This window comes from Lactuca sativa, chromosome 4, assembly GCF_002870075.4.
Source record: "Lactuca sativa cultivar Salinas chromosome 4, Lsat_Salinas_v11, whole genome shotgun sequence".
Taxonomy (NCBI): domain Eukaryota; kingdom Viridiplantae; phylum Streptophyta; class Magnoliopsida; order Asterales; family Asteraceae; genus Lactuca; species Lactuca sativa.
Genome location: NC_056626.2, coordinates 290378249 through 290522427, shown reverse-complemented (window position 1 = coordinate 290522427; position 144179 = coordinate 290378249). Strand labels below are relative to the sequence as shown.

Sequence of the window (144179 nt, the reverse complement as noted above, 5' to 3'; positions counted from 1 at the left end):
ATCGAGATCGGCACCCCGTGCCGAGACACCACCTCCTTCACGTATATTTCCGCCAACTTTTCCGCTGAAGAACTCTCACTGATGGCAAGGAAGTGTGCACTCTTCGTCAACCTATCCACAATCACCCAAATTGCGTCAACTCCCCTAGCAGTCCTTGGCAATTTGGTGATAAAATCCATAGTGATCTGTTCCCACTTCCACTCGGGAATCTCCAATGGCTGCAACTTGCCATGCGGTCTCTGGTGCTCGGCCTTAACCCTACGGCAGGTCAAGCACCTCTCAACGAACCATGCTACGTCCCTCTTCATACAGGGCCACCAATATTCCTTCCTTAAATCCAAATACATCTTTGTAGCTCCGGGATGGATCGAGAATTTCGATTTATGAGCCTCTTCCATCAACGTAATACGCGTACCGCCCACGAACGGTACCCAAATCCGACCCCGAAACGTCATAAGGCCTCGACTATCCTTGACAAACTCTGAGATTAACCCCACAACCCGCTCTTTCCTCCGCATTTCTGGTCGCACAGCCTCTGCCTGGGCTCCACGAATAGTGTCCAATACTGGAGTCATCACGGTCAGTCTCAAACATACGTCTCGCAATGGAGTGCTCTCCGCCCTGCGGCTCAATGCATCGGCTACCACATTAGCCTTGCCTGGGTGGTACAGGATCTCACAATCATAATCCTTGACCACATCCAACCACCTCCTCTGACGCATATTTAGGTTGGGTTGATCCATCAAATACTTCAGACTCTTATGGTCCGTGTATATCGTACATCGAACCCCATACAAGTAGTGACGCCAAATTTTGAGAGCGAACACTACTGCCCCCAACTCTAAATCATGTGTGGGATATCTCGTCTCATGAGGCTTCAGCTGCCTCGACGCATAAGCTATCACATGACCCCTCTGCATCAACACTGCACCCAATCCCAAAATCGATGCGTCGCAATATACCACGAAATCTTCCATCCCTTCTGGGAGAGCTAATACCGGGGCTTCGCACAATCTCTGGCGAAGTGTCTCAAAGGAGGTCTGCTGCTCAGGCCCCCATGAGAATGCAACACCCTTCCGGGTCAATCTGGTGAGTGGCACTGCGATCTTGGAAAAATCCTTGATAAATCTCCGATAATACCCTGCCAACCCAAGGAAACTCCTGATCTCAGAGGGTGACTTCGGCACTTCCCAACTCATCACCGCCTCAACCTTGGCCGGATCGACCAATATCCCTTTCTGATTAACCACATGCCCTAGAAACTGGACCTCCCGCAACCAAAAGTCACATTTGGAGAACTTTGCATAAAGCTTCTCCGACCTCAATACCTCAAGGACCTCCCTCAAATGCTCCTCATGCTGCTCTCTAGATCTCGAATACACCAGAATGTCGTCGATAAATACAATCACTGACCGATCCAACATCGGCCTGCATACCCTGTTCATGAGATCCATGAACACAGCCGGGGCATTGGTGAGTCCAAAAGGCATCACCACAAACTCATAATGCCCATATCGCGTCCTAAACGCTGTCTTCTGGACGTCCTCTTCCCGTACCCTCACTTGATGGTATCCTGATCTCAGATCGATCTTGGAAAACCAGGATGCTCCCTGCAACTGATCGAATAAATCATCGATCCTAGGCAACGGGTAACGGTTCTTGACCGTTAGCTTGTTCAACTCCCGGTAATCAATGCACATCCGGTGTGAACCATCCTTCTTCTTGACGAACAGAATGGGTGCTCCCCATGGCGAGCTGCTCGGCCGAATGAATCCCTTTCCCAGCAACTCCTAGAGTTGCGAGGACAACTCTTGCATCTCTGGAGGTGCAAGACGATAGGGCACTTTAGCAATAGGCGCGGCCCCCGGAACCAGATCGATACCAAACTCTACTTGCCTCATAGGAGGTACTCCCGGCAGTTCCTCGGGAAAAACATCTGAAAACTCACGCACCACAGGGACCTCCTTAACTGACTTCGGTCGCTCGGAAACCTCCCGCGTATCCGTCACATACGCCACAAAACCCTTACAGCCCTGCTGTAGACACTGCCTCGCCCTAGCGGCCGAACAAAAAGCTGTTCCTGAACGGGTACCCTCACCGTACACCGAAAGAACTCTCCCACTATGGTCTCGTATGGTCATCAACTGACGCTCGCAGTCGATGACAGCGCCGAATCGGCTCAACCAGTCCATGCCCACGATAACACAGACATCCCCCATCGCAATAGGAATCAGGTCAATCGGGAATTCAACCCCGAAAATCTCTAGTACACATCCCCGAAGAACCTCTGTAGCACGAATCACTTTCTCGTCAGCTATAGAAACTCGTAAAGGTCGACTCAACGACTCACGACTAACGCCGATCTGCTGACTAAAGGCTAAGGACACAAAGGACCTACTCGCACCCGAATCAAATAACACTAAGGCAGGCACAGAGTTCACAAGGAAAGTACCTACGCGCATAATAACATAAGCATAATATATCGACATTAAAATAATTACACAAATTACAACATACCTGCCACAACATCGGGCGCAGCGCGGACCTCCTCCGCAGTCAGCTGAAAGGCTCTCCCACGAGCCCTCGGGGCCTCGACCTTCACCGGTCGAGTCTCAGTAGTCCTGGCAACAGGTGCAGATCCCTGACGAAGCTGCGGACACTCGGCCCTCCGATGGCCGGTCTGGTTGCAATGGAAGCAAACCATAAACCCCTTGGGGCACTCCCTAGCAATGTGCCCCTCCTTGCCGCACTTGTAGCAGGCACCGGCTTGACACGCCCCATCGTGACCCTTGCCGCACTTTACACAAGTGCGGTTCTTCGAACCTCCCGTCCTTGAATCGGCGGACTTGATCCGCTTGGCTGCCGGCTGAGATTGAGCCGGTCGCCGATCTGCCTGCTGAGACTCGGCCTCCTCCCTGGCCTGAGTCTCTAACTCGATCTCACGCTTCCTGGCATTCGCCTGAAGCTCAGTAAAAGTATGGTAGGTGGAGTTTGACACAAACTCCCGGATCTCCCTCCTCAGAACACCCAAGTACCGGCTCATCCGAGCCTGCTCTGTGGCCACCAGCTCGGGGCAAAACATCGCCCTTTCATGGAACTTCCGCGTGATCGCCGCCACCGAATCAGTACCCTGCTTGAGGGTTAAGAACTCCTGAACCAATCGTTCCCGCTCCACCGGGGGAACGTACTCCTCCCTGAACATGGTAGTGAACCCCTCCCATGTCACCGCCGCAGTCTCTGCCAAAGTGAAGTTCGCCATCACGAACTTCCACCAGTCCTTTGCTCCCAGACGGAGCTGGTTCAAAGCGAACCGTACCCTCAGGTGCTCCGGGCATGAACAAGTGTAGAAGCACCCCTCTATATCTGCGATCCACCTCATCGCAGCAATCGGATCCTGCGTCCCATCGAACTCTGGTGGCTTCGTGTTGCTGAACTCTCGGAACAGCAATGAATCACCCCCCTGTGGCCTAGCAGCGGCCACAGCTGCGGTAGCTGCAGCGGTTGCAGCCTCAGTCAATGCGGCGTACCGCTCGTCGAACGTCTCCATCAGGGTGGTCTTGATAGACCCAAACATCTCCGGGATCTCAGCCCGGATCGCCGCCGCCACTTCCTCGTGGATCATCTGACGAATATCCTCGTCACTCACACCGCTCGTACTTGCTCCGTGACGCGGTCTAACCATGATATCTCTGAAATACAACATAAAACTATCAGAGATTCTACCGAGTATAATCGTACTCGATACGCAACCCTACTCAGTCCCAGATATCCAGGGATTCTTACTTGGGCCTCCCACTGACCCGGTGTCCTCGGTAGTACGGGCCCAATACTACCGACCACACCACATCAGTGTTCATCCCAAGTCCTCCTCCCTAAACTCCGGATAGTGAGTACTCTACTTCTGATACGCTCTATCTACCCGCATACTAGCAAAGCATCTCATATAGGCAATTTCCCTAGACTAAGGCATCACAAATCAGGCCACTCTAGTCCTATCATGAATACCTAGTCTTCTAGCATGCATAACAATTCATATCATATAATATTGTAAGGTATTTTGGGGATCTTTACCGTTCGGGCGCTGACTGCTCGTACACACTGCTTCTTTCTTGCTTACCACAAAACCATTTACAAAAGTTTATGCCTTTATTTGAAAAGCTTCCTCAAATCCTCGGTTTGAGTTCAGTTACCCCCTAAGGTGCACCCGAATCCCTCAAACCAAGGCTCTGATACCAATTGTAACAGCTCAAATTTTTCAAACAAATTTTTCATTTTAAAAACATAATTGTTTCCATTTTAAACATGGCATAAATAGATTAATTATTCTGTCAAATACAATTATTCAAAATCCCAAGATCATAAAGACAATCTTCAGTGTGTATCGATCATGCCGGCGCCTTCCCACGGTCCTCGCTAGTACCTGAAATACATGCACAACAACTGTAAGCATAAATGCTTAGTGAGTTCCCCAATATACACTTACGCACATACGCCTTTCCAGGCCCTGACCTTCCGGTCCTCATAACATAATCGCCTTCCGGCCCATAACATATTGCCTTCCGGCCCACATATCATACATAGCACACATAACAATTAACTTACCACATATAGCATACATATCACATAACATATCTGACCTTCCGGTCACACAGTCAAACCCATTCCGGGTACAGTATAGTGAGAAGACTCACCTCGTAAATGCTGAAAGCTAGCAACTCTTGAAATCACTCGTGCACAATCCGACGAGCTACAACCTTCCTATAACATCACATATCTCATTAACACTTATAACTTCTAAGGGTGACTATCCCTAAGAAGTCAGACTTAGGTCAACTCTGGTCAACGGTCAACGGTCAGCTCGACCGGACTCGGCGAGTACCATGACGACTCGGCGAGTCTAGACGTCCTCCAACCTTCTGAGATTCCTTATCTACTCGTCGAGTACCCTCCTCGACCCGACGAGTTACCCTTGAGAGAATCGCGGGGCCACCCCGACTCCACTCGCCGAGTCTGAAGAACAACTCGGCGAGTCCCAGTAAATCTTCAAGCTACTCGCCGAGTCTGAAGAACAACTCGGCGAGTCCATGCCATGCAGACGAGCAACTGCTTCCTGAATTACGTGTGGTCCCGAGATATACAACCATGGGACTTTCTGGACTTCTAGCATCTCATTACTGGGGGTATAAACGTTTGGGTAATAACATAATAACCCATCTAATCACTAAATGGGTTTCATAAACCCTAACTTCATAAACACAACAAACAACAGAAGGAAATCCGAAATATTACCTGGAATATGCCCTCTCTGTGTTTCCAAACCGCAGAACTCGAATCCCTTGCTGTTCCTTTAGCCAAAACCTTTCTTCTCTTTGTCCCACAACCTCTTCAAGCCCTAATATCCTCCAATCTTGCTCTAGATGCCCACAACCGATTAGGGTTCCTCTCAATCGACTAAAAACGAACAATGACGGCACATAAGAGCATTATATACGATCCCAAACCGAACGGTTAGGGTTTCTGCTGAACAGCGTCGACTCGCCGAGTCCATACCTGGACTCGTCGAGTCCAGTCGCGATCCCGCGACCAAGTCTGCGATCCTACTCGGCGAGTCTAGGCTCCAACTCGCCGAGTCCCCTCTTAAATCACCCAAAAACATAATTTAAACAATACCTGAGATTTCGGGCTGTTACAGACACATTCAGATTCATTCTTGTGTTGTATCTTACTGTTTTTCGCTTACTTGATTTACCTGTTATAAGATCTAATCGATCAAAGAGTTTTATAAACTCATCAATATATATATATATATATATATATATATATATATATATATATATATATATATATATATAAACCCTTTATATATATATAAAGGGTATTTTGTATTATAGTTATAATATTTCGAACGAGTAGTATTGAATTCCCCGGAAAAACCCGATGTTTTCCCGATGCTGAATTGTATTCGTGATTACTGGTTTTTGTATTGTCTTAATGAATGAATATTGAATTAATCCATATTGTATATCGTCCTAATTTTGTCTACTTCGATTTCTCGTAAGCCTTAACAAATGAAGAGGAGGGGAGTATTATGTCCCACTACCATCGTAAGTTCCTTAGGCTGTCGTGGATGCGAAAGACACGATGGTCCAACTCGCATTTGATTACTGTGACCTTACTAGCTTTTCTAGCGGGACACTTTGGCCCAGTAGCAGCAAAGCTATTGAAAGTCCTTTTATAAAATATTGGGTCATTGAAGGCCCAATAACATACAAGCGTTATCCTTTTGGGCCCAAAGATCATGTTGGTGGGCTTGCAAGGCCCAACAAGAATAATTTGAAACTCATAAGCCCAAAGTTTGTAGATTTACTCATTGTAGTCATCACATATCTATTGAAGTGTTTTGCTTTAACGTTTGTTGTTTTGTATTGATTCGAGACCGAATCAATTCGTTTATAACGGTATTTGGTATTGAAGGTGTATTTGTTTTTCGTGTTGTCGCTAGCCTGATATCTTGTATTTTCTCTTAATGAATTAATTTGTTTAGAAGTATGACTTTGACCCTTTGCACTACCTTTCTTTTATAAAAATAGCACTTTTAGTCCTTTATATAAAAGAATTTCATTTTTAGTCCTTAAAAACATTTTCTTAACACTTTTGTATCATAAACTTGTTGAAAAGACATTTTCAACCCAAATTATATTTAGTAAACAGTTTTAGCCCTTCCAGAATGGTGTTTGTCGGTTAGAACCCCAAATTTCGCAATTTTTACAATTTTGGCCCAAAATACAAAAAGTGTACATTTTTTATCCTTTTTGGAGTTTAAAAGCATTTTTGACCTTAGAAATAGTTTTATTTCACTTCATGTCCCTTGTTTTACAGAATATTACAATTCAGCCCCTTAAAAACTTCAATTTTCGTAATTTTGGGCTTGTTGGGCCGAAAAGCCCATATTTAGCCCAATAACTCAAATTTTTGCATTTTAAGTCCTTTGAAAATTCTAATATTCAGAAAAGTGATTATAAAAATTGTTTTGACTCTTTTGACCCTCAAGAAACCATGACTTGGCAGTTTTTACCCCAAGTTTTGTATTTTTAACATTTTAAGTCCTAAAATGGGTTTTATGTTAAAGTATGTTCCTTATAACCTTATAAGCTATTTTTCTTAACTAGCTTAGTGTAAAAGAGCTTAGTTTTTGTTTGGTTTCTTTTCTCATGTCATAGATCTCGAATTATCCCTCCTTTTTGTTGCATATTTATCACAAAAACACATAACATCACACACATACATGCATAAAATCACACATATCATACACATACACATAGATCTACACATTTTCTTGTATTCTCCCCCATAAAACATATGAAAACCAAAAATAGAGGGGTATGAAACTCACCTTGAGTTGTAGTTTCGGTTTTGAAGAAGACTAGAAGAAGAAATTTCGATCCTAGCAAGTCTTCTTGGTAAATCTCGAACCAAAAATAGATAGGTGCATGGAAGCATGAGACTTTGCATGGAAAACCTCCATGTAAAAATGAGGTGGCACCCACACAAGTCAACTCTTCCTCTTGGTGGGCTTGGGCCGAGAATGGAAAGGGAAGAAAAGAAAATTTGGGCCTTGAATGTTTAAGTCCGTTTTATGGTTAAGTTAGGTGATTTTTGGCCCAATAAAAATCAAGGAATGATTTTTATGACCTATTAGGGCTAATATAAATTTGTTTTGGTCCAATAAGGCCCATTAAAGTTAATCTAGTTTATTTTGGGTTCATAAGGCCCAAAAATGTTAAGTTTCATGTATATGGGTCCAATTAGGGACCATTTGAGAGTTCTAGGTTCAAGATAGTTAAATTGGAAGCTCATTGGTCCATTAGGTCCAATAAGGAAGTCCTACTTCAAAGTGAACTCAAATTGGAATTTCAAAGGTTTCCAATTCTTTGTTTACCATTTGTAGGGCTAGAATGAAGTATTTGATGAAGTTTTGTTGTTATAAAATAAGCATCATTCATGCTTTCATGTTATTGATTCATAGTTGTTATAAGTGTTGTGATTACAAGGCACCAAGATTTCTAGTTGTGACAGTACTCCTCAAATTGCAAATGCTATACGCGACACTCAGACCAAAAAGGCTAATTCCCCACCAACAATTCCCATGGATGATAACCAACTAAGACTCCCAATACCAAAACCCTCGATCATACGATAAACTCGACGAAAGGATGAACGAATACTATACCATGAATCATGCGAACGAGACTAGCATATATAAAATACTCCATAATGACCATAAGATAATAAGATATCAGGAAGGAAACATACCCGTACCTGTATCTGGCTCTGCCCTGACCTCCCCTGCTATAAGATGAAAAGCACGTCGCTGAGCCATTGGGGGCTCTGCTCCACCTTGACCTCCACCCGTAATCCTCAAAATGGCCGGTGCTGGAGCATGCACCGGTATGGCAGTAAGCTGTAGGCAGTTGGCCCTCATGTGACCAACCTGATGGCACTGATAACAAATCCTCACATCCTGAACTGGGGCTGACTGACGACAATCCCTCGCATAATGCCCCTGTCTCCCGCACTTGCGGCACGCACCACCGGACCTACAATTCCAGTGTGACCCCCCCCCCCCCCCGCACTTCCCACAAGTGCGGCTGCTCTGATCTCCCAACCTAGAATCAACGGTGTTGGACCGTTTTGGCGCCGGCTGCGACTGCGTCGGGGCCGACCTCTTCTCTCTCAACTGCAACTCGATCTCCAACTCACGCCGCCGAGCGGCATCCTGTAACTCTAACAAGGTATCACATCTCTGCGTGGACACAAACTGCCTCATGTCCCTCTTGAGCATACTCAGGTATCGGGACATCTGAGCCTGCTCCGAAGCAAACTCAAGGCAAAACATCGCCCTCTCAGTAAACATCCTGGTGATCTTCGTCACCGACTCTGTATCCTGCTTTAGCTCCAAGAACTCCTGAGCCAAACTCTCTCTCTCTCTCAACCCGTGGAACATAATGAGTGCTGGACATCTCCCGAAACTGATCCCAAGAAACCGCAACCCGCTACACATCTGAATATGATCCCGTAGTCAATCTCCACCAATTCTTCTCCCCGAGCCTCAACAGGTTCAGAGCACACCTCACCCTCTGATCAGCAGGGCATGGACATGTGAAGAAACATCCCTCCACATCCGACAACCATCGCATCGCAACGATCGGATCCTGAACTCCATCGAAAGTAGGGGGCTTCGTATTGTTGAAGTCCCGATACTAGAAACCCCGACTGGCTCCTCCCCCTGCTGCTGCCACAGCCACTGCGGCTGCCGTGGCCGCTGTCTCTGCGAGAGTCGCATAGCACTCATCAAAATACTCAACCATAGCGGTCTTAATCGACCCAAACAGTTCTGGCAACTCAGCCCGGAACATAGCAGCAACCTCATCATGCAGGATCTCACGAATCCTGGCATCCAACTTGTCCGAACTCATCTGGCCAACGACCTCGGGTGGTGCTGACCCTTCCTGACCACCCTCTCCCACTCCTGATCCCGAACCAGATCCTGCCTCGAAACGTCTCGTAATCGCCATTCTGCAATACACTAGAGATCCTCATAAAACCTCGCATAACCACCCAGAATGACTCTCTAATCAACCACCCAGGGATTGTTACTTCCTTGATACGCGTATGGGATTCACACGAATGTTCCTCCAGTTCACTCAAACCAAGGCTCTGATACCAACTTGTAACATCCAAAATTTACAACCAATTTTAAACTTTTCAAAAACAACCCATTTTCATTAATTCATTATAAAAGGTTTTCAAATTCATTTAATATCAGAGTATTTCCTAGAACCACATCATAAGTACATAAAACATGAGGAGCGGTACAATCACGCCTTCGCCTTGCCACAATCTCCTGAAATACCTGAAACAATACACTAAAAACTGTAAGCCTGAAAGCTTAGTGAGTTACCCCCAAAATACCAACCACACATACCATACACATAACATATCATATTATAAACAGAACAACCATGCACTTCGGGTCTACTGTGTGACTAGTCCGCCGCACCGGGCCTTCATTCCACCTGGTCCACTGTGACAACCCAAAATTTCTATTCTGTACAACATATCAAGTCAATAGAAGTCAGAACAATTACTGTTAATTTTCAGACTTTTTGGAATAAGTTTGAGTATTCTATGATTAACACTTTAGGAGATACCAGGAGAGAGGATGCCCTAGGGTTTATTGTGCAACAATAAACTTTCAAAACATCAAAAGTTTAGAGTTTACGACCTAAGCAAAGAGTTTACAGTCGTAAACCCTAATGGGAAGTGGTATAAAAGTGACACTTAGTTATTTTTATCACTTTTCCAACTTTCAAGATCCAAATCTTAAACTCTCTCAAGTATCATCCAAAACTTTCTTCAAGATCACCACCTAGTAAGTGTTTCTAGCCCTTTCAAGTTAATATATCACTTAATCTAGTGAATTAACACACTTCTATCCTTGAAATCTTTCCAAAAGGTTGAATCTTCAACTTTCACCAAGAACACCAAGAACATACACTAGTGTTCTTGGCCTTTTGGTACCTTTCAAGCTTCTAACTAGTAAGTACTCCTACCCTAGTGTATTGTAAAGCTTGCTATACTTCCATACATCAAAGAAACACAAAGGAACACCAAGATCAAAGGTGTTTATGGTCCAAGAACTCCTTGAACCGTAAACCCTTATTAAGGTGCCAAAATGTCCCTAGCGCTTTACTAAGCCTTGGTAACTTGCATAGATCCACTCCTTAATGTGTATAGGACTTGAAAACATGAAAATACCATAATCCATATGGGTTTACGGTAGTAAACCCAAAAGGAAATGGTCTTGGGGCCGTAAAATCCTTAAAGGAGGGAAATGGTGCCCTAACCTCTTCCAAAGGCCTAACCATCAAGTAGAAATTCTTAAAAGGACTTGTAGAAGCTCAAAACAACTTACGGTCAACGAGTGATGAGTTTGAAACTGTAAACTCATGATTTTACGACCGTAAACTCATTGGGTGACGGTCACAAAACCGTAAACTCCAAAGGAGTTTACCCTTGAACCCCAAACACAATAGCAAGGTCCTATAGCACTTAGATGCAATCCTTATGACTTGTAGCACTTATATAAGGTGTTTTACATCCCTTAGGATGTCTTAACATTGTCAATTGGTGGTTTAAAGTCTAATTGGATACATATATGTGTGATTATATGTTAACTAGGATCATTGGGTGTGAACAAGTCTTCACTTTACACCTAGCAATCCTACGTCATTCAGGTCATCCAAACTACCATCTACATGTAAGTTCATACCCCTTAATCAATGTTTTAAATGATTTTAAATGCTTTAATGGGGGGGGGGGTCGAATACAAGTAGAAAACAGTATGTTATAGAATCAATCACATGTGATTTATAACTGTGTTTTCAACCAACTGATCTCACATACTTCAAAATGTGACACATGAAAATGATTTTCTATCTTAAAAATACTTTGTTATCAAATGAATTAATTTTGAAATGTTTTAAAAAATGACATCAATTCATTGTTATTTATTGTACAAAACTCTTTACAAAACCTCTTTCAAAACCATATCCATATACTTAGCTCTTACAAAAATGTGTATTGATATGATAACATTCATTCTTTGTTCAGTTCCCACACTATTGAGTAGTAAGGGTGTATAAACCCTCTTGGACATCAATTACCTTCCAGTAAACTATTATAGGGATAGTTTAGGGGATACAAAACATTATTCCTATTACAAGGAATTACACTGGAGTCAATTCATTCATGAGTCTATACTAAATGTTATATAAAGAGATACACTTACCTGGATCCTCTTACATGGATACACTTACATGGATACTTGTACCTAGATACTATATGATGAGATACTATTACATATTATACGTGTAGATTACTTCTGTCTATCCTAGTACAAAAAGATACTATATGGGACTAACCATTCCGGAACCCAACTGTTAGCAACAGAGGTAATGAACATCTACGGATGCCTATGATTAATACTTATACTAGGGTAACTTTATGGGACTAACCATTCCTACACCCTGCTGTTAGCTACAGAGAACAATGAACATCTACGGATGTTCAAGGTTAATACCTTTTCGGCAGTCACGATGTCGGGTTTATCATAATACAAAAGGATAATACTTATATGGCTATATTTCCCTATTACTTTTATTTTGTGATACATTCACATAAACGATGAAGTAGACTACATATTGTAAATAGTAGTCATATGAGGGAAAAACCATCTTTGTACTTTCAAAACATTCAGGTCTTGGTAGAAGACTACTTTTATACTAGTAGGAAATATGGGATTTTCTAGGGTTTTCACACTTATATCAAATGTTTCATTCAAAGATTTACATGGCATTCATAACAACTTTCCAAAACAGGGTAATGACACTTAAATACTTATGAATTCACCAGCTTTATGCTGATCTACACTTTCAAAATAACTTGTATTCTCAGGTCACCCGTAGACAGGTATGATGACCAGGTTTTGAGAAGACAGAGCACAGACAAGACTCGTCTTTTATTTTGATTTCATATTTTGGTGTCTTATTACTATCAAAGAACACACATGTATTAAAACTTTACTTTTAATGTAATGGATGATGTTGTTTTCTTGTTTACTACTTCACACTGTTATGATACTTCACATGACGTCCTCCACTCCTGAACGTTTCCGCCGTTCTTGGTTTTGGGTTGTGACAGATTGGTATCAGAGCATTGTTTATAGTGAATATAGTATATCAACCCATAAAAGTTATACTAACTATAAATAAATTAGGATTAAAACACTCTGGCCTAGAGTATATACTTTTAAATAATAAAATATTTAAGTAAGTATACATTCCTGCATTCATACTAAATATAGTGTCGCAATGACAAGAACAAAAGTATTGCGATTGTTGAATATCACAAGTGAGCCTGGGCATATATGGTCAGTCTTGGGAGTGGCATTGCCTGATCAACTATGCTGGTCCGAGGAGTGATTAGCATATGCCCAAGAATGGTTGTGATGTGGAAACAAGTCTAAAAACTTACCAACACCACCACAAAGAAATACCATAGGGGTATTTGGTCTTACTGTAATTACTTATTTGAGAACTAAATAGATTTTTATTAATATGTCAATAGTTGTTTAGTGGATACACTAAAGTTATATGTACTAGGATGTCATAGACTTAGAATCTATGAAATCTTTGCCTTATGTCTTGTCCTCGTTGGGTTGGGGGCTTAGGGTTAGGGTCACTTATTCGAAGGTCTATCCTATCGTAACTACATATAACTAGTATGCACTAAACAAGCATTGAAGCAATTGATAAAGATCATCTTATAATTATCTTAGTTAGTTCGTCTATTTAGTTATTTCTTATATCCCTTTTCTCGTGTAGATATCATGGCCTGATTTCACCACGGAGACCCGTACTTCCAAACCAAGGCAACGTTGGATGGCTAGAGGAAGAACCAGAAGATGATCACCCAATCCCTATGGATGATCACCATGCTGACGGTTTTTCTGATAGTTCTGACTCGGAGCCTGAATTCAACAACCTACCTCCAGCTGCTCAAAACCCAAACCTAAACCCCCGTCCCGCATTTCAAGGACCCACACCTCTGTGGGCCACAAACTTGAATAGGTGGAGTTAGGAACATGGTCAACCTATCCCCTATAATGGAGACAGAAGCTTCTACAACCTCACTGAGGGAGGTTCTGCTCTTACAAAAATGTGTATTGATATGATAACATTCATTCTTTGTTCAGTTCCCACACTCTTGAGTAGTAAGGGTGTATAAACCTTCTTGGACATCAATTACCTTCCAGTAAACTATTATAGGGATAGTTTAGGGGATACAAAACATTATTCCTATTACAAGGAATTACACTAGAGTCAATTCATTCATGACTCTATACTAAATGTTATATGAAGAGATACACTAACTTAGATCCTCTTACATGGATACACTTACATGGATACTTGTACCTAGATACTATATGATGAGATACTATTACATATTATACATGTAGATTAGTTCTGTCTATCCTAGTGCAAAAGGATACTATACGGGACTAACCATTCCGGAACCCAACTGTTAGCAACAGAGGTAATGAACATATTGATGGGTTTTAGCCATATGGACATTCCTATGTGCACATGCAAACCCTAATGCTTGGATCTAGGTTTCTCTAATTAAACATGCATTCAATCCAAGACTTCTAATGGCTAATAGACTATAATAACAATATGAAATCAGAATTTGAAGTTTACCTTGAATCACTTGCTTGATCTTCTTGTCCTTGGAGCTTTAGAGTCATAATTGTCACTCCTCTAATGGCTTACAAACACCAACTAGCAAGAGGATGATTTGAGAGAGAGGAGAGGGAAGAGAAATCGGCTAGGGTTTTTTTCTAAATCACAAGTGCCGATTTCCCTTCACCCTTGGGGTCTATTTATACTTGTAAGGCTCCTATGGTTTCACCCTTAAACCCTAATTGGATAACTTAGGCCCTAAGCAATCCAATACCCTAATGGATAAGCCCTTGGATGAAATCTAAGCCTATCCTAAGCCATAGAAATCGCCCCCCCTTATCCTTAAGGGATTTATAGCCCAAAGTACAACTATCAACCAATTGACAGTTTATTCCCCTTTATTCAATTAATCTCTTTAAGTCACCAAATTAATTCCTAATTAATTTATGACTTATATTAATCAAATAATAATATTATTATTCCTTATATTATTCTCATAATATAATAATAATATTTCTTCTCTCATAATAAATGATCCTGTCAAGTTGCTATGGTGAAGGCAACCCAAAAGGACCATGTACAACCGGGTCAAGTACTTGCCTAATATAGTTGCAGCCTTAGACACTATTCCAACAGTCTCCCACTTGGATATGTCTAGTAACTATATACAAGTATAATCTGATTAGCAATCGTAGCTCTCAAAGACGCTGATCTAATCAATCTTGTCCTTTAGATAAGGGATCGTACAGTCCTCTGTTCAGATATCATGCTAACAATTCTATGGAACAATTTGTCTAGCATTTGGTTTCTCGATCTCTGATTTATTTGACAAAGAACTTAATCGGGACACATCAATTCAGTTCTGACCGGGCCCGGCACATAAGTCAAATCAAATCATCGAGCGGCCGAGATATCGCTTTTACCCTCTTAGGATAAAATTAACACGATAAACTTCGACTTATATACATTTACTTATTCATTAATCAGCTATACCCAACAATGTGTTTTATAACATCAAGTTACTGATGCGGTTTCGCATTATCAATGTACAATCAATTAACAAATAACAAACCATATATCTTGATTTTAAGACCATATGATATTATCGTCTTGCGATCACCCTTTATTCACATTCCATAAGGTGACTCCACCAAGTGCGGGTTTGTTCCAATGCTCAAAACTAGTTCATAAGCACTCATGAACATTGCAACAAACTTTTGCTATGTCTAATACCATTTAGACAATCTACACACCAATTCATGACAATCTTCATTCATACCTACTTCAAATATATGAACTATTGTGGACAATTTGAATAATTCGATTATTCTTAATAAGCTCAATTATTCTTGAAGTCAAAACATGCAAAGTGAAACAATAGTTAAACAATTAACATAAGACAGTAACATTACTCATAAATAATACTCTTTTATTTAATCATCAAATGTTAATTACATTTATCTATTACACATTTCCAATACTACTATCTAATCTATACTAATATCATCCTTCAGCCCAATACTCCTAGCATGCTGCAAGTGCTTAACCCTACTCAGTCCCTTCGTAAGCGGATCTGCTGGGTTATCTTATGATGATATCCTCTTCACTACGAGTTGTCCTTCTTCTACACGATGTCTAATAAAGTGATATTTTCTGTCGATATGTTGAGATCTACCATGATCCCTCGGTTCCTTGGTCAAGGCAACCGCTCCTTCATTATCACAGAAAATCTCCATGGGCTCCTTTATGGCAGGTACAACTCCAAGATCACCGATGAAGTTCTTCAACCATATTGCCTCCTTCGATGCTTCGCTTGCTGCAATGTACTCTGATTCGGACATTGAATCAACTACGGTTTCCTGCTTGGAACTTTTCCAAGTTACTGCTTCTCCATTCAAGGTAAAGACCCAGCCCGACTGCGAACGGTAGTTGTCTCTGTCGGTCTGAAAGCTGGCGTCACTACACCCTCGCACCTTCAGGTCATCACTCCCTCCGAGGACTAAGAACCATTCCTTCGTCCTCCAAAGGTACTTAAGGATATTCTTGACCGCAATCCAATGGGCTCTGCCAGGATTCCCTTGATATCTACTAACCATGCTCAAAGCAAAGGCTACATCAGGGCGAGTACAAGTCATAGCATACATGATTGAGCCAACTGCGGAAGCATATGGAACTCGGCTCATTTCTGCTATTTCAGCTTCGGTACTCAGACTTTGAGTCTTACTCAACTTGGCATTACTTTGTATCGGTAATTCTCCCTTCTTCGAGTTTTCCATACTAAAACGTTTCAGTACTTTATCCAAGTAAGTGTTCTAACTAAGTCTTATTAGTCTCTTACTTCGTTCTCTCACTATCCTTATTCCCAAAATATAGGAAGCCTCTCCGAGGTCCTTCATAGCGAAGCACTTCCCGAGCCAAGACATAACCTCCTGCAGAGTCGGGACGTCGTTTCCTATGAGTAGTATGTCATCGACATACAGAACGAGGAAGCTTACTATACTCCCACTGGCTTTGACATATACAAATGATTCATCTTCGCTTCGTACAAATCCAAACTCTTTGAATTTCTCATCGAAGCAAAGATTCCATCTGCGAGATGCTTGCTTAAGTCCATAAATGGACTTCTCAAGCTTACACACTCTATTTGGATGCTTCGGATCGACAAAACCCTCTGACTGAGCCATGTAAACATCCTCAGCCAACTTTCCATTAAGGAAGGCGGTTTTGACATCCATTTGCCAAATCTCATAATTATAAAATGCGGCAACATCTAGCATCACTCTAATAGACTTTATCTTCGCAACTGGTGAGAAGGTTTCATCATAGTCAACTCCAGGAGTTTGAGTAAAGCCCTTCGCAACCAATCGCGCCTTATATGTGTGTACGTTTCCATCCACGTCGGTCTTCTTCTTGAAGATCCATTTGCACCCAACGGTCTTACGTCCGAGCAAATTGTCAACCAAATTCCAAACTTGGTTGTCATACATGGACTGGATCTCGCTGTCCATTGCCTCTTTTCATTTCGCAGACTCCGGGCCTGCCATGGCTTCCTTATAGCTATTAGGTTCATCTAGATTTATTAGTGTACCATCACTAATATACGTATCCCCTTCGGTAGTAATATGAAAACCATAAAACTGGGGTTGAACTCTAACTCTTTCGGAACGTCTAAGAGGTAATGACTCGTCAATTGGTTCAACCGGAGTTTCCTCCTTGTGTTGAGTGCCAGCGGTAGAGGTTCCTTCATCTATCGACTCTTGAATCTCTTCAAGCTCGATTTGCCTCCCACTGTCTCCTTGGCTTATGAGTTCTCGCTCTCGGAAAACTCCTCTCCTTGCAACGAAGACAACATTGTCCTTCGGTCTATAGAAGAGATATCTAAAGGATTTCTGCGGGTAGCCGATGAAAATACATCACTCACTATGAGGTTCGAGCTTGTCGTGAGTATCTCGTCTTACGAAAGCCTCACAACCCCAAACCTTGATATGTGCTAACGAGGGAGCTTTCCCTGTCTACATCTCGTGAGGTGTTTTGGCAACCTTCTTAGTAGGGACTCGGTTAAGGATATGGGCAGCAGTCTCTAAGGCATACCCCCAAAAAGAGATAGGTAGTGAAGCACGACTCATCATAGAGCAAACCATGTCCAACAAGGTTTGATTACGCCTTTCTGCCACACCATTCAACTATGGTGTCCTAGGTGGCATCAATTGTGAAACTATTCCACACTCCTTGAGATAGTCGTGGAATTCAAGAATTAGGTACTCTCCTCCTCGATCGGATCGAAGCATCTTGATTTTCTTGCCCAATTGATTCTCCACTTCATTCTTGAACTCTTTGAACTTTTCAAACGTTTCTGACTTTTGCTTGATTAGGTAGATATACCCATATCTACTATAGTCATCGGTAAAAGTCACATAGAAGCGGTTCCCATCCTTCGTGGTTGATCTAAACGGTCCACATACATCGGTATGTATTAGGTCCAATAGACCCTCACTCCTTTCACATGTACTAGTGAAGGGTGACTTAGTCATCTTTCCAAGCAAACAAGACTCGCATGTGTCATCTTCCCTAAGGTCGAATGACTCCAACACTCCATCCTTTTGGAGTTGGGCTATGCACTTCTTGTTGACATGTCCAAGACGACAATGCCATAAGGATGCTCTATCCATACCATTGGAAGAATCCATGCATAAAACATCATTTCCTAAGTTATCTACAATCAAAACAGTTTCATAAATTCCATTACACGGTATTGCTTCAAAATATAAGACACCATTTAGATAAGCAAGATAGAACCATTCTCATTATTAAAAGAAAATCTAAAACCTTGTCTAAACAAACCATGAAATGAAATGATGTTTCTTTCCATTTTTGGCGAATAGCAACAATTGTTCAAATCTAAACATAAACCATTCCTAAGCACGAAAGAATACACTCCAATCTTGGTCACAGGCGACGATCTTCTGTTCCCCATGACTATATTTATTCTTCCATGCTCCACATCCCTATTTCTTCTTAGTCCCTACAAATCAGAACAAATGTGGTAACCACAACCGGTATCAAGGACCCAAGAAATAGCATGAGATGAATTATTAGATTAAATTGTGTAAATACCTGCTAAAGATGGCTTGATCTTTCCTTCCTTGATAGCTTGCAGGTATTCTGGGCAGCTTCTCTTCCAATGTCCTATTTTATGGCAGTGGTGGCACTCTGCCTCCTTTGGGTTAGGACAGGGTTTAGCAGGATCAACTTTGGTCCCACTAGAAGAGGCACCATCTCGGGACTTAACCTTGCGATGGTTCTTAGACGAAGCCTTCCTCTTCTTTCCTCTTCCTTGCCCAATGGCCAAAACAGGAGCAGCGGGTGGATTGGGAGTGGGTGCAACAGACTTGTCCTTGAGGTTGCTTTCAGCAACCCTAAGGAGACCTTGGAGCTTGCTTAGGGTGACCTCTTCTTTGTTTATGTGGTAGGTCATCCTAAATTGATCGTAACATGGAGGCAAAGAGTGAAGCACCATGTCGATCGCCAAGTCTTCCCCAAAGTCAACATTCAACTTGCGAAGACGATCGACATACCTTTGCATCTTTTTCAAGTGCACGGTAAGAGATTCTCCATGACCCATTTTGGCGGAAATCATGTTAGTGAAAATCTCGTAACGCTCCTGCCTCGTGTTCTGGTGGTATCTCTCCAACAAGTCTTGGTGCATTTCGTACGGATATATGTCCTCATAGGACTTTTGGAATTCGGAGTTCATAGTGGCTATCATGATGCAATGAACCTTCATCGCATCACGTTTATGAGTCTTAAAAGCAGTCATTTCAGTCGGAGTAGCGATTTCTGGGTTGATTTTCTGGAGCTTCTCATCGAGGACATACTCCTTATCCTCGTAGCGAGCAATCGTGCGAATGTATCTTATCCATTCGCTAAAGTTCGTCACCCATCGAAAGTCGCCTTTTGGCAAAGGCTCATCAACATGAATGAACTAGCAGCAACGTTGTTCGCGTTCGACTTCTACAAATATAAAGGACAAAGATAGATTAGAATTTGAATCCCTAATTATCACCCAATAAGAAAAATTAGGGCTAGGATCCAACAACAATATTTACATATTAGAAAAGGGATACCGTAATCTAACATGCAAACAATTTGAAGGTAAGTGAATGGCGATTCACTAATTCTCCATCACGAAAACATAACTTTAAGTTCTAAATGTATTGAGAATTCCTAGCTTTGGATGAGATTCATTGAAACTTTTCAACGGCATGTTTAAATCTCGATACGCCCCTCTCGTTTGTGACTGGGATACCGAGGATCACAAAGTGGGTGTGAATTACCATGCAAATTCACATGGTGCCTTCATTGTAACAATCACCTATTCGATGTGCCGGTAAACCACACACGCTCCATCGAACTATGATAAAAAATGAATCACCCTTTGCCACCTTTTCTTAGAACCAATTAGTGTGCCGGTAAACCACACACGCTCCACTAACTTCTTAGCAAGGGTGCAAAGTGTAATTTCATGGGATTGCATCAATTCACTTTTCCTAAAGTAACTAGGATTGGGAATTTTGAAAAACATGTAGTTACTTTGTATTTCATATTATACTTTTAATGAAGAGATGAGGTTGCCCTATCCTACCCGTTCGGCTAACGACCCTCCACCGATCAAGCAAGCGGTGGGTGTGAGTGTACACCCATTAAGCGCCATTTTATAGGCCGCAACCTTATACCCACCTTATAGACCGGCTTCGTGAATGAGGCCTACTAATGGTAAGACTAGCATTTTTAATCAAATATATATATATATATATATATATATATATATATATATATATATATATATATATATATATATATATATATATATATATATATATATGTATTAATCTTGTAATATTATATTAGTATAGGGTTGAATTTTAAACTTGTAAAATCTAGGGTTTGAAATTTAAATTGACTAAATTAAACTTTTAATCACAAAACATAAATTTCAAAAGTTTTAAACTTTTCAAAACATTGGGGATCAAATAACAAATAATCTAAATTAACATTTAATCACATAATTATCCATATTTGATTTATTTAATAATTTCTTGCAAAACAATTTACCAATTTAATCAAAATAATTAATCAATTATCACATAAGGAAATAAATATTTTATTAATTGATAAATATCTTCAATTAGATCAAGAATATACTCATGTATATCATAAAATCGGATTTATATTGATCTAATATGATAAAGGCAAGTATCTCAAAGATAAACAGCAAGAAATCCTGAAGTTTCCTCTTTCTGACGCATGGACTCGCCGAGTACCCCAATGGACTCGCCGAGTCAAGCCTACTCGCCGAGTCCACTATGGGACTCGCTGAGTCCATCAGACAGAAACACAAAAATCGAATTTTGAAGGTATCAAACAAACAAACAATGCATCAATTCAATAGAAACCAATCTAGGCTCTGATACCACTGATGGGTTTTAGCCATATGAACATTCCTATGTGCACATGCAAACCCTAATGCTTGGATCTAGGTTTCTCTAATTAAACATGCATTCAATCCAAGACTTCTAATGGCTAATAGACTATAATAACAATATGAAATCAGAATTTGAAGTTTACCTTGAATCACTTGCTTGATCTTCTTGTCCTTGGAGGTTTAGAGTCACAATTGTCACTCCTCTAATGGCTTACAAACACCAACTAGCAAGAGGATGATTTGAGAGAGAGGAGAGGGAAGAGAAATCGGCTACGGTTTTTTTCTAAATCACAAGTGCCGATTTCCCTTCACCCTTGGGGTCTATTTATACTTGTAAGGCTCCTATGGTTTCACCCTTAAACCCTAATTGGATAACTTAGGCCCTAAGCAATCCAATACCCTAATGGATAAGCCCTTGGATGAAATCTAAGCCTATCCTAAGCCCTAGAAATCGTCCCCCCTTATCCTTAAGGGATTTATAGCCCAAAGTACAACTATCAATCAATTGACAGTTTATTCCCCTTTATTCAATTAATCTCTTAAGTCACCAAATTAATTCCTAATTAATTTATGACTTATATTAATCAAATAATAATATTATTATTCCTTATATTATTCTCATAATATAATAATAATATTTCTTCTCTCATAATAAATCATCCTGTCAAGTTGCTATGGTGAAGGCAACCCAAAAGGACCATGCACAACCGGGTCAAATACTTGCCTAATATAGTTGCAACCTTAGACACTATTCCAACACATCTACGGATGCCTACAGTTAATACTTATACTAGGGTACCTTTACGGGACTAACCATTCCTACACCCTACTATTAGCTACAGAGGACAATGAACATCTACGGATGTTCAAGGTTAATACCTTTTCGGCAGTCGCGATGTCGGGTTTATCCTAATACAAAAGGATAATACTTATATGGGTATATTTTCCCTATTACTTTTATTTTGTGATACATTCACATAAACGATGAGGTAGACTATATATTGTAAATATTAGTCACATGAGGGAAAAACCATCTTTGTACTTTCAAAACATTCAGGTCTTAGTAGAAGACTAATTTTATACTAGTAGGAAATATGGGATTTTCTAGGGTTTTCACACTTATATCAAATGTTTCATTAAAAGATTTACATGGCATTCATAACAGCTTTCCAAAACAGGGTAATGACACTTAAATACTTATGAATTCACCAGCTTTATGCTGATCTACACTTTCAAAATAACTTGTATTCTCATGTCACCAGTAGACAGGTACGATGACCAGGTGTTGAGAAGACGGATCACAGACAAGACTTGTCTTTTATTTTGATTTCATATTTTGGTGTCTTATTACTATCAAAGAACACACATGTATTAAAACATTACTTTTAATGCAATGGATGATGTTGTTTGCTTGTTTACTACTTTACACTGTTATGATACTTCACATGACGTCCTCCACCCCTAAACGTTTCCGCCGTTCTTGGTTTTGGGGTGTGACATCCACCCTCCGAGTCTAGCCATATACGTCGAGTCTGCCGTGTGGGTGGTCCGCCTGCACTGGGCCTACAACCCACCTGGTCCACTCTCTGAGTCTACAGTATGACTGGTCTGCCCGCACCGGGCCTTCAGTCGGCCGGGTCCACTCTCCGAGCCTCGGCACGTCTGGTCCGCCCTCGCAGGGCCTACAGCCTATCCGGACCGCTTGCTGGGCCTTCAGAATATCCAGTCCGCCCTGGGTATGTTGGCCTACAGCACAAAGCAGGACCCGCGTCAACCCAACCCCAGTCAAGCAACCATGTGCACATAAATATATAATCATATAGCAATTCATCACTAATCAACTGATCTAGCAGACCACATACATAACACACTCTAACCAGGATACCGATCTAACCGGTCACTAACATAGCATCATCATATACATCAGGATTCCGACCTTAACCAAGTCTCTAACATATACCATCCTAACTACCAGGATGCAAACCTATAGCAAAGCAACAACATAACAACTACCCAGATTTCCATCCGATAAAGGGTCGGCCTTGGTGCCTTAGACCATATTGATATATTGAGGATAACTCACCTCACAACTACTGACTGAAGAGATAAGATCACGCTGCTCCAACCTCCGACACGAACTCCACCACTGATCAATACCAAATGACTGAACTCAATAAATACCAATAATTACCAAAATACCCTTGGAAGTCAACTGATCAACTCTTGGTCATTGTCAAAGTACTCAGTCAAAGTCAACCTTCCTGACTGACTCAACTCGCCGAGTCAACCCGTTGACTCATCGAGTCCCTATGCTCTGAAAACTTCCCATGACGCGACTCAACTCGCCGAGTTGCCCCAAGACTCGCCGAGTCCAACAATTCTGAATCCCTTCACGCTCAGCTCACCAAGTCATCCCTCGACTCATCGATTCATCGATCAACTAGAAGAGGTTAGGACCCCACGACCAGACTCGCCGAGTCCAAGACAATCTCCAATAGATTCGCCGAGTTGTTCTTCCAACTCGTCGAGTCCATGCCCACCTTCATCCAACTCGCCGAGTTCACCCATGGAACTCGCCGAGTTCACCCATGGAACTCGCCGAGTCTCTTCAGTTCTCAATCCATATAGAGGCTTTTCAAGCCATGCAGGGACTCAAATCTATAGATCCACTCTTCTACAGCCTAGCCCTCACATAAAGTTGCAAACTTTACGTGAAACCAAGGAGATATAAGCGTCCAAACCTTCAAACATCAATACCAAAGATCCTCCTCCAAGCTCTAATTCACTCACAATTGGGTTTCCTCACGAATTAGAGTTTTCTGGATCTCAAATGGGCAGCAAAGAGGCTGAGGGGAAAACATAAGGTTCCTTATATAGGGTGCAAACCCTGAAAATAGGGTTTCTCATTCCAGCACCGACTCGCCGAGTCCAGCCACCGACTCGCCGAGTTGGTCACTAAGCACGTGACCAAAATCAGGATTTGACTTGCCGAGTCTATCCATTGACTTGCCGAGTCGATCTTCCTTAATTACACCAAGCACCCTGAACTTGCACTTCTGAACTTGGGGTGTTACAAGTCCCCTGTTATTGTGCGGATTATCTGATATCTTCCTATTGCATTTTCAGTATAGTGGTTACGAGGCGTTTTGTGTCGGGATCCGAATCGAGATCAGGGCAGGGTGATCAGGAGGCCCAAATAGCCCCTGAGGTTATCAGTCAGGAGGAGCCAGTATTGGCAGAGGATCGATTCAGGGAGATCATCCGCGAGGATGTGGTCGAGATTGTCCGGAGTTAGATTCTAGAGTTGTTTGGGACAATCAACTCTGCCATGATGGAGTACTTTGATGACAGATACGCAGCCTTTGCGGAGACGGTTGTCGCTGCAGCTACATCAGCTGTAACAACGGTCGGAGGTGGAGTTGGAGCCGGTCGGGGCTTCTAGTACATGGATTTTGACCACATGAAGCCCCCTACTTTCGATGGGACTCAGGACCGCATCAAAGCTATGAGATGGGTTTCCGATGTGGAGGGATGTTTCTTTACCTGTTCATGTCCTGCTGACCAGAAGCTCAAGTGTGCCCTGAACTTGCTCAGGCTCGAGGCCAAGGACTGGTGGAGGCTGACGACAGGGTCGTACTCTGACGAGCAGAGAGCTGCTATTACTTGGGAGCAGTTCCTGGACATGTTTCGCACGCGCTACATTCCACGTGTTGAGCGGGAACGTTTGGCTCAGGAGTTTGTGAGTTTGAGACAGGATGGGGAGTCGGTGACGGAGATCACCCGCATGTTCACAGAGAGGGCGATGTTCTACCAAGAGTTTGCTTCTGAGCAAGCTTTGACAACCCGTTATTTGAGCATGCTCAAGACTGACATTCGTCAGTTTGTGTCTACCCAACGATGTGATACTCTTTTGGAGTTACAGGAGGCCGCTAGGCGGCGTCGAGATCAAGCTGCAGTTGAGGGAGCAACGACAGGTGTGACAACCTAAAAATATTTACTTTGAAATCTCAGTCAGTTAACTCAAATCAGTGTCAGACTCACTCCTGCTATCGTTTAGCACAATTTAGAATTTGTTTGAGTGTTTTGAGTCTAGTACATTCAAGTTATGAGTGTTAGGAAGTACCTGCTAGAGCCACAATATAGCATGGAAACCTTAAACTCCATCAAGGGGAGTTTATGGCCAAGTTACCAAGAGTTTACGTCCGTAAACTCAAGGGGGACATAAACTCACCTCTATATATATAAAACTTGGCCATTTTTCTCATTCCTCCTTTCCTTGGCCGGTTTTTCTTCAAATACTCTCAAGTATCATCCAACTTCTCATCCTAGATCTTCAAAAGTTGTAAGTGTTCTTCCTTGATTAGTTGATACATCTCTTAATCTAGTTACACTCTTTGATTTCATCCATGGAAATCAACTTTTCTTAGATCTTCAAGTTTCACCAAGAACACCAAGAACACACACTAGTGTTTTTGGCCAAGATCAACCATTTCAAGCCTCTATATCGTAAGTACTCTTCCCTACACTTCATATCTAGTAGGAGGCCTCGAATTACAACATTGAAACATGCCTTTTCCCATGAAGATCATGAGTTTATGGCCCAAGATCTTCCTTGGCCGTAAACTCCATGTTATGGCATGTTTGGGCCTTAAACTCTTCCAACAAGCAACCCTTTGACCTAAAACCCTTCCTTGATGGAAATAGGACCTTAAAATACTCTCAAATTCATAATGACCATGAGTTTACGGCTGTAAACACCTTTAGGCCGTAAACTCATCAAAATCCTCCATTGAGTTCGTCTTTCTCACCCTTGTGTAGAACAAAAGTCCCTCAAGCTTCCCTAGCCTTCAAACAAACACTTATGCATGTTTGACCATGAGTTTACGACTGTAATTCCCTTTGGCCGTAAACCCATGGTAGTAAACTCTTGGTAGTACCATTCCACTTTCGCTTGATGAATCACATGTGATTTAAACACTTAGTTAAAGTGTTTCCTAGTCCCGTGAAGTGTTTCCTTGTAGTTGGTTGCTTCCAAACCCTATATTTATGTCAATATATGTCATTTAGGACTTGTTAAGTCTCGAGACCTCATTCGTGGAGCTTCTCATCCTTACACGCATATCCATTTGAATCACCCACATAAGGTGAGTTCATACCCCATAATCAATCTTTTAAACTATTTAAATGGTTTAAGGAGGGGGGATACATGTTGAACACAATTGTTAATTGTGTAATTCTTTGTTAAAACATATTTCAAAGGTTGCTTATGTCTTTAATAAGTGATCAAAACATTTCAAAAACTCTTTTAAAGTTATGTACCTTTTTAGTTTAACAAAACTCAATTTTTAAAGTACAAGTATAACTTAGTGGTAAAATGAGTCTTTTCAGTAATAGTTCAAGTAAAGCATTAGTAAAATATAAAGGGTATAGTTTAGAGGTTCAGTTCATAGTGGATACAATGAACGATAACATAAGAGAACACACAATAAATAGAAACAAGGAGGAAGATACAATACACGATAACAGAAAGAACATACTAAGATACTATAATAGAACGAACATAACAAGGTGCTATAGCATGGGACAACTACAAGATCTAATTATACCAATGAATCACTAACGCATTGTTCTAAACAAAAGGTTATAGTTATATCGGGTATACATGATGACATAACTTTAGTGTGAAGTTACACGACCTAGCAACTCGTTTGCTGAAGCCGCGTTTGGTTCCCGGAATCTTTTGACAGAGAGAGCGTATAGTATGGGATCTAGCCTTCACATTATGACCTTAATAAAACAAGTATGTTTTAAGGTAATTAGTATGTTCAGTAGGTCAATTTATTAGACAACTGAGTACTTATATTTCCCATTAGTTTCATAAAGTGACAGTTCCACTTGAAAGTTAATGGAAACTATTTGCGAGTCAAGATAGTTATAAACTAGGGAAAAACTTACATCTTTTCAAAACGACAAAAAAAACAGTCAGGTCTAGTACATTTAGTAGAAAGGGACCATATTGCTAACCTTATGATTCATTAATGTATACATCAAAGGATATATATATATCAATAGGGTCCGACATATAATAGGATGTGTGCTCTCTGCTTCACTTCCTGTTCCTTGTTTGGTTGTGGGCTTGGAACGGATTCACCCAGTCTATTATCTATTCGATTCTATATATATATATATATATATATATATATATATATATATATATATATATATATATATATATATATATATATGTTTCGTATACATTACGTCATCATAAGGGTACCAGGTATGGGTCAAGTCATAGGACACAAAGTCAATGCACAACTTTCTAGTTCAAATCATACTTTTCAAATCAGAACTTTTGGTATTCAAAAACTAGAAACTTCGTAGTAAAGGGTTTAATCCATTTTATTAAACCAGTATAAACTTAAAGGACCTTAGGTGATTAACTCTATAATACCTTCGTTTATAGATCATGGTTATATATCATTAATACCCAATAGGTAGTTGGATGTGTGCTTTCCGCCTTACTTCCTGTTCCTTGTTTGGTTGTGGGCTTAGGGCAGATTAATATAATTAATTATCTATTCGAGATTAGATTATATATATCAAGTATAAACTAAGTGATTATAAAAGAAATCACTGTGGTCACCACTTTATTATAAGAAATAAGGGTTTTCTTAAAGAATCTTTTCATTAAATATAAAGGAACTATTACAATTAACTCCATGAGTAACAAGTGAATACATCAGGGTTATATACCACAATGATCAAACAAACAATGGGATGTGTGTTATCCACTTTAGGGAAGATACACATAATCGAGTGTTTTTTTACTCTGAGTCTTATATAACTTGTACCCATTTAGTACTCATAGAAAGGATTGTAGAGTCATTTTTACTTACCTTTTATTAAAGTAGAAAATATAGGATTTTTTGGAGAAACAGGCGAACTTTTCTAAACATAACTTCAACTTGCATAACTTACAACTTACTACATTTTACAACAACATTCTACAACTTTCCTACATCACTATAATCTTATGAACTCACCAACTTAATTGCTGATAAACTCTTTTAAATTACTTGTATTCTCAGGAAACTATTAGACAAGTACTCGCGCTAGGAATTCAGAAGATGGAGCTTAATAACTCCAAGTCTTGTTTTGTTATTTGATTATGTAGTCTATGTTTTGTCAACACACACTTTGTAAACACTTTCTTTCTAATGAAATGGTTTTTCATTACTTTGCATACTATGATTCATGTCTTGTGATACTAAACATGACGTCCTCCGCCCCCAAACGTTTCCGCCGTTCCGGTTTTGAGGTGTGACAGATTGGTATCAGAGCATTGTTTACAGTGAACCAAGTATATCAACCGATAAAAGATATACAACTATAAATACAATGGGGCTTAAGTGCTCTGGATAACGATATATTTTAAGAGTATAACGATAAGTTATAAAAATATACCTACTTGCTTATACATGTAGACCAAGTATCACAAGAAGAACAGGACTAAAGTATTTAAAGGTTGAACACTATCGTCAAACCTGAACAGTTATGTAATCATAGCTAGGATCAATATAGCCTGATCAACTATATTCATTCGAGATGTGACCAACATGTGTTTGGGAGCGATGTGGTGTTGCAACAGTCTTAAAACTTACCTAAACACCAGTCAAGTGAAATTTAGATCAAGTACATAGAGTTAGAGTACTATAGTAGTATTTTAGGCACTATATAAACAACTTACATCATAACTTAAAAGACCCTTACGGATATAATCTTACAATGTATACTCCCAAGGTTTTATATAATTTAGATCTTATAGACTTAGAATTTGTTATCTACGCTTCACTACCCATTCCTTATTTGGTTGCGGTTTTGGAGTAGGATCATTTATTCGAAGGTATATTTAATCTTAAATTATATACAGCTTGTATACATTGTACAATTATAGCATGAATCTGTAAGGATCATCCTATAAAGTTACCTTAAATCTCGTAGATCCTTTTGTCACATTCATTCTCGCACGACAAACCTAAATAGATGTAACCACTTCTTTATAGTAGACAACAGAAGAGTCAAGGAGGAACAAGAGCAAGTTCATGAGAAGTTTTCAAAGAAGGATCAACCGAAGTAACCATAACGTCTTATGCGTCACACTAACAAATAATAATCTTAGTTAACTTATTGAGTTAGTGGAAACACTGCTCACATTATGTGTTAGGATTAGTTTCTTACATGTAGATGGTAACAGTTATTCAGGTAACATATATTCATTCGAGGATAGCCATTTCTATTCATAAAGTTTATTCGGTATAAAATATTTTATGAATAGTTTCCAGAACCCGGTGGAAGTCAGGACCCGATACATTTAGAACTAGGATAACCTTGTCTTTCAGCTTTCGGCTTATCTCAACTGCTATAGACTTATCTTATCTCATCTTTGTATTCTTAGCAAAATATGCCTCGCGGTAGACCGGTAAAACGCGTAGTCAACAACACTACAAAGAATCCGCCACCACAGTTTGACCTAGCTGCTTTCCAGGCAACGGTAACAGCAGCAATGGTAGTTGCCCTCACCCAAATTTGTGCAAGTGGTGTCAGTGGATCTAGTAGCGGTGCTCACCTAACCAACCATGAAGATACCCACGAACACCCAAGGGAATGTTCGTATAAGGACTTCATGAACTGCAAACCCATCTCCTTTAATGGAAACGGTGGAGTCATCACTCTGATGCAATGGTTCAAGAAAACATATTCGGTCTTCACAATCTGTTCGTGCCCAGAAGGGAGCAAACTAAAGTTTGCTGCTGGCACCATCTCCAACCAAGCTCTAACATGGTGGAATAGCCATGTTAAGTCACTGACCCTATCAGTAGCTAACTCAATTGGTTGGAAAACCTAAAAGAGTAGATGCTGGAAGAATACTGCCCGAGGGGCAAAGTTCAAAAGCTGGAACAAGAACTATGGGAGTATACCATGATTGGCTCAGACATAGTGACATACACTGACAGGTTTTGCGACCTGGCAGCACTATGCCCTGAGATGGTTAATCCAGAGAGTAAGAAGATAGAAATGTACATCTGGGGTCTAACTGCACCGACCCAAGGATATGTGTTGTCTTCTAACCCAACCACATTTGATGGCGCCAAACGCCTGGCACAACGACTCATCAACCATGGAGTCCGCCATGGCGTAGAAGTCCTCGTTCCCGAGCCATAAAAGGGAAAGGATTATAATCAGAAGTCGAGGAACAAGAGGAAGAAGAAGCGAACAACAAAGGAGCCTCCGCAAGAGCAACGAACGAGTATTATGTATGCGGCTACAACACCTACTGCTCCTGCACCTACCGGTCGATATGCCGGAACCCTTCCGAAGTGTGGAAAGTGTAACTACCACCACACCGGAGTATGTTGGGAAATGCAGTGTCTGAACTGCCATAGAAAGGGACACACAATTCGTTTCTGCAGGGCATCGACTCAACCGATCTCACAAATCCCCGGAGTTGAAGAAAACCAAGCCTGCTATGGCTGTGGTGAGACTGGAAACTACCAGAGGGACTGCCCGATAGTGAAGAACTCAGGCGCATATGGACACATTCTGATGATCACCGCAGGAGAATCAACCCCGGAGTCGCCTTCGAGCAGCAGTACATTTTCGACTTAGTAATTACTTTAAAATAAAAATTAATCTATATTTATATATAAGATTAAAACATGGGGAAACACTTAAAAGTAATTATAATAACTCACATACTGAAATAAATCACGGTATTCAGGAGAACTAAAAGATCCGTTTAGAGAAGCTATGATGGCTTAGCATATACATCAGAGTTGTGCATGACTAAGATGTTGTAGACTTAGAGTGAGTGATTCCTCCTTAATTACTGTTCCTTATTTGGTTGTGGATTTGAGGCAGATTTACTCAGTCGATTGTCTTATCCATCTTAATTATTCATCACTTGTATATGACGGGCGATCGTAGTGGTACCGAGGAGGATCATGATATAAAGTATCATCACCGGTTATTAAATCACTTCCATTGTATGTGCTCGCACATAGCGGTACGATACGTAGGAGTGTTAACATCAAAGGGAAAACAGAAAGCACTGGAACATTTACAAAGAGCACATTTTCGAACACACTAGGGATACATCATCATATAACAAAATTTTCTTTCAAATTGGCTAAAACTTTGTTCAGTAAAGAGTCTGTTACTATCATTCATCATGAATTGGCGTGGTCCTCACCATACTAAGTTCATATGTTTCTGTCGCCTCGACCGTCAAGTTCTTGAAACCTTCGTCATTCATATCGACAGTCCGACCTAAGCCTCAGTTTTATCTTTAGTATTCTAAACCCCGAAGTACTCGTGCGAAGGGTACTTTGTCCTCTGAAGCCTTATAATAAGATGTCCGCAGACCGTCATGAAATACCACTCGTTCAGCAAACCAAGTTTGAGCACAGAGGCTATGGACGAATACAGCCCATCTATCACTATTCAGTGTACACGCAAGGGTGGTATATGATTATGATTACACGGATCTAGTATGTATGTTTCCGCCCTATCTCTTGTTCCTTGTTTGGTTGTGGACCTGGGGCAGAGTCGCACATCCGACCGTCTTACTAATCCTAATTATATACGACTTGTATACACAGGTTAATGATAGATGGACCAAGTACGAATCCTATCATGAACACAAGGGCAAAATTGCCAGGTCTACGAGTGGGTATTTTGAAAATCAAAGGAGCGCAACCCTAGTAGTACTGCTAAGAAAATAAATTTCGGGACGAAATTCCATCTAACGGGGGGATGATGTGACAACCTGAAAATTTTTACTTTGAAATCTCAGTCAGTCAAATCAACTTAGTGTCAGACTCACTCCTGTTATCGTTTAGCACAATTTAGAGTATGTTTGAGTGTTCTTAGCCTAGTACATTTAAGTTATGAGTGTTAGGAAGTACCTGCTAGAGCCACAATATAGAATGCAAACCTTAAACTCCATCAAGAGGAGTTTATGGCCAAGTTACCAAGAGTTTATGTCCATAAACTCAAGGGGGGCATAAACTCACCTCTATATATATATAAAACTTGGCCATTTTTCTCATTCCTCCTTTCCTTGGCCAGTTTTTCTTCAAATCCTCTCAAGTATCATCCAACTTTTCATCCTAGATCTTCAAAAGTTGTAAGTGTTCTTCCTTGATTAGTTGATACATCTCTTAATCTAGTTACACTTTTTGATTTCATCCATGGAAATCAACTTTTCTTAGATCATCAAGTTTCACCAAGAACACCAAGAACACACACTAGTGTTTTTAGCCAAGATCGACCATATCAAGCCTCTATATCGTAAGTACCCTTCCCTACACTTCATATCTAGTAGGAGGCCTTGAATTACAATATTGAAACATGCCTTTTCCCATGAAGATCATGAGTTTATGGCCCAAGATCTTCCTTGGCCGTAAACTCCATGTTATGGCATGTTTGGGCCTTAAACTCTTCCAACAAGCAACCCTTTGACCTAGAACCCTTCCTTGATGGAAATAGGACCTTAAACTACTCTCAAATTCATAATGACCATGAGTTTACGGCTGTAAACTCCTTTGGGCCGTAAACTCATCAAAAGCCTCCATTGAGTTGGTCTTTCTCACCCTTGTCTAGAACAAAAGTCCCTCAAGCTTCCGTAGCCTTCAAACAAACACTTACGCATGTTTGATCATGGTTTTATGGATGTAAACTCCCTTTGGCGATAAACCCATGGTATTAAACTCATGGTAGTACCATTCCACTTTCCTCTGATGAATAACATGTGATTCCAACACTTGGTCAAAGTGTTTCCTAGTCCCGTGAAGTGTTTCCTTGCAGTTGGTTGCTTCCAAACCCTATATTTATGTCAATATATGTCATTTAGGACTTGGTAAGTCTCGGGACTTCATTCGTGGAGCTTCTCATCCTTACGCGCATATCCATTTGAATCACCCACACCAGATGAGTTCATACCCCGTAATCAATCTTTTAAACTATTTAAATGCTTTAAGAGGGGAATACAAGTTGAACACAATTGTTAATTGTGTAGTTGTTTGTTAAAACATCTTTCAAAGGTTGCTTATGTCTTTAATAAGTGATCAAAACATTTCAAAAACTCTTTTAAAGTTTTGTACCTTTTTAGTTTAACAAAACTCCATTTTTAAAGTACAAGTATAACTTAGTAGTAAAATTAGTCTTTTTAGTAATAGTTCAAGTAAAGCATTAGTAAACTATAACGGGTATAGTTTAGAGGTTCAGTTCATACTATATACAATACACGATAACATAAGAGAACACACAATAAAGAGAAACAGGAAAGAAGATACAATACACGATAAAAGAAAGAACATACTAAGATACTATAACACAATAAACAAAATAAGGTGCTATAGCATGGGACAACTACAAGATCTATTTATACCAATGAATCACTAACGCATTGTTCTAAAGAAAAGGAGATAGTTATATTGGGTATACATGATCACATAACTTTAGTGTGAAGTTACACGACCTAACAACTCGTTTGCTGAAGCCGCGTTTGGTTCCCAGAATCTCTTGACACGGAGAGCGTATAGTATGGAATGTAGCCTTCACATTATGACCTTAATTAAACAAATATGTTTTAAGGTAATTAGTATGTTCAGTAGGTCAATTTATAAGACAAATGAGTACTTATATTTTCCCATTAGTTTCATAAAGTGACAGTTCCACTTGAAAGTTAATGCAAACTATTTTCGAGTCAAGATAGTTATAAACTAGGGAAAAACTTACATCTTTTCAAAACGACAAACAAAATAGTTAGGTCTAGTACATTTAGTAGAAAGGGACCATATTTCTAACCTATGATTCCTTAATGTATACATCAAAGGATATATATATATATATATATATATATATATATATATATATATATATATATATATATATATATATTTATATGAATAGGATCCGACAGATATTAGGATGTGTTCTCTCCGCTTCACTTCCTGTTCCTTGTTTGGTTGTGGGCTTGGAACGGATTCACCCACTCTATTATCTATTCGATTCTATATATATATATATATATATATATATATATATATATATATATATATATATATATATATATATATATGTTTTGTATACAATAAGTCATCATAATGGTACCAGGCATGGGTCAAGTCATAGGACACAAAGTCAATGCACAACTTTCTAGTTTAAATCATACTTTTCAAATCAGAACTTTTAGTATTCAAAAACTAGAAACTTCCCAGTAAAGGGTTTAATCCATTTTATTAAATCAGTATAAACTTAAAGGACCTTAGGTGATTAAATCTACAATACCTTCTTTTATACATCATGGTTATATATCATTAATACCCAATAGGTAGTTGGATGGGCGCTTTTTGGCTTACTTCCTGTTCCTTGTTTGGTTGTGGGCTTAGGGCAGATTCATACAATTAACTATCTATTCGAGATTAGATTATATATATCAAGTATAAACTAAGTGATTATAGAAGTAATCACTGTGGTAACCATTTTATTATAAGAAATAAGGGTTTTCTTAAAGAATCTTTTCATTAAATATAAAGGAACTATTACAATTAACTCCATGAGTAACAAGTGAATACATCAGGGTTATATACCACAATGATCAAACAAACAATGTGATGTGTGCTATATGCTTTAGGGTAGATACGCATAATCGATTGTTTGTTTACTCTAAGTCTTATATAACTTGTACACATTTAGTACTCCGAGAAAGGATTATAGAGTCATTTTTACTTACCTTTTATTAAAGTAGGAAATATTGGATTTTCTGGAGGAACAGGCGAACTTTTCTAAACATAACTTCAACTTGTATAACTTACAACTTACTACATTTTACAACAACTTTCTACAACTTACTTACATCACTAAAATCTTATGAAATCACCAGCTTAATTGATGATAAACTCTTTCAAATAACTTGTATTCTTAGGAAACTATTAGACAGGTACTCGCGCTGGAATTCAGAAGACGAAGCTTAATAACTCCAAGTCTTGTTTTGTTATTTGATTGTGTAGTCTATGTTTTGTGAACACACACTTTGTAAACACTTTCTTTCTAATGAAATGGTTGTTCATTACTTTGCTTACTATGATTCATGTCTTGTGATACTAAACATGACGCCCTCCGGCCCCCGAACGTTTCCGCCGTTTCGGTTTTGGGGTGTGACAGCAGGCCCCGACACTGTCGCAGCTGGTGCCGAAGTGGTCCAAGACCGCTGGTACCAGGATTAAGGGACAGCCAGTCCGCACTTGTGGAAAGTACGGGAAGGCTCATTCAGGGACGTGCCGATTAGGGAGTGGGTGCCACTGGTGTCGTAAGTAGGGCCATTTGGCTAGGGATTGCAGACATCAGGCTCCATCTTTTGGAGTCAAACTTTGTTATCACTGTGAGCAGGTGTGCCATATGAAGGCCTAATTTCCTCTTGTAGCCGCCAAGCCAGCGCAGGCTCCAGTGCTGGCTACTCTGAGGATTGCAGAAGGGAGGCCAGTTAAGGCAAAGCCTCCGAAGGCTCAGGGTCGTGGCTTCCAGCTTACAGCCGAGGAGGCCAGGGCAGCACTGGATGTGGTTGGTGGTATGTTTCTTTCCTTTACCTCATTTATTATATCTGTGATATGCTTATCTGTTGTACCTGTGCCTAGGTACGTTTTTTGTGAACTCATTACCCGCTTTGGTTCTATTTGACTCGGGGGCGAGTCGGTCTTTTGTATCTTAGTCGTTTAGTCAGGAGTTTGGTGTGCCCGAGGGCGAGTTAGAGTGTCTGTTGCGAGTGTATTATCGTCAACGAACACAAGGTTTCTGCTTCTTCGGTCTACCGAGGATGCAAGTTGGAAATCTTTGGAGTGTCCTTTCCGATTGATTTGATTATGATTCCCATGGGAGAAGTATGCATGATTGTGGGGATGGATTGGCTTAGTCGATTTGGTGCCATGATATATTGCGAGGGCCAACTTGTGGTAGTTTGAACCCCAAGTGGGGGAGAACTGATTGTTTATGGCGAGGGCACCAGAATGGGATCAGGGTTCTGTTCAGCTGCCAGGGCTCGACAGTATATTCAGCACGGGTGCGTAGGTTTTCTGGCGTATGTAGTGGATATACGAGCCAGGGATCAGACTTCAGTCTTCGAGGTTCTTGTAGTCAGGGAGTTTGCATATGTGTTTCCAGAGGAGTTTCCAGGGAAACCTCCGGAGAGGCAGACCGAGTTTAGGATCGACCTGGTGCGGCCCCTATCGCCAAGGCGCCGCACCGGTTGGCACTGCCAGAGATGCAGGAGCTATCGTCACAGCTGCAGAAACTACTGGGCAAGCAGTTCATTCGACCTAGCAGTTCTCTATGGGGAGCACCGATCCTCTTCATCAGGAAGAAGGACGGATCGCACCGGATGTGTATTGACTATAGGGAGTTGAACAAGTTGACGGTGAAGAACCATTATCCACTCCCGAGGATAGATGACCTCTTCAATCAGTTACAGGGCGCATCTTGGTTCTCCAAGATTGATTTGAGGTTAGGGTATCATTAGGTCCGGGTTAGAGAGGAGGACGTGGAGAAGACCGTATTCCAGACTCGTGATGGTCATTTTGTGTTTGTGGTGATGCCGTTTGGGCTCACCAATGCGTCGACAGTATTCATGAACCTGATGAATCGGGTCTGCAAACCGATGCTTGATCGCTCGGTCATCATGTTTATTGACGATATCTTGGTATATTCCAAGACCCGAGAGCAACACGAGGAGCACCTCAGGGAGCTATTGGAAGTTCTGAGACGAGAACGGCTGTATGCTAAGTTCTCGAAGTGCGAGTTTTGGTTGCGATAGGTCCAGTTCCTAGGACATCTCGTCAATCAAGAGGGGATTTTGGTCGACCCGACCAAGATCAAGGCTGTCATGAAGTGGGAGGTACCGAGATCTCCCTCGAATATCAGGAGTTTTCTGTGTTTAGCAGGGTACTACCGTAGATTTATTCGAGATTTCTCCAAGATTGCGGAACCCCTCACTCGTCTGACGAGGAAGGGGGTGGATTTCTGGTGGGGCCCTGAGTAGCAGAGGGCGTTTGAGACCCTCCGTGAGCGGTTGTGCGAGGCCCTAGTTTTGACACTGCCAGAGGTAGTGGAGGATTTTGTGGTGTTCTGTGATGCATCCATCACAGGTTTGGGGGCAGTCCTCATGCAGAGAGGACGGGTGATAGCCTACACGTCGCGGCATCTGAAGCCACATGAGACGAGGTATCCTACTCATGATTTAGAGCTGGGAGCGGTGGTGTTCGCTCTCAAGATATGGAGACATCATCTATATCGGGTACTTTGTACCATATACACGGATCAAAAGAGTTTGAGACACATCATGGACCAGCTAAACCTGAACATGAGGAAGCATAGGTAGCTGGATGTAGTCAAGGACTACGACTGCGAGATCCTTTACCATCCCGGTAAAGCAAACGTGGTGGTGGAAGCTTTGAGCCGCAAGGTAGCTGGGTCTTCCACCCCAACAGTGTGTATGAGGATAGCGGTGTATTCTATGCTTATGAGCTTGATTAGGGATGCTCAGGTTGAGGGCATGCGACCGAAGAACTGGAAGTTAGAGAGGATCTAGGGTGAGAACACTCGGTTTGTGCAGGATAGCCGGGGATTATTGACCTGATGCGGTCGGGTATGGGTTCTGATGTCTGGTGGGGTTAGACAAACAGTCATGTGGAGGCTCATAAGTCTCACTTCTCTATTCACCCGAGGGCCACCAAGATGTACCGAGATCGGAGTTTGAGTTATTGGTGGCCATGTATGAAGCAAGAAATTGCTTGGTATGTCGAGAGGTGTTTAACCTGCAGGATGGTCAAGGCCGAGCATCAGTGGCCGCATGGTATGTTGCAGCCTCTAGAGATTCCCATGTGGAAATGGGAGCAGATCACGATGGATTTATTACCAAATTACTAAGGACATCGAAAGGGTTTGATGCCATATGGGTCATCATAGATCGATTGACCAAGAGTGCCCATTTCTTGGCTATACGGGAAAGTTCTTCGGCTGATAAGTTGGCCGACATGTACGTTCGCGAAATCGTCACTCGCCATGGGGTTCCGGTCTCCATTGTTTCTGACCGGGATGCTAGATTTACCTCCCGTTTCTGGCAGAAGTTCCATGAGGAACTGGGCACACGGTTGCATTTTAATACAACATTTCATCCTCAGACTGATGGTCAAAGCAAGCGAACCATTCAGACCCTCGAGGATATGTTGAGGGCGTGTGTCATTGACTTTGGTGGGAGTTGGGATTCCCACCTACCGCTTGTAGAGTTCGCGTACAACAACAACTATCATTCCAGCATTAGCGCCTCGCCTTTTGAGTTGTTGTATGGACAGAGATTTCACACCCCAGTTTGTTGGGGTGTGTTTGGACATAGGGTGATGGGAAGGACGGAGGTAGTTCTGCAGACTACCGAGAAAATTCAGCAGATTAGACAGTGATTGCAGACCGCTCAGAGTTGGCAAAAGAGTTATGCCGACAGGCGCCGATCGAAGTTAGAGTTTCAGGTAGGTGACATGGTACTCCTGAAGGTCTCACCCTGGAAGGGTGTGATCCGCTTCAGGAAGAGGGGGAAATTTGGTCTCCGTTTCATTGGTCCATTCAGGATCCTTGCCAGGGTTGGCAATGTAGCATATAGGCTAGAGCTACCAGAGGATCTTAGCCGAATTCACAACACTTTCCACGTTTTGCAGTTGCGAAAGTGCATTATGGATCAGGAGGCAGTGGTGTCGTTGGATGATATTCAGGTCGATGAGTGCCTGAATTATGTGGAGAGGCCTGTGGCCATTTTGGAGAGGAAGCAAAAAGTTCTGCGAAACAAGGAAATACCTTTGGTAAAGGTGCAGTGGGAGCATCGGAGGGGAATTGAATGGACATGGGAGCCAGAGGCAGAGATGCGGGAGCAGTATCCGGAGTTGTTCGTGGCGGCAGACTTCAAGGACGAAGTCTAGTTCAAGTGGGAGAGAATTGTAATGCCCTGATTTTTAGGTATTGTTTTATGTAAGAATTTTATTGATTTCAAGGTCTACTCGATGAGTTGGTTGCCCTACTTGTCGAGTAGCAGCAGGTTGGACCGCGTGTTTTAGTGATCTACTCGCTGAGTCCAAGAAGGGACTCGACGAGTAGGAGCTGGCAGATGAAACTCTAAATCCTGGGGTTTTGCACCCTATTTAAAGGATCATTGGCCTTCCCCAGCCTCCCCTTTACAACTTATTAGCACCCTTAAACCCTAATCGTGTGTGTGTGTGTGTTTCCTTGGTGTGATAGAGATTTGAAGAGAGATCTTGGTGAGGAATACTTGGGGAAACAAGTAAATTGAAGCTAGGAACTCGTGGGAAGCAATGATATACATTAGTTGGCACTCTCTGGAAGGTATTAAGCTGTCTCTTTGGCTCATCTCATCTTTAATCTCTTTTTGGGTGGGTTTTAGGAAAGGCTTTTTTGTTTGAGCCAAGATCTGAAGTTGAAACTTCAGATGTGGACTTCCTTTGGTCTCTAGATCCATAAAGGTAATAGTTTTGGCAAGTATGAGCCTTCCCTCAAGTGTTGGACTTCATTGCAAGATTTGTTTTGTCATTTTAGGGCCTTAAAGCTTTGCATGCACGTAAAGTTTGCAGCTTTACATGATAAGCAAGCCTTGGATGGTTGGATCTACAATCTGGAGCCTTTGCATGGCTTAAAAAGCATCTATATGGATGAAGGATTGAAGGGACTCGGTGAGTCATATGAAGATGGTCCTGAACTTGACGAGTTGGATGAACAACTCGGCAAGTCTATGAAGATTTTTGTAGACTCGACGAGTCAGTAGAGTGACTCGGTGAGTCGGTTAGGGTTTTTCCCAACTGTTGGATGCGTGTGACCTTGTCCAGTTGCTAGCGGAAAACCCGACGAGTGGCCAAGGAGTTTCGACCGCGAACCTTAGGAACTCGACGAGTCACTCTGGTGACTCGGCGAGCAGACGAGTTATGCAAAGAACTCGGCGAGTGGCCGGTGGCACTCAACGAGTTCAGCTCAACATGGAATGTTGAACCTTACAGTTGACTTTGACTTTGGCCAAGTGTTAACCAACTAACTTCTAGGGTATCTGGGAATTTATGAACCTTGTGGTGTTGGATATAGGTGGTGAAGTTCATGGCGCTGATCCGAGAATTGAGCTTTCTATTTCCATTCGATAGTTGCAAGGTAAGTTATCCTCACTATACTTAAGGGTCTAAGAGACCAAGTCCGACCCTTTGGAATGTTAGCTGGTTATGTTATGCTGGTATGATCTATTAGATTGGTATCCTATAGGGTAGGGTAATATTATGTTGTATGTGGTATGATCTGTTAGATCGGTATCCTAGAGTGTAGGATAATATTATGTAGTATGTGGTATGATTTGTTAGATCGGATCCTGGTAGATAGGATGGTATTATGCGCTATGTTGTGTGATCCTTTAGATCGGTTGTTATCTATAGACTGATATGTGATTATCTGGTGTATATATATATATATATATATATATATATATATATATATATATATATATATATATATATGCACATGTTTGTTTTGGCGGTTGAGGCTTATCTGCTTTGTATGGAGACCAATAGACCTGGGCATTCCAACCTATTGGTTGTGGGCCGTGAGTATTTGATCCCGATGATGATTGGACTCAGAGTATGTGGGCATTCCAAACTGTTGGTTGTGGGCCTGGGGTATTCCATCCTGAGGATGATTGGACCCATAGTATGTTGGCATTCCAACCTGTTGGTTAAGGGCCTGGGGTATTCAACCCTGATGGTTGACTGGACCCATATTATGTTGTTTATGATTCTATGTGTATTACTGTGTGTATGGGTATTTTGAGGAGCTCACTAAGCTTTCGGGCTTACAGTTTCAGTTATTGTTTCAGGTGCATCAGGGGATCGCGACAAGGCGAAGGCGTGATCGTACAACTCCTCATATTTTGTTATGATTTTTGGTAAAACTCAGATATAGACTATTTGGAAACAAAAATTGTAATAACTATTGGTTTCAAAAGTTTTTGAAAAGTATAAAATTGTCTTGAATTTTATGGGTGTTACAAAGAGTTTCTTCAGCCAATTCTTTTCATACCCATAAACTAGTTTGTACATCCTAATTTCCGGGAATGAGATTTTAGGGATTTCATTCAATTAAAGAAGCCTACTCGATGAGTTGGATGCCCCAACTCGTCGTGTACAGATTAGACAGCCCATGTGATTTATGAGGTCTACTCGACAAGTCGAAGGACCCCTACTCGACGAGTTGGAGCTGAATGAGAAAAACCTAATTTCCAGGGTTTTACACCTTATTTAAAGGGTCATTAGCCTCCCTATGCCTCCCTTACCGTCCCCTTGATCTCAGAAAAACCCTAACCGTGTCGACTCTCCATTTTTGTGTGTTAAGAAGCTTGGAAGGTGGATTTTGTGAAGAGAGCTTGAAATCTAAGGAGCTTGGGGCAAGGAGAAGCTTGTGAATCGGATTTCTACTTCATCTTAGCATCATATTGAAGGTAAAAAGTTGTTACATTTACTTTTGTCTAGCTAGATCTCTTCATGCAAAGGTTTACGGCTATTTCTAGTGTGTTGTGGAGTTATTTCTGTTTTGGGCATGATCTGAAGTTGTAACTTCAGATCTAGACTCCTCTATCCCCTTATATTCATAAAGTTATAGTCCTTAGCAAGTTATGAACTTCTCCTTACCTAAAACTTCTTATTTAGCTTGGTTTTGGCCTTTAAGACCTTGCATTCACGTTAAGCTTGCAACTTTACGTGGTAACTATGCCTTAGCAAGCTAGATCTACAACTTGGAGCTTTGGGATGGCTTTAAAACGTCTGAATGAGAAATGGACTGAAGGGACTCGACGATTTGCATGGTTAACTCGACGAGTTAGATGAAGATTGGCCGCATTTGGTTCTACATGGACTCGACGAGTCAGTAAGATGACTCGACGAGTCAGTTAGGGTTTTCCCAACGTTTGGACACCGCATGAACTCGACGAGTTGTCTGGAAACTCGGCGAGTCAACTAGGGTGTTCACGATTTCTCGGGTTCTGGAAGAACTCAATGAGTCAGTGGGCTATACTCGACGAGTTGGGTCAACATGGACTATTGACCTTGACCGTTGACTGTGACTTTGACCAGGGGTTGACCAGTTTGACTTGTGGGGGTATTTTAGTAATTTGGGAATTTACAAAAGTGGATCATTAGTGGATGTAGGTGATTGAGTTTGGAGCTGTATTTTGGGAGTTTAACATTTATCATCCCGAGCTACTTGTGAGGTGAGTTGTCCTCACTATACTAACAGGGTTGAAGACACCAATGCCGACCCTTTTTGGATTTGTATCTGGGTTTATTGCATGATATGCTTATTGATTTGCATCCTGGTAGTTAGGATGGTGATATGCTTAGTGCCCCGGTAGGTCGGTATCCTGGTATGTAGGATAATGTTATGTTAGTGACCGGTTAGGTCTGTATCCTAGTTATAAAATGTTACTATGATTAGTGATTTGTTAGATCGGTTTGACTGTTATATATGCTAGCGTATGATCTTTATGTGCACATGATTGTTTGATTTGGGTTTTAGGTTGAGGCGGACTTGATTTATGTTGAAGGCCAACATACCCAAGGCAGACCGGATAGGTATACTAGTTAGGACGAATGCCTGATGAGCGGTACGGAAAGGCAGAAGGCCCTGAGAGGCGGTACAGATGTATTGATGGCTCGGAGAGCGGTCCAAATAGACTGATGGCCCTGCGAGGCGGTCCAGTCAGGCTGATGGCTCATTATGCATGCTGTTTGCTTATATGTTATTGATATATATATATATATATATATATATATATATATATATATATATATATATATATATATATATATATATAAGGGTTATAATGTTATATGTAAAACCCTAAGTCGGTCAAACCAAGACTAGCACTCATTCACGAAGCTGCTCTATAAGAGAGATATATAAAGAAACAACCTATAAAATGACCACTGATTGGTGTCATTTTCAGCTACCACTTCTTTTTGTGATCGAATGTCGTTGTCCGAAAGAGTTCTAATAGGTTACTTAGCATATTAAAAGTATAATATAAAAGTAGTAGAACATTCTATAAAATATCACTCTAGTTACTTTAGGAAAAATGTGAAGTTGTATGCTAATCCATGGAAATAAAAATTGTTTCTTTATAAGTCGTTAGTAGAGCGTGTGTGTTTAACTTACACTCTAATTTGGAGCTACAAAGTTGAAATGATGGTACGTACTCGAAATTTATGATTGCTGATGGAGAGTGTCTGGTTAAATGGCACATCAATGTGAGATCATAATTGACATCGAAATCCTAGCCTTAGATATTAAATTGGGTTAAAATATTACGGAGTAAGTCGATTTTTTAAAATTTTCTCTCTTAGGTCTCCCACCTTTTCACGCACTTTCGAATTCTAACTTCTCTACCGTTCTCCACCGAAAATAGCTCATTTCTATATAATCTTCCTCGATTGATAAATTGGAAATATGTCCTCGTGAGCATATCTCTGAAATAAATAATGCATCAACTTTGATTAAGTTGTTTCTCAAAAACATGTAGATTTGTCAAATAAGGTCTCTTGCGTCATTGTCTCAATTTCATTGATGTTCCAAAAGGATCTGTTGTGAACATCTAAACATGTTAAATGAATTTGCAACTAAGTGAAATGTTTCACCAAAAGGCATGGCAAGAGTGATTTCAAACTCATGGAAAAATGGCTCTTCTCTCAACAATTGGTATCAGAGCCATAGTCGTTTATTTTTAACTTTTTCTAAAAAATTGCTTCAATATTTTTAGAAAAACTATGATTTAAAAGGCCTTCTATACCACTTAGCTCTTCTTTTCCAAAAAAAATTAATGTAAAATGTGATAACATTACTCTTTAAATTTATTAAACAGTGTCGGACGCTAAAACCGAGCTACAATACTTGTTATAATGTGTATCATCATTGTTATCAAAGAATGGAGAGATATTTAAGACTAGGTAAGGATGTTTGGAGATCTTTAGAAGGACCCCATGTACTTGCCTTCACACCCATATTTATATAAATTTGTAAAACCAAAAGGTGTCTTGGTATAAGTAAATCCATGATTAAAATGGTTTTGAAAGGATCAAGTTTATGAGTTATAGTAAGAGAGAGGGTAAGAGATAGAGAGAGACTCGAGTTAATGTTTATAGTGAGTTCTATAACCAAGCTATGTGACTAAATGTACCCTGCTACAACATTTCATTAGACGTTTTAGTAATGATAGTAGACACTTATCACCCGCTTTGATTAATCGATCGAGGTTGTAGCTAGCAACCACAGGTGGGGATGTCAACCCGGTATAGATCTATACATACGTATCTCACTCCGAAGAGTAACAATTATAGTAGCATGGGTATGCTAAGTGTTTATGTTAGGCATAATTTGTGGTTTATACTTTGCTTTTCATAAGATACTAGAGTTCTCGGTCTACGACCGAAAACACCATGTTTTGGTGTTGTTTGGTCCAAAATCACATGTGATTTTGGTTAGGCTTAATGTTGTCTTTTTTAGGTTTTGGGATTGGGCTTGGTTATTAGGTCTAGGTATAAATAGCATCAACTGAGCTTTGTAAAGGGATTGGGACGTTTTTGGGGGCTGCCAAATGCTTAGAACATGATATTGAACGAAACAAGAGAGAACCAAGTGTGATCAAGAGTCTTATGTACCCGACTATACAATAATATTGTGCATTGAAGATTAACGGTTGTGTTCTTATTCTATATTTCGTCTTGTCTAATTCACTTGATTGGGATTCCGCACCATCAAGTAAATCAGATTGATACATCGTAGCATTTTGGGGACTTACAATTGGTATTAGAACTTGGATCGGTATCAATCGAATTGGCAAGATATATAAAAGTTTCTTGGATTTTTTTCTAGGATTTCTGGGCATGTTTTTGAATTGTTTTAGACGAATTTTTGGTTGTTTGTTCTTCGTGTTCTTCATATTTTTGGAGTTTTGATTGAGTTTGGAATTAAAGATTTTAAAATCTCGTGTTTTTTGGGAAGGTCTAGGTGCTTTTGGTCGAAATTTGTGAGACCCCGGCTGTCACACCCCAAAACCGAGAACGGCGGAATACGTTCTGGGGTGGATGACGTCATGTACAGTATCATAACAATTGCACAATAGTAAAAACAAGCGACCACAACAATTGTATTAATATAGTAATTTTAAATACAAGCGTGTTATGTATAGTTTTGATAGACACCAAAAGTATAAACAAAAATAAAAGATGGGTCTTGTATACGCTCCATCTTCTCAAAAGCTGCACCAGTACCTGTCTATCTTTGACCTGAGGATACAAGTTATTTTGAAAACGAGTATCAGCATAAAGCTGGTGAGTTCATAAGACTTTAGTGACGTTGCTTGTATAAAAGTGTTTACAATCATGTAATATAAAAGCTGTAATTAATGTTTGAGAATAGTAGAAATCCCTAGAAAGTCCTATATTTTCCAGAATTGAGCATTTGTAAGTTAAATCCTTCGAGTGTGTAAAAGTATTTCCATTGAAACTTTTGGTTATAAAAATAAGGTAATAAATTTCATTCAAGTAATGTTGATGAGGAAAAGTATTTCCGGTTGGCTGTAGTAGTGTTGCAAACTTCTATTAGTAATATTTATTTATTTACTTCGGGAAGTTAATTTGGACTTTAATTCTTAGTGTGTTAATTTGGGTATGGATGTAATCTCTCATGTAACCAAATCGAGTGATAATAGAGGGTCCGACGACCTTCCCGGTCATACTTAGTGTAGCGATGTAGTGCCATCCCTGGGCCTAGTCGGCTCAGACTGTAGTTAATAGTCGGGATATAATAGCGTCTATCCTGTATAGATCTATACATGTAGTGCTGCTTTCCTTCCGGGAAGCTCTGGTTACATGGTATTGGCACAGTAGAGTGCCGTATAGAAGGATAGTGTGTTATATTATGGATTTGTGTATTCTCTTGTATTATAGTATAGTAAAATTTTAGTATAGTATATAGAGTGTTCTCTTTAACGTGCAGTAACTTGTAATTGTAGTAATTGTAGTGAGTATCATAGTAATAGAGGTAACGAACAGTAGTCTTAACTATACCTATTATAGTTAAATAGATTATGGGATTGCAAGCCTTTGATTTACAAAGGTATTGAATAAAATGAAGACTTTCATATCTAACACAAATATATATGATATATAACTAAGAGTTCAACGACAGTCGGACGGATAACAGTATACCCTAAAACCACAATCAAACAAGAACAGGAAATAAGGCACGTTATCGATCCTAAGTCCTTCAAGTCTTACTTATATAAATATATTGGTGTAGATATAGTTTAAACGAAAAGTAATTTAAAAGCAGTTTGAAAATAATTTTAATGACAATTTAACATAGAAAATGCGTTTGATAATTATGTAAAACAGTTTTTTTTTGACAAGTAGCTAAATGTATAGAAAATCCTTTTTGGTTGCAAGTTATAAATCACATATGATTTGATACTAAGACTTGTTGCATTTAACTTGTATCCTCCCCCCTAAAACATGTAAAAATATTTGAAAAGGTTAATTAAGGGGTATGAACTCACCTGTAGCGAGTAGATCGGGTGGAAGTGTCGGGTGAGCGCTTGGTGTCAAGTGAAGACTTGAACACACTTTATGACCCTAGTAACATATGAAGACATATGTTTGCATGTAATTAGTGACTAAGACACTAATTAAACACATGCACACATGTAAAGTCTTACACGGAAGTGTATGGTCAAATGACCATATTTGTTGGAGTTTGCGGACCAGGGGAGTTTTCTCCTAGCCATAAACTCTCAATTGGGTCACCAAATGGGTCTTAAAACTATTATAACTTAAGTGGTTAAGTGTTCCAAGGCCTAAACAAGAGATTGGGTGAGTTTACGGTCCAAAAATGGTCTTGTGTGGAGTTTACGGCCTGGTTTACTACCGAGTTTACTCCTGGGTTTACTACCGAGTTTACTGCTGGGTTCTCTACTGAGTTTACTGCCGGGTTTACTACCGAGTTTACTGTCGGGTTTACTACTCGGAGTTTACTGCCGAGTTTACTACCCGGAGTTTACTGCCGTAAACCCCATGTTTACGGCCGTAAACTCCATCTTATGGAGGTTATGGCATGATTTTTGGTGTTAGGTCTTTAGTGGTTGTTTTCTAAGACTTGATCCTTAAGTGTGAAAGTCTCGGAATACTAACACGGACTTTAATTTGTGCTAAAAGATAACGGAAAATGAATTTGACTTCCAAATGAAATGTTTGACTAAAGAAATTATATATATGAAATATTCGGGTTGTCACATCATCCCCCCGTTAGCGGGAATTTCGTCCCGAAATTAGAATTGAAACAACTAAGCTATTTCATAATAACTAAGCAAAAAGATGAGGATATTTATGTTTCATTTGATCCTCGCGCTCCCAAGTGAACTCCGGTCCTCGATTGGCGTTCCAACGAACCTTTACAATTGGGATGCGGCTTTGCTTCATTCGTTTGACTTCTCGATCCATAATTTCCGCAGGTTCTTCCACGAAGTTGAGGCTCTCGTTGATCTCGATTTCGTCGAGTGGAATTACGAGAGTCTCGTCGGATAGGCACTTTTCAAGTTCGAGACGTGGAAGGTAGGATGTATGTTACTGAGCTCGTGGGGTAGGTTGAGTTTGTAAGCTACGGGGCCGATTCTAGCGAGAATCTTGAAAGGCCCTATGTATCTTGGATTCAACTTTCCACGCTTTCCAAAGCGTATCGCGCCTTTCCAGGGTGAGACTTTCAGTAGAACTCGGTCTCCCACCTGGAATTCCAAAGGTTTTCTTCGTTTGTCTGCGTAGCTTTTCTGTCGATCTCTAGCGGCTTTTAATTGTTCGCGAATTTGTACGATCTTCTCAGTCGTTTCTCGAATGATTTCCGGACTCGTGAGAGCGCTGTCAGGAACTCGTCCTTTAGCTAACTGAGTGTTACCCACCTCAGGCCAGTACAGAGGGGATCCGCACATTCGGCCATAGAGGGCTTCGAATGGGCCTGCCTTGATGCTCGTGTGATAGCTGTTGTTGTAGGAAAACTCGACAAGGGGTAAGTGTGTATCCCATGCCTTACCAAAGTCGATGACATAGGTTCGTAGCATATCTTCTATGGTTTGAATAGTTCTCTCACTTTGCCCGTCGGTCTGCGGATGGTAGGCTGTACTCATGTCCAACCTCGGTTCTAAGGCACTTTGTAGCGATTGCCAAAATCTCGAAGTGAACCTACTATCTCTATCGGAGATGATAGATATAGGGACACCATGCAGTCATACGATTTCCTTAATGTATGTTCTTGTGAGTTTCTCCATCTTGTCTGTTTCTTTGATGGGCAGGAAGTGTGCGGACTTGGTCAATCTGTCGACGATGACCCATATGGTATCAAGCCCACCCGTTGTCTTGGGTAGCTTAGTTATGAAATCCATAGTGATCCACCCCACTTCACTCCGGTATCTCCGGTTGCTGGAGAAGACCTGATGGCTTCTGGTATTCAACCTTGACCTTGGCACAAGTAAGGAATTTACTTACGAAGGTAGCAATCTCTACTTTCATGTTAGGCCACCAGTATGACTTTTTAAGATCCAGATACATTTTATCTGATCCTGGGTGGATGGAGTATCGAGTGTTGTGGGCTTCCTTCATGACCAAGTCTCTAAAGCCACCGTGACGCGGTGTCCAGATTCGGTCCATGAGATATAAGGCTCCGTCAGCCTTGGCCTCCAAGTTCTTATCCATTCCTCGCAGGGATTCTCCCGCCACATTTTCAGGCTTCAACGCTTCGAGCTGAGCTTCCTTGATCTATGCGGAGAGATGCGAATGGATTGTCATTGTTAACGACTTGACTCTCCGACCAGAATATTCCTTCTGGCTTAGGGCGTCCGCTACCACATTGGCTTTACCTGGATGATAGCGAATCGCGCATTCGTAATCATTAAGTAGCTCAACCCACCATCGTTGTCTCATGTTGAGCTCCTTCTGGTTGAATATGTGTTGTAGACTTTTGTGGTCAGTGAATATCGATCTCTTCGTATTGTACAGATAATGTCTCCAGATTTTTAGGGCAAACACAACCACTCCTAATTCGACGTCGTGCATGGTGTAGTTGACCTCGTGTGTCTTCAGCTGCCTTGAGGTGTAGGAAATGACCTTACCTCGTTGCATCAGAACACAACCAAGCCCCTGGTTTGATGCATCACAGTATACCACGAAATCTTCTGTCCCTTCGGGAAGGGATAATATCGGCGCGGTGCATAGGGCTCGTTTCAAGGTCTGGAATGCCTTCTCTTGTTTCTTTCCCCAGTCAAAGGTCATGCTCTTCTGGGTCAATGTGGTAAGACGTTTCGCGATCCTAGAGAAGTTCTGACTGAATCTGCGGTAGTAGCCAGCGAGGCCTAGAAATTGACGAATTTCTGTAGGCGTCTTCGGTGCTGACCAGTTCTCGATAGCTTTAATCTTGGATGGGTCCACGTGGATTCCCTCTTCGCTAACCACGTATCCTAAGAATTCGACTCTTCAGATCCAGAATTCGCATTTCGAGAATTTTGCATATAGCTTCTCTGATCGTAGGGTTTCTAGGACTTGTCGTAGATGATTGATATGCTCCTCCTTACTTCGAGAGTAGATGAGTATGTCATCAATGAAGACGATGAAAAACTGATCCAAGTAAGGACAGCACACCCTATTCATTAAATCCATGAATACTGCGGGCGCGTTGGTCAGTCCGAAGGGCATTATTACGAACTCGTAGTGTCCCTAACGAGTTCGGAAGGCTGTTTTCGGAACATCCTCCTCAAGCACTCGTAGCTGGTGATATCCGGACCTAAGATCAATCTTGGAAAAGTAACTCGCCCCTTGCAGTTGGTCGAATTGGTCGTCTATACGGGGAAGAGGGTAGCGATTTTTGACTGTCAGCTTGTTGAGCTCTCTATAATCGATGCACATACAGAATGATCCGTCCTTCTTCTTTACGAACAAGACCGGTACTCCGCACGATGAGAAACTTGGTCTTATAAAGCCTTTGCTGAGCAGCTCATTAAGTTGACCGGACAGTTCTTACATCTCAGCAGGCGCTATACGATTGGTCTATTTAGCTACGGGGTAGCCCCTGGAATTAGGTCGATTCATAACTCAACCTTACGTTTGGGAGTTAAACATGGGAGCTCCTCTGGAAAGACGTCGGGGAAATCGCATACGACGGGGAAGTCTTTTAGATCTTTCGTTTTCTGGCTCGTGTCAACGACGTGTGCAAAGAACGCACGATATTCCTTACATACGTACTTCTGGGATTGAATATTTGAGATGATACGAAGGCTCGTACTAGGTTTGTCTCCGTAGATGTAACACCGAAAATTTCAAAACAATTTTTCATTTAAAAATAATCGTTTAATTCTTAAAAAAACACTTTGCTTAAAATCTCATTCATAATCGAATTACAAAACATGACTCCATTTCCACTTGCATAATAAACCAGGATCCTCAAAACATGACTCCTTCTCTGGTGTGTACAATCGAGCCGGTGCCATCCCGTGATCCTGAGAGAAACCTGAAATACATAACACAAAACACTGTAAGCACAAAGCTTAGTGAGTTCCCCAAAATACCATATATAACACATATTAGCCACTCAAGGCTATAACCCTGTGGGTCCGTGCACCCAACTCTATGAACCCTCAGGCTCTATCTTTGTGAACCTTCCGGTTCTAACTCTGGGAACCTTCCGGTTCTAACTCTGTAAACATGCACAACATAAATCACATAGAAATAATACAGTACAACACATAACATACATAGCATACAAATACTTTGTCACATAACTCTGGTTACCTATTCAAGGTAAGGTATAGTAAGAAGACTCAACTCGTGTATCTCGGCAACTCGTAAATCCCGGAAATCACTAGTGCTCGATCTCCAGAGTTATAGTCCACCTATAAAACAAGTATATCTCTAATTAGCACTATCCCAACTATGGTTGACTAATTCTACCAAGTCAACACCGGTCAACTCTGGTCAATGGTCAACAGTCAACCCAACTCATCGAGTTTGGTGTAGACTCGCCGAGTCCCTACGGGGACCCGATTCCTCTGAATCCCTTCCGACTCACCGAGTCACTCACCCAACTCGGTTACTCAACCCCTGGTTCGAAAACACGGAACAACTCGCTCCAACTCGTCGAGTCTGCCAATGGACTCGACGAGTGCATTCCATGGACAACCCCAAACGACCTTCTGAGGTCAGATCTGTTCCACTAACTAATAGATCCAGTCTTTCCAAGCTCATTTATCACATAAAGTTTATGTCTTGGCGCTCATATCACACCTATTGACTCATAAATGGTGTTTTAACCTCAAACACAATGATCCCAAACCAAAACCTCCATAGACTCTAATAAAGCTTGGACAAAGAGGCACTATGGACCTCCATGGGTCCAGATCCAGAACCTAATTCGCTTAAGGGACCATGGGAGCACTAGATCTAGTCACAAAAGGGCTCAATAAGCCCTAAATCAACATGAACATCACCACAACAGAAAATGGTTCGAAAATAGTACCTCAAACGTCATGTTCTGGACCTCAGATCTTCAGGAAGTTAACCCTCTTGCTTCCTCTTGGCTATAGATTCCTTTCCCTTGCTAGACAACACCTCCAAGGTCGACAATGGCTCCTTCTCTCACTCCGAACGCTCAAGCTCACTTGGGTTTCGCTCCGGGGGCTGGTGAGCACAAATGACAGCCATAAGGCCCTTTAAATAGGTCCCAAACCTGAGAAATTAGGGTTTCATTAAACAGCGCGGACTCGCCGAGTCCACCAATGCGACTCGTCGAGTCCGGTCATTAATCCGGGTGAGAAATCGCGTCTTTACTCAGCGAGTCTATGCACCAACTCGCCGAGTTCTTCCACAAAACTTGAAATAAAAAGAATAGATATAATACCTGAAATTTCGGGTGTTACAATTCTCCCCCACTTGAATCAGACTTCGCCCTCGAAGTCTCATCCCAGAAAAAGCTCCGGATGCTGCTCACGCATCTCTCGCTCTGGCTCCCAAGTCAACTCGGATCCCTTCCGATGATGCCACTAAACCTGCACCAGAGGCACCTCTTTGTTCCTCAGAACCATAATCTTTCGATCCCGAATAGCCACCGGTCTCTCAACACAGTTCAGGCCCATATCCACCTGAATATCCTTTAATGGCACTACTGTCGACTCCTCGGCTATACACTTTCCCAGCTGCGACACATGGAAAGTGTCATGGATCTGACCTAGCTCTGCAAGTAGCTCCAATCGGTAGGCTACCCTGCCTACCCTCGCGATCACTCGAAAAGGACCGATATATCGGGGACCTAACTTGCCCCTCTTCCTGAATCGGATCACTCCTTTTCAAGGAGAGATCTTCAGGAGTACAAAGCCACCAACCAAAAATTCGAGCTCGGACCGGCGCCTGTCCGCATAACTCTTCTGGCGACTCTAAGCGGTCAGCAACCTTTGCCTGACCTGCTGTATCTGCTCTGACGTCTGAAGCACGATCTCTATACTTCCCATCACACGTTGCTCTACCTCTCCCAGCAAATGGGGTCCGATACCCCCTTCCCTACAACAGCTCAAAGGGTGGCATACTGATGCACTAATGATGGCTGTTATTGTAGGAAAACTTTGCCAAGGGCAAATACGGGCCACAATTTCCCCCCGAAATCTAATACATATGCCCGAAACATATCCTCGAGCGTCTGAATCGTTCGCTCGCTCTGAAGTGTCCACATACATCACCACGGTAAACTCTAGCTCATTTCTCATATTCATCTTCGATACCGAGCACCAGGTCAACTTTTGGCCCCACAGCTGAACCCCCAAAGGTCACACAAAACATGATCCAACATATCTCACTAACTTCCTCCCCGTGACCACTATCATGGCCCAGTGACACGCAAGTCACGAAATTCCATTTTCCTCATAAAAATACAATCCAATCGAAGATCGACTCAGCTCTAACCTCTGGCGTATGTTGCATCTATTTTCCCGCGCGCCTCGCTGACCCTCCCGACAGAGACGGAGACCCCAGTATCACCCCGGTTTAACCACTAGGCTCCAAAAACTCAACACTAGGGCTACTCAAGCCTAACACTCTTCTACATCATGCACCTATCGGAGAACACTCCATCATCACACTCTCTTGCTGTCTAGTGGGTACTATGGCTTCCCGCAACATTACGACAGCCTCTGACTAATGAGTACTACGGCTCCCCGTAGTATCACAATGCCAAATAACTAGTGAGTACTACGGCTCCCCGTAGCATCACGACTCTCTCTCTCTCTCTCTGACTTGTGAGTACTACGGATCTCCATAGCATCACAATACCCTTTGACTGGCGAATACTACGGCTCCCCGTAGCAACATGACTCTCTCTCTCTCTCTGACTTGTGAGTACTACGGCTCCCCGTAGCATCACAACACCCTCTGACTAGAAAATACTACAGCTCCCCGTAGCATCACCCTATACTATCATTCTCATTACAACGCCACACTATGTTCACTAACTCATGCACCGAAGACTATCATAGATAGTTACACACACTTGCCCCGATATGCATTACAGACTCTAGTGGCAACCTCCATAACATAGAACCTACCTCTGTGGAGATCCACTTCCTTAAATAACCCTTCTTGATGACAATACACGAAGGGCTCCCACTGGAACCGTGGATACATGATACATCACTAGTCATCTTAAACCCAAGACTCTAAATAACTCCGGAATCGGGACGCTATACGCGGAAACCACGGAACACCCTAACAGAGCATCACAATGTCCTGCCTCTACCACTGATTCCCTAACTCCCAACACCATACACATATAATAATACATTTCCTCTTTCACTCAATGCACAACTTCAGTGCATCCAAATACTCAATTGGAATACAAGGAAGGCGCTAACTCTTCAGAACACACTAATGATCCTACGAAACCCTTTCCACTACTACTCAAAATCCAAGCAAGAATACACATCCCAGCCTGGGAATTGGCTACTCGACAATATATTTCAACCCAGAAGTTCTCAACTGCCCATACCATCATTACGAGTCTTCCACTTGAAACGACTCTGACCACCACCAGATTCCTGACCATTGACCACCCGCCGTGGATACACCCATTCTTCTCTCAGACATATACCACATGCATTATCTTGCCCTGCACCTTTCTTTGATCACCAATGACCCTGATCTCATGAATTCAAGCCGCAGGTTTCTGAATCCAACCCCTAACCGCTCTTGCACAATTCTCTGGTTCTCTCAATAAACCACCCGGTTCTCCCCCACTTAGGGTTCGAACCATCACTATCTGACACATCAACAACCTCACAAACTATTTTCACCAGCAATAACGCACCTGCCCCTGGAAACTGCTACACAACACCCGATAATCCCCTTTAAGGAAAATCAATCGATCTCATAACTCTGAACCTCAGATGAAATCCTCAAGAACTTCTCGTCACGACTGCCTCTATTCTTTCCAAGTCTCGTACCAATCCAATTCCGAACAACTCAAATGTCCAATAACATCACTGACTCATAGAATGGACCACGAAATCATCATACTCCCCCACCTCGACTCATCAACCGACGTTCCAACACATGGATCATCCCAAGAACAGGGACCCACTCCCTTCTTCAATACCCAACATAGATAGAAAAACCACTGCACTGATTAACTCGACTGGACTCCCCACTGATACTTCTACAATACACCCTACTATACTCAAATAGGTGCAACGTGGTCCTCGACTATCTCAGTACCAACTGACCATCTGCTCATGGTAAATCACTGCCTCGCGGCACACATGCTACCTGATACTCTGATGGACAATCATCATCAGTGACAACCTGCAGGGTTTACCACCAACCCATAACTTAAACATCATACCTCTCATGTTCCGCACACAAACATAAATAGCACCACCCAGGTCATAGAAGGTGACATCTCTTCTATCGACTGATTTCTCAACTCAGACCGAGATTCTCCCCTCCCTCTGACTCCTTACCGAAATTCTCTGAAAGGCTCTCGACCTCCCTCTTAAGGGACGCCTCTTCGGACTCAATCATGGTCCACAGGCCTAAAACCCATAACGTCCAATCTCTACCTCATCAATCGTGACCGGAGAACTGGAGAACCACAAGCATCATTTGCTACGAACCATGGTACTCATCCCATGACATCTCTTCTCAATATGCTCCGGTGTATGGTACCCGAACCATAGCGTGACTCCTCCATCTGCTCGATGTGTGGTACTCGAACCATAACATCACTCTTCAATCCACTTCGATGTATGGTACTCGAACCATAACATCACTCCTCAATCCGCTCCGATGTATGGTACTCGAACCATAACATCACTCCTTAATCTGCTCCGATGTATGGTACTCGAACCATAACATCACTCCTCAATCCGCTCCGATGTATGGTACACGAACCATAACATCACTCCTCAATCTGCTCCGATGTATGGTACTCGAACCATAACATTACTCCTCAATCCGCTCTGATGTATGGTACTTGAACCATAACATCACTCCTCAATCGGCTCCGATGTATGGTACTCGAACCATAACATCACTCCTCAATCCGCTCCGATGTATGGTACTCGAACCATAACATCACTCCTCAATATGCTCCGATGTATGGTACTCGATCCATAACATCACTCCTCAATCCGCTCTTTAGAACCTTCAGAATACTCCCTATATCAAGTATGGGTCCTCTGCTTTCAGTAGTACGGGCCCATACTACCTGCCACATCTACCCATACTTTCCACACGAACTATCCCGGAGCTCCTAAGTAGCTGCTCGACCTCTTGTTCACCAATTTCGTCGCACACTTGCTCCCCAGCGAAATTCTCTACTCTGCCAGCGCACTCATCTGGCTAAGGTTACTCCCTAGGCTCTTCCTAGATTCCCACACTTCTCTGCCATCAACTGCTGAAGAGGTCCTAATGATGCCAGCCATCTACCTCCTCAATATCGTCATATTTGTTTGGTAGCTGACTCCCATCATCGAGAGTTCCACAAAGCACGAAGCAAGCAACATTCGAGCATCGAAGAATATATATGACTCACTCTGGGTGATAACTCCACTTGCTCTACTCATCCTCGAAAGTACCATCGAACTCTGCAACTCTTCCCCTCTCTGGTTCTAACTATTCTTTCGCTAAGTACCATGGTACTTATCTAGGTATCTCCCCTAGATTACTCCTCTACTCAAATCCCCTAAAGGATTCCAGCTAAATATTTTCACTCATCACATACTCAAAACCACATCGCATATAACAGCAATTCCAAGGCTAAGGCATCACAAATCAGGCCACTCTAGTCCTAAGATATGGAATACCTAGCATGTCTCTAGCATGCAATAATATCTCATAAAGTGCATCATAAATATCTCATAACACAAAAGTAAGGGTATTTTGGGAAATCACCGTTCGGGCTCTGGCTGATTGTACACACTGCTCTTTCTCGCTTTCTCTTTGAACTCTTATTCGCTTTAGAAAATTATTTCTTTGAAAACTTTTCTTACTTCCTCAGTTTGAGTCCAGATTTACCCGAAGGCGCATCTGAATCCCTCAAACCAAGGCTCTGATACCAACTTGTAACACCGAAAATTTCAAAACAATTTTTCATTTAAAAATAATCATTTAATTCTTAAAAAAACACTTTGCTTAAAATCTCATTCACAATCGAATTACAAAACATGAATCCATTTCCACTTGCATAATAAACTAGGATCCTTAAAACATGACTCTTTCTCTTGTGTGTACAATCGAGCCGGTGTCGTCCCGTGATCTTGAGAGAAACCTGAAACACATAACACAAAACACTATAAGCAAGAAGCTTAGTGAGTTCCCCAAAATACCATATATAACACATATTATCCACTCGAGGCTATAACCCGGTGGGTCCATGCACCCAACTCTGTGAACCCTCAGGCTCTATCTCTGTGAACCTTCCGGTTCTAACTCTGGGAACCTTCCGGTTCTGACTTTGTAAACATGCACAACATAAATCACATAGAAATAATGCAGTACAAAACATAACATACGTAGCATACGAATACTCTGTCACATAACTCTGGTTACCTATTCAAGGTAAGGTATAGTGAGAAGACTCACCTCGCGTATCTCGGCAACTCGTAAATCCCGGAAATCACTAGTGATCTCCCGAGTTATAGTCCTCCTATAACACAAGTATATTTCTAATTAACACTATCCCAACTATGGTTGACTAATTCTACCAAGTCAACACTGGTCAACTCTGGTCAATGGTCAACGGTCAACCCAACTCGCCGAGTCTGGTGTGGACTCGCCGAGTCCCTACGGGGACCCGATTCCTCTGAATCCCTTCTGACTCACCGAGTCACTCACCCAACTCGGTTACTCAACCCCTAGTTCGAAAACACGGAACAGCTTGCTCCAACTCGTCGATTCTGCCAATGGACTCGACGAGTGCATTCCATGCACAACCCCAAACGACCTTCTGAGGTCAGATCTGTTCCACTAACTCATAGATCCAGTCTTTCCAGGCTCATTTATCACGTAAAGTTTATGTCTTGGCGCTCATATCACACCTATTGACTCATAAATGGTGTTTTAACCTCAAACACAATGATCCAAAACCAAAACCTCCATAAACTCTAATAAAGCTTGGACAAAGAGGCACTCTGGACCTCCATGGGTCCAGATCCAGAACCTAATTCACTTAAGGGACCATGGGAGCAGTAGATCTAGTCACAAAAGGGCTCAATAAGCCCTAAATCAACATGAACATCACCACAACAGAAAATGGTTCGAAAATAGTACCTCAAACGTGATGTTCTGGACCTTAGATCTTCAGGAAGTTAACCCTCTTGCTTCCTCTTGGCTATAGCTTCCTTTCCCTATCTAGACAACACCTCCAAGGTCGACAATGGCTCCTTCTCTCACTCTGAACGCTCAAGCTCACTAGGGTTTCACTCTGGGGGCTGGTGAGCACAAATGACGGCCATAAGGCCCTTTAAATAGGTCCCAAACCTGAGAAATTAGGGTTTCATTAAACAGCGCAGACTCGCCGAGTCCACCAATGCGACTCGTCGAGTCCGGTCATTAATCTGGGTGGGAAATCGCGTCTCTACTCGGCGAGTCTACGCACCAACTCGCCGAGTTCTTCCACAAAACTTGAAATAAAAAGAATAGGTATAATACCTGAAATTCCAGATGTTACAGTAGATTAACATGGTTTCGCGATTTGGTAGATTTAGGCGGATGCTTTGTTTAAGCATAGGATATCAGCGCGATGGAGACTCAACCAGTCCATGCCCACAATGACATCGAAACTCTTGATCGAAACAGGTATGAGGTCGATTGGGAATGAATAATCATCTAGCATGAGGGTACAACCTATGTAAATTTCATTAGAGCTCTCTGTCTTTCCGTTAGCCATTTCTATGATGAATGTTTCTTTTAGTGGTTGTGGGGGTTGCTTAAGTAAGTGTTTAAAGGTTTGGTTTATGAAGCTTCTTTCTGCACCACTATTGAATAAGACACAAGCATAAGAGTTGTTGAGAAGAAACGTACCCGTGACTACTGTGGGGTCCGCTACTACTTCATTGTGGCCAATAGCGAGTAGTCTTCCTGTTCCTCCCGTATTCCCGGCCTGCGAACACTTTTTCTTGAAATGGCCAACCTCACCGCAGCCATAGCAGGCCTGGCTCACTCCCGAGTTAGGGACTTGAGAGATAGGTTTGGGTTGGGATCTGCAAAACCGGACGGTATGACCCTTCCTGTCGCAGTTGGTGCAGCGCAATTCACGGCAGGGACCGTTGTGATGGAAAGGGCACTTGGGGCACTTGGGCAGGTTTCCAACATAGGTTTTTGCTGGTACAGGGGTAGCAGGAGTGGTGGCAGCATGGACAGCCGCTATTTGTTGGTATTTGGAAGAGGGTTGAGCTTTCTTATCCTTCTTTTTGTCCCACCACTTCTGCTTGTTGTCGGATTTCTTTTGTTGTGCAGTGGCAGTTGTTGTTGCTGTTGATGGAGTGGAAGGAGTTTCATGATCGATCAATCTGTGGGCCAATTCCTTGGCGCTGTGAAAGGTCACAGGGCATGATGCTAACACGTCCCCTCTGTATGGGGGCACTAAACCCCAAATCTATCGTTCTATCTTCTTGCTTTCAACAGGGATCATGTTAGGACACATAGCTACCAGGTCGCAGAACCTGGCAGTATAAGCTACTATGTCGGTCCCCTTCATGTTGAGATTCCAACGTTCTTCTTCAAGTTTCTGAACTTTGCCCCTAGAACAGTACTCATTCATCAGTAGGTCCTTCAGTGTGTCCCAGCCCATAGCGTTAGCTGTTACCAAGGAGAGTGATTTGACATGGCCATTGTGACAACCCGAAATTTCCATTTTGAACAAACCATATCAGGCCAATAGAGGTTAGAACAATTTCAGTGAAATTCCAGACTTCGGGTATAAGTTTGGCAGTTTTTCAGGATTTACACTTAAGGAGATATCAGGAGAGTGGATGCACTACGGTTTAGTGCAACTCTATTATTCCATCACTCTATTATATTAGAGACCATTTCGGGAATAAATATATTTTCTGCTAAAAATATCTCAGGACTATAAATAGAATTCTGAACCAAATTCATTCATTATTCGCATTTCCAACTAGAGAAAAGTCATTTTCTCTCTCACGGATCTTCGGGTTTTTATCCAAAAACGTGAGTATCTCTTGCTAGTAGTTTTAGATAGCTTAATATGTGTTTATAACATGATTTATATGGCTAAATCACTAGATTTAGGAGTTTACTCCACAAGGTGTTCTTGGGCAGTAAACTCCCGAAACAAAGCCTAGACCTTCCCTTGTGATATGATACTACCTTGGACTTGTATAGGAGTGTATTAGGGACAACAAAACATCAAATAATCACCCAATTTTGGGATTTCACGGCCCAAGATGATCTTGGACCGTGAACTCCAAAATCATGCAAAAAAGGGTGCTTTTAAGGCACCTAAAGCCTTAGACAATTTCTAGGAATTGTTTCCATTTAAATGAAGGACCAAAAACACATCAAAAACACCCCTCAAAGTGAGTTCACGGACCTAATAAGGTTCTTGGGCCATGAACATCAAACAAAGGCACCAAAGTGTGCCTAAGGCCTTCATATGCTTAGGATAAAAGTCTAACACCTATACCACTTGTGCAAGATATGTGAAAGCATCAAAAACACCCATCCTTAAGAGTTTACGGCCGCAAACTCTAAAGGAATTGGCCTTGGGGCCGTAAACTCCTCAAAGGAGTGTTTCTAGGCCTTAAACCCTTCCAAGAATTAAACCACCAAGTTGGAATACTTCTAGGGAAAATTTAACACCTCAAAACAACCAAGTACATTAAGTCTTGGAGTTTACGGCCGTAAACTCAAGAGTTTACAACCGTAAACTCCATGTGTGAGGATATATGGAGAGTAAACTCATATATGGGGTCCTTTGGAACCCTAAACCCAAGTACCTTGTCCCACAATAGCTTAGATGCAATCCTTAGGGCTTATAACACCTATATAAAGTTTTTAATATGTTCTAGGATGTCTTAACATTATCAATTAGTAATTTAAGACTAATTGAGTGCATATATGTGTGAATATATGTTCATTAGGATCTTAGTGTGTGTACAAGTCCTTACTTGACGCCTAACAATCCTACACCGTCCAGTTCATCCAAATCACCATCTACAGGTGAGTTCATACCCCTAATCAATGTTTTAAATGATTTTAAATTCTTTAATGGGGGCGGGGGATGCAAGTAGAAAACAGCATGTTATTAAATCATCTATATGTATTTTATAACTATGTTTTCATTCAACAGATTTCACATACTACAAAATGTGATGCATGAAATGGTTTTCTATCTTTAAAATACTTTGTTATCAAATGTATTACTTTTGAAATGTTTATCAAAATGACACCAAGTCACTTTTATAATTGTTCAAAACCCTTAGATGTCTTACAAAACCAATTTACATTCTTGAACTAAACTATGCATATACACTTATATTCTTATATATGTATTGATGTTATAGTTTACATCTGTCATTTAGTTTCTCACACCCTTGAGTAGTAAGAGTGTATAAACCTACTTGAACAACCAATTACCTTTCAGTTAACTATCATAGGGATAGTTAGAAGATATCAAACATTATTCCTATTACAAAGAATCACACAAGAGTCAGTTCATTCATGAGTCTTTACTAGTACATTACCTGATACATGTGTACCTTTACATATGCTTACATGATACATGAATACGCTTACATGAACACATTACATGAATACCTTTACGTGGATACATCTACCTGTGTATACTTACATGAATACATTAAAATCGATTCGTAAAGATGATTTATTAGTACCTTCGGTAAATCATCCAGCCCATCCCAGTTCAATGGGAGTCAGTTACGGGACTAACCATTCCTGGAACCTACTGTTCGCTACAGAGGTTAATTGGACAATCTTCAAATGTTCATTAGGTTATCTATTTTGCTTACAGTGATGTAGAGTCAGTTACGGGACTAACCATTCCTGGAACCTACTGTTTGCTACGAAGGTTAATTGGACAATCTTCAGATGTTCATTAGGTTGTTATTACTTATATTAGGAGGCGGTTACGGGACTAACCATTCCTGGAAACTACTATTCACTACAGAGGTTAATTGGACAATCTTCGGAGGTTCATTAGGTTATTTACTTCGACTACAGCGATGTAAAGTCAATTACGGGACTAACCATTCCTGGAACCTACTGTTTGCCACAGAGGTTAATTGGACAATCTTCGGATGTTCATTAGGTTATACCTTTCGCTTTGGTGATGTCGTGTTAATCCTGGTAATCCAGGGATAATACTTACATGATTATACTTTTTCCTGTTTACTTTATTTTGTGATACTTTCAGATAAACGATGAGTTAGACTAAGCACTTTTAGTACTAGTAAATAGAAAGGAAAAGCTATCATTTTACTTACAGAACATTTAAGTCTTGGTAGAAGACTATCATATCATTTTTCTATTTTACCTTATTTTGTGATACATTCACCTAAACAAAGAGTTAGACTAAGTACTTTTAGTACTAGTCAATAGAAAGGAAAAACTATCATTTTACTTACAAAACATTCGGGTCTTGGTAGAAGACTACATTATCATAACAAAACATTCAGGTCTTGGTAGAAGACTATATTATCATAACAAAACATTCGGGTCTTGGTAAAAGACTACATTATCATAACAAAACATTCAGGTCTTGGTAGAAGACTACATTGTCATAACAAAACATTCGGGTCTTGGTAGAAGACTACATTGTCATAACAAAACATTCGGGTCTTGGTAGAAGACTACATCTCAAACTAATAGAAAATAAGGGATTTTCTAGGGCTTTTCATACTTATATCAACATTTTCATTTAAAGGTTTACATGACTTTTAAAACAGCTTTACAAAGCAAGACAATGACACTTAAATACTTATGAATTCACCAGCTTTAAAGCTGATACTCTCTTTCAAAATAACTTGTATTCTCAGGTCATCAGTAGACAGGTACGGTGGCCAGGTTTTCAGAAGACGGAGCAGACAAGTCTCGTCTTATTATTTTGATTATATATTTTTGGTGTCTTACTACAGCGAAAGAACACACATGTATTAAAACTTTACTTATAATGCAATGGATGATGTTGTTGCTTGTTTACTATTTTACACTGTTGTGATACTGTACATGACGTCCTCCACCCCGGAACGTTTCCGACGTTCTTGGTTTTGGGGTGTGACAGATTGGTATCAGAGCATTGTTTATAGTGAATTAAGTATATCAACCCATAAAAGATATACTAACTATAAACACATTGGGATTAAAACACTCTATCTAAGAGTTTATACTTTTAAATAATAAAACATTTAAAAAAGTATACGTGCCTGCATTCATACTAAAATCCATGTCACAATGACAAGAACAAAAGTATTAAGATTGTTGAATATCACAGGTAAGCTCGGGGATGTATGGTCAGTCTTGGGAGTGGCATAGCCTGATCAACTATGTTGTTCCAAGGAGTGATTATCACATGCCCAAGAATGGTTGTGATATGGCAACAAGTCTAAAAACTTACCAACATTACCACAATGAGAACATTATAACAAAACCTAAGTCTAAAATACCATAGGGGTGTTTTGTGTTACTATAAGTACTTTATACTTGAGAACTAAAATGGAATCTTCATTCCTAAGTTGATAATTGCTAAGTGGATACGCTAAAGTTATATGTAACTAGGATGTTATAGACTTAGAATCGGTGAAATTTTTGCTTTACCCTTATTCCTTGTGAATTTGGAGTTGAGGTCACTTATTCGAAGGCCTATCCTGTGTTGATTACATATAACTGGTATGCACTTTACAAATAGCGATGGAACTAATGAAGATTTCCTAAATAATTATCTAGATAGTTCGTCTAATAATTATTTTCTTACCCCAAATTCTCGCATAGATAACATGGCTGGATTCCATCCCCATGACAACCTGTTCCTTCCAAACGCGGTTATTGCTGGATGGTTTGGAGAAGAACCAGTTAATGATCATCTAATCCCTCTGAATGATCACCATGCCAAAGACCTTTCAGACGATGCCATCTCCGAACCCGAGGTTGAGGACCTACCCCAGGCAGCTCCCTTTCCAATTCCTAACCCTCGTCTGGCTTTTCATGGCCCGACGCTTGAGTGGGTGGAATGTTTGGAAACATGGAGCCAAGGACAAGATCAGACCATGCCATTTGATGGTGACCGAAGCTTCTATGACCTGAGCAATGGGGGCTCAACAGACAGAATTATGCCAATTCTGATCCGAAGAGTTGCCCGAAACGAAATTCAGGGCAGGACAGCTCTACAACGTATCGCAAAAGTTGATACAAATGGAGGAATTTAACTCCGGAGACATCTCCAAGTCTCTTTCAATGGTTGGATCATGTTATTCACCAACCAACGATACCTCGGCTCGCACAACAAACATCTTGAGACCATTGTAAGAACTTACTTCCGAACTTTACTAGGACTGCATCATAGGGATGTAGGTCAAACCTTCGTGAACATACTTCCATTCCGTACTAGGACTGCATCATAGGGATGTAAGTCGAACCTTAGAGAACATACTTATATTCTTTACATGAGCGATTGAACTACGTCTAGATTCAACCATTTTCGCTCACAAATTCATTTTCTTTCGGTATAGCAGAATCATGTCGCCCAAGAAAAACGATCAGCCCATCAACCAAACACCAACACTTCAGATTGATGTAGCTACCTTTCAAGCTGCAGTCTCGGCTGCCGTGTCAACTGTTCTGACCCACCTGAACACTAACAACGCAAGTGTTAGCGAGATTGTTAACAATCATTCCAATCCAAGTAACAATCAAGAAACACAACGAGCAACAAACTACCACGATACCCCGAATCCCGAGACCAAGAGTAAGAAACGGAAGTCTTGGGCTAAACCTAAGGACAAGTCGCTTCGAAGAGCGATTAAGAAACAACCACCCGTAACGACCTTCACCGCTACGAAATCAGTACCTCCTACTATCATCCCTTCGAGCATCCCGATTGTCCCTAAACCGGCCAAACTTTATGTTGGAAATCTCCCAAAATGCATTCAATGCAGTTTTCACCACCATGGACGTTGTAGGGAGATGCAGTGCTCAAACTGCAACAGAAAGGGTCACACCAAGCATTACTGCAAGAGCCTAGCAAGGCTGAACAACCAAGTGCCAAGCACCAGTGTAAACCAAACTTGATACGGTTGTGGCAAGATAGGTCACTACAGAAAGAACTGCCCAGAGGCAGCAGATGCTGGCACAGACGGAAGTATACTACCGACCCCAACCGCAGGAGAGTCTACTCCAGACCCACGTTAATGAAATTTAGGCGTTTCATTGTAACATACTTGAGAACCATCCCAAAAACTAGTGCAACTAGAGTCTTATCTTTTGCGGGATCCCGTCCGTTTAGGGATGCTCGTGCTGCGTATACTTGTCCTTTGTAGTATACCTTGTTCGCAGCAATAGTCTTGTAGTAAATCTAAAAGTACAGTAACTCTGTTAATGGTTGCACTGTTGTGTTTTGTCTGTAACGCCTTATGTTCAAATCTAATGTCTTTAGTTTCCATATGATGCCGACTTTATCATACGACTCGTGTAAATTTGATCCTCACAATACCAGTTTCATAAGTACATCTCTTTCTCAGTAAACGTCTTTTAGCGAAGCCATCATATCGGAACACCGGGGTATTCGTGCATGAAGTACCTTATAGTTCCTTTCCTTTCCGAAGGAATCCCGACAGTATTACTCGTGCAGTACGTCAAGTTCAACTACAGGATTCATACGGTTGACCTATCACTGAAGAACGTATACATGAGAGTGATATATAATCAATGTTCTACAGGTTTAGAATTGATGATTTTACTATAACTTCTTTTCCCTCGATGGGATGTGAGGTTAAGGAAGAATAAGTTATTCGACTACCTTTTCAACCTTAGTTATATATCACTCGTATACACGAAATTGTGATCATTGAACCATGTATGAATTATAATATGAAATTCAGGACGGAGACTTCCCAAGACTACGAGTAATTGCATTTAGCATGTGAACAAACTTAGGACCCGGTATGACTCTTATAACCAGACCGCCTTCAGTCTAAACACCTACGAAAGATACAAGAACAGCTCGGACAACACAGCGAACTACTCAACATTAGAACTAGAAGACCCGGCTTCTCACCCTTGAGAGCTCCGGTCTTATTCTTACCAGAAGTCGACGGAGTGCATCATATGTACCTCGACGACCGGAGACTTCATTAAGATTTCCTTTAGAAATCGTTGTCTCTGCCTCGCATAAACGAACTGATTGAGCAACCACAGGGAAAGTATTAATTTCAGAAATAGACCTGAGATCCGAATATCACCAGTTCGAGTGTTAGGGAAGGATGTCCTAAGGACTACCCTCCGAAGTCGATACGGACACTTCGAGTCTGTAGTGATACCCCTCGGATAGGACCAATACGCCCATAGTATTCATGAGCTAAATGAGTGGAGTAAGCCTTTCTTACTGGGATCAATTCGTCATTTCTCAATGTCATGACTTACTTATCTACCCTCATAGTAAGAAAGAACCCATAGAAACATTACCCTCGGAGATACTTTTCGCAAAGTTCTCTAATCAAGAGTTTTGGAATTTAAAATCAAATTTCCTGAGACACACTATTGCAAGTATCATAAGAGTGTTTCATGGACTAAATCAACATAACCCAATAATCGGAGAGAGTCATAGCAACAGAGTAGGTAACTGCCCATTTTACTGGTTTTAATGATGTAATATAAGTTCAGGAAAAGTGACCTAACAGTAGGCCTTACATCAAACCATAACGGAAAATGTCGGCAGTGTAGGAGCCTAGGTAAAGTACTTTCAAAGTTAGGAATGTTTGCAGACAAGTGCTCTATTGAGCATAGAAAAGACAAGGCTATTCCTTAAACAAAATAAGAAAGATAAGTAGATATCTTCTACTGACGACGGGTACTTATTGGGCGAACCCTAAGATCGGCCAGTTGGCTAACAATTTCCTAAAGATGTATCTCCTGAACCCTCTGACGCGCTCGGAGTTCCCTAACTTTGGCTCGGGATGCAGCTAGCTGTTGCTGCAGAGCCTCATTGGTCCTCCTCGTCCTATCCATAGATTCTTCCAGTTGGCGGATGCGAACAATGTTGAGGTTAGATTTGGCATCAACTTCCACAACTCGGCCAATAGCTGCTTGACCTTGCTCGACGTTCCTGGCAATCCTTCGGACCACGATGGGCAAGACTCGGTCCGCTGATCCTCCTTCGCTTATGTTGTAAATGCTTCGGTCTCCATTGAAAGATAAGGGCTGACCCTGCTCATCGATCCATCGGTTCAAGGTTATTGCCCACATGGGAATGAGACCTTGAAATGTCGGACGGGGGTTGGGGTTTGGAGCTACAGGGGGTAGGTTGTTAACTTCTGGCTCGGAGCTGGAGCTATCCGAAAAGCCTTCTGCATGGTGATCATCCAAATGGATCGGGTGATCATCTTCTGGCTCCTCACCGAGCCATCCTCCATTGCCTTGGTTTGGATAATACGGATCGTCGGGATGGTGGAAGCCAGCCGGGCTATCTACGCGAGAATGGGGACAGAAAGGTTAATAGACGTACTAATCTAGGATACTTATAAGATGATCGTTATTAGTCGACCCAATACTTGCATAGTTCATACCAATTACATGTAACCGAAGCAAGATAGTCCTTCGAATAAGCGACCCTAACTCCAGATCCCCAATCAAACAAGAACAGGAAAGGAAGCAAAGGTCACAGATTCTAAGTCTATAGCGCCCTAGTCACATGTAACTGTGGTGTATCCACTTAGCAACTATTGCCCTACTAGTAACGACCCTTTTAGTTATCACATATGTAGTTAGTAGAATACAGAATACTCCTATAGTATTCTTGTTCTAATGTTCTTGTGGTAGTGTTGGTAAGTTTTTTGACTTGTTGCAACATCACAATCACTCTTAGGCACATGCTAGTCACTCTTGGAAGAATGTAGTTGATCAGGCTACATCCACCCAGATGTGACTATATGTCTCTAAGCCTAATTCTGTTGTTCAACAATCTTAATACTTTTGTTCTGTTCTAGTATGATGCTGACCCTTTGTATTGGTGAATGTATATATATATATATATATATATATATATATATATACTTAATTAAATATTTTAGTATTTAAAAGTATATATTCTTGGTCAGAGTGTTTTAGTCCCGAAGTGTTTATAGTTCTTATGGGTTGATATACTTGATTCACTATAAACAATGCTCTGATACCAATCTATCACACCCCAAAACCGAGAACGGCAGAATACATTCTGGGGTGGAGGACGTCATGTACAGTATCATAACAATTGCATAATAGTAAAACCAAGCGACCACAACCATTGTATTAATATAGTAATTTTAAATACAAGCCTGTTCTGTATAGTTTTGATAGACACCAAAAGTATAAACAAAAATAAAAGATGGGTCTTGTATACGCTCCATCTTCTCAAAAGCTGCACCAGTACCTGTCTATCTTTGACCTGCGGATACAAGTTTTGAAAACGAGTATCAGCATAAAGCTGGTGAGTTCATAAGACTTTAGTGACGTTGCTTGTATAAAAGTGTTTACAATCATGTAATATAAAAGCTGTAATTAATGTTTGAGAATAGTAGAAATCCCTAGAAAATCCTATATTTTCCAGAATTGAGCATTTGTAAGTTAAATCCTTCGAGTGTGTAAAAGTATTTCCATTGAAACTTTCAGTTATAAAAATAAGGTAATAAATTTCATTCAAGTAACGTAGATGAGGAAAAGTATTGTCGGATGGTTGTAGTAGTGTTGCAAACTTCGATTCGTAATATTTATTTATTTACTTCGGGAAGTTAATTTGGACTTTAATTCTTAGTGTGTTAATTTGGGTATGGATGTAATCTCTCATGTAACCAAATTGAGTGATAATAGAGGGTCCAATAACCTTCTCGGTCATACATAGTGTAGCGATGTAGTGCCACCCCTGGGCCTAGTCGGCTAAGACTGTAGTTAACAGTCAGGATATAATAGCGTCTGTCCTGTATAGATCTATACATGTAGTGTTGCTTTCCTTCCAGGAAGCTCTGGTTACATGGTATTGGCACAATAGAGTGTCGTATAGAGGGATAGTGTGTTATATTATGGATTTGTGTGTTCTCTTGTATTATAGTATAGTAAAATTTTAGTATAGTATATATAGTGTTCTCTTTAACGTGTAGTAACTTGTAATAGTAGTAATTGTAGTGACTATCATAGTAATAGAGGTAACGAACAGTAGTCTTAACTATACCTATTATAGTTAAATAGAGTGTGGGATTGCAAGCCTTTGATTTACAAAGGTATTGAATAAGATGAAGACTTTCATATCTAACACAAATATATATGATATATAACTAAGAGTTCAACGACAGTCGGACGGATAACAGTATACCCTAAAACCACAATCAAACAAGAACAGGAAATAAAGCGCGTTATCGGTCCTAAGTCCTTCAAGTCTTACTTATATAAATATATTGGTGTAGATATAGTTTAAATGAAAAGTAATTTAAAAGCAGTTTGAAAATAATTTTAATGACAATTTAACATAGAAAATGCGTTTGATAATTATCTAAAAAAGTTTTTTTTTTTTGAAAAGTAGCTAAAAGTATAGAAAATACTTGTTGCATTTAACGTGTATCCTCCCCCCCTAAAACATGTAAAAACATTTGAAAAGGTTAATTAAGGGGTATGAACTCACCTGTAGCGAGTAGATCGGGTGGAAGTGTCGGGTGAGCGCTTGGTGTCAAGTGAAGACTTGAACACACTTTATGACCCTAGTAACATATGTTTACATGTAATTAGTGACTAAGACACTAATTAAACACATGTACACATCCTAATGTGAAGAAAACTCTTTGGTCAAGTGCTAGGAGGCTATCGGGTTGCAACAAAGGAGTGTAAAGTCTTACACGGAAGTGTATGGTCAAATGACCATATTTGTTGGAGTTTGCGGACCAGGGGAGTTTACTCCTGGCCGTAAACTCTCAATTGGGTCACCAAATGGGTCTTAAAACTATTATAACTTAAGTGGTTAAGTGTTCCAAGGCCTAAACAAGAGATTGGGTGAGTCTACGGTCCAAATATGGTCTTGTGTGGAGTTTATGGCCTGGGCACCACTTCCCCATGAGTTTACGGCCGTAAACTCATGGCATGAAGTGCCAAATCGTTGATTCAAGTCCCTAATTCATTGAGGTGTAATTCTAGGTTAATATCCAAGGCTAGGTGAGGTGATTAGGGCACATTTTTCACCATTTGAGGGAGTTTACGGCCTAAGAAGTTCTTGGGCCGTAAACTCTCATTCAACCCACTAAAACTTGATGTTTAAGGGTTACAACATTTCAAGGGTATGATCAAAGCTAGTCCCTAAGCACAAGGAAGGAGTTAGGGGCATTTTGGCACCTTTTTAAGGGTTTACGGCCTAAGAAGTTCTTGGGCCGTAAACACCTTGTTTATGCACTTTTTGGGTGATTTCAATGCTATATGGACATGAAATAAGATTAAACACATTCTAGGGTAAGAGAACTTACAATTTGGGGTCGAAAACTTGATGATTCTTAGATGAAATCGGGTTTTTAGAGACAGAAGGTAGAGTGAGAGAGTGGAAAGAGTGAAAATGAAGTCTAAAAAATCCTTATATAGGGTGACTTTGCTGCACAAGAGTTTACCGCCCGGAGTTTACTACCAAGTTTACTACCGGGTTTACTGTCGGCTTTACTACCGAGTTTATTGTCGGGTTTACTACCGAGTTTAGTGCTGAGTTTGCTACCCAGTTTATGTTCGATTAGTGTCTAAGTCCATAACTATTTTGGTATGTACTTGACCCGATGGTGCATGGTCCTTTTGGGTTGCCTTCACCAAAGCAACTTGATAGGATGAATTAAAGAGAGAAAGGATTGAATATGATTTATTAATATATTATGGGAATAATATATTAAAGGAGAAATTGTATTGTTTAATTAATGTTAGTAAATAATTAATTGGTAATTAGTTTTGTGACTAAAAGAGATTAATTAAACTTAAGGGACTGAAATTGTAATTATAAGATAATTGCAAATTGGGCTATAGATTGCTATATAGTGAGGAGTGGACGAATTCTATGGGGAAACCCATGAGAAATCGTCCAAGGCCTTAATTAAAGGAGTCCATGGGTTGCTTAGGGCTTAAGCATCCAAATTAGGGTTTCCTTGTTAGATAACCCTAATAGCCTCACTATATATAGAACCCTTATGCTCCAAAAACGTGGGGAACTTGTTCTCTAGGGTTTCCACACGTTTTGGGCAGCCTCCTTCTCTTCTCTTCTTCATCCTCTTGCTCTTGGTGTTTGTGAACCATTAGAGGAGTGACATTTGTGACTCTAAGCTTTCTAAAGTCAATACAAGGAGGATTTGTGATTGTTATTGCTACATAACAATCAAGGTATGATCTAAACCCTAATTATATGTTATATTGATTATCATATGCTAGATCTAGGGTTTATAGTCTTGGATGAATTGCATGTACAATAGAGAAAACTAGATCCAAGAATTAGGGTTTGTATGAGCACATAGGATGCTAGATCTAGGGTTTATAGTCTAGATTGGTTTCTATTGTATTGATGCCTTATATGTTGAAAAAAAAAATTCGATTTTTGTGGTTCTGCATGATTGACTCGGCGAGTCCCACTGTGGACTCGGCGAGTTGCCCCTTACTCGACGAGTCCATGGGGGTACTTGGCGAGTTCGAGCGTCAGATGGAGCTATTTTTGGGATTTCTTGCTGTTTATCTTTGAGATACTTGCCTTTATCATATTAGATCAATATAAATCCGATTTTATGATATATATATATATATATATATATATATATATATATATATATATATGAGTATATTCTTGATCTAATTGAAAATATTTATCAATTAATAAAATATTTGTTTCCTTATGTGATAATTGATTAATTATTTTGATTAAATTGGTAAATTGTTTTGCAAGAAATCATTAAATAAATCAAATATGGATAATTATGTGATTAAATGTTAATTTACATTATTTGTTATTTGATCCTTGTGTTATGAAAAGTTTCAAATTTTCCCCTTTAGGTTTTATAGTTTAAATTTGAACTCAAAAGTTTAGTTTTGAAATTTAAATAGTTGAAACCCTAATGTTTTGAAATGTTTCAAAACTTGCCCTCAAGTTTTGGAATTTAAATTTTGATTAATAGTTTAATTTTGATGTATATTTAAATTCTAAACCTAATGTTTTGAAATGTTTCAAAACTTGCCCTCAAGTTTTGGGATTTAAAAGTTGATTAAAGGTTTAATTAGGAATGTTAAATTCTAAAACCCTAGTATTGTTTTGAAAAGTTCAAATCACACCCTTATGGTTTTATTAATTAAGGTGTATATTTAAAAGAGGTTTAATGAATCCATAAAAGTTTAGGTTTACAATTTAATTGAATTAAAAGTATAATTGTTAAATTTGACCACCTAGTATTTTAAAAGTGTAAAATACACCTTATACTATATATAACATTAAAAGTCTAACATTATATATATATATATATATATATATATATATATATATATATATATATATATATATATGTATGAGTAAAAGACAGTCTTACCGTTAGTAGGCCTCATTCACGAAGTTGGTCTATAAGGGGTGTTTAAGGAAATTGTCTATAAAATGGCGATTGAATGGGTATCCACTCTTACCCACCACACTCTTGACTAGTGGAGGGTCGTTAGCCGAACGGGTAGGATAGGACAAAACCTTACATTATAAGTATAATGAAGTACAAAAGTAACTAAATGTTTTTCAAATTCACAATATTAGTTACTTAGGAAAAAGTGAATTGATGCAATTCCATGAAATTACAATTTGTGCCCTTGCGAAGATGTTAGTGGAGCGTGTGTGGTTTACCGGCACACTAAATGGTTCTAAGAAAAGGTAGCAAAGGGTGACTCAATGTTTGTCATAGTTCGGTGGAGCGTGTGTGGTTTACCGGCACATCGAATAGGTGACTGTAACATGTGAGGGCACCATGTAAGTTTGCATGGTTATTCACACCCGCTTTGTGATCCTCGGCATCCCAGTCACAAACACGAAGGGCATATCGAGATTTAAACATGCCATTGAAATGTTCAATGAATATCAAAGGATCTAGGAGTTTTCATAGATTTAAAACTTAAATTTCTTTTTCGTTTTTCATGGTGGAAATTAGTGAATCGTCATTCACTTACCTTCAAATATTCTGCAACTAGATTATGACATACCTTTTCTAGGTTGTAGCGTATTGTGTTGGGTCCTAGCCTTAGTATCTCATTTGGGTGATTTACTAAGGACTCAATCAATCAACTAACTTGAATTTGTTTTCTCCCATTTTGTAGATGTCAAAGTTTGACAACTATGGTCTTCACAAATCCTGTGGAACAAGCATTTCACATGAAGATGATATTCCACGATTCGATCGAGGAACAAGAGATCATGCTTCACTTCCTCCTCCTCCTCCAATTATTCTCCCTAACCCACAAGTTCGAAGGCTTGAAAAGTTCAAGCTCACTCAAGCCCTTTTGGCAAGTAAACATAAAGAAGGAAAGTCGGTGTGTGCACACGTCCTAGGGATGAAGTCACACATTGATAGGTTAAGAATGTTGGGATCCGTTGTCTGTAAGGAGATGGCTGTTGATTGGGTTCTTCAGTCACTTCCTAACTCGTATAGTGAGTTCGTAAGAGAGTACTATACGATGAACCGTGACGTGACCCTTATACATCTTACCTATATGCTTATTGTTGTTGAATCAGCAATGGTTTGGCGCAATAGAAAAGCAAAGTTGATTGGTGAATCTGCCTTCAAGACCTCTATGGATATAGACAATGGCAACGAAAGATATGCAATGATCGAAAAGTATGATCATAAGAGAAAGGCAATATCCGAAGTAGTTCCAAAAGAGTCGATTTGCTTCTATTTCCAAGAGAAGGGGCATTGGAGACGAAGCTGCCCGATTTACCTAAGAGATCTAAGAGATGGGAGAGTCAAAACGTATGGCTCTGCTTTAGGTAAAATCCATTGACTAACTCTTTTAAGCTCATATTCTAGATTCTTAATACATAATGTGATAAGAATCTAGAATATGAGCTTAAAAGAGTTTACCGCCCGGAGTTTACTGCCAAGTTTACTGCCGGGTTTACTGTCGGCTTTACTACCGAGTTTATTGTCGGGTTTACTACCGAGTTTAGTGCTGAGTTTGCTACCCAGTTTATGTTCGATTAGTGTCTAAGTCCATAACTATTTTGGTATGTACTTGACCCGATGGTGCATGGTCCTTTTGGGTTGCCTTCACCAAAGCAACTTGATAGGATGAATTAAAGAGAGAAAGGATTGAATATGATTTATTAATATATTATGGGAATAATATATTAAAGGAGAAATTGTATTGTTTAATTAATGTTAGTAAATAATTAATTGGTAATTAGTTTTGTGACTAAAAGAGATTAATTAAACTTAAGGGACTGAAATTGTAATTATAAGATAATTGCAAATTGGGCTATAGATTGCTATATAGTGAGGAGTGGACGAATTCTATGGGGAAACCCATGAGAAATCGTCCAAGGCCTTAATTAAAGGAGTCCATGGGTTGCTTAGGGCTTAAGCATCCAAATTAGGGTTTCCTTGTTAGATAACCCTAATAGCCTCACTATATATAGAACCCTTATGCTCCAAAAACGTGGGGAACTTGTTCTCTAGGGTTTCCACACGTTTTGGGCAGCCTCCTTCTCTTCTCTTCTTCATCCTCTTGCTCTTGGTGTTTGTGAACCATTAGAGGAGTGACATTTGTGACTCTAAGTTTTCTAAAGTCAATACAAGGAGGATTTGTGATTGTTATTGCTACATAACAATCAAGGTATGATCTAAACCCTAATTATATGTTATATTGATTATCATATGCTAGATCTAGGGTTTATAGTCTTGGATGAATTGCATGTACAATAGAGAAAACTAGATCCAAGAATTAGGGTTTGTATGAGCACATAGGATGCTAGATCTAGGGTTTATAGTCTAGATTGGTTTCTATTGTATTGATGCCTTGTATGTTGAAAAAAAAATTCGATTTTTGTGGTTCTGCATGATTGACTCGGCGAGTCCCACTGTGGACTCGGCGAGTTGCCCCTTACTCGACGAGTCCATGGGGGTACTTGGCGAGTTCGAGCGTCAGATGGAGCTATTTTTGGGATTTCTTGCTGTTTATCTTTGAGATACTTGCCTTTATCATATTAGATCAATATAAATCCGATTTTATGATATATATATATATATATATATATATATATATATATATATATATATATATATATATGAGTATATTCTTGATCTAATTGAAGATATTTATCAATTAATAAAATATTTGTTTCCTTATGTGATAATTGATTAATTATTTTGATTAAATTGGTAAATTGTTTTGCAAGAAATCATTAAATAAATCAAATATGGATAATTATGTGATTAAATGTTAATTTACATTATTTGTTATTTGATCTTTGTGTTATGAAAAGTTTCAAATTTTCCCCTTTAGGTTTTATAGTTTAAATTTGAACTCAAAAGTTTAGTTTTGAAATTTAAATAGTTGAAACCCTAATGTTTTGAAATGTTTCAAAACTTGCCCTCAAGTTTTGGAATTTAAATTTTGATTAATAGTTTAATTTTGATGTATATTTAAATTCTAAACCTAATGTTTTGAAATGTTTCAAAACTTGCCCTCAAGTTTTGGGATTTAAAAGTTGATTAAAGGTTTAATTAGGAATGTTAAATTCTAAAACCCTAGTATTGTTTTGAAAAGTTCAAATCACACCCTTATGGTTTTATTAATTAAGGTGTATATTTAAAAGAGGTTTAATGAATCCATAAAAGTTTAGGTTTACAATTTAATTGAATTAAAAGTATAATTGTTAAATTTGACCACCTAGTATTTTAAAAGTGTAAAATACACCTTATACTATATATAACATTAAAAGTCTAACATTATATATATATATATATATATATATATATATATATATATATATATATATGTATGAGTAAAAGACAGTCTTACCGTTAGTAGGCCTCATTCACGAAGTTGGTCTATAAGGGGTGTTTAAGGAAATTGTCTATAAAATGGCGATTGAATGGGTATCCACTCATACCCACCACACTCTTGACTAGTGGAGGGTCGTTAGCCGAACGGGTAGGATAGGACAAAACCTTACATTATAAGTATAATGAAGTACAAAAGTAACTAAATGTTTTTCAAATTCACAATATTAGTTACTTAGGAAAAAGTGAATTGATGCAATTCCATGAAATTACAATTTGTGCCCTTGCGAAGATGTTAGTGGAGCGTGTGTGGTTTACCGGCACACTAAATGGTTCTAAGAAAAGGTAGCAAAGGGTGACTCAATGTTTGTCATAGTTCGGTGGAGCGTGTGTGGTTTACCGGCACATCGAATAGGTGACTGTAACATGTGAGGGCACCATGTAAGTTTGCATGGTTATTCACACCCGCTTTGTGATCCTCGGCATCCCAGTCACAAACACGAAGGGCATATCGAGATTTAAACATGCCATTGAAATGTTCAATGAATATCAAAGGATCTAGGAGTTTTCATAGATTTAAAACTTAAATTTCTTTTTCGTTTTTCATGGTGGAAATTAGTGAATCGTCATTCACTTACCTTCAAATATTCTGCAACTAGATTATGACATACCTTTTCTAGGTTGTAGCGTATTGTGTTGGGTCCTAGCCTTAGTATCTCATTTGGGTGATTTACTAAGGACTCAATCAATCAACTAACTTGAATTTGTTTTCTCCCATTTTGTAGATGTCAAAGTTTGACAACTATGGTCTTCACAAATCCTGTGGAACAAGCATTTCACATGAAGATGATATTCCACGATTCGATCGAGGAACAAGAGATCATGCTTCACTTCCTCCTCCTCCTCCAATTATTCTCCCTAACCCACAAGTTCGAAGGCTTGAAAAGTTCAAGCTCACTCAAGCCCTTTTGGCAAGTAAACATAAAGAAGGAAAGTCGGTGTGTGCACACGTCCTAGGGATGAAGTCACACATTGATAGGTTAAGAATGTTGGGATCCGTTGTCTGTAAGGAGATGGCTGTTGATTGGGTTCTTCAGTCACTTCCTAACTCGTATAGTGAGTTCGTAAGAGAGTACTATACGATGAACCGTGACGTGACCCTTATAGATCTTACCTATATGCTTATTGTTGTTGAATCAGCAATGGTTTGGCGCAATAGAAAAGCAAAGTTGATTGGTGAATCTGCCTTCAAGACCTCTATGGATATAGACAATGGCAACGAAAGATATGCAATGATCGAAAAGTATGATCATAAGAGAAAGGCAATATCCGAAGTAGTTCCAAAAGAGTCGATTTGCTTCTATTTCCAAGAGAAGGGGCATTGGAGACGAAGCTGCCCGATTTACCTAAGAGATCTAAGAGATGGGAGAGTCAAAACGTATGGCTCTGCTTTAGGTAAAATCCATTGACTAACTCTTTTAAGCTCATATGATAAAGGAGAAATCATATTCCAAATATTCCAAATGAGAAAGACAACTTTGTGTGCTCAATCTCAATGGATTAGTGTCTAAGTCCATAACTATTTTGGTATGTACTTGACCCGATGGTGCATGGTCCTTTTGGGTTGCCTTCACCAAAGCAACTTGATAGGATGAATTATGGAGAGAAAGGATTAAATATGATTTATTAATATATTATGGGAATAATATATTAAAGGAGAAATCATATTGTTTAATTAATATTAGTCAATAATTAATTGGTGATTAGTTTTGTGACTAAAAGAGATTAATTAAACTTAAGGGACTGAAATTGTAATTATAAGATAATTACAAATTGGGCTATGGATTGCTATATATTGAGGAGTGGACGAATTCTATGGGGAAACCCATGATAAATCGTCCAAGGCCTTAATTAAAGGAGTCCATGTGTTGCTTAGGGCTTAAGCATCCAAATTAGGGTTTCCTTGTTAGATAACCCTAATAGCCTCACTATATATAGAACCCTTATGCTCCAAAAACGTGGGGAACTTGTTCTCTAGGGTTTCCACACGTTTTGGGCAGCCTACTTCTCTTCTCTTCTTCATCCTCTTGCTCTTGGTGTTTGTGAACCATTAGAGGAGTGACATTTGTGACTCTAAGCTTTCTAAAGTCAATACAAGGAGGATTTGTGATTGTTATTGCTACATAACAATCAAGGTATGATCTAAACCCTAATTATATGTTATATTGATTATCATATGCTAGATCTAGGGTTTATAGTCTTGGATGAATTGCATGTACAATAGAGAAACCTAGATCCAAGAATTAGGGTTTGTATGAGCACATAGGATGTTCTTATGACCAAAACCCATGAGTTTACTGCCGGGTTCACTACCGAGTTTACTGCCGAGTTTACTACCGAGTTTACTGTCGGGTTTACTACCGAGTTTACTGCCGAGTTTACTGCCGACTTTACTGCCGAGTTTACTACCGAGTTTACTGCCGAGTTACTACCGAGTTTACTGTCGGGTTTACTACCCGGATTTTACTTCCGAGTTTACTACCCGGAGTTTACTGCTGTAAACCCCATGTTTACGGCCATAAACTCCATCTTATGGAGGTTATGGCATGATTTTTGGTGTTAGGGCTTTAGTGGTTGTTTTCTAAGACTTGATCCTTAAGTGTGAAAGTCTCGGAATACTAAAACGGACTTTAATTTGTGCTAAAAGATGATAGAAAATGAATTTGACTTCCAAATGAAATGTTTGATTGAAGAAATTATATATATGAAATATTCAGGTTGTCACACCGGCGACCGTCCTCGGTCCTCGGTCAAACCCTAGAAGATCTCGGGGTCAGCAGTGAAGGATTTCGGTCCGGACTTCTCAACCCTGCAAGATCTCGGTCCGGAGTCCTCGGCCTCATAGGTTCTCGGTGCAAGGTTCTCGATGAGAAGTTCTTGGTCTCGCAGCTTTCGGTCTGAAGACTCCGGTGCCACTTCTCGGTCGGACTTCTCGGCCTTGGATTTCGGTCAATGTTTTCGGCCTACGATTTTGCTTCGGTCCAGCGTATTTGGTCTGAGTGATTTCGGTGTGAGTCCCTCATAACTCGGCGGTAATCTTGGATCTTCTACATCTCGGTCAAGAGGCCTCACAAATTCGGATGAAATTTCGGATTTTTACATATTTTGGTTAATTTTCAATCTAGATACTTAGTTTTCGGTCCAAAAGTCTCGTTTTAGGTTATAAGGCTTCATTTTTGGTCAAGAAGGCGCATATTCGGTCAAATACCATCGCTTCTTGGTCTTGAAGCTTCGTTTTCGGTCTAGAAATTTTTGTTTTCCGTCAAGGTTATTTTTTTTTGACAAAAAAGTTTGACTTTCATCTTTGACTTTCAAGTCTGACTTTTGACTTTCAAATTTGACATTTGACTTTCAAGTTTTCATGTTTGACTTTCAGTTTTGACTTCTAAGTTTGACTGTCAAGTTTGACTTTCGAGGTTTCAAGACAAAGGGCATTTTTTTTCTAGGTTTCATAATCACTTCCATTTTTGGTAAAAAAAATTATGAATAATGAGTTCTTCAATCACCAAGGTTAATGAAGCTTCATGCTCTCAGTTCTGTGAAGCTAAAATTAAACTTTATCGTGATCAACATGAATTATTAATTAAGGAAATTGAAGGATGTTAAATATGAAGGATATACTCTTAGGAAGGCCCAAAAACCCTTACAAGAACAATTAAAGGCCAAAACCAAGGACTTTAGAAAACTTCAAGAGGAATATATCATTAAATGTGAACACTACGATTATACGAAAAAGGAAATTGTCAAATTAACCGTCGAACTTGATGCATTAAAAGGTAAACATAAAGATGCTGAATTTAACTTTAAGAAATTTGAAGTGTCAAGTGAGGTAGTTATGTCCATGATAGAAAAATAGTTAAAATTTAAAGATAATCACAATAAGGGTCTAGGGTATCAAAGTGTTCCACCTCCTTTCAATGACAACTATACCCCACCCCTTGAAACCAATGAGGTAGAGATACCTACTCAGTATGGCCAACCACTTGTACCAGCTTCAGTTAGGACTGAACAATCCGGCCCAACTGAGAGTATTGAGGTGAGCGATACTAATGCTTCTAATTCATGTGCAGATAAGGTCCTATTGCAAGATGACTATGAGCAGAAAAAAAATGATTCTAGTCCTGCTGATAATGATTCAAAATCTTGTGATGCTGATACTCCCGCTGTGGAAAAATCCAAGCCACAAAATTCTGTTAAACAATATGTTAAATGTTCTTGTGCTTGTGCTTGTGGAAGTCCCTTGAAACAAAATTCTTTTGGACAAGGACCAAGTCACAATCTCATCTATATGAAAAGACAGACTTGTTTTAAATGTGAGACTCCTGGGCATATTTCTAGAAATTGCCCACATCGTTCGTATATTCCTTACAACAAACAAGGTTGGCAGAATGTGCCAAGAGGGAGATCCTCCAAAAGAAATCCTTTGAGGTCATGTTCACGCAATGGTGACTGGAATGTGAAAAAGACCAAGAATCAAAATCCCAAGGACAGAAAGGGAATGTCTGACAAGAAGCCAAATTCAAGAGATGGCTCAGTTAAACCAAGATCACTTAGTTCAAATTCATCTCGGTGATTAGTCTACATCTCTAAAGCGAGTGCTAAGCCATCCATCCGATCAAATAAGAAATGGGTTAAACCAGACTACAGACGGGTACCAAAAGTTCACACTCCCAAATCATCTGATGATTCTAACGTCTCTTCATCTTCTGTGTGTGATAAACAATATATGTCATGGGAGATAGTACCTTGTGTAGATGATAAAGGTCAACCCAACTTCAAAATGGACTGGGTTCCAAAGACCAACTAATCCCGCACTATGTGTTGGAGCAGCTATAGAGAAATATCATCAGACTTCGATTTGTTGATAGTGGTTGTTCCAAGCACATGATAGGGGACATCTCTCAGCTGTACAACAATCAGAACTTAAATTGAGGGTATGTATCCTTTGAGGGAAAAGAAGAAAGAAAGGATCACAAATGGGGAACATACTTAATGGTGTGTTGAATTTTGAGTTTGTTAACTTCATTCTAAAATTGAAGCATGGCTAAGGATGAATACGTTGCTGCATCTGCTTGTTGTTATCAAGACATCTGAATGCGTCTTCAATTGTTGAAATACGATTCGAATTCTTTCGATACTCCTGAGTATTTTATTAAAATGATTCGTTTTGAAGAAAAATTTATATTTTTACGCATTTCTTTTATTTTCTTTCTTCCCCATGCACTATTTAAAGGGGAGAAATCAAAATACAAAAAAAATATAAAATCAAAAATTAAAAAAATGTAAAATCAAAAATTTCAAAAATATGTCTTCTTTCGTAAGTGTTTTTGGGATGTGATATGAGATTTTGTGATAAAGGGCAAGTTAAATTGCTTGACAACTTTGATCCCAAAAGTTTATGTTTTGTACATTTTGTATTTTAATTATTGTTTTTATTAAATTTATTCATATTTTTCCTCTATGCACAAATTTAGGGGGATAATTATAAAAATCATAAAATTCAAAATCCAAAAATATGATTTTTTCTGTTTTTATTTCTTTTTCAGAAAATTAAAAATCCAAAAGTATTATTTTTGAGCTGAGCGTATTTTATTTTTACTTTTACTTCTTAGTTAGTTTTATTGTGTGCTAAGTTTTATTTTTTATTTTGTTTTTATCTCAAAATTTCTTTTGTCCTGAAATGTGTATTCAAAAGAAGAAGAGGCTCAAGGAGTTTGAATCGGAATTTTCTAAGCAAGGAGAAGAAACTTGGAAAGGAATTGACGGAGGATTTAAATGTGAGTGATAGACTCTTCCATATTTAGACATATACCAGTCTTGATAGGAGTCTTCACATCAAATGTTAATGATCAAAAGTCATTTTCACCATGACTAATGTGAAACACCCAACCATTCTGCACCCACATCTAAACTTTCTCCATTAAATCATTTCCACGTACCGGTACCCCTTGAGGCTCGAGTATAAAACAACTTGACTGACGGTTACCGAAAATTCTATGTTTATGATCTTGGGAGTCATTGTCACCATGATTCTAAGTGAAACCCAAAACCCAAAATCCTTCCATTTCTGAATTGACGGTGAACATTTTAATGTTCTAAATATTTCACCCATGAAATTGACGGATAATGGTTCATACCTGGTGTGACACTATACAAAATGTCAGTTAGGTGGTTTCTCTGTAAGAATTGTCGTATTAAGGAATTGGAAGTCTGAAACTGTACAGATTGTCAAATTGGTTTTGTCAGCTTTCTTTACCTAAGAACTGTCACGACACCAGGACGATTCACCCATCAGGGAAACAAATATCGTTAAACGTCTTGCCAAGGGCCAAGTTAACTTGTTAACTTGAAAAACTACATTAAGATCTTTGATCAAGGATATACAGGGACTAACATCAAACTACCCATGAGTAGCTCTTTGATACTCAACAAATCGCAGTGCATTCCTCCATGTTCACACAGATACTACGAGTAGTCTCCTTCTGAGCGAAGGTTGGGTTCTTGAACAACTGTGGTGAGAAGAGTATTTATGATTCTGTGATCCACAAGGACTTTTTAGTCATTTTTTACTTTTCAAGGTGCAACGGTGATCATTAAAGAATTCTCATTCGAAGGAACAGGAAGTGAAGATTATTTTTCAACATTCAATCTTTCAACCCTAGAAGCAAGGTGAAGCTGTACTTGAAGTTACGTGACAGATTGCATTGAAGCCTCCTCAATCATTTTGCTGCTATCTATGAACTTGCTGAAGTGATCCAAAAGAATCAGTCTCTCTATTATTTTCTCTGAAGTATTTCAAAGCTGAAAGTGCTGATTTTCAAGAACCATTACAAGATGCCTCATATGCCCAATGTGAGTTCAAAGTTAAATTTTGAAGAAGAGTCCAACTATTCAAGATGAAGTCATTCATGCAGAAACTCATATATTCATCTTTAAGTTGTGTGGAAATCAAAGACAAAACCTGAAGCCAAGAACAAAGCAAAGATTGAAAAGAAAAGAAAGCTACAAACCCAGGGGGAGATTGTTAGGTCTAGGTATAAATAGTGTCATTAGAGCCTTGTAAAGTGTGTGGGATATTTTGGGGGACTGCCATAAGCTTAGAATGTGTTTTTAGAGAGAAACAAGAGAGGACCAAGTGTAATCAAGAATCTTATGTACACGACTAATCAATAATAGTGTGCATTGATGATTAACCGTTGTTTTCTTATTCTATATTATGTCTTGTCTAATTCACTAGATTGGGATTCCACACCATTAAGTGAATCCGATTGATACATCGTAGCATTTTGGGGACTTACAGTTTAGACTTTGCTAATGAATATATTCTCACTAATAGCCCTTAACTAAGGTATTTTAATAAATCTTAGCCCTAACTTATAAGTGGATAAGTTACTAGGCATAATGACTTGTACATAGTTTATAAAAGCCAAGAATAATTGGTATTCATGTATAGAATAAGGCAAGAGATTTTATAAACATAGTATAATTCATGTATAAACTTTGTACATATGCATGTATAGTTCAAATCCTTAGGAATACTACAATGTTTTATGACATGCATTTTATAAGTCACAATGTCACGTAAAATCATAGGGTTTTTTTTTAATAAAAAGGCATATGTTATTTTTATAGTTGTATTATGTTAACAACATGAGATAGAAAATATTGAAGTTTAAAACGAGTTTATGTGTTCGTAACATGTAACTTATACCAATAGTTTATAAACTAGTTATAGTTTTTATATAAAATAATGATATTTTATGTGTATTTTTGTATTATCTAACACAATTAGTACATGTATTTTCCCCTAAAAATATAAAAAAGAGGGTCCCTAACACTCACGTTAATAAGTGGTTGTCTATTTTTTTTTGAGTATTTGACGCGAGAAACCGAGATTTGTTGCTTCGAAAACGAACTGGTGTGCTAATTTAGTTACCTATTTAACCAAAGGATACATTAGATATTAATTGCTAAGTATGGGGGCTAGTTTGGTAAAATAATTCATAATTGATACTCATATTGTAATTATATTCTAGGAATTGATTCAAATGATTTATTTAAATTCCAAGTTTTAGTTTCTGTATTTATTTTGCAAATAAATCTCAAGGGGAATGTAATTTAAATAAATGAAATGGAAGTTGGCATGTTAAGGATCTAATTTGAAATAATTTTTGAAGGAGGGTAGGTTTTAGACATTTTAAAATGGAGTCTAGAAGGTGGGACTTGCTTTGAAGTTCATTTTAAAAGGAGGGTGGTGTTTATTTATTTATTTATGTTTTTGAATTGAAGTTTGAAGGACATGGGACATGTTTGTCGAAATTTTTTAAGCGAAGTTGGATTGTGAACATTTTAATTTGAAGTTTGAAATAAGAGGTTATCGCCTCCTATTTGCTAGACATGTTCATGCACCAAACAAAAAAAAACGACCAAGGTCTTGGTTTTGCTTATATCTCCGAAGAAACAACAAAAGGGAAGGTGGAGCGAAGTTACGATGGTGGTGGTGAAGGTCGAAGGTGGTTGTGATCTGTAGTCAAACAATTGCAAGAGCTCCGACAGGTGGGTGGTGATGCATGGCAATGGACTTCCGGAAACCTCCTGCTACCCTTTCTTGGATTCCTTTGGCAACTTTCGACGGAAGGGAGAGAGGGTAGGGTGTAGAGGAGGCTTATGTGTCACACCCCCGAACCGAAACGACAGAAACGTCTAGGGGCGAATGACTTCATCTTGTAATATCTTAGCAAGTGTGTATAAATGAAACATGGACATCATCATCATCATGCATTAAATATAACAACATACATAGTTTACATCATTGTGTTTATTGATAAAATTACATCCCAAAAATATCAAGTGTATGTTGAAAACAAAATACAACAACATCCCAAAATTCTAAATCTGCCAACCTGCCTAGTGAGTTCCTGAGAATACAAGTTATTTTTGATGGGTTTGAGCCATAAGAACATTCCTATGTGCACATACAAACCCTAATGCTTGGATCTAGGTTTTTCTAATTGAACATGCATTGTATCCAAGACTTTGATCAATAGATCTAGTATAATAACATAAGAAAACAGATTTAATGAATTACCTTAAGTATCTTGCTTGAATCTTCTTGTCCTTGGAGCTTAGAGTCACAATTGTCACTCCTCTAATGGCTTACAAACACCAACTTAGCAAGAGGATGATTAGAAAGAGAGGGGAGAGGGCAGGAAGTCGGCCAGGGTTTCTTCAAAGGCAAGAGTGCTGATTTCCTTGACCCCATGGGTCTATTTATACTAGTGAGGCTCCTAGGGTTTCACCCTTAAACCCTAATTGGATAACTTAGGCCCTAAGCAATCCAATCTCCTTAATGATAAGCCTTGGACGAATTCTAGGTCCTTCTAGACCCTAAAACCGTCCACCCCTTATCCATAAGGGATTATAGACTAAAGTACAACTATCATACAATTGATAGTTTATGCCCTTTTATTTATTAATCTCTTTAAGTCACCAAATTAATTCATAATTAATTTATGACTTATATTAATCAAATAACAATATTATTATTCATTATATTATTCTCATAATATATTAATAATATTTCTTCTCTCATTATAAATCATCCTGTCAAGTTGCTATGGTGAAGGCAACCCAAAAGGACCATGCACAACCGGGTCACATACTTGCCAAATATAGTTGCAGCCTTAGACACTATTCCAACAATTTTGAAAAGCGTCAACATATAAAATGTTGGTGAGTTCATAAGCATGTTTAAATGAAAACTTTATATTTAATTTGTAAACCCAGAAAATCCGATATTTTCTGTAAAAATAGTTTGTGAGTTTTGTTTCAAATCTTGTATTATAGCCTGCGTTTCCTTGCTCTATCTTGTTTGAAAAATGTATAGCGAGTAATTCCAAGAAAATCCTGTATTTTCTGTGTCATGAGAAAACGTGGTCTTAAATCCAAAGAACAGAGTGGGGTGGATAGTACAAATAATCAACTCAATGTTTATACTTTGCAAAACTAGGTGGTATATATATTCAGGGTAAAGCTTATAATATTTTTGTTATGGGATAATGACTTAAAAGGGTAATGTATTGTTTGATTTGTACATATTTGGTCACTGAGTTTTTTTTTCGTCTATATTTACCCTTTCAACTTGTTAAACTGTACCATTCAGTCCTTATAACCGGTTACTCCAGGTTAGCCAGGAAAAATGACTTAATAGGGTAATATATTTTTCATTTTGTACACATTTAGTCCTTAATATTTTTGTACATATTTAGTCCTTAATTTTTTTTGTTTCAAAATATGTCTTTTTTTTGTACTCATTCAGTACTTATGAATGACATCTTTAAATGTTTTTCACAACATCTTATGTGAGACAATCATTGATGAGGTGTTTGGGGTTGTTGATGCTTATGTCTAACGTGATCTCGATTGCTTGGTTGTGTAGGTCTTGTGGTTTGGCTTAGGTCTTGTATTCTGAACGTTGTAACTTCTTTATAGGATATCAGATTTTGACAATCTTTATATCCACGTGTTAATTTTTTCATTAAGATTACTCCCGTTAAAATATAATATATTTTTACTTACGATTTTATAAAAAAAACATTCATACATGCATTCATAAAAAACATATGAACAGGGGAGGACACATGAATACATAGTAGGTATTGCCAAAATGAGATAGGTGTTGCTGATACATGAAAAATAGGCATAAACGAAAAGAAATCAAAAAACTTTCCACTGCAAAAAGAAAAATTAGGTGTTGCCGGTGCAACACTTAGACCAGGCTAAATCCGCCCCTGCGTGTGGATATAAAAATTGTAAGTAAAAATATATTATTTTTTAATGAGAGTAATCTAAATGAAAGTTGTAGTAGACTAAAATGTGAATGCATGGATATAAAGTTCGTTTGCATGGATATAAAGATCGTTAAAATTCGAGATCGTATGAAGAAGTTATGACGTTCAGAACATATGACTTAAGTAACCAACTAATGAAAAGGCACAAACACCTCATTAATGAATGTCTCACGTAAGATTTCGTGAGAAAAACCTAAAAAAAATCATTCATAAGTACTAAATTAGTACAAAAACAAAAATGACTTATTTTGCAAAAAAAAAATTAAGGATTAAATGTGTACAAAAATATTAAGGACTAAATGTGTACAAAATGAAAACTATATTACCCTATTAAGTCCTTTTTACCGACTAACCTGGAGTAGCTGGTCATAAGGACTGAATGTATACAGTTTAACAAATTCAAAGGGTAAATGTGGATGAAAAAAAGAAAACTCAATGACCAAATGTGTACAAATCAAAAAATACATTAGCCTTTTAAATCACTATCCCTTTTGTTATTCTCTATTTGAGTCGTTATAACCATGCTAATATGACGGAGTGTCTCTCTTGACGTTCTTCAGGCGTCGGTTTCGTAGAAGACATTTGTCACCGTAGACTGGCCTGTCCAGCTGTAGCGCGCAGCTCAGGTGTGGGGTGTCAACCCTGTATAGATCTATACACAAATTCTCGTTCTCCCTCCAGGAGACTCTGGTTATAACTACACGAATTACGGTGTACGCTAGGTAGGTACGGTGAAGGTGTGTCTCACAAAGCCTTAACGACATTTCTACGTAAATAGTGTGTTTCATACTTTTAGCCTTAAAAATAATTTTACGAGTGTATATCTTTGACTATAACTCATAAATAGTAAAAATGCAATCATTTTTATCGAGAATGTCGGAATAGTTCATTGTTTCATCGTTGTTATCAAAATAGCCGATTGTTAGCGATATGTTCCCAAGGGGCCCAATTTTTATAAAATTGATGCAAATGCCCATTTAACACAAAATTGACATTATAAGACCCAATTATGATAAAAGGGTCAGATAAGGTCCAATTTTTGGTACAAATGTTTATAAGTGACCCAATAGTTCATTTTCGGCCCATTGTAAATGAAAATGTCATATAAGCCCATTTTTGCCAAAATTGCCATATTAGCCCAAAATACCAAATTTGACAATAAAAGGCCCATTTTATCAAAAATGGCCTTTTGGCCCAAAATATCGAAAATAACACAAAGAGGCCACTTTTTTTTTTTCATAAAACGACACTTTTGGCCCATTAAACCATGAATGACATTAAAAGCCCATTTATATCCGAAAATGACACTTTTGGCCCATAAAACCGTGAATGTCCAATAAAAGCCCATTTTAATGAAAAATGACTCTTTGGCCCATAAAACCGTGAATGTCCAATAAAAGCCCGTTTTAATAAAAAAATGACAATTTTGGCCCATAAAACCCTGAATGTCCAAAAAAAGCCCATTTTAATGAAAAATGATACTTTTGGCCCCTAAAACCATGAATGTCCAATAAAAGCCTATTATAATGAAAAATGACACTTTTAGCCCCTAAAACTGTGAATGTCCAACAAAAGCCCATTTTGTTTATCTTTATTGTCAAATATGGCCCCTTTGTATGCTTTCTTTGGTTTTATAGTAAACTTTAACATGTTTAATCTTTCCAAGCATCATATTGAGTTACTTGAAGTAACTTATTCCCTAATATCTTCAAAACTTGGAAGATATTTCGATTTTATGAGTGTTTAACATAGTTTCATTACATATCACACAACATATCACGAAAATACACACATGCAAGCATAAATACAAAGATTTTACAGAAAACCAAACTTGTATTCCCCCTAAAGATGGAAAATCATGAAACAAAGGGGTATGAAGCTCGCCTTGGGCTTTCTTGATTGTGAAGTGGTTGGTGGAGGTGGTTTTCGGCCTAGTGTGCTCCTTTGAGAAGATTTTTCGAAACCAAAATGGTTCTAGTGAGCAAACACAAAATAGTGTGGTTTAAGGAATGATATTAGCACAAATTTAGAACAAAACCACTTAAAGTTGATAGGAACTTACCATGCTTATGATATTTGAAGAGAAGCTCTTGAAATCATACACAAACTAACGGTCTTTAGGAGGAAGAATGAGAGGATTTTTAGAGAGTTAAGAGGAATGAGAAATATAGATGAGTTTGAATTGCAAGATGATAGAGGTGGTGATGGTTCTCGGTCGGCTTAAGAGAGGAGAGAAGAGAGAGGGATTAGGGGTTAATACTTGATGGATACTTAAATTGCATTGATGCATGTAATATAATAGTCTAATTAAATAGTTTATATTAATGTGGTGTCAACTTTTAAGCCACATTGCACTTTGTTTTTTTTTGTATAGGGCCGAGAATAGGAGAGGGGAAAGGATTGGGCTTGGGTTTGATGTGTAACCGAGGACCATTAGCCTAATAAGGGTTTAAAGTCCCAAAATAAATAGTTCTCAGCCCAATAAAGGATCAATGAAGGGTATTAGCCCAATTAGGTCTTAAATTCATTCCTCATGGCCCAATAAGACCCATTAGGAGGTTTACGGGCCAAAACAACCAAGTTGAGGAGTTACCGGCCAATTAGGCCTAATAAGAGAGTTTTGAGTTAAGGCCCAAAGTTGAATGCACAAAACATATTGGATTTGATTTTTGGGCCTAAAGTTGAGAAAGTTTCGACTTGGAACACTGTTTTGGATGTATAAACTTGTATAATATTAAAATTAATTTATACAACACATAGTGTTACATAGTTACAAAAAGGATGCCAGTTGTATATGGATAGAAATTTCTAGCCCTAAAATGATAGTTGTGACATCATCCCACCGTTAGAGGGAATTTCGTCCCGAAATTCTTTCATGAGATATCTTTAAGAGTTAGAAAAGAGGTGAGGGTACTTTTGCATCATTTGATCCTCGCGCTCCCATGTGAAATCAGGTCCGCATTTTGCACACCATCGAACCTTTATAATAGGAATGCAGCTAAATTTCGTACGCTTCACTTCCCTAACCATGATTTCGACTGGTTCCTCAATGAAGTGGAGCTCCTCATTCACCTGAATCTCATCGAGTGGAACAACGAGGGTTTCATCCGATAGGCACTTCTTGAGGTTTGACACGCGAAAGATAGGGTGTAAATTGCTGAGCTCCGAGGGTAGCTACAACTTGTAGGCCACCGGACCGATCCTGACAAGAATCTCGAATGGTCCGATGTATTGTGGGTTTAGCTTTCCCCGCTTTCCAAACCGTATCATCCCTTTCCAAGGTGAGACTTTTAGCGGCACACGTTCACCTACTTGGAACTCCAATGACTTTCGTATTTTGTTTGTGTAGCTCTTCTGTCTATCTCGAGATGCTTGGAGTCATGCCCGATTTGGATGATTTTCTCTACTGTTTCTTGGATGATCTCAGGTCCTGTGACGGTGTTGTTCGGTACCTGTCCCCTTGCCAGCTGGGTGTCTCCCACCTCAGCCTAACAGAGGGGTGATCTACATTTCCGTCCGTACAAGGCCTCGAAGGGAGCGACTTTAATGCGTGTGTGGTAGTTGTTGTTGTATGAGAATTCGATTAACGGCGAGTGTCACATGCCTTTCCAAAATCTATCATACAAGCTCCGTGCATATCTTCCAATGTTTGAATGGTTTGCTCGCTTTGACCGTCGGTCTGGGGGTGGTACGCAGTACTCATATCAAGTTGGGTTCCCATTGCTTTTTGGAGTGACTGCTAGAATTATGAGGTGATCTACTATCTCGGCCAGAGATAATATATATCGGCACTCCATGAAGTCTCACCACCTCCTTGATATAGATACCTGTTAATCTCTCCATTTTGTATGTTTCTTTTATTGGTAGGAAAAGGCGGATTTAGTCAACCGATCGACAATCACCCAAATGACATCTAGTCTATCGGCCGATTTAGGCAATTTGGTTATAAAATCCATTGTTATTCTTTCCCATTTCCACTCAGGTATCACTGGTTGTTGTAATAATCATGAGGGCTTCTGATATTCTACCTTAACCTTTGCGCAAGTCAGGTACTTGCTCACATAGGTAGCAATCTCCACTTTCATGTTTGGCCACCAATAATGTTGTCTGATATCCAAGTACATCTTATCTGAACCCGGATAGAAGGAGTATGATGTCTTATGTGCTTCATTCATGACTATGTCTCTGAACCATCCAAAGTTTGTGATCTAGATTCGATTCATGAAATAGTAAACTCCGTCTTCTTTGATTTCAAGATTATTTTCCATCCCACGCAGTGCTTCACATGCGGCATTCTCTGGTTTCGAGGCTTCCAGCTGAGCCTCTTTGATCTTTGAAGACAAGTGGGAGTGGATGGTCATTGTCAGTGTTTTTACTTGACGTCCCGAGTATTCCTTCTTGCTTAAGGCGTCGGCCACCACGTTAGCCTTGACGGGATGGTACTTGATCTCGCATTCGTAGTCGTTGAGCAGCTCGACCCATCTTCGCTGCCTCATGTTTAATTCCATTTGATTTAGAATGTGCTGGATTCTTTTGTGGTCTGTGTAAATTGTACACTTTGTCTCATAGAGATAGTGCCTCCAAATTTTATAGCAAAGACCACCGCTCCTTGCTTTAGATCATGGGTGGTATAATTCACCTCATGGTTTTTCAGTTTCCTGGACACGTATGCAATCACCTTTTAATGCTAAATTAGTACACAACCCAAACCCTGGTTGGAAGCGTCGCAATATACTACGAAATCTTCCGTTCCTTCTGGCAGCGTCAAAACCGGAGCACTACAGACGGTCTGCTTCAGAGTTTGGAAAACAACTTCTTGTTTTGCATCCCAGTTGAAGGGTACGCCTTTTTGGGTGAGAGCGGTGAGAGGCTTGGCGATTTTGGAGAAATTTTAGATGAACCTTCTATAATAACTAGCAGGGCCCAAGAATTGTCTGATCTCCGTTGACGTCTTTGCGGTTGACAAGCCCTCCATAGCCTTGATCTTAGAAGGGTCCACTTGTATCCCTTCCTCATTGACTACGTGCCCTAAGAAATCCACCCTGTGAATCCAGAACTTGCATTTGGAGAATTTTACATACAACGTTTTCGCCCTTGGAGTTTCCAAGACCCGCCTTAGATGTTGACTATGATCTAACTTGCTTCGTGAATAAACGAATAGATGAAGACGATTACAAATTTGTCGAGGAATGGTCGACAAACTCGGTTCATGAGGTCCATAAATGCTGCAGGTCTAACGCCCGTAGATCCGGGCTAGTCAATTTAGAGACAATAAGTGTCGAAAATGACTTTTCGGAAAAAGATTATTTATAATAAATAGTATTAACCAATTTGTATAATATGTCTCAAGGTTTCCGTACATATAAAGAATGTCAAAATCTGAGTTATAACGAAGAAGTTATGGCCCGTCGAAGTTTTACGGCAAAAACCGGCACGACACCGGGAAGCGTAAATAGTAAATTTACGATGGAGCAACTTTTAGCCTTAGAAATCTAAACGAAAGTTTTAGTATATGGTAAACCGAGAACATACAAAAAAAGAACGCCCAAATTTGATTTTGTATGAGGAAGTTATCAATTTTCTAAGATTTGACTTAGCAGTGCACAGCCCGAAACTCGAATTTTAGTTCGAGCAGTTTTTGGCTTACGCGACCTAAATGAGAGTTGAGGATCTCATTAATAGGAACTCAACGGTAAAAAGATAGACGAAAACGGAGTCCGTATGAAGAAGTTACGAATTCTCCGCGGTCATTTAACAGTCTAAACGCCTCCTACTGTTAAATTTGAGATCAGTCGAGAATTAGCCAACGGATTCTAAATGAAAGTTGTAGATATTGATTTTACCTATGCGTTGAAAAAAAGAACGTTGAAAACGGAGCTCATATGCGAGAGTTATGATTTTTCTAAGTTTGAAGGATGATACGCGATAGGGGGTGACGTGGCACCACTAGAAGGCTGCTACATGCCCCAACTCGGCGAGTAAGTCCTCCTACTTGGCAAGTCCATCAGTCAACACCCCTATAAATAGAGGTGTCGGGCATTCCAACTTCCTCACACCTCACCCTTCAACTTTCTCTCTCTAGTTTCTCTCTCTAACCTCCCTTAAGTCCCCTAAAGTCTAGGTAAACCCCTTAGCACCTGAAGGAAGCCCCGAGGCTCCCAGATTCTTGAGAAAAAGGGTCTTTTGGTTTTCGGAAATGCTGCTCCGAGCAAATCCCGATTTTCTTTAAAATCCGTTGTAAGTGAGCTATGCTTACGCAATTTTTAATATAGCTTTCAAATAATTATAGTAATGTTACTAGGTCCTTAAAATAATTATTTGGGCTATTATTATGAGTTATATTGAGTGTTATTTAATGCTTATATAATAATAATAATAATATCTAGACTATTAATTTGTCGCGGTTGTCGTTAAATTAAACCCTAGTGGTATTGGTACTAGGTTTTATCGAAGGAAAATTGTTTTGAAAGTATCGAAGCGCTGTCCGAGTGCTGAGTCACCACCTTCCCAGGTGAGTGCATAGTTACTTTCATCTTACTCATAGATATGAAGTATTTAATATAAGTTATGTGATATGTGTTCATATTGTCTGAATACTTGCTGTCTATGCTGGGTGAGAGATTTTTATTCATGTTTTAAATGTTTTAAACTGTATACGTATTTTTATATCTACAAAATATGTTGGGTAAAACATGGGTAGATGAAGGACGAAGGGTGAAAGCTGAAATAGAGGAATATTAGTGGTATGGACCTAGTGCCCTATAGGTGAACATTGGCAGCAATGGACCTAGTACCCTATAGATGAGCACTGGCAGCTGCGCCACAACCTGTAGATGTTGTTGATCTATGATAAACATCCTAGCAGCTGCGCTCTAAGGATAATATCAGCATCTGAGCCTAATAGAGAACATTGTAACCTTGACAGGTGAGCCTATGTGATAGAACTAGCAACTGTGCTTGACAACTGTGTCATTGACAACGATGGACTTCGTACCTATTCCTTAGGAAAATCCTTAGGAATGAATGAACGAGAAATAGTTGATTCTTAGGGTAGATCCTTAAGATTAAAGAAGATAATGGGGATGGGTAATTGGGATAACTATTTGATGATTAAACATAATAATTATATTATTGTGGGTTGAAAACCCTATGTACTCACCAGGTTTCCCAACCTGACCCACTCAGTTTATTTGTATCACAGGTGTCGATACGAAGCTACTTTACAGTGAGAGATTTAAAAGAGATGTAGATCACTAGTGATAACAAATGTAAGTTTTGTTTATGCTTATGTTTTTGTATTGACGATGACATCCTAATGTTTTAAATGAATAAAAATACATTTCTTTGGAAATGGTTTGATAACGAATTTATCATGTTTCACTGGGAACAAATTCCGCACATTTTGATTAAAAAGTGGTACTCTGATTTTAATAAAGCATAAACAAAATCGGTCTTTTCTGGCCGTGAAAATGGGGATGTCATAGTAGGTGCATTTTTTAGACCAAATGGCATTACCACGAACTCGAAATGTCTGTAGTGGGTTCGAAAAGCAGATTTGGGGGTATCTTCTTCTCGGACCCGTAGTTGGTGATATCTGGACCGTAGATCTATTTTGGAAAAGTAACTGGCTCCTTGAAGCTGGTCGAATAGATCATCAATCCGAGGGAGAGGGTATCGATAGTGAGCTTCATTAACTCCGGGTAATCGATGCACATTCTGAAGGATCCATCCTTCTTCTTGACAAACAAGATCGGAGCTCCCCAGGGTGAAAAGCTTGGTCTTATGAACCCTTTGTTGAGGAGTCCGCTTAGTTGGCTCAATAACTCCTGCATTTCCGCAGGGACTAACCTATAGGGTAATTTCGCAATTGATGTCGCTCCAGGTATTAGGTCAACTCGAAATTACGTCGTGCCTCTCGGGAGGTATCCCTGGGAGGTCTTCTGGGAATACGTTTGGAAAGTCACGCACATCCAGAATATCGTTAATGTTCTTTTCCCCTTTCTGTTTTCCCACCACGTGGGCTTGAAAGACATGATTTTTCTTGTGTAGGCACTTTTGTGCCTTGACGCACGAGATAAGACGAATATTTACACCATGTTTATCTCAGTCAAGGATTAGAGTTTCATTGGTGGGTAGGTGAAGGCGAACGACCTTCTCGTGGCACATAATATCGGCATGGTGGAGGCTTAACCAGTCCATACCGATTATCACATCAAAACTTCGAATATTAACCTGCATTAAGTCGATTGAAAATGAGTGGTTATTCAGTGTTAACGTGCATCCTACGTATATATCTTTGGTTTTTCCATTCTTTCCATTAGACATATCCATCGTGAAGGCTTCGCTTAGCTTTTGGGGTTGCTGATTTAGTAGGTGTTTGAATTTGTGACTCACAAAACTCCGCTCAGCCCCATTATCAAACAAAGTGCATGCATAAGAGTTGTTTAGAAGAAACGTACCAGTGACAACAGCCGAATCTCGAATTGCTTCACCCTGCCCCAATGTTAGTACCTTGCTGAATCCCCTGACACCCTGGTTGTTAGCTTTTGGACAATTCGGATTGAAATGGACAGCCTCCCCACACCCGTAACAAATGTGGTTGGCGCCAACATTATCAGTTTGAGGGTTGTTTTGTCGCGGAGACGCTCTGCAATATCGGGCAGTGTGTCCTTTTCTATTGCAGTTCGTGCATTTAAATTCCTTGCATGCACCGATGTGATGATAACTACATTTTTCGCATTTCGGGTTTGAAGCTGCTTAAGGTTTCGCAGGTGCTGTGTTGGTTGTAGTGATATATATAACTGATTTTGCATCAGTTATAGTGTTTATATGATTGGGAAGTTCCATGAGTAGGTTTATGTAGCCTTGGAATTTGTTACTTGAGTGCCTTAGTGATTGTTGATGGTGGGACTGCCACTCGTTTATATCTTATGCTTTCGGGATCAGCTATGTCGTGATATTTGGAGTCTATTTCATTTTCTTATGGTTGAGGTCGTCGATGATAGGGCAATGATGGTTACCTATAGTTACCAAGGTTTCACCTTAGAGGTCTTAGGCAAGAGGTCACCCATCCATTTATTTCGATAGTGATGCAAGAACTACACTTGATAGCGGATATATATGGACAGTCACGTTTATGCGGGATTTTTTCTCATCACAAACAAGTATAGATTCGAACCCATGTATGGGAGAACCATTGATTCAGGATGATACCTTTTTGGAGCATGACGTTATGGATGGCAGTAAGGCTTAAACTTAGATGTTGTGTTACAGTGTAGATTATTTTCAATTGTAAAGAATACTTGTGGTGAATAATAATACAAGGAGGTCGAAGGGGATCAGGTCATCAAATAGTTTCATAGATGTGTCTATTGGAGATCTTTTGGGGATACCATCCAAGCTTCGGATGGGATTCCATATTAGTTTTATTGGGTGTTGCATGGTAGAGCTTCGTGAACAAGAAGGTCCACTGAGTTTTGTAATACGATTGATCACTTTGAATTCGAATTGTATGGCTCGTTTAAGATAGAGTAGGAGTAGATCTATCAAGGGGTATCAACAAAGGTTTGTCGGATTCCAAGTGGGAGAGATTTACTCATCATGATAAGATGTTAAGGACTCCACAAACCTCAATATGGTATGAGTGACTCGAGGTAGCTATTGTAGATTTTTGAAATCTCTAGTCTTTCTAGTCGACACGAACAGGAGAGAGAAAACGCAGACAACCATTTGAGATGGATGAATTGGTTCAATAATGGTGTATTGTTGCGTCCTGCTACGTATTCGAGAATACCGCGGGTTCGATCGTTATAACGGGTACAACTTGTCTCGGGTAAGTGTTCGACATGCGTTTTGAGCCATTAACATCAACTTAGATATTATACATTTGGTTAGGCCCTAGTTTACAAATAAATTGAGAGTCCCTTCCTTGTTCTTTCCTAATAAAGTCCTGGAGATTCGAGGCATGGCCTGAAAACCAAGTAGTATTGTCTAGGTTCCTAGGGTTTGATACTTAATTTTTTTTCTTAGATACTACTATTATGGGATGTGGGATGATGTTTGGGTTCATTCGAGTCAGTAGAATGATTGTGTTATACCTATAGGCCCATGGAAGTGTTTGTGGTCAACCAAACATGCCCAATTGGGATGATAGCAAGACCGGGAGGTGCCATGAGCTAAAGGAATGGTAACTGGAAACATACATGTTCATGGAATAATGGTTACATACATATAGACCCACAATGGTTAATTATGGTATTAAATTTGGTATGTATTGAATGTATGTTTAGACTATTTAGTCTAATTGTTTGGTAACTAACTGATGAGGATACCATGGTGTACGTTTGGTGTAAAGTACGCGACCTTGGGTGAGTAGAGAAACAATGTAAGAGTGTGAGTTATACGTAATAAGGAAAAAGCTTGATTGTACACGGGTGTGATTCGAAGATTGGTCCCTTGTCACAAACACTTGTTATTGGGTTTTTTCTCAATATTATTTTTGTTATTGATTTTGAATTACAAATGGATTAGTATTGTTGAAAGTATGATTTCAAATATTTTTTGAGTACATAAAACTTAACGGTTTTGGTTAAGTAACAGATTTAATAGGATTTATAATAAATTTGAATGTTTTAAAAATTTAAATTTGAAATTTTGGTAAATTACACTTGGTCGCGCCGTGGTCAGTAGAGGACAAAAGAGATGTACGCCACGTAGTCCAATGCGCTGTGGCCAACCCCCACCACGCCACGATGAATCCATAAAAACTTATTATATTAAGTTATTAAAAACTAAGTCCAGAATCCCAAAGCTCATATCTGATTTGTCTAATGATCCTCATGGATAATGTTTCCAACTTTATCCATTCTAAAGGATCAAACAATAGAGATCTCTAACCTTAACTCTCCAAGCGGCCAAAAATATCATTAGGACCATGCATGAAACTTAAATGAAGATGAAGCTCGTATCTTAGCTACACAATTGGTCAATAATACTTAAAGATTCAACTTTTAAACCTGGAGTTGTTCAAACTCCAACTCAAATCCATTAAAAGCGCCAAAATAAGCATATAAACCAAGATCCATAAAGTTATTAGCATAAAAGGTGTAAGCTTGAAGATTTACAAAGGTCCAACATGGATTAAGAAGGCAAACTTCTTCAACGATCAAGCTCCCACCATCAATCTTGCAAGAAATAATATTAAAACAACTCAAAAGCATAAATAATTGATGAGAGGAGAGAGGAGAGGCTTAAAGTTTTGAAAGGGAGGCTAGGGTTTGCTCCCAGTGAGATTTTGATGTGATGGATGCTAATCAATGACCTAAAGCATGGAACAATGTCTTTAAATATGATGTAAACCCTAAATTCGAGCGTGCGGCGCACACTTACAAGCAAGCATGGACCACCATATTTGCGACATGTGGCTGACAACGGGAAGAGCAACACCTTAGGTGGGTGTGGCTAGCACACTAGGCGTGGCGTGCAATTATGCTATAAATAGACTTTGGCTGCTAATTCGTTTTTACACTCCCCATCTTTCCCTCTATCGAATTTCTCTCAATTTTAGCCTAGTTTTCCTTAGTTTTAGTCTTCAACGAAGCCCTGCAATCACTAAAGTAGTAGTAGATATCAAGTAGAAGCTCTGCTCGTGCAATTTCCAGACTTCTGTCAAGATTGTGTGAAATAGTGGTTGTGATAGGAGTGTGTGAAATAGTGGTTGTGATAGGTTAGTGAAATTTATGAGAAATAATAAGTCATGTCTGTCGTGTCTATCCGAAGTACTTTTCTATTGTCGTGCTAAACCAAAGTACTATTACGATGTCGTGCATGTCGTGACTATCCAAAGTACTAATGTATTGTTGTGTTGCCGTGTTTACCAAAAGTATTGTCTGACTGTCGTGCCAAATCATATAGGAATTAAAGTTGTCTGCAAATAAAGATCATTTAAAAAAGATCCCTCAAGACCATCATATTAGGATTAGTAAGTGAGAACAACGGGAGTGTGGTAATTAGGTTATTTGAATGCTGAAGAATATATATATATATATATATATATATATATATATATATATATATATATATATATATATATATATATATATATATATATATATATATATATATATATATATATATATATATATATATAATTAAAGATTATAATATTATAAGTTGAATCTCTATGTATCTTAGTAGGTTTTCCGATCTGATTCACTCAGTTTTTTTGCATCATAGGTAATAATGGTGTGTGTTTATACTGAGAGATTCAAGGAGATTTTAACCGTTAGTGTTATGAAATGTAGTAAGTCTTCGTTTATGTTTTTATTTCTTTTATTAGTTATAACATCCCAAATTTTGTAAATATAAATGAAAAAATTTCTTCTAAAGTGCCTTGATTTCATCTACTCTAATAAATGAAGGTTTTTTTTTTACCACATGTCCTCTTCTCATTCATTTGGACACATGACATTTGGTAAAATTTTTAAATTTTCTATTTTCCACTTATCATTTTATTAAATTAAAATTTCATATTTAATGTGTAAGGTAATATATATATATATATATATATATATATATATATATATATATATATATATATATATATATATATATAAGGTATTTATTAAAAATAGTGTATATATGTAATGTATTCAATACATTAAAACCTCATTAATTTTAATAATTCAAAAAAATTCTCATTTTTCTTATAAATACAAACTTTTCAAATTGTTAAAATTTCATATTTATTTATTTTTAAATAAACTCATGTAATACATGGGTCTCACACCTAGTATTATATCATATCAAACTTATTTTGGGATCAATTCTACATTAACAAATGTTTTAACTAAGCATTAAAAAAAATCTTTTTCAGACCATAAAAATAGGGATATCTCATTTATGATCGGATATTCTGTAATAATAAACATCTTGAAACGTTACATAATTGCCAACATTTACACAATCACACAAATTTGTAAATAAAAGATATAATTCTTGTTTGAGAAAGGCATTCATCCACGATCGTCCAACAAAAAGAGGACATCATATACAAATGAAAGAAATCCACACACTAACTATCATTAGCATCATACTATCAATAGCAATACAATGATAGCCTAGGGTCTTACTATCAATATAAAGTTAGTCTAGAGCCAGAAATTACAGAGCTTAGCAGTGTTAGCTTCTGAATCTTCCTCGTTTTGTGATGGTGAATGTGCATGTCTACCTTCATAAGTTGTAATCACCATTCTCGGGTCCTCTGCTAATCTCTCAACTCGTTTCTTTACACGACAATTGTCTTGTGTGCATCGATAATAACTCCTACATTTTAAAATTGTGATCATATAAAACATGTAAGTTTTTTTTTACTTGATATGAATGTAATGTTTTAAAGAAAAATTAAAGGTTGTATTTTAGTCCTGTCAGAAATATGATAGTAGTAGCTGGTGCATCGGCCTATTTTATGTGTTGTTTATTCACTTTTGTAAACACACAAATATGATAATAGTATCTGGTGCATTGACCTATTTTATACGTTGGTTAATTCGTTTTGATAAAATCCATTTTCAATTCAGTATATTTTCATTTTGGTATATATGTTTAGCAATGCTACCATTGTTGTTAGAATTTAATGGAGGGGGCATTTTCTTCAACTGTGACCTTGATGTTAATTCAATTCTCTTTAAACGGAGCAAAATATCGTACTTACGTCATCTAATGTAGTATCTTTTAGTTCATATATAAAAGGATATATTTTTCTTTAGATGTTATATAAAGGAAATAAATATGTACCATGTAATGATTCAATTATAATATCTAATTGTTTTTTATAAAAGTAAATTAGCCTGAACTACAATTGCGAAAACAAATGCAAACTGGCAACTGCTGTCTTCATCATGTTTTCCTCGAAGAAGAAGGGATGTTTAGGTGGGCTCCCTAGTTTGGCTTTTAGTAGCACTTTTGCATGATTATTTGATCTTTAAGAAAGTCTATGATATCGAATTCTAAATTCTAATTTGAAAAAAAAAAATTATAATAGAAAGTTGTATACAACAAAATATTGAAACAGCTCATAAAAATTCATAACACACGTTTAAACTGAATCTGGAACTTTTCTTTCTATGAGATAACGAAATACATTATGACTGTCCCTAAAACAAGCATTAATTAGAAGATTATTAAGATTTATATACGGTTTAATTGTATGATCCGAAGGAAACTTTAGAATGATTATATGGTGTTTCAAATTGAAAAAACTTTTAATTATATGATTAGGATCCATATTTTGTGTGTATAATGCGCTACAAAACTTTTAGTTAAACTTAAAATAATGTGTATTCTATTTTGAAAAATAAAAAAGGTTGTGTGATTATGGATTTAGTTACATCAGATCAACTCGAAAAGAGAAATGAATTTTGCAAAAGACCATAACCAAGAACGGACAACTAAGGTTTGAAGAGTTTACCCTAAAACGTGAACCAAAGTTTCAAAACCCACTTCCTGAAAGACCCAGAGAATAATGGTGCTCTGTGTTCTGTAACCTAAATGCATGCAAAGAAGAAATGCGTAGTTTCACTTATTACACTTTGTCCCCACCACTTACTTATTATACTATTTGAGCTAGCACCAGATAATTTACTCCACTCACCAAACAATTTGTAACATCTTTTTTTATTTTTTATTTTATCTGTCGATATGTTTGATCTTAATAATGTACGAAATCAAAATAAATTTCTGGTCTATCAACCATGAAAGTATGCGGGATCTAGTTAATTTGAAGTTAATGTAATCAGTAAACAAATTGTAAAACAATTATGTAAGATCTATTTTATATTTACGTTTTCCACGTTATCAACTTAATTCCTTTTGCTATGCATTATATTCTTGCTTCATCCCGTATCCTATCAATTAATTATATTTTGGTCGATCGAATTTTTTGATTGGAGCGATCGAAATGAGTAACTACTCATGCAAGTACTTTGAAAGTGCCTTTGAACTTATCAAAAAAAATTTCATTATTATTGATATGATTTCATTTAATATAATGTATAACAAAGCAAATTATTTGCATATAAAGTTTTGTGGTTTGGCCCATGGTTTACGTACATATATGTTGCTCAATGAATCGTACAAATACATTTTTTGCAAAGTAATTTATCGTATCTCACAAATTTTAATCCACAATTACAGATACCTATACATATTAAGATATATATACCATTCAAATTTGGTCCGAAAAGGATTTATTAAACTTATAAACATGTACAAACTTCTAAGATCAAAATAATATTTTGATCCCATATGAACTAACAATTGTAAGTTATAATAAATCAAGCAACCTAAAAGATTCAAATAACCATTCTGGAGTATGCTCAATTAAAAAGGAGATTATAATAAAATGGTTTTTGTTTGGATGCCGCAAACTAATTCGTTTAATGAGATGTGAGTTTCATTAGTAAGTCAAAAATAATGTGTATCTAACTTATTCAAATAGATCGACGTGAATTTTTATGTATGTTCTTGAGAACTTGCTTTCAGTCACATGAAAATTATAATATATATAGTAATACTCCTTGACCTATTGAGGAAAAAAGAAATGCATATGCAACTAGAAAACAGTTTTTAAGTATTTTTGATGGTTTTGTGCAGGATCGAGCATCCATAATTAGGTTATATATATATATCTATGCTTAGATCCAGGTTTTTGCAGTGATCTATGATTTTAGGCATGTTGACACAAGTTTTATTTAAAAACTTATCTGGACAATTTCTTTCATGTGTACATATGTATATATGTCTGGATTTGTGTACGTATAAAAATCATAAGAATATGAAGAATAAAGGACCAACTTAATTGATGAAGTACCTGGGGTGTTGTGTGTTCTTGACAACTTTTTGGCCATATTTCCTCCATTTGTAGCCATCATCCAATACATCGACATCACTCATCGTCTTGAAGCAAAACCTGGGCTCCCTCACTTTTCTTCTCGATTTCATCTTCTTCATCTTCATTCCAGAAACCCCTAGATGGTGATGATGATCATCCCTACCCATCCCTAATATCTTGTTGCTAATTATTTCACCCACTTCCCCCCATGCCCTAATACAAGAAATTAAGCATCATTTAGAACCAAAAGTTATGGGAAAGAAAGAGAATCATTGTTGAATTAAGCAAACTTTTACATATATGCTCTTTTCAAAAAATATATATTAGGGTTGTGAAAGACGACATAATCCACGACCAGAGAGACGTAACCTTTAATTACCAGTAATTTGCATTTGAAGATTGTAAAGGAAGACCAAAGTGAGAAGTGAGATGCTGTTCTGGTTTAGAGTGTTGTGGAAGGTGATAAGAAGGTGATAGAGTTTTCAAGTTTTGATTGGGAAGGGAAATCATGTTTGCAGGAAAAGGAAAGAAACTTATTTGTTGATCTTCTAAAAACCCTTGGTTGAGCATGGTCTTGGCTTGGGAATTGAAAGAAAGTTGATGTGTAAAGAGATGGAAATAACACAGAAAAGGGAGTTTCCTTTATGCTTTATGGAGGGGGCATGGGAGTACTTCTGAGTTTCTCTACACAGACGACCGATCAAATAAGTATACTAAAAAACCCTTAAAATAGTTTGTTCCTAAAGACAACTGTAACAATTTTAAAAATAAAAATAAAAACATATTAGTAACACATAAAGTCTTAAGTTACTAAGATATTTACAAAAATACCATTATTTTAAATTACATTTAAAAAGTTGATCTCGAAACTGAAACTGACAATCAAATTCACAAGTTATCACTTTTGAGTTTTGAGTAGCAACACAATTATTCGCTGGCTCCCTCGTATTCAAAGTTTTAAAATGTATTGCGACATTCTCGTTAATAAATCTGTAGAATAAATAATTATTAGATAATAATGCCGATTGAATGAGGCTCGTGTTTGACATGATTCTTTTAAATAGGTATGTCGTCTGTTCCCGGTGTATAACAACCAAAGCAGTGTGTACTGTCGGATTTGACAATTTGCCTGAAAAAATCGTTGAAATTGTATGTAGAGTTGTAAAGTTCTCCAAAAAAGCGTGGTTTATGCGGTCCCCAAGTTTTTGAGTTGCATTTGTGTCTGACGTCGCGTCCACACATGAGTTCTTTGATTTTGTCTACAAAATATATGATTTGCACCCCTGCTTGCGAATAGGTGTTGGAGTCAAATCATACATAGAACCTTATAAACCATTACACATCTATGCTTATAAACTCATTAAGACTTTGCTCCATTTTCTATGTGGGATACATTCTCACTGCCACTTTATTTGCTAAGTTTATTTCCAAATACTCATATTTGATCATCGGTATCTTATTAACACATTCTTTGTTTTTGACACAATATATATTGTTTTGAATCTCTCACATAGGAGAACATAACTCACTAAGGATTAATAAAATATACAATATATATTTATACATAAATGTGTCCAAATTTTTATAAAAATACATAATTTTTTTAGATTCTCCAAAGACTTTATTTGTCGTTGATATTGCCAAGTCATTTCTAAGAGGTCATCGGTGTTACTCAATCGTTATTGCTATGTTGTTGCCACTATTATGTTTCATTACTTCTATTACCATTGCCACAAACCCCTATCACCACTACTACCACCATCATTGCTATTTGTAACGCCCGCAACATTGGACTACACAATTAAGATATAATAAGAGATAAAATGACATTTTGATGGAAGATTATTTAGTAATCTCAACCAAACTTATAGTATATGTGACAAAGATTTCGTACATATAAAAAACTCTAAAATTCGACTTCGTATGAAGAAGTTATGCTTCTCCGATGTTTCGCAAATGAAATGACACGACTATGTGTACCGTAATCTAAACGAAAGTCGTAGTAATCTTAAAAGAGAGGGCGTGCATATAGAGAATGTCCAAATCTGACTTCGTATGTGGAAGTTACGATTTTTGAAGTTTCAACACAGCAGTACACACACAAATATCAAAATTCAAATCGGTGATTGTTAGATAAAACAATCTAAACAAGAGTTGAAGATCTCGTGATTAAGATTTCATCGATACAAAGACAGTCGAGTACAGAGTTCGTATGAAAGAGTTATGAATTTTGTACGGACTTGAACTGTCTAAACCGGTCTAAATATGAATTTTACTTAGAGTTAGAACTAGTGGTTAAGACCTGAATGAAAGTTGTAGAGCTCGTCGAGAGGATTCTGGGGACATAAGAATGTCGAAAAAGGAGCTCGTGTGTGAAAGTTTGCCAGTCGAAGATTTGTGAAAATACTTACTGACGGTAACGTGGCAACACCGGAGTGCGCCACGTGGCATGATAGGTGGCCGGTTTTCCCACGAAGACATGGTAGTGTGGCCAAGGATCACATGACATGTGCTACCACAAAATGGTGACACGTGGCAGTTTTCTAGAAACAATGACGTGGAAGGATAAGAGCATGACACATGGCAGGCGGAGAGAGGACCAACAAATGCTTGAGGGTGCGGCGTGCCTCTTGTCGGTGCGCGACATGTGGATGATAGTATATAAACCCCCTCAATTTTCTTCATTTCCACACAACTTCAAGTCTCCTTTTTCTCTGAGACTTTCTTCTTTCTCGGGTCTAAATTTTTAAAGTTTCTTGAGTTATTTAGCAAAGGTCTTGCATATCTAGGAGTCCGAGAAGAGTAGTGTTCTGGTCGTAGTTCTACCCACACAATTTCCCAGTTTTCGCTAAAAATTGATGTAAGTTAAACTACACTTATTTTATTACAAGTGTAACCTATATTTATGCTCATAGTCATTATTATGAACCTATAAATGAGATTTATCAGTGATTCCAAGTCATTACACTGATTGATCTACTTACGAGAGTGATGTCTAGGTTGGATTTACTGAGGTGCTTAAAGTGTGATTTCCAAACAGTATACTCTGTATAACAAACGAATCCTACCTCTGATATGATCCTACCTGGTTATTCCTTAGTTGATAGATCTTGAGGTAGACATTAGGATTAATAAGGAATCTAGACTATCATTAGTCGCCAGAAATATAAGACTACTCATTACTAATCGTACCTAGGTTAAATAAAAAGGAAAAGCTAAGATGTTAGGCGAAGCTCTACCGAGATCACCAATGATCCTCTTTTAACAAGTGAATGCATAGTTACTTTCATCTTATACATACATATGAAATATTTAGATAATTAAATGATATATGTGCTTATTATCTATAACCAAAATGTCCTATGTTAGATGAAATAATATAAGATGATTTTTTATATGCATTACCATATATGTATTTTCATACGTATACTATATTGGGTAGTGACCAGTAATGAGGGATGAATAAAAGAATGAGGGTGATGAATGATGGTATATGAAACTAATAGGCCTTGAATTACTAGTACTATTATACTATATGATGTATTCATCTAATAGAGTATAGATGACAAATCCAAACTCTTCTAGACAGTCTAGTGGAAAACAGGCAGGTTCATAACATGTAAATGATGAACTACACGTTCATTTGATGGACTCTACTTCCTACTAACATGTATTGCGGAGAAATACTTAAAACATTACTGTCAACAACGATGATTATGATGATCCTTAGGATAGATCCATTGAAATAAATATAGAAGAAAACCTATTGATATGTATCGTAGAGAAAAATCCTTAAAATAGTGTTATCAGCAACGATGATTATGATGATCCCTAGGGTAGATCCTTAAGCACGAAAATATAAGAAAATAGGGATGGGTAATCAGGTTAACTGTTTGATAATTAGACATATTAACTATATTATTGTGGGTTGAAAACCCTATGTACTCACTAGGTTTCCCAACCTGACTCATTCAGTTTCTTTGTATCACAAGTATCGATATGAAGGTATTTGATGTCTGAAAATGATGAAAGATTCAAGGAAATATAGTCCATTAAATGGTGTAAGGCCAGTAATGATTATGCTTATGTTTATATTTCTTGTATGAGTGATGACATCCCAAGTTTTTAATAATCAATGAAAAACATTTTTGTGGAAATACTTATGGGACAAATTTGCATTTATAAATAAACTCTGTTTAAAATAAGCATAAATAAAAAGGTCTTTTCTGACCATGAAAATGGGGATATCACAATTGGTATCAGAGCATTAATTTAAGCGAACTAAGATTATTTGGATTTCTAGACTTCAACTTAGAATGCTAAGAAATGATCGTAAGGTGTGTATCCAATTTATTTTAGGTAGCATACCTAAATTAATAGAAAAACAAGCTTACTTTAAGATAAGATATATAATTTGTTGTTATATGCTAAAAGATTTATAGCATGATTTAGGTTTCCTAAATTGCTATTGCATGACTAGATGTAAGGTTTATCGCCGACCTTAATTGGATAAGGAAATTTTATGTGTTCAGGCTTCTAAATGTTTTATTAATGTATTAGAACTGGCATATAACTTTTTGGGGTGATAAGGAGGATTATGCATCTAAACATAAGTAAAATCTTCTCTCTAATAATATACTTGCACTTATAGTACCCTGAATGATTGTACCGGTGTATGGAACATCATGTAAGAACATTAAGTAGATTAGGAAACAATAATGGAAACTGATAACGTCATCCGTATGTGAATAACCATGCACCTAATGATGTGTCGGTAGATGAACTTGTCATGGTGGCAGGAGTCAAACCAATGATTCAGGCTATGTTAGCCAAACAAAGGGAGGAGATGAGACAACCACTATGGAATAATAGGGATGAACATACTGCACCATTTGTGCAACCTAAACTTAATGTGGAATAGTCAAAGGAAGGAAACTATAGCCAGAATATTAGCCGAGCTAAACCATGAAAGGTTAGGAGGAACAACCCTGATGCGGAATTTGAAAAATATGGATGCAAGTATAAGGACTTCATGGCCTCCAAACCACCAAGTCTTTCAAAAAGTCCAACACCAGTGGAAGTTGTGGACTAGATTTTTGAAATAGAGATGGTGTTTGAAATTTGCGACAGCAGGAACATACAAAAGACCATCCTCACGGTTAGACAGCTAAAGAGTAGAGTATTAAGCTAGTTGAATTTGATGGCTGATACTATGCCATGCTCATAATCCATTAAGATGTCTTGGGAGAACATTCTTGAGGAGTTGAAGATGCAATTATTCTATGAACAAGATCTTATGGAGATCAAAAATGAATTCTAGAATCTGAAGATACAAGTATGTTGCAACTTTCACTAAGAAGATGAAGCTAGTTCCTAACTTGGTTCCTACCGAACTTTCCAAAGTAAGCAAGTTTGCTACTGGCCTACCTTCAGATTATAGGCCAAGGATGAAGCTAGAAACCCTTCTGAAAGCATCCATCTAGGCGGCTAAGAATGTAGAGACATAGATAAGGTAAAAAGGGTATGGAAAAAGCTGAGACTGGATAGAAAATGAAAGTTGAGGGATCTTCAAGATCTGATAAGAAAAAAAATTCTTGAATTCTAACCCCAACGATAAGATGTCTAGGGGAAACATTGAAGCCAAGTGGTGTGACAAGTGCAGAAGAAATCTCTTTGGGAAATGCACTAAGGACATGACTTGCTTCAAATGTGGAAAGACTAGTTATTATGCTAATGAATGCATGGCCAAGAAAGAAGTATGCTTGAAGTGTGGTGAAGAAGAAAATTTCAAGCAAGAGTGCCCAAGGAGGGAAGGAAATGCAAAGAAAATGTGCCACAGGCATTTCAGATGACCCTAGAGGCAGCAGAAGGTGAAGCAGATTAAGATAATGAAGTTGAAGGTTCATAGTTAGTCATCCCAAATTAATAGTATTGTATTATGTATCCTATATAAGAGGCATGGAGTATTGAGAACTTTAGAATGTTTGTAACCATTTTTGGAAGTTATAAAAACCCTTTATGTTATATTATCCAATGTGTTAAGTTGTTGTGTGATTTTTTCTTTTCTTGAATAATGGCTTGGGGACTGCAAGGCATTTCTTGAGACAAGTATGACTAGGTATGGAAGTAGTAGATGCCTCTACTTCCAGAAGCACATGAATCACACTTGCATCAGGAAGAGTTAAAAGGTTACCGAGGCCCTATTAGTTGAAATTGTTTTATTCATTTTCGTCATTACCTTTGTCTGGGTGATGACTACAAAGATAAATGTTATTCTGACCCTAGTGGTCGTTACAAATCGAGTTCTATTAAGATAAGTCTAGGATGTATATTACTCGGTTCAAAGAACCATGGTTGATGTGACGTACGACTTTAGTTAAAAGGTTGGAGGAGAAGATAATTAAAGCGACCGATAAAAGTATCATAGCCGTCATTAAGACAAAGTAGCATACAGCTAGAAATATTACTTGACTTGATGTGATTATATCATATTCGAAAATGAAGGAAAGTATCTTCCATGCTAAAATCTGACTCAAATAGACCTGAGTCTAGCCATTGCATCATACGATGAAAGGTCATTATAGCATGACCCATCAGTTTGTTACGGTAGTCAAAGTTAAGATTTATCTTGGGTTAAATCTACTAGAAGGAGCAAGAGTTGTCGATAAAGATCGAGTTTGTAACTCAAAGGTTTGGACTAAAGATCCAAAATACAATGAAGAGCGGGTTTGAGGTTGAGCACCACAAGTAGATAAGAAATCTTAGAGTTGATACTCACTTGGAAAGACATATGAGTTACGATTATGACATAGGATGAAACAGTAAATTTGCGGGTCATCATCCAACCCTATTTTGCTGATGATTTTGGGACGTAATCATCCTAAGAGCCAAATAATTATAACGCCTACACCTTCAAACTAGACAATTAAGATATAATAAGTGATAAAATGAAATTTTGATAGAAGGTTATTTAGAATAAATAATCCTAACCAAAGTTATAATATATTTGATAAGAATTTCGTACATATAGAGAACTCTCAAGTCTAACTTTGTATGAAGAAGTTATGCTTCTCCGAAGTTTCGCGATTGAACCGACACGGCTATGCCTACCGTAAAAAGTGAATTTTAGATAGGTTGCTTATTAGCCTAAGTAATCTAAATGAAATTCGTAGTGATCATAAAATAAGAGCGCGCATATAGAGTACATCCAGATCTGACTTCATATGAGGAAGTTACGATTTTTCGAAGTTTCAACGCAGCAGTGCAAACACAGAAAAAATTCCAATCTGTTTACTATTAGTTAAAACAATCTAAACAAGAGTTGAAGATCTTGTTATTAAGAGTCAATCAATATAAAGACAGTCGATAACAAAGTTCGTATGAAGGATTAATGAATTATGCACGAACTTTAACAGTCTAAACCGTTCTAAATATGAATCTTAGTTAGACTCAAAATTAGCGGTTGAGACCTTAATGAGAGTTGTAGAGCTCTTCGGGAGGATTTTGTGCTGATAAACAACATCGAAACTGGAGCTCGCATTTTAAAGTTATGGTGGTTCAAAGATTTGCAAAAATTCCTATGAAGGGTGACCTGGCAGCACCGGAGTATGCCACGTGGCATGGTCGACGGCCGACTCTCCCGTGAAGACAAGGTGACGTAGCCCATGGAGCGCGCAGCACATGCCACCACAAAATAGCGACAAGTAGCAGTCTTCTGGAAGCAATGACATGGAAGGATCAGAGCACGAAAGGTGGTAGGTAGAGAGAGGACCAGCAAAGCTCGAGGAAGCGGCACAACTCTTGTCGGTGCGTGGCACACACCCGCTACATTATATTAATCCCCTCGATTTTCTTCACTTCCACACCATTTCAGTTCTCCTTTTTCTTTGAGACTTTCTTCGTTCTTGAGTTCAAATTTTTTCGGGTTTCCTGAGTGCTTTACCAAAGCTCTTGCGTATCTAGGAGTCCGATAAGAGTAGTGTTCGAGTTGGAATTCGGCTAACACAGTTTCCCAGTTTTTGCTAAAATAATTTGTAAGTTAATCTACACTTTTTTATTACAAGTGTAACCTATATTTATGTTCGTAATCATTATTGTGAACCTATAAATAATATTTATTATTGATTCCAATTCATTATACTGATTGATCTACTTACGGGAGTGATGTCTAGGCCAGATTTAGTGAGGTATTTAAAGTGGGATTTCCAGACAGTATACTCTGCATACCAAACAGACCTTACCTCTAAGATGATCGTACCTAGTTATTCCTTACCTGATAGATCTTAATGTAGATATTGGGATTGGTGATGAATCTCGACTATCATTATTCGCTATGAATATAAGATCAAGACTCATTACTAATCGTACATAGGTCACATCAAAAGCAAAAGCTAAAGTGTTAGGCGAAGCTCTGCCAAAATCACCAGTCTTCCACTTCTAACAAGTGAGTGCATAGTTACTTTCATCTTATACTTGGATATGAAGTATCTAGACAATCAAATGCTATATGTGCGTATTATCTGCAACCAAAATGTACTATGTTAGATGAAATTGTTGGGTTTCCTATGCATCAAATACAATTAAACTAGGTAGCTGAAAAATCAAACTATGATATACCTAAGTGTACATGCACCCATGGATCTCTTGCTTCATACTAATTAAAACAACATTATGAAAACATAAAATATAAATAACAAAAAATACCTCTTATATAGCCCTTTATCTCCTTGCTTGAGATCTTATCCTCCATGAAGTTGCAATTGATGAAAGGACCCAAACCAGAATCCTTTTAATGGTATCTTACTCAATGACACCAAAGAGTGAAATAAAAATAACTTGGAGAAGCGACAATTTCACAAACCTTAGGAGGGTTAGAAATCTTCCCTATGGGATTAAGAATAATGGTTGGCGAAACTTCAAGCCAATGTGCAAGGAAGAATGAAATCCCTAAGGCCCTATTTATAGCATTGGATGACTTCCTAGCTTTTGTACTCCTTCCAATGTGGGATGGAATGCGTACAACGAAATTCACTCCTTTTCCTATATGGGATGGAGTCTTTTTCATGCAACCCTAATTCCATAAGGGTTCTGGAATATTCCTGATAAACCAACTATTTATTAATTGAATATTTAACCCTATGATTAATTAAACTAGTAATTAGTTCCTAAAATATATTTCCAACCAGTTTCTAATTAATTACTAACCATATTAATTAATAAACCAATTTCTCCTTTATTTATTTTACTCAATTTGGTTCTTAAGGGAAACCTAAAAGCAACCTAGTATTATTAGAAATATTACCAATATTTAATGACGTTGCACACTACTTCAACAGTTTCACACTTAGACAAGTCATCTAGTGCAACAGTTTCACACTTAGAAATATTATCAATAGTTAATGACCTTGCACTCTTCTCTAAGAATCAACAGATATTTAGCCATCTAATGCAACTATTGAACCCTTTATCTAATCAAGATTCAGCCCTTAGATAAGTGATCAACTATCCCTTCATTCTAGATATCTGTATGAACTTGAGACATGGATAATGGTCAATATCATAATTTAAGATTATGTTTCCCGATATAGACTTGCGATGAATGAATATGACTACTAAATTGAATACATCAATTCCAGTCAGGGCTCGGCTAAGCACTTGAGATGTTAGCACCAAATCATCGAGGGGTCCATAGATATCGCATCTCCTGTTAAGGCAAAACGAACAAATAACCTTCGACTACATAGTTAATGGTAGCGTTTGAGTAAACAAATGCATAACAAAATCATAAAGCAAAACCCCACATGTATCTAACTTTGAAGAGCATGTGATCACCAGCCTAGCTGGTTGTGATGCATCCTGGGTTATAGGCCTCAGTGGGTGAGGTCAAGAGTTCTACTCTTGGCTTAGCACATTTGGGGGATTTTCCCTGGATTGGCGTGGGTTCGATTCTTCGTTCCCTTTGATGGTGAGTGGTGCCCCTCTTGGTGGCCCGCCAGGCATTCCTGATCCATCGGGTCGGGTTACACTCTATTTTCCGGTTCAAAAAGAAATCTAGCTTTGAAGAATAGAAGATATTATTGTATTATAATTACTCGTGACTATATCCATGAAGTAATCTCTAAGCACGAGTTGGTCCAATACTTTAATCTCTATTAGGTACTGATGAGTGTTAGCACAGTCTCTATGTTATGTCATATCACTATATACATTCCACTAATACTCATGACAGTCTTAAATCACTACTTACATCCAAGAGTGTGACAACCGTCAAATTCCAGTCAAGTAAAAGTCAACTAAGTCAACAAGTCAAACTGATCGACTCAATTAACCCGTGGGTACTAGGGCTTATGTTAGGTAATTACTATACAACTCGCTATGCTAATGAGAAATCATCAATTGAAAAGTTCGTATATTTATATTTCATTAATCTAAAAATGTGTTAAGTATGAACCAAACCGATAAAACAATATTGCATACTCATTGGGAGTGTGTAAGGTCCTTGAACATGGCTTAACGGGGCTTACGGACCTTGCGTTATAGAACCAAACACTCATAAATGTCACACACAAAACCTCTCTCAATCGTTTTCACTCTATCTCTCTTTATCTAGAATCTCTCCCAAATCTCTCTAAGTATGAGAAATCTCTCCCAAATCTGTCTAAGTATGAGAAATCTCTCCAAGTATGTCAAATCTCTTCCAAATCTCTCCAAGAATGTCACGTCTCTCCCAAATCTCTCTTTGTATGAGAAATCTCTCCAAGAATGTCAAATCTCTCCCAAATCTCTCTTTGTATGAGAAATCTCTCCAAGAATGTGAAATCTCTCCCAAATCTCTCTTTCTATGTGAAATCTCTCCCAAATCTCTCTTTATATGAGAAATCTCTCCAAGTATGTCAAATCTCTCCCAAATCTCTCCAAGAATGTGAAATCTCTCCCAAATCTCTCCAAGAATGTGAAATCTCTCCCAAATCTCTCTCAAAAGTTCCTTAAACATTTTGAAGTCTTTCGAGCCATCCCGAACCTTAACCAGGTCAAAAATCGCTTAAAACGGGGGTAAAAACGGATAAAATAGACTTAAGGACCCGAAACCCTCTTAAGGAGCCGAACCCCTCTTACGAACCGAACTAGTCAGAAGCGAAGGTGTTAGAAGCGAACTTGTTAGAAGCGAACTTGTCAGAAGCGAAGGTGTCAGAAGCGAACATGTTAGAAGCGAATTTGTCAGAAGCGAAGGTGTCAGAAGCGAAGGCATCATAAGCGAAGGCATCAGAAGCGAAATGCACCATCTTGAAGCGAACCCTCTCAGGAACCAAAGGTTCCTTCGGACCGAACCTCGACCTAGGACCGAGAGGCCTCACAGGAAGCTCTTTTTCACCCGGTTTTCGATTAGTTTTGCGTTTTAGGCCCGTTTTTAATTGTTTTAACGCGGGATTTTCACCCAAAACTTTATTTAACATATAAGGCCCCATATTTATTAATTAATCGCGTTTTTGGGGATAAATCTTATCCAAGAAGAGTGGGTGAAGTACAAGAGATGGAGTGTTGACTTTTCTTTACTTTATGACACAAGCAACCACCCACACCGACTCCATGACCAGCCACATTCCTTCCACCATACCTAGGTCATGCCAAAGCAGTTTATCATGATTTCCAGCCATTTCCCACGTTCTTAGAGATGGAACATCCATCCTCTCTCCTCACACTTCATTCATTCTCTCATTTTCCACCACAAGATCAAACACTGTTCTCTCAAACTTTTTCTCTCTATTTCGAGACTCCAAGGTTGATCATCAAGCTTTATCATACTCTTGGTAAGTATAATTCATCATTGTAACACCCAAAGTCAGAAAGACCAAGAAAGGAAAGGAAACCCTAAGTTTAAGGGACGACTCATCGAGTCCAAGCAGGAACTCGGCAAGTTCGAGCGGGATCCGGGTCAAGGAGTAAGTGACCGACTCGGCGAGTCTGGTCTGAGCGAGGAAAACCCTAAATCCGGGACTTGGAGCCTATTTAAGCGTCTCATTCTCTTCCCTAGGGTTCCTTTACTGCCTCTCTAACCCAGAACACCAAACCCCAAGCCCCATTGTTACTATTTCAAGCTTCCAAGCCATTTTTGGGTGATTTGAAGGAAGAGGGAAGAGGGAAATCATTGAAGCTTCAAGGATTGGCCGTAGATCTAGAGTTTGTGGAACCTTTCATAGTTATTGAAGGTACTAAGTCGTTTCCTTCATTTAGATCTATTCTAGTTATGAGTTTTGGGGCTTTTAAGACATGTTTAGATATTCATATGAGTTAGAAACCAGATCTGAGGTTGCTACTTCGGATCTAAGCTCATTTTGGCCTGGTGAAGCATAAAGTAACTTCCCTTGAGTTGATTAAAGAGCCTCCTTGACTTAAACCCTAGTTTATGGTGTGTTTACCCTAGATCTCCTTCTCTACACGTAAAGTTTGCAACTTTACGTGAGGAATAGGCTTGGGAAGGGCAGATCTAAAGTTTGGAGTCCATGCATGACTCAAAAGTCCTCTGCATGTAATCTGAATGGACTCGGCGAGTCCTTTGAGTGGACACGGCGAGTAGTATGGAGATTAGGAGGAACTCGACGAGTGGGATGAACAACTCGTCGAGTCGGATGAAGATTGCCTTGGACTCGGCGAGTCTGTTCTTGGACTCGGCGAATCAGGACGCAAAACCCCAAACCTTTCGAGTTAAGACTCGAATCAGTGAGTCGAGTGGAGACTCGGTGAGTTGGACAGGTCAGGACTCGGAAATCGGTAGACTCGGCGAGTCACGGTCTGACTCGGCGAGTCGTGTCGCGAATGGAAGGACTCTGAGCATATGAACTCGGCGAGTCAGTAGGTTGACTCAGCGAGTAGGGTCGACCAGGAAGGTTGACTTTGACCAAGACTTTGACGTTGACCAAAGTTGACTAAGTTGACTTTCGAGGGACCGTTAGACTAAGTGTTGCATTGATATTGGTAGCTCGGGGAGCTAGTGGAGCAGGAGTTCAGAGAGTTTTCGAGGGGTTATCAACAAGTTCAGCAAGTGTAGGTGAGTTTCCCTTTGTGTGAATGGGTCTAAGGCCACAATGCCGGCCCATGTAGTTATGAGTAGAAGACCCGGGGTTAGCCCTAGACACAGTATGCTAGTAAGATATTCGGGACGAGGTTCAATGATAGCGGGCGGGTGCCCAAGGATTTGTTTATATGATAGTTTATACTTGTTGTCTGTGTGATATATGTGTGTGCCTGGTAGGGAGGTGAGTGTGGGCGAGGTCCCGTATCTCACCAATAGCAGAGTGTGGATGGTGTTCCACATCTCATTAGTAGCAGAACAGGGGCGAGGCCCAAGTTAGGGAAAGAGTGAGAGTGGGCTGGGCCCATATCTCACTATAAGTAGGAGCGTGGACGGGGTTCCATGACTCATCAATAGCAGGACAAGGGCGAGGTCCAGGATAGGCGAGGCCTTAGGACAGGATCCATTAGTATATGTTTAGCTTATGTGTTGCGGTATGTTTATGTGCTATAATATGTTAGCGGGCGAGGCCCTGTGACAGGCGAGGCCTAAGTGAAATAGCTATGTATTCGAGCGGGGTTCGAAGCCAGGCGGGGCCTGGAGCGGCAGGGCCGTTGTAGCGGGCGAGGCCCGAGGCAGGGGGCGAGGCCCAGGATAGCGGGCGTGGCCCAATATGTGCAGTATGTGGTTATGCATGGTATGTGGTAGGGTGGGAACTCACTAAGCTTTGTGCTTACGGTTTTCAGTTTTGGTTTCAGGTACTTCCGGTAGCGGAGGAAGAGCTCGGGGTGATCGCATGGCACACACAATTGATTAGACAGCCTGGGAATGTTTTACTCTGATAACAAACATGTGTTTTGGAAATTAATACTCTGTTTATGTTTTGGATTGATGATTTTGCTTTAAGTAATGTTTTATTAAAAGAAATTAAAGTCTTGAATTTTGGGTCGTTACAAGTTGGTATCAGAGCCTTGGTTTGAGGGATTCGGACATGCTCTCGGGTGTGTCTGAACTCAAACTGAGGAATTGGTATAGAGGTTTTCAAAATGAAAAGACATATTGTAAAAAGAGAGTCTTAAGAAAGAAAACAGTTTTAGAAAAGCAAAAAGAATTCAGAAAGAAAAGAATTTTGATAAGAGAAAAGGGTGTGGTGCATGCAATCAGCCGAGCTCAAGTAAGTACCCCAAAATACCCATACAAGTTTATGTTATGATTATCAGTTAATAGAACAACATGCTAGATTAGGACTAAGGATCTAGGGAGGATGCCTTATGTGCCTGTTATATGTGCTTTGAGCTACATGATAGTGCTGATAGGACAGTAGTAGGATAGCCTATTTATGTTATGCCTGAGTTTATGAGTTTGTGTTGCATGCTAGTATAGATTCTAGGTATGATATTATGATTGCTTGAGTATGTTATGTTTAGATTTTTTTCCCTTGTCCGAATGCTACTTGCTTTGTGCAATGTGGGATTCCGAGTGATGGGAGTTGACCATTAGGTGGATACGTCACGTCACATGTGATCAGGGTTGAATAATCTCAGAGTGCTGGATTTGGCCCTATTGCGCAGCTCTTGTTTGAGTCCAACCGTTGTAGGGACGAGTCTTTTACTCGAAGGATTATCTGAGCCTCATCACATGTGATGGTATCCAGGTAATGGCTAATTGGCATCACAAGGAGTCCTTCAGTAGCTGAGGACTGGTTTGGTTTGAGTCAGAGGTTTCCCTAGGGCAAGCCTAAGATGAGGTAGTGCTGGGAGCAGTAGTAGTGGAAAAGGGACCCAGTAGAGTCGAAGCAGTTCTTGAGGAAAGTACGGATAGATGTGGAAGGTAGTATGGTCCCGTACTACTGAAAGCAGAGGATCCGTACTCGATTCGAGAAAGGCCGAGACAAGATCGGGAACCTGGTAGTGCGTGTATTTGGTCTCGCAGCAGTGATAAGTATTCTGATAGTGGTTGTGTTATATGTTTCAGCATGGTGACGTTGCGAGAGAGACCAGTGGCCGGATCAGGTGCCGGAGAGGGATCAGGCTCGGGTTCCGGAGCCGCGCAGCTCAAGGAGCAAATGAGGGAGTTGATATCAGCTGAGGTTACGCGCAACATACTAGACCAGACTCCTGTAATCTTTGGCATGATCAAGGAGGATATACTGGAGATCTTGGATGAGAGGTTGGGAGCCTTCAGTACCGATATGATGGCTTTGATGGTAGCGCGTACTTTGACATTTCGAGAGTTCAGGGCTTGCAGGGCACCAGATTATCATGGGGCTAGGGACCCCATCGCTAGCAGCAGATGGTTGGATGATGTTGCCAACGCATTTTGTACGAGTCGGTGTCCCCAGGGGGACAAGGTCAGACTCGCTTCCTGTCTTTTGAAGAACAGAGCGAGGGATTGGTGGGAAGAGATTGGGCATGCTTTGGGTGATGATGCCGCGTTGGACGCGATGACATTGGGTGATTTTTCAGCCAGGTTTAGGGCGGAGTTTTCGCCAATTATCGAGGTGCAACAGTTGGCATGGGAGTTTCAGGATTTGACGTAGACCACTAAGACTGTGGCGGAGATCACTGCCAAGTTCAGGGAGAGGGCCCTTCTTGTTCCACAGTATGTCGCGGATGAGGAGATGAAGAAGGCCCGATATCAAGAGATGTTGAGGGATGACATCAGGGAGTTCATGAGCAAGTCCGGCTGTAAGACGCTGGAAGATATGATCTCTCGGGCTAGAGAGAGGGAGATTGACTTGGAGCAGATTTGGAAGAGGTAGCCGGATGAGGTTCAGGTAGCCACAGGCTCGAGCAAAAGGCTCAAGGGATCGGATTCGAGATTGAGGGATTATCAGGACCGCAGTCGGTGCAGGAAGTGTGGCAAGGCGCACGGGGGCGCATGCAGGAGTGGTAGTGGTGGTGAGTCTGGCTGCTTCAAGTGTGGTCGAACTGGTCATTTTAGTAGGGATTGTATTGTTACCACCACACAGGGATCAGACTTGATATGTTTTCACTGCAATCATCTAGGCCACAAGAAGGCCCAGTGCCCCAGTTTGTTTTCGGCAGGACGGGTGACGGCACCTGCCCCTACAACTTTGAGGATCACAAACAACCGTCAGGGCCGTGCGGAGACGCCTGCGGTAGGAGGCAAGGATTTTCAGATGACTACCCTGGAGACACGAGCAGCGCCGGACGTTGCAGGTATGCGACTTCCGTTTTCAGTTCTTTTATTTGTGCATGATTGTATTGTTATGGTTCTGCATCATTATCGATATGAGTATTTTATTTTGTGCGGCTTGCTTGTGATCGAGTTATATGCCATCTGCATACCTAGGATATTTGAATAGTAGTTAAGGGATGGGTTCTATTGGAGAAGGTTACTTTGGGTGCAGTAACTGTAGCATGCCTTGGAGGAACTTGGTATGTCTCGCTAGTTCGGAGCCGTATAAGTTTTAGAAATGGACTGGTTAGATCCCTAGCTATGGTAAGCTTGGGGTTCCTCAGCAGATTGATTATGGAATGGTAGCAAGGATCGGGGATTCTTTTAGAGCATTGAGCAGTGAGGAGTAAGTAGGATTGAAGTGGGGGAGAACCCTCCGAGAGTACAAAGGCAAGAGCACGCAGATCTAGGATGAGTACATGACCTATGAGAAGGATCAGTAGTAGCACAACGTTTGATGGACTAAAGAATTCCGGATTGGAAGTTTGAGAAACTCCCCATCAGTTAGTGTGTGTAATGGTGATGGTTAAAGCCTGGTTGGGTATTCAGGATGAAGGATCGCTTGTAGGACTCGAGTGAGTCGGAATGAAGATCTTAAGGATAGATAGCATGGAATGCTTTCATGTTAGTAGACAGTGGCAGAGGTAGCATGTAGAGCATGGTAGAGCGGCGGGAAAGCCGCAACATTCACTAGCAGTCAGTGGTGGAAAGTGTTGTAAGACTACGAGGCAGCCGTAGCATTCACTAGCAGTCAGTGGTGGAAGGTGTTGTAAGTCTACGGGGCAGCTGCAGCATTCACTAGCAGTCAGTGGTGGAAAGTGTTGTAAGACTACGGGGCAGTCGTAGCATTCACTAGCAGTCAGTGGTGGAAGGTGTTGTAAGACTACGGGGCAGCTGTAGCATTCACTAGCAGTTAGTGGTGGAAGGTGTTGTAAGACTACGCGTAAGCCGTAGCATTCCCTAGCAGCTAGTTAGTAGAGTATGGGCGGAGGCCCATATCTCCTAGTTAGCGGAGTTGGGCAAGGCCCTTACCTCCTAGCGATCCAGGTAGGAATCAGGATTGGGTAGCGGATGAGAATAGTATGGAGCTTGCCTGCATAGCCCTTGAGAAGTGAGACCTTGGGAGAGGCCGCTCCAGGATGTAGTTGGGTGAGAACCATGGGCGAGGCTCATATGAGAGTAGCAGTATAGGTGAGACCTGAGAGCAGGGTTGCTCAGCAATATGATTGGGTGAGACCCGTGGGCGAGGCTCGTGCGAGAGTGGTTAGATAAGTGAGACTAGAAGGATAGAGGCCGGTAAGACCCGTGGGCAAGGCCCGTGAGTTTTAGTAGCACAGGTGAGACGTGGTAGGGACCGTAGTGTTGGATATGGGATCGAGGATCCCAGGATTGTAGTGCCTGAATGGCAGAATAGATTGAACATTTATAGGTAGTCGCAGTTCTTCGAAAGTCGTTGGGAGCGACTAGGAGTTGTGTTGGGGCTAGCGACCGGTGGGAGCCGGTAATCCAGATATTGATAGATTCATAGAGACCAGGGTGGTCTCGGTTCATCCGGAAGGCAGATAAGGAATAGCATAAATTTTCAGTCAGAAGCAGTGTTGGTAGGTAGTCTATGGTGGAATTCAGTTAATTGATCGAGGGGCGCTCAACACCAAGTTATGGTTGTAAGAAGTGTCCAGCGGACACTGGAGGTAAAGACCCGTACCGGAGGTAGCGGGAGTAATAGATTAGGTGAAGGATAGGACCTTCACAGTGGCAAAGTAAATAGTTGGTTATGGAGCATCGCTTTGGGAAGGCAAGAAAACGCACAAGGAAAGAGGGGGCGAACCCCTATGGGTTCAGTGCAGTACTCGGAGAGTACCAGGAGGCTTATCGGTCGAGTAAGTGGTGTTTCCACCATGTTCAGGGTCAAGGTTGACCCGAGATTATTACCCGCAAGGATTTATGTTAGTCGGAATGACCGGACGAAAGACCAACGAAGGTATGCAGTTGGTGTTGGATTAATTAGTAGGGTATTGGAAGCAGATCGCAGGCGGTGGGCCACAGCAAACTTTGAGGACGAAGTTTAGTTTAAGCGGGGGAGAGTTGTAACACCCAAAGTCAGGAAGGCCAAGAAAGGAAAGGAAGCCCTAAGTTTAAGGGACGATTCGTCGAGTCCAAGGAGGAACTCGGCGAGTCCGAGCGGGATCTGGGTCAAGGAGTAAGTGACCGACTCGGCGAGTCGGCTAAGGAGACTCGGCGAGTCTGGTCTGAGCAAGGAAAACCCTAAATCCGGGACTTGGAGCCTATTTAAGCATCTCATTCTCTTCCCTAGGGTTCCTTTACTGCCTCTCTAACCGAGAACACCGAACCCCAAGCCCCATTGTTACTCTTTCAAGCTTCCAAGCCATTTTTGGGTGATTTGAAGGAAGAGGGAAGAGGGAAATCATTGAAGCTTCAAGGATTGGTCGTAGATCTAGAGTTTGTGGAACCTTTCAGAGTTATTGAAGGTACCAAGTCATTTCCTTCATTTAGATCTATTCTAGTTATGAGTTTTGGGGCTTTTAAGCCATGTTTAGATATTCATATGAGTTAGAAACCAGATCTGAGGTTGCTACTTCGGATCTAAGCTCATTTGGCCTGGTGAAGCATAAAGTAACTGCCCTTGAGTTGATTAAAGAGCCTCCTTGCCTTAAACCCTAGTTTATTGTGTGTTTAGCCTAGATCTCCTTCTCTACACATAAAGTTTGCAACTTTACGTGAGGAATAGGCTTAGGAAGGGCAGATCTACAATTTAGAGTCCATGCATGAATCAAAAGTCCTCTACATGTATGAAGATCTGAATGGACTCGGCGAGTCCATTGAGTGGACTCGGTGAGTAGTATGAAGATTAGGAGGAACTCAACGAGTGGGATGAACAACTCGTCGAGTCGGATGAAGATTGCCTTGGACTCGGCAAGTCAGGACGCGAAATCCCAAACCCTTCGAGTTGAGACTCGAATCAGTGAGTGTCACACCCCCAAACCTGAACGGCGGAAACGTTCGGGGGCGGATGACTTCATGTGGTAACGTAACAAATGAATACATAGTAAAGAAAGCAATACAACCATCATATATATAATTGAAAGTTTACATTTGTCAAAAGTTACATGTTCAAAACTCAATTACAATATGATGTCAAAAATACGAGATTAAACTGGCGCCGCAGCATCTCTTCTTCAAAAGCATATTAGTACCTGAAATTACTGAATCCCTGGGACATACAAGTAATTTTGAAAGAGTAGATCAGCATTTAAGCTGGTGAATTTCATAAGTATTTAAGTGACAATGTTTGAATGAAATGAAATGTTTTATCTTTGTTTGTTTGTGTTTAGAAAATCCTATATTTTCTACTAGTATAAAAGTAGCCTTCACTCAAGACCAATGTTTGTTTCCAAAATGTATGTAAATGTAAAATAACCAATGAGTTTGAAAACCTTGTAAATCAATGCATTTTTAATACCCCTTGTGAGTTTTATAACCATACTATTGACTCTGAATGCCTATACACAACGTTCTTCAGGCGTTGGAATGTTATGACGTTTGTCACCCCAAACGGTGGACTGCAGCTAACAGTCAGGGCGCGGGTTGTCAAGCCCGTATAGATCTATACACAAACACCATGCTCCCCCTCCAAGGGATTCTGGTATATAATACAGGACTTGAAATGTGTACTCGAACGTACATGAAGTTAGTGTCTCACAAATCCGTGGTATAAAAACAGATCTACTTGTTTAAATGTTACGTTTGTTCTTGTATACGAAAGTAAACTTCTTGAAATATATGTTTCTAGTACATAAGAGTTAGAAATCTGTTCGTAAAACTATACCTATTATAGTTTTCATAAAGTATGCCTTGTTTGTTTAGAAGTACTTAGGAAAAGAATCACTTGTTTATGAAAGCATAGATTTTTGGTGTAGGGTCTAAGATAGACTAGAAAAATCTAAGAACAGTTTAGTTTATACCTGCATTCCAACAACTTTATATTTTAAGAGATAAAATGCTATTGTAACATATGTTATATATATATAAAAGTTCCTTTAAAGGTGTATAAATCGCATGTGATTTGAATATATAACAGTATATAAAAGAGTTTCTTTATGTAACACACGATAATACTCGTGTGTTTTACTTGTAATCCCCCCCTTGAAAGCATATAAAAGTATTTAGAATAATTAAAAAGGTTGATTAAGGGGTATGAAACTCACTTGAAAGGTTTGGAGATAGCGAGATGGAAAACCGGGCAGAGTTTCGTCTCGGGAAACGGATTTTCCTCGGGATTCTCGGGGATCTCGGGAGTAAAATCGACCTTCGGGACTTGAGCCAAAAAGACCAGAGCTTCGAGTTTGAACGGACACGGAAAACGAGGCAAAGTTGAGAGAGAGAGAAGAGAAATGAGCCCTTTCTTTGGAAACCCTCGCATCCTATTTATAGTAAGGCTGGTCTGCCTCGGTACGCGGGGCGTACGCTCGTACGCAGCGCGTACGCATACGTCATGCATGACCGAAGCCTCGACTGCCTCGGTTCGGATGGGACGGGTTGCTGGGTACGCGGGTCGGATGGGACGGCGGGTCGGATGGGACGTCGGGTCGGACGGGTCGGGGCTTCGGACGGGTCGGCTTCTTCGGATAGCGCGACGTGGACGATCAGAGGCCAATCCTCTCGGTTACGCGGGGCGTACAGGGGTACGCAGCGCGTACTTCGGAGGATGATGCTGACTCCCCTTCGGATAATATCCGAATTTTGAATTAAATAAATAATTAATTTATTTAATAAACTTCAAAAATCCATAACTTCTTCATACGACCTCCGTTTTCGATGGTCTTTATATCGCGTAGGTGAGGCTACGCTCTACAACTTTCGTTTAGACTCCGTCGGCAAATTCCAAAATTATTTTTTTATTATTTATTAAAAACCCATCGTGATTAAGGAATTTCTTTGAAAATTCATAAATTCTTTATGTGATGTCGGTTTTTGCCAGACTTTTTACCGCTGGAATACCATTGTCGAGACCTTCGATTCTCGTTTAGGTTATTCCGGCCAAAAGTCGCTCGATCTCCGATTCGAGTTTTTAGCTGTCTGTTGCTAAGCCGAACTTGGAAAAATCATAACTTCGCTATGTGAAGTCGGATTTGGGCGTTCTTTTCATGTACGATCATGGTTCAAAGACATTTAATCATAGAAGGAAATTAAATAGAACTTATTTGTACATTTTATCATGAAAGTAAATTTTATTACTCAGAAGTGGTTACAATACTTGACCCACTTTGGTCGTTACAAAGAGTTGAAATATCGGGTTGTCACAGTGAGTCGAGTGGAGACTCAATGAGTTGCACAGGTCAGGACTCGGAAATCGGTAGACTCGGCGAGTCACGGTTTGAATTAGCGAGTCGAGTCGCGAATGGAAGGACTCTGAGCATTTGAACTCAGCGAGTCAGTAGGTTGACTCGGCGAGTAGGGTCGACCAGGAAGGTTGACTTTGACCAAGACCTTGACGTTGACCAGAGTTGACTTAGTTGACTTTCGGGGGACAGTTAGACTAAGTGTTGCATTGATATTGGTAGCTCGGGGAGCTAGTGGAGCAGGAGTTCAAAGAGTTGTCGGCCAGCAGCTAGAGGGGTTATGTGACAACCCGAAATTTGCATTCTGTACAAACAATATAAAGTCAATAGAAGTTAGAACAGTCGCAGTAAATTTTCAGACTTTTCCGTATAAGTTTGAGTATTTCAGGATTTACACTTAAAGAGATATCAGGAGAGTGAATGCACTAGGGTTTTGTGCAACTCTGTTATTCCAAAACCCTATGATATTAGAGTTCATTTCACGAATAAAATATTTTCTGCCAAAAATCCCAGGACTATATATAGGATTCTGAGCCATATTTATTCATTATTTACATTTCCAACTAGAGAAAAGCCATTTTCTCTCTTACGGATCTTCGGGTTTTGATCCCAAATCGTGAGTACCTCTCTTTAGTTGTATTATATGGCTTATTATATGCTTATTAACCTAGAATTCATAACAAAACAACATGATTTAAGAGTTCACGGCCCAAGAAGTTCTTGGACCGTGAACCCTTCTTTAAGGGGCAAAATGATGCCTAGTCCTTTCCTCTTGATATGTAACTACCTTAGACTCATATATTATTGTATATAAGACTAGAAAACATCCAAAAACACCAAGAGTAAGGTTTTCACGGCCCAAAAAGTTCTTGGACCGTGAACTCCAAACTCAAGGGCCAAAAGGTGCCTAAATCACTCCTAAAGCCTTGGAAACTAGCTTAGATAAGTTCCTAGTTAATTTAGGGACTTGGAATCACCAAAAACTCATCCCCATGAGAGATTACGGCCATAATCCCTAAGGGAAATGGTCCCAGGGCCGTGAACTCCTCAAAGGAGTGTATTAATGCCCTAAACCCTTCCAAGGATTAAACCATCAAGTAGAATTGCTTCTAGGGATCATTTAACACTTCAAAGCACAAAATCACCTAAAGCTTAGGAGCTTACGGCCGTAAACTCAGGAGTTTATGACCGTAAACTCCTTTTTGTAATGGCATTGAAGAGTAAACTCAAGGATAGGGTCCTTTGGAACCCTAAACCCACTAGCCTTGTCCTACAACAACTTAGATGCAATCCTTAGGGCTTATAACACTTATATAAAGTGTTTATCATGCTCTAGGACGTCTTAACATTTTCAATTAGTAGTTTAAGACTAATTGGGTCCATATATGTGTGATTATATGTTCTTTAGGATCATAGTGTGTGTACAAGTCCTCACTTGACACCTAAAAATCCTACACCGTTCAGTTCATCCAAACCACCATCTTCAAGTGAGTTCATACCCCTTAATCAATGTTTTAAATGATTTTGAAGGCTTTAATGGGGGGAATACAAGTAGAAAAAAACATGTTATTTAATCACTCATATGTATTTATAACTGTGTTTTCATCCAGTAGATTTCACATACTTCAAAATGTGATGCATGAAATGGTTTTCTATCTTCAAAATACCTTGGTAGCAAAAGTATATAGTTTTGAAATGTTTATTAAAATGACATCATGCCATTGTTAATTATTGTTCAAAACTCTTAGATTTCTTACAAAAACCATTTTTACCTTCTTGAACAAAACTATATCTATACACTTATGTTCTTATATATGTATTGATGTTATAGTTTTCAGCCTTCATTCAGTTTCCCACACTCTTATGTAACAAGGGTGTATAAAGCTGCATGGACAATCAATTACCTTCCAGTTAAATATTATAGGGATTGTTAGGAGATACACAAAATTATTCCTATTACAAGGATTTACACCAGAGTCAGTTCATTCATGAGTCTATACTATACATTACATGTTACTTGAATACGTCTACATCGATACACTTAAATGAATACATTTACATATATACATTTATTTGTATGAACTTACATGGATACTTGTACCTAGATTCACTAGGATGATTTACTAGTACATTATGTGTAAATTGTCCTGCCTATCCCAGTTCAACAGGATGTCTAGACGGGACTAACCATTCCGGAACCCACCTGTTAGAAATAGTGGTAGATGAACATCTACAAATGCCTATGGTTATTACTTATATTAGGGGTACCTTTACGGGACTAACCATTCCTTTAAACTGTTGTTCGCTACAGAGGTAAATGACCATCTACGGATGCCTACGGTTAATACTTATATTAGGAGTACCTTTACGGGACGAACCATTCCTTAAACCTGCTGCAGCTACAGAGGAAAATTGAACAATCTACGGATGTTCAAAGGTTATACATTTCGCTAGTCGTGATGTCGTGTTAATCCTAATACAAAAGGATAACACTTACATGAAGTCTTTCGGGCCATCCCGACCCTTAACCAGGTCAAAAACCGCTTAAAATGGGGTAAAAATGGATAAAATAGACTTAAGGACCCGAAACCCTCTTAAGGAGCCGAACCCCTCTTAGGAACCGAACTAGTCAGAAGCGAAGGTGTCAGAAGCGAACTTGTTAGAAGCGAACTTGTCAGAAGCGAAGGTGTCAGAAGCGAACATGTTAGAAGCGAATTTGTCAGAAGCGAAGGTGTCAGAAGCGAAGGCATCATAAGCGAAGGCATCAGAAGCGAAATGCACCATCTCAGACCAAACCCTCTCAGGAACCGAAGGTCCCTTCAGACTGAACCTCGGCCTAGGACCGAGAGGCCTCGCAGGAAGCTCTTTTTCACCCGGTTTTCGATTAGTTTTGCGTTTTAGGCCCGTTTTTAATTGTTTTAACGCGGGATTTTCACCCAAAACTTTATTTAACATATAAGGCCCCATATTTATTAATTAATCACGTTTTTGGGGATAAATCTTATCCAAGAAGAGTGGGTGAAGTACAAGAGATGGAGTGTTGACTCTTCTTTAGTTTATGACACAAGCAACCACCCACACCCACTCCATGACCAGCCACACTCCTTCCACCATACCTAGGTCATGTCAAAGCACTTTATCATGATTTCCAGCCATTTCCCACGTTCTTAGAGATGGAACATCCATCCTATCTCCTCACACTTCGTTCATTCTCTCATTTTCCACCATAAGATCAAACACTTTTCTCTCAAACTTTTTCTCTCTATTTCGAGACTCCAAGGCTGATCATCAAGCTTTATCATACTCTTGGTAAGTATAATTCATCATTGTAACACCCAAAGTCAGGAAGGCCAAGAAAGGAAAGGAAGCCCTAAGTTTAAGGGACGACTCATCGAGTCCAAGGAGGAACTCGACAAGTCCGAGCGGGATCCGGGTCAAGGAGTAAGTGACCGACTCGGCGAGTCTGGTCTGAGCGAGGAAAACCCTAAATCCGGGACTTGGAGCCTATTTAAGCGTCTCATTCTCTTCCCTAGGGTTCCTTTACTGCCTCTCTAACCTAGAACACCAAACCCCAAGCCCCATTGTTACTCTTTCAAGCTTCCAAGCCATTTTTGGGTGATTTGCAAGAAGAGGGAAGAGGGAAATCATTGAAGCTTCAAGGATTGGCCATAGATCTAGAGTTTGTGGAACCTTTCATAGTTATTGAAGGTACTAAGTTGTTTCCTTCATTTAGATCTATTCTAGTTATGAGTTTTGGGGCTTTTAAGCCATGTTTAGATATTCATATGAGTTAGAAACCAGATCTGAGGTTGCTACTTCGGATCTAAGCTCATTTTGGCTTGGTGAAGCATAAAGTAACTGCCCTTGAGTTGATTAAAGAGCCTCCTTGCCTTAAACCCTAGTTTATGGTGTGTTTAGCCTAGATCTCCTTCTCTACACGTAAAGTTTGCAACTTTACGTGAGGAATAGGCTTGGGAAGGGTATATCTACAGTTTGGAGTCCATGCATGACTCAAAAGTCCTCTGGATGTTATCTCAATGGACTCGGCGAGTCCTTTGAGTGGACACGGCGAGTAGTATGAAGATTAGGAGGAATTCGACGAGTGGGATGAACAACTCGTCGAGTCGGATGAAGATTGCCTTGGACTCGGCGAGTCTGTTCTTGGACTCGGCGAATCAGGACGCGAAACCCCAAACCCTTCGAGTTAAGACTCGAATCAGTGAGTCGAGTGGAGACTCGGTGATTTGGACAGGTCAGGCCTCGGAAATCGGTAGACTCGGCGAGTCACGGTCTGACTCGGCGAGTCGAGTCGCGAATGGAAGGACTCTGAGCATATGAACTCGGCGAGTCAGTAGGTTGACATGGCGAGTAGGGTCGACCAGGAAGGTTGACTTTGACCAAGACTTTGACGTTGACCAAAGTTGACTTAGTTGACTTTCGAGGGACAGTTAGATTAAGTGTTGCATTGATATTGGTAGCTTGGGGAGGTAGTGGAGCAGGAGTTCAAAGAGTTGTCGGGCAGCAGCTATAGGGGTTATCAACAAGTTCAGCAAGTGCAGGTGAGTTTCCCTTTGTGTGAATGGGTCTAAGGCCACAATGCCGGCCCATGTAGTTATGAGTAGAAGACTCGGGGTTAGCCCTAGGCACAGTATGCTAGTAAGATATTCGGGACGAGGTTCAATGATAGCGGGCGGGTGCCCAAGGATTTGTTTATATGATAGTTTATACTTGTTGTCTGTGTGATATATGTGTGTGCCTGGTAGGGAGGTGAGTGTGGGCGAGGTCCCGTATCTCACCAATAGCAGAGTGTGGATGGTGTTCCACATCTCATTAGTAGCAGAACAGGGGCGAGGCCCAAGTTAGGGAAAAAGTGAGAGTGGGTTGGGCCCGTATCTCACTATCAGTAGGAGCGTGGACGGGGTTCCATGACTCATCAATAGCAGGACAAGGGCGAGGCCCAGGAGAGGCGAGGCCTTAGGACAGGATCCATTACTATATGTTTAGCTTATGTGTTGCGGTATGTTTATGTGCTATAATATGTCAGCAGGCGAGGCCCTGTGACAGGCGAGGCCTAAGTGAAATAGATATGTATTCGAGCGGGGTTCGAAGCCAGGCGGGGCCTGGAGCGGCGGGGCCGTTGTAGCGGGCGAGGCCCGAGGCAAGGGGCGAGGCCCAGGATAGCGGGCGTGGCCCAGTATGTGCAGTATGTGGTTATGCATGGTATGTGGTAGTGTGGGGAACTCACTAAGCTTCATGCTTACAGTTTTCAGTTTTGGTTTCAGGTACTTCCAGTAGCGGAGGGAAGAGCTTGGGGTGATTGCATGGCACACACCATTGATTAGACAGCCTGGGAATGTTTTACTCTGATAACAAACATGTGTTTTGGAAATTAATACTCTGTTTATGTGTTGGATTGACGATTTTGCTTTAAGTAATGTTTTATTAAAAGAAATTTTTAATCTTGAATTTTGGGTCGTTACAATCCTCCTTGTGATTATTACACTTCATTCTACTCTAATCATCGATTGCTTACACAAACTCCATCACTTTGATCTGAGATTCTTGAAAATCTTCAAGGCATCTTCAAGTATTCTTGAGTTGAACACTTCCTTTCTCCAACATTCATCTACTGAAATCACATAAGGTGAGTTCATACCCCTACATTTTCAAGTTTTCTTAAGTTTTTAGGGGGGGGGGGGAGTACAAGTTAAAACACCAAGAACATAACTAAACTTTTCTAACAGCTTTCATCAGAAAAGTTGAACTCCATTCACAGACTGTTTTGGGCAACTTAAACATTTTAGTTTTCAAAACTGTATTAGGTGCAAGTAGTTCCAATTCTTAGCTTTAAAATGACTACTTGAACATCTCCACACGATTTTTGTACGATTTATGGTGATTTTTACAAAACATCCTATCATTTCAAACATCAATCCGGACTAGTCTGTGATTATGGACTTTTTCATACAAGTTGGAGGTCATTAAAATTCATTATAAAAATTATGAACAAACTAGAGTCATTTCCTAAACTCTCAGAATTTACGGATTCTGATTTGGACATTTGATGATTTTTCTATAAATTTTCTAAGAACAGTAAATGAAAATGTTAACAACAAAAAAATGTCGTCAATTTCATTTCCCCTTGTAACATGTTGAGCAAGGTGTATATCTTTATGTGAAAATATGTTCTTACAAATAGATGACATTTTGTCTTAGTATATAGTCATACATCAGAATACAAATGGATTTTACCAACAAAAGTGTGGTAATTAATTAGTTGCTATAATGCATGTTGCTTCACTTTAGAAAAAGGTATATATACATATCGGTAAACAAAAGGGTTTTTTTTTTTACCTTCACAAATACAGTAGTTAAACATAGTAAACATAGTTTTAACTATTACATTTAAACGTTTTTGATAAACTATAATAGGTATGGTTTATGTTTCCATTAACACAACAAACACATTTCAGAAAGTCTTACTCCCACAGAAAAAGGTTCTACACTCACGCAGACCACACGTAAACTTGTTAACTCAAGTTGTGAGACATTCTCTCCCCGTACATTCGAGTACGGGATCCAAATTCTTGTAAGTTATAACCGAAATCTCGTATAGGGAGAGCGTGATAATTGTATATAGATCTATATTGGGGTTGACATCCCACACCTCGCTGCTAGCTACAGCTGGACCGACAGGTCTGCGGGTGACAAGAGTCATAGGATCAGGGCGTCTGAAAGACGTTGTGCAGGTTACCTCTAGTCATAGTATGGTTATAGCGACTCACATAGGGATCTAACAACACATAAAATTTATGGGACCTTTTATAAATCAAAAGGGGTTTTATGTCGATTTAAAATCACTTTTTATATCAATAAGTACAAATATTACTGTACACTTCCGGTCTTGGTATTTAAGACTTAACATCATTTGTTATGGGACTTTCCTTCAAATCAAAAATGGTTTTATGCTGATTTAAAACCACTTTTATATCTTTAAGTATGACAAATACTTGTTATTTCTCAGTCCTGGGATTTAGGACCACATAACTTTTATAAAGAAAATATTGGATTTTCTGGATACATACTCTATCGCTTTTACAAGGAAAACGGTTTACTTCTCTAACGAAATCTCGTATGAACTCACCAAACTTTGTGTTGACACTTTTTCAAACAACTTGTATTCTCAGGAAATTAGTGAAACAGGAAAACCAACAACATTTTGAGGATGGGACGTTGAATCGTCAAACATTTCATTTGTCATCATAATGTAATTGATTTTAAACATGTAAACATATACATTGGTGTAACTTTTTCAATTATATTGATGATTGTTGTATTTACTTTGAGCACTATTATACTCATTGTTGTGATACTACATGAAGTCCTCCACCCTCGGAAGTTTCCGACATCCTTGGTTTGGGGGTGTGACAGATTGGTATTAGAGCATTATTTATAGTGAATTAAGTATATCAAACCACATAAGATATACAAACTATAAATGCATTGGCACTAAAGTCTCTGATTTAACATTTTCCAACTAACTATACTTTTAGAAATAAATAGTTTCTTGTTAAAAGTATACATGCATGCATACATACTAAGGTCAACATCATTCTAGAACAAAACAAAAGTAATGGTTGTTGAATATCACAAGTAAGCTCGGGGATGTATGGTCAATCTTGGGAGCGGCATAGCCTGATCAACTATGCTGGTCCGAGGAGTGATTAGCACATGCCCAAGAATGGTTGTAATATGGCGACAAGTCTAAAAACTTACCAACACTGCCACAATGAGAACATTAGAACAGAACATGAGTTTAAAATACTATGGGAGTATTTGTGTTACTATAAGTACTTACATGAGAACTAAACAAGTCTCTATCAAGTAGGTCAATAGTTGTTAAGTGGGTACGCTAAGGTTATATGAAATTTAGGCGTTATAGACTCAGAATCTGTGACCATTGCTTTACTTCCTGTTCTCGTTGGATTGTCGATTTGGAGTTAGAGTCACCTATTCGAATGACTATCCTGCCTTGATTTCATATAACTGGTATACACTACACAAGTATTGATGTAACTGATACATATCATCTAATAATTATCTAGATAGTTCGTCCAATAATTATCTTCTTACTCCTATTCTCGCATGTACAACATAGCAAGATCCTACTTACTAGACGACCCCTACTTTCCCAACCAGAGAAATGGTGGATGGTTATGAGAAGAATCAGAAGCAGAACCGGAGGTAATCAACCCTCCATGCATAGCCAGGGTTCCCGCAAACCGTTTCGACTACATCGAACCTGTGTCCCTTTGGGAAACCGTGATCGAGGGTTGAAGTCGACAGCCATGACATCAACCACCATGTGGAGACCAATGAGGGTGCTATGACCTCAACCACTGGGGACCGATTGATAGAGCCCTCCAGGAGAAGACCCGACAGATCATAAACATCGGGGATTAAAACAGGTAGACTACAACCCGAGTTCGGAAACTGCGTGCTACTACAGACCCTACTGTCTCACGTACCCGAGACTCAGAGATAGACTACTATTTCAGAGGCCAACATTCTTTTTAGAACCTTATCACAGCTCGGCAGAGGCAAGAGAGTAATAGGATAGACACACGAAATCCAAAGAGAAGAGGATTGCAGCCAAGCATCGATTGGCAGAGCTGCAAGGTGCATCAACTTTGCCTCAGGCATCGCAAGGGATGGATCGTCATGAGTAGAGTTCATACCGCTCAAAAGACCTTGTAAATTAGGTTCATGGGTATGCGTTGGTGCTACTCTATTCTAGGCGTAAGCACGACACTACGATTTAAGCGGTCATACTAATCGAGAGATCTAGTTGCTATCAGAACTTTTCTTTGCATGAAGGTGAGACAGACCTACATCGAGGTCAAATTTTTCACTGAAACCATAATTACTAGAATCATATTAACAAAATGGGTTTACGGCAGATCCATCAGACTCAAAGGTATATTAAGTCTTAATCAATCCACTAAGCATACATCAAATGGTCGTAAGAAAGACCTATCTTAGATCAAATTTCAAGGTTTCACTTGGATACGTAACTACTAAAATACATGAGCTTATCATATAAAGACCCTCGTTATGAATTGTTTTCAGAACACCATAAAACAATCGAAATGCGTTACAAAATGAAATAAGATAAACTTAGTTAGAAAACTCGCGACGTATAGTCATCCTAAAAACTCATTTCTGTCACACCTTTAAACACCTTGGTTGAGAGGTGCCTTCTTCGTAGACCTATAGGGTGCGATCAAACCAGCACTAATGCACCGGATCCCATCAAAACTCCTCAGCTAAGTGTGTGGACAAACATGATCCTAAGATGAGTAAACCTTAATGCCCATACGAAACCTACTTATACCCACTACCATAAATCCATCTCAAGAACGTTAGCAGAAATACTAGGAATAGTATAGTAATGTGCAAAATTTATATATGTGAATATAAATCGTAAGAGTACACTTGATATAATTATCCCCACTCACGAAGTCGTTTTTCATTGTAAAACAGAGTTATGTCTTCACCAAGAGGCAACCAACCAACTAGCAAGGCGCCAACCCTGCAGATAGACTCTGCTACTTTTCAAGCTGCAGTCACGGCAGCCATGGCAGCCGTCATGGCGCAGCTCAATGCTAACCACGCCAGCAGACACGGAGATGGTGTCGGAAATACTAACCACAATAACAATCAAGAACACCAGCGGGCGTCTACCAACGAAAATGCCTCAGGCCACAAACCTACGAACAAGAAGCGAAAGTTTTGGAACAAAAAGGAGCGCAACCAGTCTCAAAGATCCGTTAAAAGACAACAACCCATGGCCACCCTTGCCGTTATAACAGCAGTCACGCCACACGCCTCGATATTAGCCACCAGGTCTATCACCCAAGCACCAACCAGAACATATAAGGGATCACTCCCAAGGTGTAACAAGTGTGGCTACCATAACACAGGGGCTTGCCGGATTTTACACTGTAACAACTGCAACAGGAAAGGACATACCGTCCGTTGCTGCAAGGCCCCGACCCAACATCTCCTGTCAATCACCAACACCAAGATAGGCCCAGTATGCTACCTAGGCGGAGAAACGGGACACTTCAAGAGACAATGCCCAACTGCGAAGAATGACGGGGGAGCAGGAGGAGTGTGATGAACACACCAGCAGGAGCAGCAAGGGAACCATATTAGGACTTTTGTAATGTTTCCAACGACAAAAACGTTGAAGTACCATATGTTTGTAATGAATTTGGTATGCTTGCTAAAATCACCATTTTTCTAAAAGTAGTTAAAATACTCTCTCGTTTAAATCAAACCTAAGACACTCATATATGACCATAGGATCATTACATGTAAGCTGTGATGACTTTGTACATACATCGAGGTTAATTATAATCAAAATACTAAAGTCTTGAAACAAATAATTCCATCCTGACTCCTATTCCATGTCTAGTAGTAGGAATTGAGTAGGGCCACCTACTCGACGATTTCACCAATACCAAACTGCATACGACGTACATATACCGCTCGATCATAGAATGACCTGCCAGGGATCATGATATCAGGTGTCATTACTAGCTATCGAAACGCACCCACTACCAGTGCTAGACACTGTGGTACGAATCATTTACAATAATAATAACATCGAACAAAACAGAACACACTGAAAAGAAACACAAGATACTGTATCACTCTAATGAACACTTCTTATGAATACAGCTTAACACATGTTTTATCTAAAAAGATACTGATGTCACCATTCAATTTCGATTGGTATAGTCCTCATCTTCCTGATTAAACAGCTACAAAAGGACTCTTCACCTAACCCACCGAATAATGGAACCTTCGTCTCTCATAAACATAAATCTGAGACGGACCTCTGGGTTATCTCTCGCTATGAAACCCCAAAACACTCACCAAAGGAGTGTTATACTTTCTGAAACCTTATCAAAAGTATTCCAGGAGACCCTTCGGGAATGTCACGCATACAGCAGACAAGGTTCAAGAACAGAAGCTTGGGACAGATATGGTTAGTCTACCACTACTACGTCTATACGCGAGGAAAATGTATAATTAAGATTCTACGCATTGGATGTGTGCTTTCGCCCTATTTCCTGTTCCTTGTCTGGGTGTGGCCTTGGGGCGGAGTCACCCGTTCAACTGTCTTACCAACCTTAAGTACATACGACCTATATGCGCAAGTTAATGATGGATGGACCACGTACGAGTCCTGCCTTGAACATCGGATCAAGGTTGCCCAGGAGGACGAGTGAACGTCCTACCATCCGAATAAGTCTAGTTGCGTAAAACAAACCCACATGCTTCCTACCGAGCTAGGCAATCAAGGAACACTACAGCAGACCCTATGCAACGCTCCGAGGAGAAGTTATTACTTATGATTTAAGATAGCTAAAGACGTACGAGGTCGGCTAAGTCACTCATGACCTTGAACTATGAGCGGTGGTGTACTCCCTAGATGTTTGTAGGCACTATCTCCACGACACAAAACATATAATCTTCACCAATCATAAGAACCTAGAAGGCACGAACAACGGTGCATGTTATCCTATGAACCGGATCTGGACACCGAGGTTGATGGATTCAAAAACAATGTCACGAACAAAGCACACGAAAAATCGCTACTCCCCTTCATCCAGACTCGGACAAGATGTGCTCGGATCTCAAAAAGTACCATCAGTGGGCAAATAGGAAAGTAGACATCGCTACACATGTGGGTAAGTATCGGACTTGTGCCAATGTCAAGAGAGAATAAAGGAAGCCTTCGCGTCTCCTACGAAAACCAGTGATACCTGAAAGGAAATGGGATCGGCTAACCATGGGCTTCATAACCAAGCTATCCAAAGGCAATGGATGGTCTCGATACCATTTGGATAACCGTCGACAGACTAGCCAAATCCTCACACTCCCTACTAATCAAAGAAACCGACAGGATAGAGGAATCGACTAGAACGTACATCAAAGAGATTATGCGACCACAGGGTCTATTAATATATGTTATCTCTAACAAAGATAGTAGATTCGTTTCGTGACCCTGGCGACCCTTGCAGGGAACTAGGTTAGACTTGAGCATGGCCTACAAACAGCAAACCAACGGGCAGAACAAAAAGGGATTGTTCAAAACGTGGGCGACATGTTAATAGCTTGGGTGATTAACTTCAGTAAAGCGAGGGAATGCCCACTTACCACTTGGCGAAATCGAAATGAACGAGAGTCTCCACTTTGTAGCTGAGAGCCTAAAGGCACGGATAGAATACACTATCATTTCAAAACAATAACTCCTTTAAATTGACTTAGCTCAAGATACAATAAGAAATTCCAAGGCATCATTTAACATCAGGCGGATTGGTCCCCGCCATACCAATTTCTTGTACTACGAAAAGTTTTCCCCATCTTTTCTCCAAATTCATGAAGTCCCGGTCAAAGTGCTAATTTCGGGACGAAATTCCCTCTAACGGGGGGATGATGTGACAACCGTCAAATTCCAGTCAAGTAAAAGTCAACTAAGTCAACAAGTCAAACCGATCGACTCAATTAACCCGTGGGTACTAGGGCTTACGTTATGTAATTACTATACAACTCGCTATGCTAATGGGAAATCATCAATTGAAAAGTTCATATATTTAGATTTCATTAATCTAAAAATGCATTAAGTATAAACCAAACCGATAAAACAATATTGCATACTCATCGGGAGTGTGTAAGGTACTTGAACATGGCTTAACGGGGCTTACGAACCTTGCGTTGCGGAGCTAAACACTCACAAATGTCACACACGAAACCTCTCTCAATCGTTTTCACTCTATCTCTCTTTATCTAAAATCTCTCCCAAATCTCTCTAAGTATGAGAAATCTCTCCCAAATCTCTCTAAGTATGAGAAATCTCTTCGAGTATGTCAAATCTCTCCCAAATCTCTCCAAGAATGTCAAATCTCTCCCAAATCTCTTTGTATGAGAAATCTCTCCAAGAATGTCAAATCTCTCCTAAATCTCTGTTTGTATGAGAAATCTCTCCAAGAATGTGAAATCTCTCCCAAATCTCTCTTTGTATGTGAAATCTCTCCCAAATCTCTCTTTGTATGAGAAATCTCTCTAAGTATGTCAAATCTCTCCCAAATATCTCCAAGAATGTGAAATCTCTCCCAAATCTCTCTCAAAAGTTCCTTAAACTTTTTCTAGTCTTTCGGGCCATCCCGACCCTTAACCAGGTCAAAAACCGCTTAAAACGGGGTAAAAATGGATAAAATAGACTTAAGGACCCGAAACCCCTCTTAAGGAGCCGAACCCTCTTAAGGAGTCGAACCCTTCTTAGGAACCGAACTTGTCAGAAGCGAAGGTGTCAGAAGCGAACTTGTCAAAAGAGAAGGTGTCAGAAGCGAAGTCATCAGAAGCGAAATGCACCATCTCGGACTGAACCCTCTCAGGAACCGAAGGTCCCTTCGGATCGAACCTCGGCCTAGGACCGAGAGGCCTCGCAGGAAGCTCTTTTTCACCCGGTTTTCAACTCGTTTTGCGTTTTAGGCACGTTTTTAATTGTTTTAACGCGGGATTTTCACCCAAAACTTTATTTTAACATATAAGGCCCCATATTTATTAATTAATCACGTTTTTTAGGATAAATCTTATCCAAGAAGAATTAGTGAAGTACAAAAGGTGGAGTGTTGACTTTTCTTTAGTTTATGACACAAGCAACCACCCACACCCACTCCATGACCAGCCACACTCCTTCCACCATACCTAGGTCATGTCAAAGTACTTTATCATGATTTCCAGCCATTTCCCACGTTCTTAGAAATGGAACATCCATCCTTTCTCCTCACACTTCATTCATTCTCTCATTTTCCACCAAAAGATCAAACACTTTTCTCTCAAAGCTTTTCTCTTTATTTCGAGACTCCAAGGCTGATCATCAAGCTTTATCATACTCTTGGTAAGTATAATTCATCCTCCTTGTGATTATTACACTTCATTCTACTCCAATCATCGATTGCTTACACAAACTCCATCACTTTGATCTTAGATTCTCGAAAATCTTCAAGGCATCTTCAAGTGTTCTTGAGTTGAACACTTCCTTTCTCCAACATTCATCTACTGAAATCACATAATGTGAGTTCATACCTCTACATTTTCATGTTTTCTTAAGATTTTAGGGGGGAATACAAGTTAAAACACCAAGAACATAACTAAACTTTTCTAACAGCTTTCATCAGAAAAGTTGAACTCGATTCATGGACTGTTTTGGGAAACTTAAACATTTTAGTTTTCGAAACTGTTTTAGGTTCAAGTAGATCCAGTTCTTAGCTTTAAAGTGACTACTTGCACATCTCAACACAATTTTTCTACGATTTATGGTGATTTTTACAAAACTGTCTATCATTTCAAACATCAATCCGGACCAGTCTGTGATTATGGACTTTTTCATACAAGTTGGAGGTCATTAAAATTCATAATAAAAATTATGAACAAACTAGACTCATTTCTTAAACTTTCAGAATTTACGGAATCTGATTTGGACCTTTGATGATTTTTCTATAGATTTTCTAAGAACAGTAAATGAAAATGTTAACAACAGAAAAATGCCATCAATTTCATTTCACCTTATAACATGTTGAGCAAGGTGTATATATTTATGTGAAAATATGTTCTTACAAATAGATGACATTATGTCTTAGTATATAGTCATACATCAGATTACAAATGGTTTTTACCTACAAAAGTGTGGTAATTAATTAGTTGTTATAATGCATGTTGCTTCACTTTAGAAAAAGGTATATATACATATCGGTAAACAAAAGGTTTTTTTTTACCTTCACATATACAGTAGTTAAACATAGTAAAAAAAGTTTTAACTATTACATTTAAACGTTTTTGATAAACTATAATAGGTATGGTTTATGTTTCCATTAACACAACAAACACATTTCGGAAAGTCTTATTCCCACAGAAAAAGGTTCTACACTCACGCACACCACACATAAACTTGTTAACTCAGGTTGTGAGACATTCTCTCCCCATACGTCCGAGTACAGGATCCAAATTCCTGTAAGTTATAACCAAAATCTCTTGTAGGGAGAGCGTGATAATTGTGTATAGATCTATATTGGGGTTGACATCAGACACCTCACTGCTAGCTACAGCCGAACCGGCAGGTCTGTGGGTGACAAGAGTCATAGGATCAGGGCGTCTGAAAGACGTTGTGCAGTTTACCTCTAGTCATGGTATGGTTATAGCGACTCACATAGGGAGCTAACAACACATAAAGTTTACGAGACCTTTTATAAATCAAAAGGGGTTTTATGTTGATTCAAAATCACTTTTATATCAATAAGTACGGATATTATTGTATACTTTCGGTCTTGGTATTTAAGACTTCACATCATTTGTTACGGGACTTTCCTTCAAATCAAAATGGGTTTTATGCCGATTTAAAACCACTTTTATATCTTTAAGTATGGCAAATACTTGTTATTTCTCGGTCCTGGGATTTAGGACCACATAACTTTTATAAAGAAAATATTGGATTTTCTGGATACATACTCTATCGCTTTTACTAGGAAAACGGTTTACTTCTCTAACGAAATCGCTTATGAACTCACCAACCTTTGTGTTGACACTTTTTCAAACACCTTGTATTCTCAGAAAATCAGTGAAACGGGAAAACTAACAGCATTTTGAGGATGGGACGTTGAATCGTCAAATAGTTCATTTGTCATCATAATGTAATTGATTTGAAACATGTAAACATATACATTGGTGTAACTTTTTCATTTATATTTATGATGGTTGTATTTACTTTGAGTACTATTATACTCGTTGTTGTGATACTACATGAAGTCCTCCACCCCCGGACGTTTCCGCCATCCTTGGTTTGGGGGTGTGACAAAGAGTATGACCGACTGTGGATGCTTAAGTAAATTAATACTCGGGAAGTGGGTCACAAACATGCAAAAAGATAACACAATGATAAGCAAATTGAAATGACTAATCTCAGTCATATATTAAGATCTCCGCCTAATAATCACCAAAATGAATGAACACTTATACTGCTATAAGTTCTTAGTTTAAATAAAAAATGTTTAATCCAATTCATTAAGAAATTTATTGCCTTTAGACCTTGTCTGGTTGTCAGAATTTGTCATTGACATTGACTTAGGGAATAGATCGACAAGATTATCTTCTGATATGACTTTTTGAGTATGATGTCTTTACATTCAAACAACTATCAAATGTATAAGGACTTACTAAGTATGTATCATGTGAGCTTGTGTGACTTGGGATCCATACTCGAGGTAAGCTTGCCCTTGTAGTCATAAGAGCCTCCAAAAGGACCATCAATGATTGAATTTCAAAAAGATGTCACTAATGAATCTCTTTCAGTCACATTGTCTTCTTTGCAATTTTAAACAACTACAGTATACTCTAAGTGTGTTAAATCCACTATGGTGTATTACTTGGTACTCTTCCAAGATAATACTTCACCATTCAGTAAAGCACGAATTTCGAATGCAAACGAAATCGCCTTTATCAGTATGGAACTTATCATCAATCTAATCTTAAGAATGATCTCTTCCATATTATGAAGATCTTTTTCTCTGTCCTCCTAAGACACTTAAGAAAGTTCTTGATCTTGATTCATTGATTCTTTCCAAATTTATCTGATCCAACTTGTCATGCACAAGGCATATGAGTCATCAGATCTGGTACATGTCATGGCATATATGATCATGGGTAGTGTAATTATTCTCATACACCTTAGGTTTTCGTGAAGCGTAAGCGATAACTTTTCCTCTTTGCATCAACACACATTCCAATCCTTGATTTGATGTGTCGTCGCAGTATACGATGAAATCGTATGTCCCATCTGGAAGGAATAGGATTGGTGCACTACACAACATTTGCTTTAGTTTCTGAAAAAGCATCTTCTTGTTTGTCTTTCTAGTTGAACTTCATATCCTTCTAGGTTAGTGTTGTAAGTGGCTTGGCTATTTTGGAGAAATTCTCTGTGAATCTTTTGTAATAGCCATCAAGTCCTAAGAATTGACGCAATTCTATTGGCATCTTCAGTGCTTCCCAATTCTTGATTGCTTCAACTTTAGAGGGTTCGACATGAATCCATTTTGTTGTGAACCGCATACCCTAAAAATTGTACTTCTCTAATCCAAAATTCACATTCGATAATTTGGCATACAACTTTTCTTTTCTTAGTAGTTCCAATATTATTTGCAAGTGTTGATCGTGTTCTTCCTTCATTCATGAATATATCAGTATATCATCGGTAACTACTATCACAAATTTATCTAGGTACGGTTTGCAAACAGTATTCATGAGATCCATGAACATTGTTTGGGCACCGGTCAATCCAAAGGATTAACTAGGAACTTAGATTGACTATACCGAGTCCTATATGTTGTATTCGGAACATCGTCTTCTTGTACTCTGAGTTGATGGTATCCTGATCTGAGATCTATCCTGAATCTTCTAAAATCTTCAAGTGTTTTAGTCTATCAACCACTGTATCAAAGTTTAGTTGTGCATCGGCCTGACCATGATTAAACATAGGTGATCAATCAACGTTTAGTTGTGGTTCGTACCATATACAATAAAACTCGAGTAAGTAGTTTGACCTAAAACCTTGCATTGAATTCTTATCGAGGGTTTGGGTTTTCTATATTTTTGGGTTATATAGATGTGTTCTCATCGTGGGACTGAGTTCATACATAACTCTATATCTTTATGTTTGTTGTATTCACGATTATTATTAATTATTGTATGTTCCTTCAAGTCTAGCTGATAAGGCACCGACAAGTCAGGACAGTCGGTAGGCAGGATCATTTTAGCATATAGCCGTTCTAAAATCCAGCAACCCAAATCGACATGTCTATCTTGTCATCGCTCCCGTAAGTAGTCCTTCAGTAGAATATTTAATAATACTTTATAGTGTAGGATAAGAGATATACCTAAACCTTAGAGAGTAAGCCCTAAACTATAGTCGTGCTTTCCTAAGAAAGTATTAATTCACTATAGTTAATAGCTCTGATACCAATCTGTCACACCCCGGCCGTCGGCGGAAACACCGGGCGATGTAACGTCATTTCTTGTATCATAGTTATCAACATCCTGAAAACACATGCATTTTAAAATACGTCAACATAAAGTTGGTGAGTTCACAAGTTTTGACTCCATATGAAAATAATACTTTTTCTAAGTGCAAAAGTTTAGTTTTGAAAGTATCATTTTGACTCTCAAACAATTAATATATATATATATATATATATATATATATATATATATATATATATATATATATATATATATATATATATATATATATATATCCTAGGTATAATGATTTACTTACCAAATAAGTATATACCTATAAGTCTTATATATTAAAAATATAAATGTTTGTAATTCCATAAAAACTAAGTTGCTACGTATAAATCTTATTTCAATTCTATACGAGTAAAACCGCTACGTATAAATCTATTTCAATTCTATACGAGTATGTAGAATAGGTATAGCGCTCTACTAAATATACAAGTAATATACCTATTCGATTTTTATACTTAGAGTATAAATCCTTGGGAAACTTATACTTAACATTTATACTTGTATATCGAGAAAGTATAATGCTTCTAAAATTTTGTTACCATGAGCCTATAACCACTGCTCCAACACAATACCTCTGATAAAACACACTCATTATTTCCATGAGAAACAACACACTCATGATTTCCATGAGAAACAACACCGTACGCTTCATCGACGCCAGAACAATAACAAGTAAAAGGATAGTTCGTCACTCGTTTATGGTTGATTGTAGCTAACAATCACAAGTGGGGTTGTAAACCCGTATACTACTTATACACCTCGCTCACACGGGATTAACAGTTACAGTTTAGAGGATTTCCGCTAAGATCCCCAATCTTAGTTGATGAATACAATTACTCATGTTGACTTCGACGACTTCCTATAGATCTAACGAAAAAAGCATTTTCGTGTCTAAAACCCTAAGTTACTAGACTATGATTTTAAACATTACTCCTAACTTCATAACATTTAGGCAGTATAACAGCTATAACTTGAAGTAAAACCAAGTTTTATCTTGACATAAAACCAATAAAAACAACAACATATAACATGCCAAGTTTTATCTTGTCATGAAACTAACAATAAGGAACATATAGCATACCAAGTTTTATCTTGACATAAAACCAATAATAGCAACATACTTTATAAATTAACATATAGAACTTCCGAATATAACTTCGGAACTATATCGCATACAACATATATTTAGAATCCTAAGTATAACTCAAGATCTACCTTAGTATAATAACATGCTAACAAGTTGATAATAGTTGTATATATTCAAAATATTGTATTTAGAATAACTATATCTCGGTTAATACTAATAGTAATGTATATACAATATTTAGCATGTGTTTTCCCCCAAAAAATATTAGAAAGTGGGGCATGAAACTCACTTTAATATAACGCTTTGGCAGAATCTAACTGAAAACAGTCAGCGGTTCGCGATCGTCGGGCTTGGGAAGCGAAACGGCTCGAG

General features: G+C 39.4%; 1 protein-coding gene across 1 annotated transcript; it reads right to left on the bottom strand.

The window, feature by feature from the left end:
• Positions 1-100016: 100016 nt before the first annotated feature.
• Positions 100017-103705, bottom strand: LOC111882490 (probable WRKY transcription factor 13). The gene is made up of 3 exons (XM_023878857.3): positions 103374-103705; positions 102974-103207; positions 100017-100428 (listed from the first exon to the last, which is right to left on the bottom strand). The coding sequence occupies exons 1-3, from the start codon at positions 103562-103564 to the stop codon at positions 100254-100256; spliced, it is 600 nt and encodes a 199-aa protein (XP_023734625.1). The 5' UTR covers positions 103565-103705; the 3' UTR covers positions 100017-100253.
• Positions 103706-144179: the final 40474 nt, after the last annotated feature.

Excerpts from the sequence above, each read along its gene's own strand:
- LOC111882490 (XM_023878857.3), bottom strand. The coding sequence starts at position 103,564 with ATGCTCAACCAAGGGTTTTTAGAAGATCAACAAATAAGTTTCTTTCCT. Across the intron at positions 103,208-103,373 it reads TCTTCAAATGCAAATTACTG|GGCATGGGGGGAAGTGGGTG; the intron begins GTAATTAAAGGT and ends TTCTTGTATTAG. Across the intron at positions 100,429-102,973 it reads AAGAACACACAACACCCCAG|GAGTTATTATCGATGCACAC; the intron begins GTACTTCATCAA and ends TTTAAAATGTAG.